The 144,179-nt window shown below is 37.1% G+C and overlaps 5 protein-coding genes and 2 non-coding genes across 12 annotated transcripts in view; 3 read left to right on the forward strand and 4 right to left on the reverse strand.

Annotated features, from left to right (window-relative positions):
• Positions 1 to 536: 536 nt before the first annotated feature.
• LOC132521695 (peptidyl-prolyl cis-trans isomerase FKBP1A-like) lies at positions 537 to 1,658 on the reverse strand. The gene is given in 2 exon segments (XM_060151358.1): positions 537 to 1,308; positions 1,311 to 1,658. Coding segments are annotated over 2 exon segments (318 nt in total). The 5' UTR covers positions 1,528 to 1,658; the 3' UTR covers positions 537 to 1,207.
• A 7,279-nt stretch (positions 1,659 to 8,937) lies between these two features.
• Positions 8,938 to 18,917, reverse strand: NDUFB3 (NADH:ubiquinone oxidoreductase subunit B3). Of its 3 annotated transcripts, XM_060151360.1 has the most exons (4): positions 18,763 to 18,797; positions 17,432 to 17,477; positions 12,870 to 13,011; positions 8,938 to 9,231 (listed from the first exon to the last, which is right to left on the reverse strand). In XM_060151360.1, the coding sequence occupies exons 3-4, from the start codon at positions 13,007 to 13,009 to the stop codon at positions 9,075 to 9,077; spliced, it is 297 nt and encodes a 98-aa protein (XP_060007343.1). In that variant the 5' UTR covers positions 13,010 to 13,011; positions 17,432 to 17,477; positions 18,763 to 18,797; the 3' UTR covers positions 8,938 to 9,074. The 3 variants fall into 3 exon arrangements, with proteins under 3 accessions (XP_060007343.1, XP_060007342.1, XP_060007344.1); XM_060151359.1 differs by lacking the exon at positions 17,432 to 17,477 and having other exon boundaries at positions 18,763 to 18,917; XM_060151361.1 differs by lacking the exons at positions 17,432 to 17,477; positions 18,763 to 18,797 and adding an exon at positions 16,922 to 17,005.
• A 255-nt stretch (positions 18,918 to 19,172) lies between these two features.
• Positions 19,173 to 87,005, forward strand: HYCC2 (hyccin PI4KA lipid kinase complex subunit 2). Its single transcript, XM_060151363.1, has 16 exons — positions 19,173 to 19,208; positions 20,015 to 20,048; positions 30,134 to 30,237; positions 32,941 to 33,040; positions 44,554 to 44,634; positions 45,596 to 45,697; positions 51,477 to 51,656; positions 55,815 to 55,895; positions 57,211 to 57,326; positions 64,470 to 64,565; positions 67,446 to 67,562; positions 76,631 to 76,718; positions 79,200 to 79,359; positions 80,092 to 80,259; positions 84,386 to 84,901; positions 85,933 to 87,005. Exons 5-16 carry the CDS (start codon positions 44,584 to 44,586, stop codon positions 85,944 to 85,946), a joined length of 1,689 nt encoding a protein of 562 aa, XP_060007346.1. The 5' UTR covers positions 19,173 to 19,208; positions 20,015 to 20,048; positions 30,134 to 30,237; positions 32,941 to 33,040; positions 44,554 to 44,583; the 3' UTR covers positions 85,947 to 87,005.
• LOC132522533 (U6 spliceosomal RNA) lies at positions 55,341 to 55,447 on the reverse strand. The gene has a single exon (XR_009541273.1). It is a non-coding gene; the product is annotated as a U6 spliceosomal RNA (small nuclear RNA).
• Positions 68,646 to 69,193, reverse strand: LOC132521697 (RING finger protein 122-like). Its single transcript, XM_060151362.1, has one exon. It carries the CDS (start codon positions 69,180 to 69,182, stop codon positions 68,715 to 68,717), a length of 468 nt encoding a protein of 155 aa, XP_060007345.1. The 5' UTR covers positions 69,183 to 69,193; the 3' UTR covers positions 68,646 to 68,714.
• On the forward strand, positions 78,082 to 78,154 carry TRNAE-CUC (transfer RNA glutamic acid (anticodon CUC)). The gene has a single exon. It is a non-coding gene; the product is annotated as a tRNA-Glu (tRNA).
• Positions 87,006 to 107,127: 20,122 nt separating the features above from the next.
• The window catches only part of ORC2 (origin recognition complex subunit 2), a 50,517-nt gene continuing 13,465 nt past the window's right edge, over positions 107,128 to 144,179 (forward strand). The window contains exons 1-11 of one of the 4 annotated variants that reach the window (XM_060152348.1): positions 107,128 to 107,388; positions 110,450 to 110,504; positions 111,438 to 111,541; positions 112,008 to 112,151; positions 122,703 to 122,792; positions 127,256 to 127,348; positions 128,227 to 128,258; positions 130,217 to 130,277; positions 132,696 to 132,889; positions 133,875 to 133,973; positions 143,192 to 143,301. In XM_060152348.1, coding sequence (XP_060008331.1) covers positions 111,445 to 111,541; positions 112,008 to 112,151; positions 122,703 to 122,792; positions 127,256 to 127,348; positions 128,227 to 128,258; positions 130,217 to 130,277; positions 132,696 to 132,889; positions 133,875 to 133,973; positions 143,192 to 143,301 — 920 coding nt within the window. In that variant the 5' untranslated portion in view covers positions 107,128 to 107,388; positions 110,450 to 110,504; positions 111,438 to 111,444. Of the gene's footprint in view, positions 107,389 to 107,555; positions 107,574 to 110,449; positions 110,505 to 111,437; positions 111,542 to 112,007; positions 112,152 to 122,702; positions 122,793 to 127,255; positions 127,349 to 128,226; positions 128,259 to 130,216; positions 130,278 to 132,695; positions 132,890 to 133,874; positions 133,974 to 143,191; positions 143,302 to 144,179 lie in introns of those variants that run through there. The other 3 variants (XM_060152349.1, XM_060152350.1, XM_060152351.1) reach the window with 3 other exon arrangements.

The following is a 144,179-nucleotide window of genomic DNA, read 5'->3' on the forward strand; positions in this document are numbered from 1 at the left end:
GTATTGAATGAGAAATATTTATTGCAAGCAACAGCCATAGGGTAATTGGTTGGTTGCATTTGGCAGAAAGTAGTCTTTTTTTTTTGAGAAAAGCCAGCATAAAGCACTTTTATTGCAATAATAAAACTTGAAACTCATATGTAGTGCAGGGGGTGGGGTAGGGGTGGGCGAGTAGGCAGCAATTTCTCCCACCAAATCACTACACAGGACAGCAGAGGGTGAGAGGGAGGAAGGAGAAGCCAGGAAACTCTGAGATCAGCAGGGGGAGCTGAGCGTCAAAAAACAGGAGATGCTGAAGCTGTGATGACCAGCATCATTTTCTTAAGACGACACTCAAGGATTTGTCATGATGACTGGGCTTTCATGGGTGTTAAGTGTCTACAAACAGCACCTTCAATTTAACTTTCGATTAAAGTTCTTAAAATTTAGGAAGTGGAGTCTGGATAGCTATGAGATTACAAAAGTCCTAAATATCCATTAGAAAAACCACAGGATGGAAAAAAAAAAAAAGCCAGGTCATGAAGAAGGCTTCAGAGGTCCCTGCTGGCCCGGTGACACACACCTGTAGTGTCCAACATCTCAGTGAAAATGATCTGCTTTCAAAAGGCAGAGGGTTAAGGGGAGGGTGGGGGTGGGACAGTGGAGGCAAAGGCTCTCCCCTTCCCACTTTAGTTTTGGGTAGGGCTTTTAATTCAACCCGAGGACATCTCTCAACTTGGAGAATAATTCGGCCCTCAAAAGCGCCTCAAATCTGCTATGGCTTTGCAGCGCAGCAGCAAAAATGTTTAATATATAATAGATAAAACTTTCATCCAAAAATAAAATAAAATAAAGATTCTTGCACTCCCCCCAACACCAATTCCTATTCTAAAGTTAACCCATTATTTGTGCTGTTAATACTTGACTAGTACTTAACTGGAAACCTAGATCCAAAGGACTGAAACTCAATCTTCACCCCAAAACGAAAACAAACTAAAATGGGTAACTTGAGGTTTATGGCATATAGTTCAGGTCAACACACACACGAGGAGAAAGGGGAAGAGCAAAGCCGGTGACAGAACACATTCAGTCAGGGAAGATGTTTATACGAAGAGTGTAGTGGAACATCAGGAAAAGCTCCCTACGGATTCGCTGTGCGCATCTGGAGGCGCCGGATCCTTCCATGGCACATCCAAGAATGGGGAGATCAGGGAGGACGCCATTCCTGTCATTCCAGTTTTAGAAGCTCCACATCAAAGACGAGAGTGGCATTTGGTGGGATGATGCCTGGGTGCCCAGTGGCGCCATAGGCATAGTCTGGGGAGATAGCTTGGCTCTCTGACCCACGCTCATCTGGGCAACCCCTTCCCAGCCTCGGATCACCTCCTGCTTACCCAGCACAAACTTAAAGGGCTTGTTTCTGTCCCGGGAGGAATCGAATTTCTTTCCATCTTCAAGCATCCCGGTGTAGTGTACCACGCAGGTCTGGCCGCGCTTCGGGAAGGTGCGCCCGTCTCCGGGGGAGATGGTCTCCACCTGCACTCCCATGGCGGTGGCGGCGGCGGCGGCGGCGGATGCGGGGCTGGTGGGCGGGCGGGCGGCGCGACGGCCGGCGCGACAGGCGGCGTGGACAGAGAGCGAATCTGGCGGCGGTTCCGCGGCTGTGCCTCGTCCCTCCGCGGAACGGCTGCCAGAAATTAGTCTTGACCTCTGATGGTTAGTATTTTTATTACCAACTCATCAGCAAGTAGGGGAAGGTTACATAGCATGTGTCAGAAAGTTTAGGCTTAGCTCAGTTCTAACATCCTCGCCAAGGGATTGGGGAAATGCCTCCCAGTCCTGGAAAATGTGCCCAGGTTACCATCACAGGCCTTTTGTAAGTGATCTGTTTTCTTGTAGGCAATTGGAACCAATGAAGCCTCTTAGACATTGGAAAATATGTGACCCTCTCCAATCCTTCATTCCCACTAACCCTTTATTGATTCATAGATAAGGTGTTAATCTGTGACTAATCATCTCTATTACCTCACTTGTATATTTAGATCTCTAATTTTGTTTTCTTAATATAAACTTTTTTAATACATTTATTTATTTTATTCATTTATTTTTGACTGCGTTGGGTCTTCGTTGCTTTCTCTAGTTGCAGCGAGTGGGGCCTACTCTTTGTTGTGATGCGCGGGCTTCTCATTGCAGTGGCTTCTCTTGTTGCAGAGCTCAGGCTCTAGGCACGTGGGCTTCAGTAATTATGGCGCGCAGGCTCAGTAGCTGTAGCCCATGGGCTCTAGAGCACAGGCTCAGTAGCTGTGGCGCACGGGCTTAGTTTCTCCCTGGCACGTGCGATCTTCCTGGACCAGGGCTGGAACCCATGTCCCCTGAATTGGCAGGCGGATTCTTAACCACTGTGCCACCAGGGAAGCCCTAGATCTTTAATTTTGAATTCATTCATTCAACAGACACTGCCTAAACACCTATCACAAAGGTACAGTCCCTATCTTCAAGAAGGCCATGATTTAATGAGGGAGTCAGACACTGAGTGAATAATTAAGACACATTATGATTAGTGCTATAATAGAAATATGTTTAGGGTTTAAGGCTGTAAAAATTTCTTTCATTTACTTATAAATGTAGAAACTGATTTATTAGAACTATAATTGCTGATAAACCCAGGCCAAATATAAGGGAGCATTTATAAGCCATGAATGAAGGAATTAATACCTTGAGTTTAATCTCTGTATTTTTTTAAATATTTATTTATTTATTTGTTATATTTATTTTGGCTGTGCCAGGTCTTACTTGCAGCACGCGGGATCTTCGTTGCGGCATGTTTAGTTGTGGCATGCGAGATCTTTAGTTGCGGCATGCATGTGGGATCTAGTTCCCTGACCAGGGATTGAACCCGGGCCCCCTGCATTGGGAGTGCGGAGTCTTACCCACTGGACCACCAGGGAAGTCTCCCTGTATTGTTAAATACATGAATTGTGACATGTTTCCTTGTTGGAACTTATACAGCATCTACAGATACGGTTTTAATTTTTAATTATGTTTCACTAGAAATCCTGGTCTAAATATAAGATCTAATTTTAAACTTTTCTATCTGCATTAAACCCTCATGTTACTATCACATGGGATTCCCAGGTCCAGGTGATACCACTGCCTGTGAACCTGATTCTTCCTCAGTAAGATGATTCCATCTGTGCTGATACAGGGACTCTTTATTTTTAGGACAGCTATTGCCATGGTTACTGTGAACCACAAAGTTGGCCTTCAGTACTATGTCCCTGAGCAGTATTTCCCAGGAAATTTTGTAGCAATAGAGAATAAATGAAATAAAATATATCATACATATAACACAAGAAGAGCTATAATCACAAAACATTCACTTAATTGTGTCATTCATTCAAATGTGTAATGTAAAGATTTTTTAAAAATCCCTTTGCTCTTCTACAATAAGTAAAAATGTCTGACCAATGTATTTAAAATAAGTACATTTAGAAAGATGTTTGGTTAATTATCAAGTCAGCAGGAAAAGGCAAGTTAAATGCTGTTATTATTTCCAAATTCAGTTTGGGATCTGAGCAATTAAAATTAAAGTAGGTGGAACATTTGCATGGGGTATTAAATGCTTTATTTATAATGAGATTTAATTAATAATGTACAAATACTCTGGTAAAAATCTAAACGTAAAATATTTCTTTCTAGTCATAATTTGCTTTGCAGGGCACTCTTTGGAACATTATTAAGAATTATTCTTTCAGTTTTAAAACACAAAATGAAAATACATGACTTTTCCAAAAGGCACAAAATCTGATTTACATCTTAAATGTACTTAATGTTCTTATTTTGCAATGGATTTCCAGAAACGTAAGTCTTTAGCAATCCTTTTTACGTAGTTTTGTAACTTGGGGCCACATTTCAAGAGTTTTTTTTTTTTAATTTTTTTTATGTGAGATTCAACAGAAAAATATACAGACCTTGAGACAAGGAATTTTGTTGTTGTTTTTAAACAGCTAAAGCCAGTTTTAAATTGTTATATGTGTCAAAGTTAATTCAATCTAATACAATATATGGCATTTAATAATTTAATGAGTTAAACATTTTGAATATTATATTTATAATATATGATAAATGTAATACTATATAAAAATAAAGTATATAATATATATTTTATATATAACATATGTGTTAAAATAACACTCTGCAATAGATCCTTTTTAATATAATTATTGGCAGGCAATGCAATTTCCATTGTGTGGTCTAGTTTCTGAGTTCCTGAAGCTGATTTTCTGACCCCAAACAAAAATAAAAACGAAAGCAAAAAAACCACACCATTTCTCTCTGCTAACTGATATTGAGGCAAATTAGGACACAAGTGGACGATTCTACTCTCAATAGTATAGCTGTTTAATTTGAATAACTTGAAATTCTAGAGATTCTGAGGATCCATGAGGATTATATCAAATTTTGAAACTCATGTTGCCAACTGAGTGAGAGGCCATCATGAAATAACATTTAATTTTTGTTGCTAAACTACCCGGGTTTTATATAATAAACTATACATAAAAAAAATTTAAAAATCTGATGAGTCCTCTGAATGCTATTTTTTAATGACAGCTGAATACTCTGAGGAGAAAGTACATTAAATCCCCGTCTTTGTCTTAACATTTTATATGTAATATGTAACTACTATCATCGACATTAAGAATACACAAGTATAGAAATTAGGGTAACACAAAGATTAAACACAATTTTTTAAGTGTTTAATTCAGTGGTTATTATTATATTCACAGATATGTGTACCATCACTACAGTCAATTTTAGTAATTTTTTTGGCCTTACCGCTCGGTATGTGGGATCTTAGTTCTCAGACCAGGGATGGAACCCAGGCCCCCTGCAGTGGAAGCACAGAGCCTTAACAGCTGGACCACCAGGGAAGTCCCCAATTTTAGTAATTTTTGTCAAACATAATTTTAAATGTTTTCCTAATCATGAAGACTACATGGGGACTTCCCTGGTGGTCCAGAGGTTAAGACTCCGCACTCCCAATGCAGGGGGCCTGAGTTCGATTCCTGGTCAGGGAACTAGATTCCACATGCCACAACTAAGAGCCAGCATGCCAGCAACTAAAGATTCCACATGCCACAAGTAAAGATCCCGCATGCTGCAACAAACATCCCACACGTGATAACGAAGATCCTGCGTGCCTCAGCTAAGACCCGAGTAGCCAAATAAATAAATACATATTTTAAAAAAAGGACTACATGCCATCATTAGTTAATATATCAGATTTATATACTCTTAGGGCAAGGTTTATTGTACTAACAGTGGGTCCAATCCATATTTTGATCTTTTTTTTTTTTGGTTGACTTTTTCTTCACGGTTAGCTCATTGTAATTTACCTGGTAATGTTACTGATGAAGAGTTCATAACTTATTTTCTTCTTGTTTGCTTGTTCATGCATATCACTATTAGCAGCTTCTTTGTAAAAAATCTTTTTAAGGCACTTACTCACTCCATGAAGTTTAGTTTAGTAAAACTAGTAGATAATACATTCCAAGAACCAAGTACATATAAAGTACAATCTGTAGCAATCCACTGAAAAGTCCCTTTGTTCTCCCCTTTGGAGGGCAGAACTCCCACTTTCCCCTCAGGATACCTTAGTTACCACCAATTCTATGTGATCACTTGGTAGCCACCAAATAAGGGGAAACCCCACTGTCTGTACGTTAAACATTAGCAAAATTGAATTCATTTTTATTAAACATGAAAATAAATATGTTTAAGTTTATTCTCTTCTCACATCAATGCATAGTCTCGCACATCCCACGAGTTGTGTGTATCCCATTTGGGGAACCACCGTGTTAGAAAATGTCTGTCTAGTCTCTGATACCCAAATTTTTAAAAAGAAAAATGACAAATATGATCAGTGATAGGGAAGAGAAAGAGAAGAATGAAGGGTAAGACCCAATTTATTTCTACTGGAATAGTTTTATCTAGTCCCTAACCAAGCAAGCCTTGCCAATGACCTCTCTCTCCAAACTTAAACAAATTTATGTTAATATGTAGACTGACTGTGTTAAAACCCAATGTAAAGTACCTTCCTTTTCACAGTATCATTAAGGTCTATATTTGATTGAAGCAGCGAGTGGATGATTGTAAATACATCCTATTGTGCAAGTTCTGCTTTTCTCTGCTGCTTTCATCAGGTCCATAATCCTACAACCCCTTCTTTTCCTTTTTTATTTTCTTCTAATTTGTTTCTTCCATCATAGTCATTGCCCACTTGGATAAATTCTTATTCTTTCCATGGTTTGTCTTTGTACACATTTTCTGTGCCAACTTGTCTCTCCAAAGTCCTGTTACTTTAAAAAAATGTCTAAATCTGTTTCATTAGGTGTATCAAAACAGAGTTCCCTTCAAAGTACAAGTATACAGTAAAATGACTGTATTCATTATTTCCTTTGTCATAAAATATTACATGCCATATTTTAGATTTTTTTAAATCCCTACTGTTTACTTCAAGCGTAATTAGAAAGTAGCGCTGAGAAAAGATCCAAAATGATAATTTTATGGCATCTTATAGTAGTTATCAGATACAACATGATAGGTAACATAATTTAGTGGTAACTATGGGCTGTGGAGTCCAACCTGGATTCAAATCTAACTCTAGAACTTACTAGCTATGCCATCTTAGGTTTTGTTACTTTACTATGAACTTGGCCAACATACAGAAAAGGGCTAATAACCCTTTTAATAATCATCTACAGTGCTTATTCATGAGGCTAGCAGACACATAATTAGCATTACTCTCAAATGTACTTTGGTCATTTTAAGAACGAGTATCACATTTAATTGGTTCTAGTTCAAGTAATGGCAACAGCTAAGATGACAGTCATTTGTATGCTTTGCAACTCCTAAGGTATTCAGGCAATAATTTTCAAATTAAAATATAACGAAAACTTTACTTCTTGCTTCCAGCAAATATAGATGGATAAGAAAAATCAATTCTAAGATTTGAGAACAAAACTACTGTTATTCTCTACTATTAATGTATGAAGCACTGCACTTTCCATCTTTTTGCTACCTAACCCAGCAAATGAATTTACAATTAACCAGAGATTCAATTTCTTTAATATATATATGGCTATTCAGGTTATTTACTTCTTTAGTGAGCTTTGGTAGTTTGTCTCACAAGGATGTAGCCAATTTCATCAAAGTTTATTTGCATAAAGTTGCCAATAAATATTGTTTCATTGTTGTTTTAATGTCTCTAAGGGATCTGTAGTGATGTCTCTTCTTTCATTACTAGTATTCCTAATTTGTGTCTTTTTTCTCATCGGTCTAGCTAGAGATCAATCTTATTGCTGCATGTCACAGATTTTGCTATTTGTGTTTTCATTTTGTTCAGTTAAAGTATTTTCTAATATACCTATACTTTTTTGAGCAGAGGGTATTTACAAGTGTGCTGTCCAATTTCCAAATACTTGTAGATTTTTCAGATGTTATTTTTAGTCTAATTTCTTCATGGTCTAAGAATATACTTTGTGTTGTTTCAATCCTCTTAAATATAGTTTTATGGCCCAGAATATAGTCTGTTGTGGTAAATGTTCCATGTTCATTTGAAAAGAATGCTCTACTGAGCCTGTGCTCTAGAGCCCGCGAGCCACAACTACTGAAGCCCACACGCCTACAGCCCGTGCTCCGCAACAAGAGAAGCCACCGCAATAAGAAGCCCGTGTACTGCAATGAAGAGTAGCCCCGGCTCTCTGCAACTAGAGAAAGCCCACGCACAGCAATGAAGACCCAATGCAGCCAAAAATAAATAAATTTATTAAAAAAAAATCTGGGGACTTCCTTGGTGGTCCAGCCTTCCAATGCAGGGGATGCAGTTTCGATCCCTGGTCAGGGAACTGAAGATCCCACATGCCATGGGGCAACTAAGTCCGTGCACTGCAACTACTGAGCCTGTGCGCTCTAGAGCCCATGCACCACAACTAGAGAGCCCGTGTGCCACAAATACTGAGCCCACACACTCTGGAGTCTGAACGCCACACTAGAGAGAAGCCCACACACCGCAAGGAAAGATTCCGCATGCTGCAATGAAGATCTCACGTGCTGCAACTAAGACCTGACGCAGCCAAATAAATAAATATTGTTAAAAATATTTTAAAAATTAAAAATAAAAATCTGGGGACTTCTTTGGTGGTCCAGTTGTTAAGACTCCATGCTTCCATGGCAGGGGGCATGGGTTCAATCCCTGATCGGGAAACTAAGATCCCACATGCCGCAAGGTGCAGTCAAAAAAAAAAAAAATCTGTTAGAGTACACCTATGTTCATAGCAGTATTATTCACAGCAGCTAAAATGTGGAAGCAACCCAAGTGTCCATCAATGAATGAATGGATAAGCAAAGTGTGGTATGTACATAAAATGGAATATTATTCAGCCTTAAAAAGAAAGGAAATTCTGACCCATGCAACACAGATGAACCTTGAGGACATTATGTGAAATGAAATAAGCCAGTCACAGAAAGACAGATTCTGAATGATTCTACTTATATGAGGTACTTAGAGTAGACAAAAATCACAGAGACAGAAAGTAGAATGATGGTTGCCAGAGGCTGAGGGGAAGGCAGAATGAGGGGTTATTAATTAATGGGCATAGACTTTCAGTTTTAAAAGATGAGAAGAGTTATGGAGACAGATGGTGGTGATGGTAGCATAACATTATTAATATATTTAATGTCACTGTTCACTTAAAAACAAGATGGCAAATTTTATCACAATTTTAAAACTTAAAGAAAAAAAAAACTATTAGAACATACCCATTTGTTCAAATACACGCTGGCTGTCTGCTATTTGCAGAATGGACTGCTGCCAGTGCTCAACCCCCCAAGTATTCCAAACCAAATCTGATATGGCTGGAGACACTTTTTTTTTTAAAGAATGACAAAGCAGACTGGTACATGTTCTCTTACTTTATTAAATCTTACTAGAACCAAGTAAGGAACAAACACACAGATGAGTAGGCTACAGTGAAGAAATCTTCTTTTTATAAGAGAGTTAAGAAGACATTAAAAGATAATTCCAGGTATTATCTTCAGTGATGCTTCTTATCTTTTTTCTGGGACTCCAGGTAATATTCAGCCCCTACAGCTACCACAAATGCAGCAAATCCCCATTTGAATCCTTTTAATAATGCACCAACAAAGGAAACATTATTTGCAAAGCCACCAGTGTATCTCCAAGCTTCATTGCTAGAGGAAAAAAAAGGGGAAAATTATATTCACATATGACACACATTCATTGAGTAAAATATATTTGATTTCATCTTTCTAACAGACTTAAATGCAACCTTATATAAGATAATCTAAGTGGATCACAATAGGAATCTTTCTTTGGCATAAGATAATTAGATCTATATGCCCAAATTTCGTACATGAAATACAAGAAAAAACACTTGATGATTTCATATTTCACAGTCATAGTACTCAGGATTTTACAGAATTCTCAAATGCAAGGCTCACCTTGGACTATCCATCACAGGTCAGTTGTGTAGCTTTGCTCATACTAGTCATTACAGCTTCATGGAAAGAGGAAGTTAAGAGATCTCGGTATTAATCTTTGCTCTGCCATACTAGATACACAACTTAGGCTCGGCAAGTTACTTAACCTGTTGAGGCCTGTTTCTTCTACTCAATAACGATTACTATTTACCTTATAGCGTTATTATAAAGATTAAACAGAGTAATGTATGATGTATTTTGGCACAAAGAGTACGTAACACTCGATAATACTATTACTATTCAAGAGGATCATTGATTTTCCCTGTCATAGAAGCCGGAACTTTAGTAGACTAATTTCATGCTCTGGCAATCATTCTTTTGAGTATCCTGAACAGAGGAGGAAACAAATCAGAGCGCTCTAGTGAAAAAAAGTCTTCTCTCGCAGGTAAGGATAAATGAGTGGAAAAAAATCATGTTTTAAAGAACAAAACCCACTTAACTCTAAAAATCTGACTTACGAAAGCTAATCAAATCTAATTTAAGACACCAAAACCAGACAAAGACATTAGAAGAAAACTACAGATTAATATTCCTCATCAACATAGATGCAAATATTCGTAACAAAATTTTAGAAAATTGAATGCAGCAATATTTAAAAGGATAATATATCACGATGAAGTAGGGTTTTCCTCAAAAGAATGCAAGATTGGTATAACACCTGAAAATGAATAAAATTAACTCACCATATTAACAGAATAAAAACAGAGGTGAGCATCTTAATAGATATAGAAAAAGCATTTAACAAAAATTCAACACCTATTAGTAAGAATAATAATAGTAACTCATAGTAACCCAGGAATAAAAGAGAAATTCCTCAACTTGATGAAAGGCATCTCTGGACATCCTACAACTAACATTACACTTAATGATGAAAGGTTGAATGCTTTCCCCAATTAGGAATAAAGCTAGGATGTTCAAATACACCACTTTTATTCAACATTATACTAGTAATGTTAGCCCATGCAATAATGCAAGAAAAAGAAATTAAAAGGTTATAGATCGAAAAAAAGTAACATCTTTGTAGACGAAATGATCTTTTATGAAGTAAATTCTAAGGAATCTGTAAGAAACGTCTGCTAGAACTAAAAAGTGAATTTAACAAGGTAACAAGATACAAATTCAATATATAAAAAGCAATTATATTTTTATATATTAGCAATGAACAACTGGAAACTGAAGTTTAAAAATACTGTTTACAATAGCATAAAAATACGGAATAAGTCAGGATAAATTGAACAAAATATGTACAAGACTGTAAGAACACCGCTGAGAAAATTAAAGAGGATCTAAACTGTTCATGGACTGGAAGACAATATTGTTAAGACAGCAGTTATCCTCAATTGAGCTAAAGATTCAAGGTGATCCCAATTAAATTCCAAGCAGGCTTTTTATAGAAACTGAAAAGCTCATTCTAAAATTTAAATATAAATACAAGAACTTGGAATAGCTAAAACAATTTTTTTTTAAAGTTGGACATCTTATTTTATACTACCTGATTTGAAGACAGTGTGGTATTGACATAAAATAGATATACTGATCAAGGTAACAGAAAAGAATCCAGAAGTAGACTGTACAGATATTGTCAACTGACTTTTGACAATGGTGTCAAGGTCAATTAATGGGGAAAGACAGTCTTTTAATATATGGTGCTAGAACAACTGGAGGTCCATATGCAAAAACATTAACCTTCATCCTTACCTCATATGACATAAAAATTAACTCAAATGGATCATATGCCTCAATGTAAGAAAGAACACTATAAAAGCTTCCAGAAGATTAGGAGAAAATCTTAGGATGCAAAAAGCACAAACCATAAAAGAAAAAAATGCTAAATTGGGACTTCAGCACAATTTAAAACTCTTTTAAAGACATCATTAAGAAAATGAAAAGAGGGACTTCCCTGGTGGAACAGTGGTTGAGAATCTGCCTGCCAATGCAGGGGACACGGGTTCAATCCCTGGTCCAGGAAGATTCCACATGCTGCAGAGCAACTAAGCCTGTGTGCCACAACTACTGAGCCTGTGCTCTAGAGCCTGCAAGCCACAACTATTGAGGCTGCATGCCACAACTACTGAAGCCTGCGCACCTAGAGCCTGTGCTGTGCAACAAGAGAAGCCACCGAAATGAGAAGCCTGCGCACCACAATGAAGAGTAGCCCCCGCTCACTGCAATTAGAGAAAGCCTGCGTGCAGCAACGAAGACCCAACGCAGCCAAAAATAAATAAACAAACAAACAAATAAATAAATTTATTTTAAAAAAAGAAAATGAAAAGATAAGCCACACTCTGGGAAAAACATCTGCAAAACTTTTATCTGATAAAGGACTTATATTTAAAATATATAGACAACTCTTATAATTCAATAAAAGACAAACACTCTGATAAATAGAATGGGCAAAAGATCTGAATAAACATTAAACCAAAGAAAATATACAAATGACAAATAAGCATATGAAAAGATTCTTGTCATCTTCATTCTTCATGGAAATGCAAATTAAAACCCAAAGAAATATTTCTATCACATTCACTAGAATGGCTAAAATTAAAAGGCTGATAATACTAAGTATTGATGAGGACATTGAGCAACTGAAATTCTCATGCATTGTTGGTGGGAATGCAAAATGGTACAACCACTTTGTAAAACAGTTTGGCAGTTTTTTATTTAAAAAAATACACTTTTCAAAAGATTCAGAAATCCCACTGTTAGGTATTTACCCAAGAGAAATGAAAGCATATGTTCACACAGACTTGTACTTGAATGTTTAAAGCAACTTTACTCATAATAGCCAAAAACTGGAAACAAGCCAGATGGTCATCAACTGGTGAACAGTAAACAAAATGAGGTATATGCATACAATGGAGTAGTACTCAGCAATAAAAAAGGATGGGACTATGGATATAAGTTAACAATGTACATAAGTCTCAAAAGCACTATGATAAGTGAAAGTGGCCAGAACAAAAACTACAGACTGTATGATTGCAATTGAAAAAGCAGATCAAGGGTTGCCAGGAACCAGGGGTAGGATAGCACTGAGTGCAAAGGATCATCAGGGAACTTTTTGGTATTCTAGAAATATTCTGCACCATGATTGTAGTGGTAGTCACATAACTGCACAGGTAACTGCACACATCTGTCAAAACTCATGGAATGATACACTTAAACTGGGGTGAATTTTACTGTATATAAGTGGTATTTTAATAAAGCTGATTTTAAAACTTAAATGTAAAAGGCCATTTTTAATGATTTTTTAAAAAAGAGAATACATTGAAAAGGAACATAGATACTGCTTCTCTAGGATAAGTTCTATTAAATTATTTAATTATTCTTACCGGGCCCATGGATCCCTTAGCCCTCGTGCAGCCAGCTTCTCCTGGACAGTTTCTAACGGTGTCCCTTCTATATTCCATTGTTTATAATCTGGAAGTTCCATTTTACTATGACCATGTTCATGTCCATGTCCATGGGCCATGTCTACAGGAAAAGATTAATTTAAGGGAGAAATACATATATTGTAGATATCAAATACCCAAGTTTACTATTTATGTTTTAAGGTAAAATTTTAATGTTTTAAAAAGAAAAGCAATATAAATACTTGAAAATTCGAAGCTAAGAAATTTTATAAAACAGTGTCTCTTTACATACTAGTATATGTTCACAGTTTGGAAATATACATATGCAAAATATAAAAAAGAAAAATAATCGGTAATCCCATCACTAAGAGATAACCATTTACTATTTGGTTTCTTTCTTCATTATAATAATAGCAAATATTTACCATGCCCTATGTGCCAGGTGCACTATGATAAAGTGCTTTAACTGTCTTGACTCCACATTATTCCTAAAACAACTCTTTGAACTTAAATTACTATTATTATCCCCATTTTATAGATGAAGACAATGAGGCTCCAAGAAAATAAGTAACTTTCTGAAGGCAACAAAAATAGTTAATGGTACAATTGGGTTTTGAACACTGCAGTTTCATTTCAGAGCCCTTGCTCCTAACTTTTAAGCAATACTGTTTCCTTCTTTTCAGTCTTTCGTAATGCATGAATATCTATAACAAAAATGTTGTACATAGTTTTGTTACATGCTTTCTTCAGATGATTCTTTAAAAATGCGGTATTACTGTGGTTAATACATATGGATCACATGAACTTTTTCTGTAAAGAGTCACACAGTAAATATTTTAGGCTTTGTTGGCCAAGAGGTGAAATCAAGGTTATTATGTAGGTACTTTATATAACAGGAGAAAAAACAAATTTCCATAAATATTTATTGATAAAATTCAAAATATAACAACTAAGTATAATTTTTTATAATACAAGTCTTCTGATGAAAAAATGCAATTCCTTTTTGGGGGGATAACATTTTGCTTAACTGGAGCTCAAAGTTTAGTGTTCCTTAGTATCAAATTGATTGCAAATGTTCATCTGTAAAAACCCTTCTTAACTCACTGGCTACATAAAAACAGGCAACGGGCTGAATTTGGCCAGCAGGCTGTAGTTTGCTAACTCTTTTTTTTTTTTTTAATAAATAAATTTATTTATTTATTTTTGGCTGCATTGGGTCTTCATTGTTGTGCACGGGCTTTCTCTAGTTGCGGCGAGCGAGGGCTACTCTTTGTTGCAGTGTGTGGGCTTTTCATTGCAGTGGCTTCTCTTTTTGCAGAGCACAGGCTCCAGGTGCATGGGCTTCAGTAGCTGTGGCTCGCGGGCTCCAGAGCGCAGGCTCAGTAGTTGTGGCTCACAGGCTTAACTGCTCCGTGGCATGTGGGATCTTCCTAGACCAGGGCTCGAACCCATGTTCCCTGCATTAGCAGGTGGATTCTTAACCACTGTGCCACCAGGGAAGTCCCTAGTTTGCTAACTCTTGATGTAGATCAACAGACTCTTTTTTTTTAATTTTTATTGAAATATAGTTGATCTACAATGTTGTATTAGTTTCATGTGTACAGCAAACTGATACAGATATACATATATTAAGTGTAAGTATTCTCTTTTTTTTAACATACTCTTCCATTAACAGAGTCCTTAGGACCCCTTTTTAATCGATAAATTTGCTTTAATAAAATATGCCCCCAATGGGTATATAAAGATTTCAGTATTCTAGTGTTATTTTTATAGATAATACAAAAGTAAACTTGAGCTCAGTCCCGTTATATTGTTACAAATTTCAAATTAACAGGGTATGAATTAATAATGCTATACTGTAATTTGTATAAGGTTAGCAGTAGCAATTCTATAATCACCGCTTTCCAGAAATAAAACCAAACCAAATAATTATTACCACTTTGTCTGCATTTATAACTATAAACAAGTCCAATAATAAGGCAGGATTCTTACACTGAATTTTAGAAGACAGAGGTAATTATTAGATAGTGTATACTAAAGACACATTATGTGAAGTGCTCATTTCATTAAACAATAGTTCCCAGAATATGGGGGACAAAACTGTACATAGTAATTCCGACAAATTAGCCAACATTTAATATTTTTATTTATAGACATGTTAAGATATCAAAAAACATTATGTTGATGATTTTCACATTTAAAAGAGAATAAAAATGAACACCTACCAAACACAAGTTAAAACTACAACATTCACAACTTTGAATGAAACATTTAATCCATTATTTCATTATTATTTGGTGGATTCAATAATATAAAGGAAACAAACTGTGGTTTCAGATTTCAGTCTGACTTTTGAGATTCAATACATTATCACAAAAGAAAGACTTCTAGAAGCATTTAATTATAATGATAAAGTGTTGGCTTCTTCTATGTTTTCCAAAAAATATTTTTAAAATAATGTTTCATTCCAAAAATCTTTAGATTACAAGAAAACCCTTATTTTGGCAAATGTCAATTCTAGAACATTAAACGTACTTGAGTATCAATGTACTTGGAAGAGAATACAAAACAAAGGTCAAACGTTTTTGATTAAATAGCTTGATTTTGAAAATGAAAACTGAAATATTACCATGGTATGAAGGCTATCTCAAAGTTACAATACTACTATGCTCAAAATATTAAGTAATTTGGGAGATATATATTTGAAAAAAAAAAACCATGAAAGTATACCTATACTCATTTCTCCTAAACAAATTTCCTTTAATAAATTCAATGTATTTTCTCTTCTATCTAATTAAAATATTTCAGTAAGAGTCCCTTCATAGGCATTTACTAAATATTTTAATGACTTTTCAAGAAGAACAAAAAGTTGAACAACACTATTTTTAGGGAAGCTTCATTTTCTCCTAAAAATTATTTCTACTTCAGAATAGCCATAAATCAAACAATGATATCCTGATCACTTGAAGGAAGAGTTTGGAATCCTACTGAAGTGCAGACTTTGGTGCTGTACAGATCCGGCATCAAACCCTGAATGCACCATTAATAGCTGTAAAATCCTGTGCAAATCATTTAAATCTTGCTCAACTTCAGTTTCTTCATCTAACATGAGGTTAAAACCTACCTTGCAAGATTGTGAAAATTGGGGAAAACACATTGTGATGATGTGCCTTCCACTTTCACACCCAGGTGGTGAGAATGTGATTTAACAAAACCACTATAAAAAACTGTTTGGTATGACCTAGAAAAGTTAAACATTTGAATATCTTACGGCCTAGCAATTCCAGTCATAGGTACTGCATATATACTCTAGATCTGCACTGTCCAATATGGTAGCCACTAGCTCCCTAAATGTGGCCTATGCAACTGGGGAACTAAAAATTTTTATTTAATTTTAATTAATTTAAATTTCAAAACGGATTTTCAAACCAGTTATTGGAAAATTTTAAAGTGTGTTTGGTACAAACTGGGCATGCAAAGCTTCTTTATCAACTGTAAATTTTATGAAATATAAATGCAGATCAAGTGTTTGCATTTATGGAAACAGCATATTCTGTAAAACACATCACTTTTGAAGACAGCGTGAAGAAAATGTAAAATATTTCGTTAATAACTTTTAATACTGATTACACCTTAAAATTATAATATTTTGAATATATACACTCGGTTAGATAAAATACATTATTAAAATTAATTTTATGTTTCTTTTTACCTTTTTAATATGGCTACTAGACATTTTTAAATAACATGCGGTTTGTATTATATTTGCACTAGACAGCGCTGCTCTAGAGAAACTCTTGCATCTGTATAACAGATATATTTTATAATCAACAGGCAAATATATAGGGACTTCCCTGGTGGCACAGTGGTTAAGAATCTGCCTGCCAGTGCAGGGGACATGGGTTTGAGCCCTGGTCCGGGAAGATCCCACATGCCGCGGAGCAACTAAGCCCGTGCACCACAACTAATGAGCCTGCGCTTTAGAGTCTGCAAGCCACAATTACTGAAGCCTGTGTGCTGCAACTACGCACCTACAGCCCGCGCTCCACAATAAGAGAACCCACCACGATGAGAAGCCCACACACCGCAACAAAGGGTGGCCCCGGCTCGCCACAACTGGAGAAAGCTCGCATGCAGCAATGAGGACACAACGCAGCCAAAAAAAATAAAAAATAAATAAAAAAAAAAGAATGCAAGAGAATCAGGTGGAAAAACTGTTAAAATAAAAATTCCACAAAACTGCCAAACACACGATGAAAAAAAAATCTTTCTAGCCATATTATTTATGCTAGCCCCAAACTGTAAACAACTCAAATGTCCAACTATGGAATGGATTAATTATGGAATATTACACAACGAAAAACAACATGCAAAAGTATGAATGAATTTCACAAATATAAGATTGAGCAAGGGGTGAGTCAGAAAAAATACACACTTTGAATCCCATTGATATAAATGGAAAAACCTAACAATTCATTTTCTAGGAAAAAAAATTTAAGTGAAACAAGTAAATGATTATTACAAGTTAGGATGCTGGTTACCTCTTGCTGGAGGAGATGGAATCACAGAAACTCATTCAGGGAGCTTCTAAGGCAGTGTTTTTCAACGTATTGTAATTACTGTACCCCAAAGGTGCTTTCTTAAGACTTTTTTTTCCCCTAATCATGTTCTCACCCTACCCCTCCACATGAAAATTTAATACCACAGTTTATGTACTATGGCTCTTTGGAGGGCCACAAACTATTGTATTATCTAAGGGTTTTTTTGCCCTCTCACCCCCACCCAACAAGAACGATTTTTTACCTCCTTAAAAGGCAATCACCTCTGCTGAGAATGCATATTTAAGTTTTTGGCAATGCTTTATTTCCTAACCTGAGGGGTGGTGATCAAGTGTTTGCTTAATTATAATTCTTAAAAATGTACTTATGTTTTATACAGCCTTCTGTTATGTATACATCACAATAAAAACTAAAATTAGATAAAGTGACTTAAATCGTGCCAAGGACTCAACAAGAGGTGATTATTTCCCTTTCAGAGCTTTTCAAACAAGAACAGCAAGGAAATAAGTTCAACAAGGAAAAAGCATGTAATCATGAATTTTTTTTCAGCTCCTTCTATCTACCTATGTTTGGAGTGAACCTACAAGTTTGTTGGCTATCAACCTCCACTAACGGGAGCTGGCTCTAGTACAGGAACAGTGTTGGCATACTTTCCCTAAGAAGGAAATAAAAGGGTAATGCCGCTTACACTATATGTAATTTCACAGTTTACCGAAGACTTTGAAGTATATATTCCAATTTCTCCTCATTTAAAAAACTGTACCATAAGAACATTAGAAAATAAAAGACAAATTAACTGTTTTCCCCTTTAGTGTCCCTTCCAGTCCCTGTATCCGTGTATATTCAATTTAATAGTAATCACACTAAAAATTGATGTGATTTTGTACCCTTTTAACATTGTGTCATAAACTTTCATACCAGAAAAATCTTATTTAAAACTGTACTATAAATGCTCGTGACACAGGCATTACAAGTATTTCTATTTTACAAATTTTCGATTTGAGTGCGGTTGTGCCTTCATTCGACTAAAGATAAACCAAAAAACAGGGGGCGGGGGGTGTTGCGGGTGACACAGGAGGAAAAAAAGCATCTGGACTTAACAACCACAGTGATCCTCACAGCATCCTTCTACAACCTCCCCTCACTACCCCAGGACTTCATAGTTCTCTCCTGCTAGTTCTTCGATCTCCTTCCCTCTTGAGCTACTCATTCTCATCACCCTTCTCTATTTAGTCTCTCCTTTCCGACAATCCCCGGAGTAGAGTCTCATTCTCATTCCCATCAAGAGATCTACCACCAGCTCCCCTATTTACCTGACAGCAATCTGACCTCTCAGGACACTCAAGATTCAACCCACCAGCCGGAGGCAACCGGAAACGGAAGTTGTCACCTCGAGTATCTTACGGCAGGAAAGCAGAGGAGAAATTTAACATTCTTGTCCTGGGTCACAGATTCCTGGACCAGGTGGAGGTGACATGAAGGAGGCTGAAAGTGGGCTTTTCCCCCGCACATCTGTGCATCCGGAGTCTGACCGAAACTGTGGAGGACAGAAGGCGGGGAAGAAGCAACGTGGTCCTTCCTCGAGACCGGAATCTTTAGACTCTGCACAGGGGGAGGGCCGCGGGCATACTGCTGCCAATCAGCGGTGCTGTTGTTGGAGCGTGGACTCACCCAATGGGAGGGCCGGTTGTTGCGCTGCAGTTGGCAGGCTGCTGCGGGAGGCGGTGGCGGTAAGAAGCCAGAGGCAGAGGGGTGACAGGTAGGCAGCGGCGCTGTCTCTGGGGGACGTGGAGTGCCAGATAGGAGGGATTTTCTTCTTCTCCGGCTACAGGAACTATAGAGGGGATCTGACGAGGGTGGTCTGGGAAGGCGGTAGCCAGAGTGTTGGGTGTTGGTGGTTTCGGAACCTCTAGGAGACCAGCTAGCAGCTTGGGAGGGTCGTGAGGAGAAGACAGCCGAGGCGGGTGGAGGCTGAGCCCTGCGGGGCGACGTAGGGGCCTCAGGCGTGGAGGGCTGCGGTGGCGCCGGCGGAGACGGGAGAGAGGCCGGAGCAAGACGGCGTCGTGAGGGCTGGAAGAATTCCTTGCACGGAGCTCCGAGAGAAAAGAGGACGCGCGGCATTGCAGGCACCTGAGAGAAATCCTAGGGCTTGCTTCTTCTTAGGGCCGTTTCTCAGGGTGGGAACGGAGGAAGCGGAGAAGCAAGATATTTATTGGCGGCCAGATCGTTGAAAGTCTTCGTAGCTGTATATTATGTAATCCTTGACCGTTATTTACCCAAACAATCAGGTTGCCCCTCCTGGAAGCGGAGGTCTTGCAACCTCTTGATGTGTGAGGATAGTTTTTTCGTTTGTTTGACTGTGTTGTACCCCGGCCGGCTCCGTGGGCGACGAAGCATGAAGGATAGAGTAGTCACGAAGAGCTTATCCCAAATATGGACTTGGGTTGAGAGATGTGTTAGTCTGAGATGAGCGTGGCCAGGTTCACGTTTTGTAGTTCGTGAATTTATTTGTTTTGATGGTCAAGGCTGACTACAAATCTTTTTTTTTTTTCTTTTAATCTTCAGGGAAGTGGAGACCCTCAAAAATCTATAGTAGGAGGTAAGTGCAAGTTGGAAAATGACTAGAAAATTAGTTGGTAGATTTTTTTACCCCCTAAATATTGTGGATGTTAGAGACTGTGAAAATTATGTGGTGGTCTGGTTTTGGTGGGGGGAGAGTCGTCTTTTTAAGAAATTTGCTCTATGAGTCTGAGAAACCAGTTTGAATTATTTATTTCTTAGATTTAAAAAGTATGTTCTTTGAACCTCTCCGGTAGAGGTAAAATGTATTTACAGACATAATTAATTGTAGATTATCATGTTTTTTCTAAGTTTTTATAATTCATTATTTGCGCAATGAAATACAGAATTAAAATAGGAATTCCATTCAGTGTGTATTATGGAATGACAGACTACATTAAAAACTTGATTTTATAGCTCACTGGAAAGCAGTTTTAAAGGAAGTGTTATAAATTTCTAAAATGTGAGCTGATTGAAATGTTGCCTTTAGCTTAGAAGATAAAGACTCATGTAGTATTTATTAACAAGTGTATCATTTTCCTGAGCTTATTTTAATACTGCATGTCAGAAAAACTTTCTAAAATGTGATTTTTTTCTATTATTGATAATTTATATTAGTGTATCCCAGAAACTAAATTGAAAAATAAATTTTTTTCTATATGTCATTTGGTAAAGAGAGCTGGATCATTAGAGTTTGTTCTGAAATGTTTAGCATACTGAGATATTTATCAGTGTTTCAGATAAAAATTTTGATACTTGGTGTTTCATTCTTGGTCGTTTTATCTTTTAGCAAGAATAATACTCTCAGTCCAAAGAACAGTTCTGCTTCTGTTTTAGGTGCAGTTCTGTAGTGTGAGTACCTGTGAACAAATCTCTGCTTTCATGTAGGGTATATGTGTCTCTGTGTGTGTATGTATGTGTTTCTTCTTATTATGTAACCAGCCTACTAGAGTTGTCTTAGAGAACTAATGGCTGATTTTGAACGGCCAGTAGGTGTCCTTGTAGAATGCAATAAAGTTGAACATTGAGTAGGAAATTACCAAGTGATTTAAGGAATGCTAGTCCAAATTAGAATATAATAATAATTGGCTGATTATTTATACATCATTAGAAATTCTCTTTTCTGATACATTTCAGTATTGTTTATAAGGAATTTGAAACATTGACTGTAAAGAAGTATAATTGTTTGCCCTAAAATGGGCTTTGAAAGCTTGTTTTTTAATCCAACTCTTAAGCTATCTTGACATGCGATATGGATTTAGGATTGTTTGATTATTTTTTAATACAGTTTTGTCATCTAATTGTAGTTTATTAGGTTCTAGAATGGTTAAGATTTTCAGCTTGACTGAATTTTGTAATAGAAAAATCAATGCTACATAATGAAAAACTGAAATGATAAAACATGAGCAGAAAGTCTCCAAACAAATTAACAGCTGCACAAAATAATACTTTGTTATTTTTCTTTTAATGCTTTGTTATGTTCTTTTAAAGAATAGAGGAATTTTTGTCTTTCTTTTTCTGTGGCTTAGTTTTTTTGATGTCCCAAATAGCTTCTTTTTACATTTTTATCTGACTGGTAGACAGTGTGCTTTTCTCGGGATGATGAACTGAACATTTGTCATTGTCTAAAATATATAATGGATTCTGGAGGGAGCTGGCACAGAAAGATTACGGCTGCTATTAGTACAGCCCCTTACCTGCAGAGCTTTCTGCTGTGCTCTTATCACTATGTAGCTCTGCTCCTTTTGCCTGCTGTTGATACAATGTTAAAAAATAGAGTTGGACCTAATTCAGGCATTCTCCATAAAAGTGAGTAACTCTGAGAGAGTTCCATGTATATCAGAATAATCTAGGAGTTAAAAAAAAAAGGCACACATGCATATCTATTATATCATCTCCACTTACCTGTGGAATCTTAGTGGTAGGGGGAATATGAAGGGAGGCAGATATATTTTGAAGGAAAAAAAATTCCCTGGATGATACGGTTTATAATGGGCTTCTACTTGAGAATCATTGATCTAATTCAAGGCTCTCACACTGTGGTGTGAACCAGAACAGTAGTTTTAGCTTGAGAAAAAGGGCTTCTAAATCTATCAATATATTATAGCTCAATACATTTTCACCATTTAATGTCATAGCTGAGATGATGGATTTTCTAACCAGGAGCTAAAGTTGCCAGAAATAAAAATTGTGCTGAATGTTTTGGTTGGGATTACTTTTTACTTGGCACTTAGCTGCTTTACATAAACCAAGCTAATTTCTTTCATAATTCAGACCTGTGCTTTGCACAGATATTTACTTGTACCTGTTCTCTCAATGTCTCTGAAAGCTATCTAGTACTAAATTAAACTAGAATTGGAAAATAAGAATTGGAAGTTTTCTTGATAAAAGGGTTTTTTTGCAATATTGCTATGATATGATGAAGGTATACATTTATCTTTTTGTAAACAAATAATATATATTAAAACTTGAAATTGTGAATGTGTTGACTTTGACACAGGTCTTGTTTAGAAATTCATGGTTCATTCTTATGAATCCTAGACTTTCTGTTTGGGTATTTGTCTGCCATGGAGACAATTACGAGAAAAAGTAAATGAGTAGACTTTAATTTTGGAGAAAGGAGTAAAAAACTCAATTATGTAATATATTAAGGGTGTGACTTTGATTACTTATGGGATTATAGTTCTTTCTAAGTTTGAAATACAGCTGCCAAAAATGTGGTCATAAAATATGGTAAGTGGGGGCTTCCCTCGTGGCGCAGTGGTTGGGAGTCCGCCTGCTGCTGCAGGGGACACGGGTCCATGCCCCGGTCCGGGAGGATCCCACGTGCCGCGGAGCGGCTGGGCCCGTGAGCCATGGCCGCTGAGCCTGCGCGTCCAGAGCCTGTGCTCCGCAATGGGAGAGGCCACAACAGTGAGAGGCCCGTGTTCCGCAAAAAAAATAAATATATATGTATATGGTAAGTGGTACTTAAATTGTTAAATGGCAAAGCATGGATTACATAATAGTTATTTTGTTCTATTCCAAAAACTGAACTTCAAAAAAGGTTAGAATCAAACTTATCTATCACTTTTGTCATTAGGAATCCTTGGCTTTTTTTCATTGAGGTATAATTGACATTATCCGTTGACTCTTTTTTTTTCCTTCAATTTTATTTATTTATTTATTTACTTACTTACTTTTTGCGGTACGCGGGCCTCTCACTGTTGTGGCCTCTCCCGTTGCAGAGCACAGGCTCCGGACACGCAGGCTCAGTGGCCATGGCTCACAGGCCCAGCCGCTCCGCGGCATGTGGGATCTTCCCGGACCGGGGCACAAACCCGTGTCCCCTGCATCGGCAGGCAGACTCTCAACCACTGCACCACCAGAGAAGCCCTTATTTATTTATTTGCATGGGTTTTCTCTAGTTGTGGCAAGTGGGGGCTACTCTTCATTGCGGTGCGCGGGCTTCTCATTGCAGTGGCTTCTCGTTGTGGAGCACGGGCTCTAGGCGCACCGGCTTCAGTAGTTGTGGCACACAGGCTCAGTAGTTGTGGCTCGCGGGCTCAGTACTTGTGGCTTGCAGGTTCTAGAGTGCAGGCTCAGTAGTTGTGGTGCACGGGCTTAGTTGCTCCGTGGCATGTGGGGTCTTCCTGGACCGGGGCTTGAACCCGTGTCTCCTTCATTGGCAGGCAGATTCTTAACCACAGTGCCACCCGTGATGTCCCTATCCCTTGACTCTTGATATTGCTTGCTTCTTATTTAGCTACTAAGATTTGTCAGTTTACCTCCTTAAATTCCTTTCCCCATGTATTTTTTTGAAAAATGGGTGGAGGGAGTTGGATGCTGAGCGGGGAGTGAAACTTATGCTTTTTACATATTCTTTTATACTGAGGCTTAATTGTTTTTGTTTGTTTGTTTACTGGACGTTTTAGAGCGGTTTTAGGTTCACAGCAAAATTGAGTAGAAAGGACAGAGATTTCCCATAAACCCTCTCACATATGCATAGACCCCCCCATTATTAATATCTCCCACAGAATAGTACATTTGTCACAATTGATGAGCCTACGTTGACACATTATCACCCAAAGTTCATAGTCTGCATTAGGGTTCAGTTTTGGTGTTGTACATTGTATGGGTTTGGACAAACGTATAATGACATATAATCACTATAGTATCATACAGAGTAGTATTAAGGCTTTTTAATCAGCAGGTATTCCTTTTGTAGTTCTTTCTTTTTAAATGAAAAAGGGAGTGGGGAGGGGAGCATATATTACTCCCTTTATACTTTATACTATGATTGTAAAACTCATATGGTAGACATGATGTGCTATAATATCTAAAGTTAATATGAATTTGCAGTCTGTCACAGTACCTGCTGTTTTATTGTTTGTGGTAAAAAACTAGAGGAAATGAATGTTTCTGTTCTTCATGGTTCTGTTGTCAAATCTCTTTGTCGTTCTGTACCCTGTCCGTCTGATGTTATTTACTCAAATCAATCTCTAATCCAGAGCTTTTTCTTAATCTCTGGTTCCTATTCTATAAATCTAATTGCCTGCTAGTTGAGGATGACCTACAGATACCTCAAATACAGTATATATAAAAGTGAATTCGTATTTTGTCATCTGTCTAATGTGCTGAAGCTGGAACCTTGTGTTATCTTTGACACTTTATTCATATACCCCTCATCTGAGCGATGCTATATTCTGTTGACTCTACCTTTGTATTTACTTCTCTCAATTTCTACAACCACTGGAAATTGTGTGAAGAGTTAGGACCTAGAGGCAGATATCTAGATTAGAATCCCAGCTCTGCCATTTATAGCTTCAGTTTCTTTAAAAACAGAGTTGTACAGTCCAGCAGTTGCACTATTGAGCATTTATTCCAGAGAAATTGAAACTTACATTCACACAAAAACCTGTACCTGAATGTTCATAGCAGTTTCATTCCTAATAGTCAAAAACTGGAAACAACCCAAATGTTCTTCAACAGGTGAATGGTTAAACAAACTGGCACGTTTATACTATGCAGCAATAAAAAGAATGAGCTGTTGATGCATGTAACAACTAAGATGGATCTGAAGTGAAAAAAGCCACTCTCAAAAGGTTACATACTGTATGATTTCCTCTATATAGCGCTCTTGAAATATCAAAATTATAGAGATGAAGAGCAGAGTAGTGTTTGCCAGGAGTTAAGGATCAGGGAGAAGGGAGTGGGTGGCTACAAGGGAGCCTCTCGGTGATAGAACAGTTCTATATCTTAATTGTGATGGTAGTTACACATTATCTACATCTGTTATAAAATTGTATAAAACTACACACACATGCACAGACAAATGAGTGCTTGTAAAACTGGTGATATCTGAGTAACCCTTTGTGGACTATACCAATGTCAGTTTCCTGATATTTTACTGTATTTATGCAAGATGTTAACGATTGGGGGAAACTGGGCAAAGGATACATGGGACCTCCTGGCATGTAGTCTGGGAACTTCTTATGAGTCTGTAATTATTTTGAAATAAAAAGTTTTTAAAAAGGGTTGTATTAAGGATTAAATGAGCAAATACATATGAGGTTCTAGTTATAGTACTTGCTTGGTTCATCATAAATACATAATACCTCTACTATATATAAAATAGATAACCAACAAGAACCTACTGTATAGCATGGGGAACTATACTCAATATCTTGTAATAACATATAATGGAAAAAATCTGAAAAAGAATATATATATATGTATATATACACACACACATATAAACTGAATAACTTTGCTGTATACCTGAAACTAACACAACTTTGTAAATCAATTATACTTCAATAAAAATAAAAAATTTTTAAAAAGTCACCAAGGTGACATTCTATTAAAACAAATAAAATAAATATATAATGCAAATAATAGTAGCAGCAGCAGCAGTAGTAATGATAGTCTAGCCTTCTAACCTCTTACTAAGCCTCTCCCTAGGACTATTCCAGCAGTATTCATATTGGTCACTCTGCCCTCACAGGTCTTTCCTCCCTGTGGTCCACTCTACAGTGTAACCAGAGTTCTCTTTCTAAAGTGCCTATTACATATTACTTCATACAAAATTTTTTAATGGCTCCCCATTGTATTTTCATACATTAATTTCTCTTTTTTCAATCATAGTGGAAAGCAGCATTGGAGTCGGCATAGCTTCCAGGGTGCTATAACATATGAATTAAAGATAAAAACAGAAAAATCTAAAGCGATTGTTCTCACCTTCAAGAAGCTGTTATTTTAAGTGTTATCTTAAAGTTTATTTGATATTGCTGCCTGAAACACTACTGCAAAATTAAATGACTCAGGGCAAAAAGATTTATTGTTATTTTTCATGATTCTGTAGGTTGGCTAAGTTGTTCCTTTATTGGTTTCACTTGGCTGTCTCATGTAGCTGAATCCACCTGGAGGGTTGACTGAGTTAGAAGGTCCAAGATGTCTCCACCCACATGTTTGCACATGGTGCTGGCTGTCCATTAAGGTGCTTCAGTTCTTCTCAGTGTGACTTCTCATCTGGTGGGCTAGTCTGGCATCCTTACATGGCATTCTCAGGGTAGCATTCTATAAAGGTGAAGGTGGAAGCTGTAAGGCTGCAAGGCCTCTTTGAGGATTAGGCTTTGAAATTGTATAACAGCCCTTCCACCATATTCTAATGATCAAAGCAACTCACCAAGCTAGCCCAAATTCAAGGGAGTGGAAAAATGGAAAAGGACCTTTGTCGCAGACAATTTAGGCTGCTATAATAAAGTACCATAGACTGGGTGGTTTAAACAACAAACTTCTATTTCTCACAGTTCTTGAACTTGGGAAGTCCAAGATCAAGGTGCCAGAAAATTTTGTGTCAACTAGGGACCCACTTCCTATTTCCGAGATGGCTACATTCTCATTGTGTTATAACATGTGAGAGAGCTCTCTGGGGATCTCTTTTATAAGGACACTAATCCCATTCATGAGAGCACTACCCTCATGACCTAATCACCTCCCAAAGGCCCCACCTCCTAATACCATCACACTGGGGGTTAGCATTTCAGTATATTTTGGGGAGACACAAAAATTCAGTCTATAACAATAGTCCACAGCGAGATCAGATTATTTTCTGTTTTCTTAATGTAAGGATGAACAACAGTCCAAAAAGTGGCACAGTCACTATAAAAATTTGAAAATGTTTGCTGAGATCTAACAAAAGTAAAAACACAAGTACCAAAGACATTAGATAGCAAGCCAAGAAGGACAGGTTCAAAATCTTCATGAAGTAGAATAATGTGCATAATATGTGGGAGAATCAGCTTTATCTAACTGTTCTAACTGTTGTGCTACAGTAGTGTTTCCTGAAAACTTGAAGGAGGTTCATCTGTATAAAGTTCACTGGGTTTTTATTTGAACAGGTTTTAAACAGCTGATTTAACATCTTCCATTAAACTGTTTATTTTTCCTAACCTCTCATTTTCCTATAATTTGGTTTTGGCCAGTCACAGTAAGCCACATTACTTTTCTAGAACATAACTCCCAACTGTTGGCAAGAAATTATAGTACTGCATTATGAAATCTTGTCAGTGTACTGAACTATTATAAACACCCCGCTGTCTGAACTGTAATGGTGGTGCACCCTCACAGAGTAGATTCTTTGGTCAGTCTTGCTTCCTACACTCCCCACCACCCCAATTACAGTGGAATATCCTAAACACTTTATTCTTAGCATTAAATTGAAGCATAACTGAGATGGCTTGTTGGCATCTTAGACCATAAATTTGTTCCTGCAGTCTCTTTCTTACCTTATCAGGTGGGAATAGTGTTTGGCTGCTAGAAACAGAGATAAGAAATAACCGTTGCTTAAATAAGGTAATAGTTCATTTCTTTGTCTTGTAAAAACAAATTCAGAAATAGTCTAAGACTGGTACAGCAACTCCATAGACTTGTCAAGGACCCATTCTCTTTCTCTCTTTCCTTTGCCATCCTTAGCATGTGGTTTCTATTCTGAAGATCACAGAATGGTTGCTGGATATCCATCCATGATCTAGGCAGAAGGAAGGAGGAAGAAAGGCAGAGGACAAAAGGGGCATACCTTCCATCTTTTAAGAAAACTTTCTAGGGACTTCCCTGGAAGTCCAATGGTTAGGACTCCATGCTTTCACTGCTGTGAGCCCGAGTTCAATCCCTGGTTGGGGAATTAAGATCCTGCAAGCCACATGTGAATGACAAAAAAAAAAAGAAGGAAAGAAGCCTTTCTAGAATTCCCTACACGGTATTTCCTCAGATCTCATTGACCAGAACTTAGTCATTTGGCCATACTTAGCTATAAGTGAGGGTCAGAAATGGCTTTAGCTGATTGTATAGACTAGATCATTGCGAGTGGAGGTGTGGATCTCTATCGGATGGGAACTAGTAATCTTTACCATACTTGCTGCCTGTCTCCTCAGCTCAGTCTGCCGCTGACTGACTGCTTGTTGCTGTTAGGCCCTTCACTCAATAGTCATGAACTAAGTGCTAACTGTGCTAAGCCCTGTCCCAGGAACTGGGAATACAGATACATCTGAGACGTCCTCCCTGTCCTGGAGAAGTTACGGATTTTACAGTTTTCCTGCCCTACCCTCCCACCAAGCAGTCACATCTCTCTCTAGGTATCGGGCGTAGGTATTGTTGATTTCTTCTGGTCTTTGGCTTGCCTTTTCACTCTCAGTTTCTTTTGATGACAGGTTTGATACAGTCCAATTTATTGTTGTTGTTGTTATGGTTATGGTTAGTGCTTTTTGTGTTTGCTTAAAAAATATTTGCCTGCTTCAAGGACATAAAGATGTTTTGCTATGGTTTTTTGTTTGTTTACTTTCACATTTAGACCTGCATTCTATTTGGAATTTACTTTTGTTGAGTTGTGTAAAGTTAGAGATTGTGATACGCTCATTATTTTCTATAGGGATATCCAGTTGACCCAGCGTCTTTTGTTTAAAAGAATGTCTTTTCCCAACTGCACTGCAATTTGCCTTTGTCATAAATAAAGTAGTCTTATTTGTGTGTGACTTTCTAGGCTCTATTTTTTCATTGATAAGTTTTAGTTACTATACTTGTACAGCTAATTACTATGGCTTTATAACAGATCTTAATATTTTACAGTATAGTCCTCCAATTTTTTTTGTTTTTCAAGGTTTCTTTGACTATTCTTGGCTCCTTGTAGTTCCCTAGGGATTTCAGAATCGGCTTGTCAATTTCTCTTTAAAAGGAGAAGAGTGGGATTTTGATTATGGTAGCTTTGAAACTAGAAATCAATTGGGGGAGAATTGACATTTTTACTATGAGTCTTCAACCTGTGAACATGGTATGTCCTTCAATTTATTTAGACCCTTAAATTCTCTCAAAAATGTTTTCTTGTTTTCAGTGTAGTGGTCTTGCACATCTTTTGTTAGATGTCTTTCTTTTTAAAAAAAATGCTGTTGGAAGTTGTGTTTTTATTTTCTTTATTTATTTGATTATTTTATTTTATTTACTTATTGTTTTCGGCTGTGTTGGGTCTTCGCTGCTGTGCGTGGTCTTTTCTCTGGTTGCGGCGAGTGGCGGCCACTCTTCGTTGTGGTGCGTGGGCTTCTCATTGTGGTGGCTTCTCTTGTTGCAGAGTACGGGCTCTAGGCACGTGGGCTTCAGTAGTTGCGGCACGTGGGCTCTAGAGCACAGTCAGTAGTTGTGGTGCATGGGCTCAGTTGCACCACGGCATATGGGATCTTCCCAGACCAGGGCTGGAACCCGTGTCCCCTGCATTGGCAGGCAAATTGTTAACCACTGCACCAGGGAAGCCTGAAGTTGTGTTTTTAAAAAACACTAGTTTACAGAAATATAATTGATTTTTATATATTAGCCTTTTATCCAGAAACCTAGATAAATTCACTTATTAATTCTAATAATTATTCTGTAGAATCTTCTGAATTTTCTTGGTACATATTTATATTGTCTATTAATAATATCATCTCTAAATAATGACCTTTTTTCTTTTCTGGTTATTATTCTTATATCTTTTTCTTGAATTGCTATAGTAGCTAGGCCCTCCAGCACAGTGTTGAATAGAAGTGGTGATAATGGTTATCTCTTTCTTCTTTTTTTTTTTTTTTTTTTGGCGTCACTCTGCGACATGCGGGATATTAGTTCCCCGACCAGGGATCAAACCAGCGCCCCCTGCAGTGGAAGCGTGGAGTCTTAACCACTGGACCTCTACTGAAGTCCCTCTTTCTTGTTTTCAACCTCAGAAAGTAAGTTTTCAATATTTTATCATTGACTGTGACACTTGTACAACCTTGGTGTTGTTTCCTCCTTAACTGTTTGGAAAAATCCACTGGTGAAACCATCTGCACTTGAGATTTTCTTTATGGAAAGATTTTTAATGATAGATTACATTTCTTTAATATCCATGATGCTGTATGGATATTCTGTATCTTTTGGTGTTGGTTATTTGTGTTTTTCAAGAAATGTGTTCATTTCATGCCAAGTGTCACATTTATTGGCATAAAGTTTATCATAACTTCTTGTCTTTTTGATGTCTAAAAATTTCATAGTAATTTGTGTTTTCTCTAATAAGTATTACTAGGGGTTTGTCAATTTTATTAATCTTTTCAAAGAACCAACTTTTTAAAAAATATTTTATAATTTATTTGGCTGCGTCAGGTCTTAGTTGCGGCATGCGGGGTCTTTGTTGCGGCATGCAGGATCTTCTGTTGCGGTGCGCACAGGCTTCTCTCTGGTTGTGGCGCTCAGGCTCTAGAGCGCACAGGCTTAGTTGCCCTGTGGCCTGTGGGATCTTAGTTCCTTGACCAGGGATCGAACCCACATCTACTGCATTGGAAGGCGGATTCTTAACCATTGGACCACCAGGGAAGTTCCAAAGAACCAACTTTTTTTTTTTTTTCAAAAAACCAACTTTTGACTTTGTTGATTTTTTTCCCTCTATTGTGTGCTTGTTTTCTGTTTCACTCATTTGCTATCCTCTCTGACCTCCAGAGATAGATATCTGTCAATAGATAAAACCACTGATTTTTTTTTTCAGCCTCTCTGCTAATATAGGCAATCTTAGCTTTGCAAGGTACCAGGTTAACTGAAACTCCTAAATGCATATAGGAACTATGTCTTTGCTTAATACATGCAAAGTAAGAACTCTCTACATATGAAATAAGGCTACAGCTACATCCCACAAGCTTTAACATATCTTTCTTAGCACTGAGTTCGGCATTTTTACTAATTTTGGTTGTTTTTTTGGTTTTTTTGGCTGTGCTGTGCAGCATGTGGGATCTTAGTTTTCCGACCAGGGATCAAATCTGTGCCCCCTGCATTGGGAGTGTGGAGTCTTAACCACTGGGCTGCCAGGGAAGTCCCTAATTTTGGTTTTAATATCTTCTTTGACCCATAGATTATTTAGAAGTATAATTTAAAATTTCCAGGTAGTTGGGGGTTTTTTAGGTTTTTATTTATTAATTGTTGTTAATGATCTCTAGGTTACTTTGGTTGTGGTTAAAGAACATACTCTGAATGGCTCAGTTTTCCTGTTATTTGCCCTGTTGGGTTTCCTTGTTTTGTTTTGGCTTTTTCCTCAATTGAGAACCTAGTATCTGTATCCTTAGCCTTGAAAGACTGTCAGAGACAGTCTTCCCAGCATAGCTCTCAAGTCTGCCTGCCTGCACTGCTTCAAAATCTGGTGATTGTCTTGGTGGTTCCGAATTCCCAAGGTACAAAAAGACAGTCTCCTTGGCACCAGCTGCCCCTTCCCAGAGTGTTACCAATTTCTTGTGTATCTTTCCAGAGACTAACAGAGAAAACTTGCTAGTCCTTTTCAAGTTTTTTCCCCACTGCAGAACTTCTCATGAAATAAAAATCCCATGCGATAGCCCAGTATATACGAGATGGTTGGAGTAGGAGGTCCTGACACATCTTCAGTTTGGAAAACATTGGAGACTTTACAATGATAATGTTGTTTAACTCCAAGAGAATATTATTGCAGTATTCTTTGTATTAAAAAATGTTTTGTGGGCTTCCCTGGTGGCACAGTGGTTGAGAGTCCGCCTGCCGATGCAGGGGACACGGGTTCGTGCCCCGGTCCGGGAAGATCCCACATGCCGCGGAGCGGCTGGGCCCGTGAGCTGTGGACGCTGAGCCTGTGCGTCCGGAGCCTGTTGCTCCGCAACGGGAGAGGCCACAACAGTGAGAGGCCCGCGTACCGCAAAAAAAAAAAAAAAAGTTTTGTTAATGGACATATTTTAAAATGCTAATTTTCTTTTGGTGTTTTAGCTTTTAAAGTTGTGATAAGTTTTGAATCAAAGAAGTAGAGTATAATGTGGTCAACAAGTACATGATAATAGTTATTACTTTATGAGAAAAGTATACTTTTATCAATTTGAAAATGATTTTTAATATTTTTTGTGCCAAAAGTTCAAGTAACAGCATTTTCTATGTTCTTTCTCAAATGATAAAATTTTCAGTCTGTGAAACTTATCCAAAATTATAATGTAGCCATTGATACTTATTTAAGCTTGATTTTATAGTGCATATTAAAATTTTAATGATCGTTGCGTGTGTGTGTGTATGTGTGTGTGTGATCACTGTAATATGTTTCAAAAGTTGGACTCAGAATTTTTGGCTGGGAAGTACTTATTTTTGTAGATTTTTCAGGTGAGGCTCCAGAAAATTTAACTTACTCGAAGTCTTTACAGATATTTAGTGGTAAATTTGAAACTAAAACTCAGACTTCTTTTTTCCAAATCTAATGTCTTCTAAAATAGGTTTGATAATGGTACATAAGTATAACCTAGTTATTACAGAAAATTTAAAAATAATCCCAATTATTTTTAAAATTAGATAAACTATATTATAAATGCCTTTTCAAAATTGTTCTTTCTCCTTTATATTACATTCTTGAGGATATTCTCTCTCACTATTTCACAGTTTTTTGTTTTCATTTTTTATAGAGTTGGAAAACATTTAAGTCTCAACAAATGAATTCCACACTTGAACTCTGCCGCATTCCTGTGCCACCTCCTCCATTGGAACACTGATCTTAGAACAGAGGTAAAATTATAGAATTTAACTTTGTAAAGGGTAAAGAATGAAGTTCCCATAGTCAGACATGTTAGAATTTTTGGTAATTTTTTGTGGGTAGCTTCTATATATTAAGCAGTTTTACCTAGGAGAATAGTCACATCTTAATTATTGCCTTTGAATTTTACTTTTGAAAGTGTTTCCTTTTTAATAGTTGTGTCTTTTAACTTTTTTGTTACCTAAATATTACAGCTCTTGAATTACTGAGTTTATTCAGCATAATTGTATTATCTAGCTACATCTAGATCAGTGCTGATCATAGAATTTCTTTGATAATGTCTGTGTTCTACATCTGTGCTGTCCAATATGGGAGACACTAGCCACATGTAGCTACTAAGTGCTTGAAATGTGGCTAGTGCAACTAAGGAATTGATTTTTTTTTTTAATACAATGTTAGTTTTTTTTTTTTCAGTTTTTTGGCTGTGCCACGCGGCTTATGGGATCTTAGTTCCTCAACCAGGGATCGAACCCAGGCCTCCTGCAGTGGAAACGCAGTCTTAACCACTGGCCCACCAGGGAATTCCCAGGAATTGATTTTTAAATTTTATTTTTTTTTAATTAATTAAAACTAACTGGACAGTGCAGCTCTAGTTTTTTCCTTAGGGAATTTGGTATTTACAGTACAGTAATAGCACATGTTAAGTGCTTTGTTTTTTATTTATACCTTGAAATATCTAGATAGTTTTTGGTCTAGTTTGAAAATTTTCAGTAGCATAGCCATTTTTTTACTGTCATATGTTGCTTGATCATTGTATAGGTTTGTTTATACAATAATTTTGGTCCATTAGAAACCCTTGAGAGCAGTTATAATTTTGCTCACTGATGTGTTAATTTATTTAATCTTTAAAAAAAAAAAAACTTTGACATAGGTACTTATATTATCCCCATTTTATAAATGAGGGATTTGAGGCCACAGGTTAGGTAAGTAACTTTCCCAAGGAAACACAACTTGTAGGTCAAGGAGGTAGAATTCAAACTCAGGCAGTCTAGAGCAAGAGCCTGTCTTCTTTAACCATTAGGCCGTACTGCCTGTTATATCCTTTTTCTCTCTAAATTGACAATTCCTAAAAAAGAATATATATGCTGACTATCAGCTAAGACACAATTTCTACCAGTGTTGTTAATGGAGAACTTACTGTACTTGTGCAAGTACTGTGAGTTTGCTTCCTGGCAAGTAGTTATTGACCTCTTTCAGATCATGTTCCAGCAATTTATTATTTTTTTCATTATGTTTTATTCAGGGCTTGCTAATAAAGGTTGCCATTACCATGGTCACCAAAAAGATAATCATTTTCTGTGATATCCTCTTTATTTTGCTTCATACTCTGGAAGTGAGGCAATATGGGCCCGAATTGATCTGCATGCTAGAATATCAGTTTGACTTTTGCTTTTAAATATAGGTTTTAAACTAAAAATAGAACTACCATATGACCCAGCAATCCCACTACTGGGCATATACCCTGAGAAAACTGTAATTCAAAAAGAGTCATGTACCACAATGTTCATTGCAGCTCTATTTACAATAGCCAGGACATGGAAGCAACCTAAGTGTCCATCAACAGATGAATGGATAAAGAAGATGTGGCACATATATACAATGGAATATTACTCAGCCATAAAAAGAAACGAAATTGAGTTATTTGTAGTGAGGTGGATGGACCTAGAGACTGTCATACAGAGTGAAGTAAGTCAGAAAGAGAAACAAATACTGTATGCTAACACATATAAATGGAATCTAAAAAAAAAAATGGTTCTGAAGAACCTAGGGGTAGGGCAGGAATAAAGACGCAGACATAGAGAATGGACTTGAGGACATAGAGACAGGGAAGGGTAAGCTGGGGCGAAGTGAGAGAGTGGCATGGACTTATATATACTAACAAATGTAAAATAGCTAGTGGGAAGCAGCTGCATAGCACAGGGAGATCAGCTCGGTGCTTATGACCACCTAGAGGGATGGGATAGGGAGGGTGGGAGGGAGACGCAAGCGGGAGGAGATATGGGGATATATGTATATGTATAGCTGATTCACTTTGTTTTAAAGAAGAAACTAACACACCATTGTAAAACAATTATACTCCAATAAAGATGTTAAAATAAATAAACAAATAAAATAAATAAATATAGCTTTTATACATCAGATGATGGGATGGGTGTAACAGTAGAAGAAATGATTTTCAGAATTCCATATTGTCTGTTTAAATAAAAAGAGGGCTTGCAGTATGTTTATAACTGTGTTTGTAGCTACCTCTAAATACTAAAAGATGCTGATTCTAGTTAGAAAACATATATTTAAAAAATTTCTCTGTAACTAGTACTGTTCTGTTTTCCAAATGAAGGTACTAAAATATATTTATAGGATTTTAGATTTAGAAAGTAATTTATCATTGTAGTGACCTGAAGCCCAAAGGGTTTAAGCGATTTGTCCAAGGTCATATAAGCTATGTGGTTCATTGATTCAATGAATATACATTAAGTATCTGTCATATGTCTAGATACCATAATATACTTGTTAGCGTTGAGTCCATAGTGAGCCCTCAAATGCTAGCAGAACAGAAAAGGACCCTGTTCTCATGGAATTTGTGACCTGATGGGAAAGATAGACAATAAGGTTTAATATACAAGGTATAAAATCCAAAGCCCTAGGAAGGAAATGAACCATATATGTTGGAATGGAAAATACTGGAGAAGGGAGAAAGGGCTCCTATTTAGATAAAGTGGTCAAGAAAGGCCTGCTGAGATTAACAGGATTGGAAGGAGCCAATTATTTAAATAGCGATTGTAGGACAGCATTCCAGGCTGGAACAGTCCACACAGAATCCCTAGGGTGAAGGTGTGCATGAAGCTCTAGAGGAACTGAAATGAGAATATGGCCAGAAAGCTGTGGTGGGGGAGAAGTATGAGCTGTAAGAAAGGGACCACGTTACATTTTTCAACCATAGATTTTATTTTATTTTTTTAAAGTAAGGGTTTTTGGTCTTGTTTAGTTTTTTTATTTACTTATGGCTGCCTTGGGTCTTTGTTGCTGCACACGGGCTTTCTCTAGTTACGGGGAGCGGGGACTACTCTCCGTTGCCATGCTCAGACTTCTCATTGCTCTGGCTTCTCGTTGCGGAGCACGGGCTCTAGGCGCACAGGCTACAGTAGTTGTGGCATGTGGGCTCAGTAGTTGTGGCATGCAGGCTCAGTAGTTGTGGTGCATGGGCTTAGTTGCTCCGTAGCATGTGGGATCTTCCTGGACCAGGGATAGAACCCGTGTCCCCAGCATTGGCAGGCGGATTCTTAACCACTGTGCCACCAGGGAAGCCCAAGGATAATTTTTAAAAGTCTTATGTGATTATATGGATATGCTTATGCTCTTATCCTTTAAACATTTTGTTTCATTTTAATAAAGGATTGTGTCTTACTTCCTACTTAAATTTGTTAATAAATTACTGTCTTAAAATTAGTATCATTAAAATTGGGGAAATACGTTAGTGTTTTGGTTATAATTATTATTAACACCACTATGTTCTTCTATCTAAAGTTAATTAACTTGCAGTCATTTAAAAAATGGTATTGGTAGAAACTAAAGTGATTTGGTGTGCCAAATTTGTGGTTATAGGAGAGATCATACAGGAATTTAAAATAAGAAATTTAACCTGGATGTGATACTTTTTTTTTTTAACTGAAGGGTGGTCATCAGGATTACTTGGAAAACTTTTTCAAAATATATATTCCAGGCCCTATATCAGATAAGGATTCTGATGCAGTATATATTACATTTAAAAATTTTGTGTTTCTTTCAAAAAATAATGTTTGGTTTTCTTTTTTATTTTAAGAGCTGTGCTGATGTTTTTTGTAAAGAGTTTGAAAAACATTTTTGATTAATTGTACTTGCTTTTTCTTATCCCTTTCTATAACGTAGTCAACATTTTAAAAAACCTTCTAATTCATTGTAGTTAGTAAAAAGATAACTTATTAGTTTATAAATTTTTCCTAAAACATAGAAGTCTTAATTTAAGCGATTTTCAGTATTTTAAATATTTATCTAAAAACTTGTTCGTTTTGATTTTTTTTTTTTTTTTTTTTTTTTTGTGGTACGTGGGCCTCTCACTGTTGTGACCTCTCCCGTTGCGGAGCCAGACTCCAGACGCGCAGGCTCAGCGTCCATGACTCACGGGCCTAGCCTCTCTGTGGCATGTGGGATCTTCCCGGACCGGGGCACGAACCCATGTCCCCTGCATCGGCAGGCGGACTCTCAACCACTGCGCCACCAGGGAAGCCCTCGTTTTGATTTTTTAAGAAAGTGTTTATTTTTATGTGTGTAACAACAGCTAATTTGAAATAATGAAAAAGAATGACAGTCGCAGCAGGAAAATATAAACTTTTAACCCTTGAACAACACTGGTTTGAACTGTGCAGATACATTTATACTCAGATTTCTTTTCAATAAATATCAATCATGCAGTGCTACACAATGCATGGTTGGTTGAATCTGCTGATAGGGAGGGCCAGCTCTGGGACTTGAGTATTGTTGGATTTTGGTATCTGCAATGGGTCTGGAACCAGTTGTCCACAGAAGATTATACTTAGGAATCAATTTAATTTGAATGTGTTGATCTATATGAAGAAAACACAAAATTTATACAGACATATAGAAGATTTTTATTAAAAAAATATTTATTTATTTGGCTATGCCGGGTCTTCATTGCAACACGCAGGATCTTTTAGTTGCAGCATGTGGGATCTAGTTCTCTGACCATGAATCAAACCCGGGCCCCCTGCATTGGGAGCATGGAGTCTCAACCACTGGACCACCAGGAATTCCTAAAAGAAGATTTTTAATAAAGAGCAGTGCCATGCTTCTGTATTGGATAACTCAATTAGGTGAAGATGTCACTTGAAATTAATTTGTAAATTTAATTCCAATAAGGATAGAGTATGGGAAAGAAACTTATCATTAGAAGTCTAATATTCAACTGGAAGAATAAGCAGGCAATAATAATAAAATACATTTTTAGGAAAAAGAATTATTATGGGACTTGTACTATTATAAAGTGCATTATAAAGCCACATAATTAAAATATTATAGTCCCGGTACCAAATTAATGGGAAAAGTAGCTCAGAAATAGTTCCAAATATACGTGGGACTTTTAGTGTATGATAAAAATAGTGTTCCAAGTTAGAAAAAAATGGACATGCAAACAAGGTGTTAGAAGAACTGAGAAAACAGTTTTTATTGGGAGAAAACATTGTTAGATCTTAATCTCATATTGCATTCTAAAATAACTTTCAGGTTGTTTAAAGAGTAAACTGTAGATGTGGGTTTTTTTTTTTTTTTTTTTTTTTTTTTTTTTGCGGTACGCGGGCCTTTCACTGCTGTGGCCTCTCCCATTGCGGAGCACAGGCTCCGGACGCGCAGGCTCAGCGGCCATGGCTTACGGGCCCAGCCGTTCCGCGGCGTGTGGGATCTTCGCAGACCGGGGCACGAACCCGTGTCCCCTGCATCGGCAGGCAGACTCTCAACCACTGCGCCACCAGGGAAGCCCTAGATGTGGTTTTTAACTTTAGAAGATTCAAGCCTTTACTAAACAAGCAGACTGATTTTTAAAATACAGTAAAATATATTGTGGTATCTTTTTTGCCATGCCTCTTTCAAATACATTACAGCATTCTGTGTATTAAATTTTTAATGTTTTGGTAACTAGTACTCACTTGAATGTTCTGATACCGATTTTTGTTGTTCTAGTTTTAAAAGTCATATACATCATATAAACAAATGTAGAAAAATTGAGTTATTTAGATTTAGATTTTTTTTAGATTTCAGTGCTAAGGTATTAACTTTATAAACAGAGCAGGAAGAAATTATTTTGTATATGTAACAATCGTATGCTCTTTAAAATTATATGATGGATTATGGTTTTGAGAATTTATTTGTATTTGCATATGCTATTAATAATATTTATATCCTGTGACCTTAAAAATTCAAATTCAAGGGCTTCCCTGGTAGCACAGTGGTTGAGAGTCCGCCTGCCGATGCAGGGGACACGGGTTCGTGCCCCAGTCCGGAGGATCCCACATGCCGCGGAGTGGCTGGGCCCATAAGCCATGGCCGCTGGGCCTGCGTGTCCAGAGCCTGTGCTCCGCGGCAGGAGAGGCCACAACAGTGAGAGGCCCGCGTACCAAAAAAAAAAAAAAAATTCAAATTCAAGTTTTAGAATTTATACTACAGAAGATAACAATAGAAATACATAAGTATGTACAAGGATGTGTATTGCAGCATTTTTTTGTAATATAAGGAAGTTGAAAACAGATTTGTTTATTAGTAAATAAATAAGTTATGGGATTATACTTATAATTAATTACACCCATTAAAAAGAGTGAGCTTGAACTATAGGTCTTTCATATATTTTTGAGAATTGAAAGAGCAATTATAGAATACTATGTACAATGAACACAACTATATTTAAACTGTATACACACACATATACATACATGCATATATGTAAACATGTATGTGAAGAAAAATACATACCAAATGGTTAACTCTGTTTATCTTTGTGGGTGGGGGAGGTAGTTAGGTTAAGTTCCTTTTTTTAATAGACATATACTATTTATAATAACTATTTTAAAATTATTTAATAATTGAATATCAACTATTCATATTTATAGCTAAGGATATTTGTAAAATTAGAGGTAATAGTTGTGGTACAGAGGAAGAATAGCTTTTTAAGTTTCCAGTAAATAAAAAGCAAAAATCAATCATTATTAAAATTCAGCCGTGGAAATAAAGGAGTTTTGTGTGTTTTTTTTAAGTTCCTATTTTCTTTATTTCGGAAAATAAATCCTTTCTGTCACCACTAGAATGAAATTGTGGTTTTCTTCTTTACATGGTAGTATATTTATTGAAAGTATTTACCTCCTTTTCTGGAGTACTTCTCAAAGAGGACGTAAAATTCAGTCTATTTTTCCTCAGTCTTGTGGCCTGCTGAACTCATTAGTGATAATGAGGTGGTAGAAGGAGATGTTGTATGTAATATCAACAAAACAGCCCCTCTTGTTTATACTTTCATAAGAGACTTGGGTTAAAAGGGAAATATTAAAGGGAGATTCAGATGTTAGAATTTATCCCTAAAAAAATTATTTCCAGAGAAAATAATGTAGGCATTGCTTTTACTTTTTATACTTTATTTGAAGCTTAATAAAAATGGAACCTACTTTATTTTTCAGGTACTTTGTGAATAAAAACCATTTTTATTATCAGTAGCTATTTTGGTTTTTTTTTTTTAACTTCCAGAGACTTGACTTGACTTAGTAGGAACTCTCAGAGCAAGTGCTATATATAGCAAGCCTGGAATATTTTTAGTCTTCTTTTTCTCTTTTTCTTTTTTGAATTTCTTATTTGTATTCTTCACCTAATTCTTTTTTTTTCTTTTTTAATTTATTTTTGGTTGCCTTGGGTCTTTGTTGCCGTGCGCGGGCTTTCTCTAGTTGTGGCGAGCGGGGGCTACTCTTGGTTGCGGTGCGTGGACTTCTCATTGCAGTGGCTTCTCTTGTTGCAGAGCACGGGGTCTAGGTGCGTGGGCTTCAGTAGTTGTGGTACGTGGGCTCAGTAGTTGTGGCTCGTGGGCTCTAGAGCGCAGGCTCAGTAGTTGTGGCGCACAGGCTTAGCTGCTCCGCGGCATGTGCAATCCTCCCAGACCAGGGCGTGAACGCGTGTCCCCTGCATTGGCAGGCGGACTCCCAACCACTGCACCACCAGGGAAGCCCCTAGTCTTCTTGCTAATGGGAATTTTGCAGCTAGCTTTGAAAGAGTGTTCTCTGCATCATAGCCAGGTAAGCCTTTCAAACCTTTAATCTTATCCTCAGTCACTTTCCATACTTAATGTAGACTAGAAGGTCTTGTTTATTATAACATCAGCCCATGCCTCTCTCTCTCTGCCCTCAACCATGCCCCTTGCTCTCTGTGCTCCTAACCACTTGGATATTCTTTCAGATTCTACATCTTCCTATGTTATTTTCTTGCCACAGAACCTTTTATTTTTTATTTTATTTTTTTTTTGCGGTACGCGGGCCTCTCACTGTCGTGGCCTCTCCTGTTGTGGAGCACAGGCTCCGGATGCGCAGGCTCAGCAGCCATGGCTCACGGGCCCAGCCACCCCACGGCATGTGGTATCTTCCCGGACCGGGGCACAAACCTGTGTCCCCTGCATCGGCAGGCGGACTCCCAACCACTGCGCCACCAGGGAAGCCCCCACAGAACCTTTTTATATGCTGTTCCCTCTTTCTAGAATGTTCCTTCACTATTCCCCTTGACTCCTACTGATCTTTGATATCTCAGTTTAAGTGCTACCTCAGAGGAACCTTCATCAGCACTAGGTTCCTTTGTTTTACGCTTTCGTGTACCTTTCCTTCTTACTCCTTGTCTCTGCAAAAATGTGTTTAGCCTCCTCCACTAGGGAAGTGCCCCATTAGAGTGAGTCTACATCTGATTCTGTTTACCATTGTACTTCCAGCTCCTAGCATAATGGCAGGTATATAGTTTTTGCTTAAGAAATACTTATGGGGGACTTCCCTGGTGGTCTGGTTAAGAATCTGCCTTCCAATGCAGGGAATGTGGGTTCGATCCTTGGTCAGGGGACTAAGATCCCACATGCTGCGGGACAACTAGAGAGCCCGCGTGCCACAACTAAGATCCGACACAGCCAAAAATAATAATGAATTATTATTAAGAAAGAAAGAAATATTTATGGAATGGATTGATGAATTTCTGACTGAATCATTCCTTTGCTTTTTGGTCAGTTGCCTCCTTGAGTTCTTTCTGAGAAGCTTCCAGGGGCAACTGCCTTAGGATATTTAGCCCATTATTTATAACTGAAAGTTATAATGTATGATGGATCTAGGCTTGTTATTTTATTTTTTATAGTTAAATTTTTTTTAAAGAGGTGTAATTTGCATAGAGCAAGATACACAGTAATGATAATTATGTCATGGAGTCCATTTTTAGGTGAAGTACTAGGTTATACAGAGTACTTAGTACTACTTAACTAATTGGTACTTGAAAGAAAAAAAGAAAATTCTGACTGATTTGAACAATCATTGTAGTAAATATAGGAACCTTACAAAATGACTTCTTTGAAGGACATTATCATTAGGAAGTGTAGTTGTGCTCTATTTCATAAAGTTATTTTTAAGAGTCTCATTTCTTCACGAGTTTATAACTTGGGAGTCCATATCTATTAATGGGCTTTAGTGAATCAGTGAACTTCCTGAAATTATTTGTAAAATCATGTACGTGCAGGCATCATATTTATCTTTTTCTGAAGTAGGGATCAGTACATAGTTTTGCTCAGCTATCAAAGGGGGTCTGTAACTTTGTGCTTTTGCCCCGCCCCAAAAAAGGTTAAGAACTGTTGTTTTATATCATGTATATTATGATTTGTATGTAGAGTTAGTTCATTGATCCTTTATTTTTCCCCCTTGAAGTTCATTATGGAACACTTCAAACCTATAACAAAGTAGAGTAGTGTAATGAAACTTGTATACCAGTTAGCTTCAGTGGTTATCAACTTACGGCCAGTCATATTTTATCTATACCCAATGCACTCTCCTCCTTTGGCTACCCTCATCCCGATTATTTTAAAGCAAATCCCAGGGCTTCCCTGGTGGCGCAGTGGTTAGGAATCCGCCTGCCAATGCAGGTGACACGGGTTCGAGCCCTCATCTGGGAAGATCCCTCATGCCGCAGAGCAACTAAGCCCGTGCGCCACAACTACTGAGCCTGCGCTCTAGAGCCTGTGCTTCGCAACAAAAGAAAGCACCGCAATGAGAAACCCGAGCACCACAACAAAGCGTAGCCCTCACTCTCCGCAACTAGAGAAAGCCTGCGTACAGCAACGAAGACCCAATGCAGCCAAAAATAAATAAATTTAAATATATATATATTTTTTAAAAAAGGAAATCCCAGATATCATTTCACCAGTAAATATTTCAGTGTGAATCTTGCAAGAGAGAAACAGTATTTTAAAAAACCTAACTATAGGGACCTCTATGGCTGTCCAGTTGCTAAGATTCTACGCTTCCACTGCCGGGGCGGGGTGGGGCGGGAGACAAGTTCGATCCCTGGTTGGGGCACTAAGATCCCACGTGCCACACGATGTGGACAAAATAATAAATAAATTGTATTTAAAAAATAAATAAGTAAAAAGCCTAATTATAATACCATTATCAAATATAAAAGTAACCTATAATAATTCCTTGAATTAGTATCATCCAGTATTAAGTAATAAGTCATACAATAAGTCATGTTTAACCTTTTCCAATTGTGTTATGCTCTTTTTTATTGTTTGAATCAATCCAAATAAGATTCATACTTTGGTTCTTGATTTTTCTTAACATATCTTTTAATCTGCTGTCTCTTTTTTCCTCTTGCAATTTATTTGAATAAATCCACCAGTCCATCTTAAGAGCATTTGCTACTTGAGAATAAGGGGCATTTCTTACTCCTTTTTGTACTCCTTGCTTATATAATACTTGGTATAGTGTATTATATATGGATATTTAGGGAAAGGAAGGGGTTTAGAAAATCTGATTTCTTTTTTTTAGATAGAAATTTATTATGGAATATGACACATATCGTCTTTTTGATAAATATGTCTTTTTAATAAAGGAACTTTCATTTCATTTGCTCTGGAGACATTTCCCTCCCTGCCCAAGAAATTCCTTTTTTCTTTTGGTTACCTTTTGAGCCTTAAATTTAAAACCAAAAACCTTCTGTTGTTTGTCTCACTTAAAAAATAATACATACCAATTTTTATTTTTTTTTATAATTCAAAGTTACATAATTAGAATATCCTCAGTAATCCTTCCTTCAGAGGCCAACACTTAATAGTTTAGTATATATATTTTTCCTCCCAGCTTTTTCACATTTATATAATTTTTAGTGGAATTATTATAGCTTATATACTGTTGTACAACTTGCTTTTTCTATCTGGCTATTTTTCCATTTTAGAAAACATATAAATCTACCTACTTCAAAGGCCTTATTTCATATAATATATATATATATGTTTATAGCTGTACATATAACCCTTGATTTCTAATTTTTTTACCTTTGTAAAAATCTGTCACAGTGTTCTATTATGTATAACTTTTTCCAGTTGTATGTGCCAGTTGTATATTTGGTAAAAGCTCTAGGCATAGACTGTGCATTTGTCTTGGGTAATGTGCAGTTTGATTTTACTTAGTAAACTTGTTTTTGCTACTTTGGAGTATAATTGGAAAATAGAAAAGCATTAGGAAAATAGATTTCAAACGTATCATTAAAAATAGAACTTATTTCTTATAAACAGTTCTGTTTTAATTGAACACTAGTCTAAAAGTAAGCCTCCTTATCTAAAATATACACTAGATGAGTTTCTCCTTTAGTGAAAGGCACACATCATTTACCTTTGATAGTTCCTGTAAGTAACACTGTCCTCAAGTTCAGTGCCTTTTTCTTTCAGAGAGAAAAGAGGAATAGAAGGTAGAAGAAGATGCTGGGATCTGAACGTGGCGTTGTGGAAGAATGGTTATCAGAATTCAAGGTAGATTGGATTGAGGATAAGAATGTGTCATATGATTCTATATATCAGTAATTCAGTTATACATGTTCATGGAAAAACTGAAACAAAAGTTATGAAGTAGGAATGGCAAAATATGAAATAACATGTTTCTATAGCTGCACCTCTTTAAAAATTTTAGGCACTAATGTGAATAATGGCTAGAAGGTAATGTAAAAATGAAGCTAGTAAACTTGTTTTTGCTACTTTGGAGTATAATTGATATGGATTGATATCAATGGATTGATAAGGTGATATATAAATTTTAAGATATATTCAATAAAAGAGGGGAAGCCTCCAAGTTTTAATAAGGCACAGAAATGAGATTTGTACCTTATATTTTTATTTCCTGTGATTAAAAATTCACTCATTAATTTGATTGAAAACTATATAATTTATAAACACTATGGAAATAAGTGTTTTGTGAACATAAAATACAAGAATTGAAATATATCCCACACTCAGGGACATCCCTGGCGGTCCAGTGGTTAAGGCTTCGCCTTCCAATGCAGGGGGTGTGGGTTTGATCCCTGGTTGGGGAGCTAAGATCCCACATGCCTCGCGGCCAAGAAAACAAAATGCAAAACTGAAGCAATATTGTACCAAATTCAATAAAAAGACTTAAAAAAATGCACACCTCATTAAAAACAAAAGTATTTATTGCACACTAATTTTTTAGACTAGATTATAAGGTGACTCATTTCAGCAAATCTTGGTGTAATGTGTGATTTCTAATCATTTCTCATTGTTGAGTAGTTAGAAGAATTGTATAACATCCTAACTAATTTGATTTATTAACTCTCATGGTTATTTCTTATATTAATTATTTTTACTTTTCTTAGTTGACTCAATTACAAATCTTTTCAAGAGGAACTTATATAAAATAAAGTTTCTAACTTCTCAAATATTAAGTTCATTTTTGGTTTCCTTTGATGTTTTCTTTTAGGCATTACCTGACACTCAGATCACCAATTATGCAGCAACTTTACACCGGAAAAAAACACTGGTACCAGCCCTGTACAAAGTTATTCAAGATTCGAATAATGAGGTAGGAGAGTTTATAAGAAAAGTAATTTTAATGTAGTACATAATGAAATATATGCACTAAAACACATATATATAAGTTTTGCAGTTTTCCTTCTTTTTTTTAAATCCTTCCAGTGGGACTGGAAAACTTTCTTTCTGCTATTTTTCATTCTGATAGTTGCTTTGGCTTTCCCCATGACCTCCATATTTTTTAATGTTTTGATTAAATTTGTTCCTGTTGAGGACAGTATGTTTTGATTCTTGATTTGAATGACCACCATCTCAGTAGATTATTTATTTAATTTGCAACTTTTCTCTGTTTCCTGTTCTGGAATGTTTCCTTTCCTGGAGTCCAAATTTTAACCATATACTGATTGAGATTTATTAATTTTAAGTATTGTTTGCAGTCCTTTTATTGACGGTAAAGAACTATGTGTAATCACTCTAATTAGTGAATTCAGTCAAACTGGTAACATGAAATGATGCTGCTGTAAGTTTAGTTTGAAAATGATCAGAGAAAGCCTAAATAGTCAGGATCAGTAAACTTAGAATAACAGTTTCCTATTATTTAGCCTGTGCTAGAAGGGAAAAAAGGTGCAGCTATTGGCTCTATGTTTTAACTTACACAAAATACACACATTTTCTTTCCATTAACACAATAGTATGACATACAGTTTTATCACCACTGGATTCATGTATGCTTTAAAATGAAATGAAAGGAACACACAGGAAAGTAGCTTCTTATCTTCCCAGATACAGCCTCCAAGAGTGCCTCTGCTGTGTACTGGAGTGAGTTTGAAGAAGTTCAGGTAATCATCTCCTAACCAGCAGCTTAACTTAAAGTGCATCTTCATTTTTGTACTATCACTAAAAGCTTGCTTATTGACCTCTTTCTTTCCTATCTCCTAAACTTGGATTGGCTCTCAGTTGGGCTTGCATCTGTTGCTATTTGTAGCAGCAACCGCAGGATTCATTTGCTTCTTTTTCTCTTGCTATGTATTTTTGAATGTTTTATAACTTTAGGTATGGTAATGGACATATATGCATAGCCTTCTTGGTCAGGAGTTTTCAAAATTCTGTGTGAATATTGAATGTATGTATCCCTTGTTTTGCACTGTCTTAACATTAAGCTTTGCTTATTAAAATGCATTTGTTTCATGCTTTCTCTTTAAATTGTAAGCTCTTCATGAGCAGTGGTCGTATATGCTATATCTGTTAACATATATATCTGTTAATTCCCTAGAATCCAGTATTTTATCATGTGCATAATGAACACTTAATAAATATTGATTAGAAGAATAGTGAAATATATGGGATTCTCTGGCGGTCCAGTGGTTGGAACTCCACGATTTCATTGCCAAGGGCACGGGTTCAGTCTCTGGTTGGGGAAGTGAGATCCTGCAAGCCACGCGGCCAAAAAAGAATCACCGGGGGGAAAAAAAAGAATAGTAAAATACGAAATGAGATTCTAAAATGCTGTCGTTTTCATTAGGACTCACAAGTATGTGAAATGTATTGGCTTCCATTTTTTCTTTTATGCTTTGGAAGCTGCGATATTATAAGAATTAACTCACTTTATATTGTCATACTTCATAATACTAATGTGTGAGACTTTGTCAAGGCTAGAAATAGAAAAATTACAACTTGAGAGACTCAAGATCAAGACCCAGCAGTCATTATAATCAACCAGTTACTAGAACAGGTCTGTCTTTCCATCCTTTCTCCTGTCAGGTCGTAAGATTCTAACCATGCATTCATACTTCAGAAAAACAGAGTGTTAAGTTCCGTAGAATCTCAAAGCAATTCTGGACTTCAGTTCTAGAAGGAGAACCCTTTTAGTCCTGATTTTGTTATATTCTGAAACATAAATGTATTATTTACTTAATAAGAAACAAATTTGCCTTAAATACCATGAAAGTTCTTAAGAAAGTATATTTCCTAGAAGTTCTTTTTTTGTTGTTTTGTTTTGTTTTGTTTTTTGGCTGTGCCATGTTGCACAAGAGAGATCTTAGTTCCCCAACCCGGGATCGAACCCGGGCCAAGGCAGTGAAAGCGCTGAGTCCTAACCACTGGACCGCAAGGGAATTCCCAAAGAAGTTTAATATTACATATCATGGCCAACCTGTACTACAGCTCAAGTTTTAATCTCTAGACCAACATGTTGCTTTATTTTTCTCCTTTCCCTCCTTCCAGATCCCTTAGTCACTCTAGCAGTTCTTCCACTTCAAGGAGACCATTAACCCTATTGCTTTTTTATGATTTGGTTGTCCTTTTTCCTCCCTTCAATGTCTCACTTCCTTCAAATGTCTCACTTGCCTCTTTTCTTAGCTAAATTTTCTTGATCCATCATTACAGTCATTCCCTTGCAAACATTCTGAGCTCCTTTGCCTGTCATTCCCTTAGTTCATATTCTTTGGGCAAAATCTCAACACTGGATAAAACCCAGCCATCCACTTCATGCCTGTACCTGAGCAGCTGAACGTACCTGGAAAAAACACAATTTTGTTAACTTTTTCCATTTAAATGCAGGACTAAAAATCATAAATGAGCACATAATATTTCATTGGTACAACTGTCCCAGTGTTCATTTTATACCTTCTCTTTCCTCACACTTACTGCCCTTCCTCCTCATTTTTAGTTTGCCTTCTGTGTCATTATAAAAGAAGAAAATAGTTGGAAACTCTATTCTCCCATTCAAATCTACCACTCTACCAGCATCTCTACCCACACTCTCCTGCCATTTCTGCTGTTCGGTAGATGAAGTGTCTCAGGTTGTATCAAAGGCCATCTCTTCCACTTAGGCCTGAATCCCATCTTCTCTAACTACCTCAAAGATCGGTACTGCAGTTATCCCCTCCCTTTCCTATGTCACTGATTCCTTTTTTCTTAAAACAGCAGTGTTTTATTTTTAATTAATTAATTTATTTATTTTTGGCTATGTTGGGACTTCATTGCTGCGTGAGGGCTTTCTCTAGTTGTGGCGAGCACGGGCTACTCTTCATTGTGGTGCACAGCCTTCTCATTACGGTGGCTTCTCTTGTTGCAGAGCATGGGCTCTAGGCGTGCAGGCTTCAGTAGTTGTGGCATGCGGGCTCAGTAGTTGTGGCTCGCAGGCTCTAGAGTGCAGGCTCAGTAGTTGTGGCGCCCAGGCTTAGCTGCTCTGTGGCACGTGGGATCTTCCCGGACCAGGGCTCGAACCCATGTCCCCTGCATTGGCAGGTGGATTCTTAACCACTGTGCCACCAGGGAAGTCCCTGTCACTGATTTTTTTTTCCTTTCTGATGAAAGGAATATGATAAACAACCATATTCTATTTTTTAAAAAACCTTCTTTGATTTGCCTCCTATTTTATTATCTACCCCATTTTTCTGTCCTTCTTCCCAATGAACTTTATAAAGTATTGCTTATTCATAGTCTCTGTCTACTTGTGCCAATTTCCTCACCTCATATTTTTTCTTTGACCCACTCATATTTGGGTTCAGTCTCCATTATTCCACCCAAACTGCTCTCAATGCGTTCATCATATGGCATGCCTCTTAGTAATTATCATGTCAAAACTATTTGCTAAGTTTGGGGAAGGTGTAAATTATTCTTAAGCTTTTATTTAACGAGAAGATAATGATTTTTAACACCTTTTGCTGTGGGTGATAGCACCATTTAGGGGAGGTCATTTCTGACACTGAAAAATTGAGAACATGATGGCATGATAACATATGCTTAGAATTAAAAATTTTAACAGAGCACATTGGCAGGTTTTTAACAGTCTTATTTTGCAGTGGAGTTGATGAAAATTTACTGGATTGCCAGCCACTCCTCCCTCCTTTTAAAAAAAAGCAGAGTAATAATTTTGGTAACTCTGTATATCTTTGCAATGCTTATTAAAGTATAGTCTCTACATGCCAATGTACTTGCTGTTGAGGAAGGAAAATAAGGTCTTTATGACGTAGACAAATTGTAATTGTACCATAGCCAGTGAAATTTAGAGAAGGCAATTTTAGAGTCTTTTACTAAAGAGGAAAGTAGATTTGAAACATGGACATATATTTTTAATACATAAATTTATGAGCGCAACAATGTTTAATTGTCCTAAGGAGCTGAATATTGTTGTCAGTACTTTACAAAGTTGCCAGCAGCTGACCATTTTCAAAAGTTTATTACTTCGTTATTGGCACTACATGGACTACACTATTTGTAATTAAACAACGCTCACCTCCTCCTCCACTTCCATCCGGTATAAGAAATGCGGTATAGTGAGAACATCAACTTGGTGTCAGAAGATCTGAATTCTGGTGTCTTTCTCTGCTACTAATTTCTGTAACCTTGGGCAAATTGTCTGACTGGTCTAGACTTCCGTGTAAGGGTAGAGTTGGAATGTTTTTTAATATTTTAAATCCTATGAGAGTGATTTCATATAAAGAGCTTAGTAGTTACTAGACTAGGTGTGTAAATTTTTTTAGCTTTAAAGTTGTTTATTAAGAGCTAAGCTTAAGTCATCTAAGTATATTAACTGTACAATCAACATAGGATTTGTTGACTTTTAATTTAAAATTTTGAAAGTAATGACTTTATTCTAGAGTGCTAGATTATTACAGACATATATAACTACATTCAAGCAGATATACAAGTGTATATATATATATTATTATAATCATTCAGAATAGAAGTAAGCATATAAATTACTGAATCGTTCTTTTTTTTTAAAAGCTAGTGTGACACTATTATCTATAAAGTAGATAACTAATAAAGACCTACTGAATAGCACAGGGAACTCTACTCAATACTCTGTAATGACCTATATGGAAAAGAATCTAAAAAGAGTGGATATATGTATATGTATAACTGATTCACTGTGTTGTACACCTGAAACTAACACAACATTGTAAATCAACTATACTCCAATAAAAAATTTTTAAAAACAAAACAAAAGCTAGTGTTAAATTTTTTTATAGTTTCCTCTCAGTGTTTTATCTGCATTTTAAAATCATAGCCAGTTTTGTGAAGTCTGCAGTTATTCTAACAAAACCAGTCTAAATTAGCAGTACAAGTTTAGGGGAAAAGGGGAGGTTTGTTTAAACTGCTCATTTTCTTCAGTTTTTAAGATTATGAAGTTCCTTATAAGTCATATGGTATGATATTATATGAAAAATTATCCAGTTAAACATTGGAAAAGCTATTTCTGTATAGTTATACTTCCTCCTTTTCAAAATCTTTCCAATAAATATAATTAGTAGAATTTGTCAGTCTTAAAACATAGAAGTAATCTGTTTTACTTGTATGTATTTAAACTATTAACGAGCATTTTGGATGTCCAAATATTATGTATTGCCAAGTCCCTTTATCTACTGAGTGGTATATAATTTGTTTAAATCATAGTCTTAAGTTGAGATTTAAAGTTTATTTCCAACAAGATTATTTGAAATTATTTTCTTCCAATAGAAACTTTTAAAAATGGAGGATAGTAAGGTTTGGTAATAACAGAAAAGGAAACTCACTAAATATGAAGTAGTGCATTGGTTAAAGAACTAATTATCTAATAAGTTTAATAGTACAGTGTATTGAAAGATATGTTGTTATTATCTGGGCACAAAGTACTTCTTGCAGTTACTGGATTGGTCAGTTTAATGTGTAGTCTCTGAGTTATTAAATAGAGATTGAGGTTCTGGTTGCATTGATTCAGAATAAGCAAAAATTAATGTTGAGAATTTATTTTAAAAATATTATACAAGTATATGTGCCTAAAAAAAAATTACAGTTACAGCCAAAAGAATGGAAATAACTGATGCACTTTATTTTCTTCTTAGCTCCTGGAGCCTGTCTGCCACCAGCTGTTTGAGCTCTACCGTAGCTCTGAAGTTCGACTTAAGAGGTTCACACTGCAGTTCTTGCCAGAATTGATGTGGGTTTATTTACGGCTTACAGTTAGCCGAGACAGACAGAGTAATGGTTGCATTGAAGCACTACTTTTAGGAATTTACAATTTGGTAAGTGGAAAATGATAGTTTGGGAAATTTTAAGTATTTTTTAAAGTCCTCTGAAGTAATACTTGAAGAATATTTAGAGGAAAATAAATTTAAATGTCTCTTGAATAACTTATTTGAATTAACTAAATTGAGTACAGTAATTGAGTACAGTAATTAATAAGTAATTGCTGGTAATGCATTTTATAAAGTAGGTGAAACTTATAATTGATAGCATTATTAATATTTTATGGCTTATTTTTCTAATTATTTTATTTGATTGATATTTATGAATGTCTTGCATTTAATTTTTTTAATTTATTTTTAATCATTTGATAAAACATTATGTATTTGATACATTATTTATGAAACTTTTTCTTCTAAGGAATTCTTAAATACCTTAAATGTTATTATTCTGTTGTTTTTTTTTTTTTCCTCCTGGTGCCCAGTTTAGAACATTGGTATTGAAATTCCTGCCCTTTGAATTCTTATATTCTGTGTATTCCCTGTAAACAGATGCTCCATATATTAAAGTTAAGTTTGTAGTTGAGAGGTACCTCAACCAAAGTACCTCACAAAACATTGAATCTCACAAAAAATAAATATTCTTCTGCACCAGTGCTCATTCCTCTAAGTATTATCCCTTAAAAAAAATCATTAAAAAACATTTCCATCACTAGAATCTGAAGGACGGAGCCTGGCCTGTGGAATCACTTGTATTTTGTTTAAAATCAGGTACTGTCACTTACTGGCTGTTTTAAATTTAAGCAAGTTACTTAATATCTTGACTTCAGTTGCCTCGTCCTGTAAAACAGAAATAAAACATTGTTAGTAGGATTGAAAGCAATTAGAAGAACCCAACATGTTTCTGAGGTGTTTATCTAATGTTTACCACTATTATTATAAATAGTAGTAGTAATAGTTATACCATAATTAAAGATGGGTTTTTTTAATGAAAAGCTGGTGTAGGTATAAAATTCTTTATTTTGCTACCTTGCCTGATTTTTTCTTTTAAAGTAGGAAATTTGTTTCACATATCACTGTGTTTCTAGTGCTTAGCAAGGCACTTAGTAAATGTTGATTTAAAAATTGAGTTTAGTGTTTTAGATTATGTTTGACATTAAGCTATCATTTGTCTTGTTTAATGTAATAAAATTCAGTAGTGGGACAAATGAAGCAAAAAATTTTGTATAGTGGGATGCCTGACAAGTTCTTGACGGTACTTGTTGGTGCTATGGTTTAATTATCTTTTGGTATCTCAAAAATAGTGTACTGTTTTGGGCTTCCCTGGTGGCGCAGTGGTTGAGAGTCCACCTGCCAATGCAGGGGACACGGGTTCGTGCCCTGGTCCAAGAGGATCCCACGTGCCGCAGAGCAGCTGGGCCCGTGAGCCATGGCCGCGGAGCCTGTGCATCTGGAGCCTGTGCTCCGCAACGGGAGAGACCACAGCAGTAAGAGGCCCGTGTACCGCAAAAAAAAAAAAAAAAAAAAAAAATAGTGTACTGTTTTAAAAATGCTCAATTATATATCAGAAATGTAACATCAGGTTTCTGTCTTCTTTTAATTCCCTTGATACCGGTGTTCTCTCTTCTCTGTGGTTCTCGATTTTTCTTACCACACTGGATTTCTTTTATATATTAATTTCTCTTTTGTTCTTTTCTCACTCCAGCATTTCTCCCTTGCTTCAGTAGCCCAAGAGAGAGTTTTATATTGCCCTCAACTTAAAAAAATTTCATAACACCCTTCTCCACAGATGTATACACAGATATAAATAAAAAGTATTTGGCTTAATTTGAAATTTAGGAGTAAAAATTAAAATTTTATTGCCTAACTTAAATCAGGCCCATTCATCTTAGCATAGATGTTCTCTGAGGCACAGTGGCCCAGATGTGGTGGTAACTATTTTGCCTACAGAGTAGTTAAATGATCTTTCTAGGGATTTTTAAACCATTTTCCTGCCAAAGTTAGAGGTATGGCCATTGTTCACATGTAATTGGTACTCTCCTGTGACATATTAAACCCCAAAACTAGCCCTATAGGGAAGTTCTTTTGGGTTTGTGTCTTGGTGATGATAGTTGGGTTTTTTTCCTGTTGTTTCTTCCTCTTATGCTGTGCAACTACTCAGTCTCTCTCTGACTGCCTTCCTTCTAGGGCAGTCTTCTCTGTCTGTATTTTATGCCAGTTATGTATACTAATATGAGTTTTAAAAGAAACAGGCTAAAGACAGTACAGAAAAGGAGTGATGCAGGAGGAGCATTTCACCTCTCTAATTGCTGGCGTCTGTAGGCAGTTTTTTTTTTTAAAACATTATTAGATCTTTTTTTTTTTTTTAATAGGATCTCATATCTATTCTTTTGGTGGGGAGTGCTGCACTGGGTTTTCCTTGCTGCCTGCAGGCTTTCTCTAGTTGCGGCAAGAGGGGGCTACTCTTCGTTGGTGGTACGCGGACTTCTCATTACGGTGGCTTCTCTTGCTGTGGAGCACGGGCTCTAGGCATGTGGGCTTCAGTATTTGTGGTGCATGGGCTCAGTATTTGTGGCTCACGGGCTCTAGAGCGCAGGCTCAGTAGCTATGGCGCACCGGCTTAGTTGCTCCGCGGCGTGTGGGATCTTCCCAGACCTGAGCTTGAACCCGTGTCCCCTGCATTGGCAGGTGGATTCCCAACCACTGCACCACCAGGGAAGTCTGTAGGCAGATTTTTATTGATACCTGTAGAAGATTGGTGGTGCCAGAGACTGTAGAAATAGATGCTGTTGACCTTTTCTGTGAAAGATAAAGTGCTTTTAAAAATCACAGGAATGTTTTTGTAGTCAGTAAAAACCACTTAAGTATGGACTTACGATTAATCACTTGGACTACTATTAATTATGTTAATATGTAGCTTATTTCAGGTCATTAATTTATTGCTGAATAATTGTAAGATTTTCTTTTAGTTAAGATTCATCCTGTGTTACAACAGTGTTTTTCCTTTTTTTTTTTTTTCTATGAATTTATTTATTTTTGCTGCACGCAGGCTTTCTCTAGTTGTGGTGAGCGGGGGCTACTCTTCGTTGAGGTGTGCGGGTTTCACATTTCGGTGGCTTCTCCTGTTGCGGAGCATGGGCTCTAGGTGCACAGGCTTCAGTAGTTGTGGCTCACGGGCTTAATTGCTCCATGGCATGTGGGATCTTCCCTGACCAGGGCTCGAACCTGTGTCCCCTGCATTGGCAGGCAGATTCTTAACCACTGTGCCACCAGGGAAGCCCTGTGTTTCATATTTTAATAAGTGTGGATTTCTTGGCTAAAACCTTTCATTTTAATTTTTTATGTGGTGATTCTACCTTTAGCTTTCTGAGGAACCTCCATACTGTTTTCCGTGGTGGCTATACCAACTTACCTTCCTACCAACAGTGTAGGAGGGTTCCCTTTTCTCCACAACCTCTCCAGCATTTCTTATTTATAGACTTTTTAATGATGGCCATTCCGACCAGTGTGAGGTGGTATCTCATAGTTTTGATTTGAATTTCTCTAATAATTAATGATGTTGAGCATCTTTTCATGTGCCTACTGGCCATCTGTATGTCTTCTTTGGAGAAATGTCTATTAAGGTCTTCTACACGTTTTTCGATTGGGTTGTTTTTGTTGTTGTTGAGTTATATGAGCTGTTTGTATATTTTGGAGATTAAGCCCTTGTCTGTCGCATCACTTGCAAATATTTTCTCCCATTCCAAAAATATGGAACACTTCACGAATTTGCATGTCATCCGTGTGCAGGGGCCATGCTAATCTTCTCTGTATCATTACAATTTTAGTATATGTGCTGCCGAAGCGAGCAGTGATTTTAATCTTTTAAATTCAGTCATGTTTCAACTAAAAGATCTGATCACTTGTAATCTCCCTAGCCTGTATGTAAATTTATCATGAAATTTGTGCACCTACTTCATGTCTTTGTTGTCATGGTGTATTTGATTGATTGTAGTATTATATCTTTCAGTGTCTCTCAAAGGATAACTCAACTACCAAAGTGTACAAAATCTGCTAATAGGTTAGAAAAGAAATACTAGGGTAATAATATTTTTATATATTACTATTTCTAAACATTCTCCTCAATTGCCAGTGATATATTTGTTAAGAAAGTAATTATTATTTCTTTTAATATAGTCCTGTGATTATTTCATTATCTCTATTTTATTTTAACCATAGGAAATTGCTGATAAAGATGGGAACAATAAAGTTCTGTCTTTTACTATCCCTTCCTTATCCAAGCCTTCAATATACCATGAGGTAAGTAAGACTGGAAAGGTAGAATTTTTAAAAATTATGTTGAGTAAAAGTCAATTTCTTACTAGAGATAAATATTCCTAACACATCTTTACTGATTTGTTTCTTAATGGAGATGTTTGTTATTAGTGATATAAAGCTGAGCTGTTGTCAAGGGATAGAGAATGTAATTAATGGAAAATTTTCCTCTAGTTCTGGTTTATTTCTTTTTCATTCTTCTACCAGTATCATTTTTGGCCTTTTTTTTTTCAAAAATATTTTCAAAAATCCTCTTTTAATTTTTTTGTCTTCCATATTAATTAGAAATCATCTATGTTAGATTGCTTTATTTTCATTATTTTTTAGGAAAATAATTACACTTCTGATTTTTGCTTATATTTGTTTGGTTGAAGATTGTGAGAACACTGATAATTATATAGATAGATGACTCCTGTTGAGCTGAACTCCTTCTGCCTGCTCTCTTTAAGGACACAGGCTTTGAAGCAAGCTTCTTGTCTGTAGTGGCCTTCAGTGCATAAACTTGAGGAAAGCGCTTAAAGAAACTTTACCAGTAGTGTAAAAATTGAAATCCATTTTCTTACCAACAAACAGTATCCAGTTGCCTCATAGCTCTGTGCAACTATTTATTTTCTTAATTAATTCTCCTGGGGCTTTGTTTTGTGTTGAAAATAGAATGCCTCCTATTTAACCAGGGCTGATTTTAGCCTAGAACATTTCTGAGTAATAGATTTTAACTGTGTTCCATGTATCAAGTTACAAAATAAAATGGAGTGTAGTGAAAAGTTTACAAATGGATGGTTCTTCTAACTTTAGAAACATGAAATCAATTATGTCACTATTAAAGAGACATTTGATCATAGTATTCTTGTTTGTGTTCCATAATTATAACTCTCTGCACCTTGCTTTCTTCAGTGTGGAATGAGATTAATGAGAGCACCACCCTTCCTGAAGTTAGAAAAACCTCCATGTTTGAATGCATAGTCCCCAAGAGTGCTCTGAGTTCTGGAAACAAACAAATTAAAGTTGATTCATTTGTAGCCTTTATTCTTTTCAGCGACTTTTCTTATTCTGTCCTAAATATAGATTCATTCCATAATATTTCGAAAAACAAAGCACTGTATTTTTAGTTTTATATATTGTATAAATACTTTTTAAAAGGAGCTGTAGAATGTATATAATAGAAAAATGGAAGAGGTTTTGAAACGGAAGAAATGGTCTGAAACTGTCTTTTGTTGAGACAGGATTAAATATCCTCACATGATATAGATTTTTACTTCATTTTAGAGACACAGTCTCATACTTTACCTTGTTTTTGTAGCCCTCAACAATTGGATCCATGGCTTTGACAGAAGGGGCATTGTGTCAGCATGATCTCATCAGGGTTGTTTACAGTGATCTTCATCCACAGAGGGAAACATTCACTGCACAAAACCGGTAATGGTCAAAACTGTAGACAGTAGGGCTTCCCTGGTGGCGCAGTGGTTGAGAGTCCGCCTGCCGATGCAGGGGACACGGATTAGTGCCCCGGTCCGGAAAGATCCCACATGCCGCAGAGCGGCTGGGCCCGTGAGCCATGGCCGCTGAGCCTGCGCATCTGGAGCCTGTGCTCTGCAACAGGAGAGGCCACAACAGTGAGGGGCCCGCGTACCGCAAAAAAAAAAAAAAAAAAAAAAACTGCAGACAGTAAAAATTGTTAATTTATGCTTAATAGTTATCTACAATTACTTTGGTTCAGGTTTGGTGTGATAAAAGACAAAAGTTAAATATGTCATACTAGTGAAATACATCATAGCAGTGAAATACTCATCCATAAACGTAGCAGCTCTTTGTTGATCAATAGAGAGTTGTTCACAGGGGCCCATCTAGGTGATAGATAGAATCTGGCAGATTGTCAGGTGGTGCCAAAGTTGGCCCTAGGGAAAAAGAGGTTTCCTGCCTCCCTGCTTATGAGTACTATAAGTACTTCTTTCCATTCCCTTGGTAGCATGTTTCTGCACAAACCATTTGCACCTTATTATGGAACTCTTCTGGCACTTATTATGGAACTTTTCTGGTGTTTTTCTGACATTACCCAAGATATTATGGGTATTTCACATTTCAGGATTATTTTATGTTTCAGTCATGGGGGCAGTCTCACTTCATACCCATTGGTAAGCAGGTTGTCTCTCAAATGGAAATTTTCTGGTCCCAAATCCCAGAAGTTGTTGCTAGGTGGCACTTACTGGCTTCTACCATAAGTTCAAGTCTGTATTCCACACAGGGCTGTTGTTCAGCAAATTAATGACCTTGTAGGCTTGGACAATCTTATTGATCCCAGTTTAGCATGTTCTATTAATATTAGAGGAAGGATGGATGGATTTACATGGCTTCTGTTTTACAATACTAGATAGGGGAAGTGTTCCTCAGACACAGACACAGTATCTGTTCCCATAATGCATTCAGGTAAATGAGACACAGTCACTTCACATAAAGTTCACCCAAACTTTCACCTTAATCCTATCAATCATCGCAGTCTTATAGCCTTTCAATCTAGCCATTACCAACAAAGAGAGCCTGTGTCACCAGCCTCCACTCTAAACAACTTATCAGGTATGACATAGGTTACTTCCCAGAAGCTGAGGGCAAAGGCTAAAACTTTCTTTGGGCAAGGCCAAATTTTTTACCATACATTGCCCTGCATGGTTATTGTGAGCAGTAAATGAGATGATGCTTAAAACATGCTTAGCACAGTGCCTGGAACATAATATATGTTAGTGATACTATTATTATTATTCTTTTTTACAAAATGTTTGTTTATTTATTTATTTGGCTGTACTGGGTCTTAGTTGCGGCCTGCGGGATCTTTGGGATCTTCGTCGTGGCATGTGGGGATCTTTAGTTGCGGCATGTGAACTCTTAGTTGTGGCATGTGGGATTAGTTTCCTGACTAGGGATCAAACCCAGGCCCCCTGCATTAGGAGTGCAGAGTCTTAGCCACTGTACCACCGAGGAAGTCCCGATACTATTATTTGTTATATAATATTTTATGTTCATAGTAAAATAGTACTCTTATCTTATTGGTTATAATATTAGAGTTATGGAAGGACTATAGGATCAAGCAGATTTCTAAATTATTGACCTTTGATCAAGTGCTTCAGTCTGGAATTCCAGTTCTTCTTAAGGGTCTTTCCAATATTACACATATGATAGAAAACACAGTGGCTTCCCTTGTTTCCTAACATATTGGAATTCAGCTTTAGTGATTGTTCTTTATTAGCCAGCAGGGTGCTGTATAACACCTGGAGAAGGCCTTATCCCAACTTAAAGTAACAACTTAATTTTTTTCTATACAGTTATATTGGGGTACTCAAATCATTTAATAATAGAAAATGTATATTAGAATAGTGGTTCATAAGTACTGTTTGCAGACTAGTTTGCATAAATCATCTGGTTACCTGATTCCTTTTTTGTTTTCTCATTTTAATTTTTTAAAGTATAACAATATATACTTGTGGTACATTTAAAATAGAACAGAGTATAAAGTAAAAATAGGCAAGAGTACAAAGAGAAAAGTATATGTCCTCTTCCCTCTAACCACCCATTTCTACTCTCAGTAGTTAAATTATTAGCAGTTTTTTATGTGTCCTTCCAGAAAATTTTCATGCATGCAAAAGCATATATTCAGCCTTAAACACTTGCAGACCCATACACACTGGATTCATTTCTACATGTTGTACAACTTGCTTTTTTTTTTTTTTTTTTTTGGCCATGCCACGTGGCATGCGAGATTTTAGTTTCCCCCACCAGGGATTGAGCCCGCACCCCCTGCAGTGGAAGCGTGGAGTCTTAACCACTGGGCCACCAGGGAAGTGCCCATACTATCAGTTTTTAACCACTCTCATTCTGACTAAAATTTAGATTTTTTCCAGTTTTTTTAAACACTCTAAAAGGAACACAATATTTTTTGTATAAATATTTGCATGGGAGCACCAAAGTATCTGTAAAATAAATTCCTAACAGTGAAATTGCTGTGCTAAAGAATGTCTGCTTTTTCAGTTTGAGTTAGTATTGCCAAATTACCCTCCCCAAAACCAAGGACTAATTGAATCTCCTACAAGTAGTTTGGGAGTGCCTCTTTCCTCATACTAACCCCCAGTACTGGATATTTTCAAATTTTTTAATCTTTGCCAATCTGAACATTAAAAATTGATGTCACATTATTTTACTTAGCATTCCTTTAATTATGACTAGGCTTGAATGCTTTTAATATGTTAATTCATTAAGTATTTTTTCTTGACCTGTGAACTGCATATTCATGTCCTATGTCCATATTTCTTTTTTTTTCATATTTTTTATTGAACTGTGTATTTTTTTTTCTAGTGATTGGCAAGGATTTTATTTGTTTATTTATTTATTTTGTTTGTTTGTTTGCACTGAGAGGCTTGCGGGATCTTAGTTCCCCAGCCAGGGATTGAACCCCGTGCCCTCTGTAGTGGAAGCACGGAATCTTAACCACTGGACCGCCAGGGAATTCCCCAAGAGTTTTTTAAATATTGAGGAAACTGCACTGTGTTTTATACTTGTACATTTTAAGTTAATTACTGACTTTTAAATTTATTTTAAATTAAGATATAATTCACATACCATAAAATTCACCCCTTTACAGTATACAATTCAGTGATATTTAGTGTATTCACAAGCTTGTGCATCCACTACCACTAGCTAATTCCAGGATGTTTTCATCACACTAAAAAGAACTCCCCTTTCCTTTCTCCCCAGCCCCTGGCCACCATGTATCTCACTTTCTATCTCTATGGTTTTGTATATTTTAGACATTTCATATAAGTGGAATTATACAGTATGTGGCCTTTTGTGGTGTCTGGTTTCTTAACATGTTTTCAAGTTTCGTTTATGTGGTAGTGTGTAGTTCCTTTGTATGACTGAATAATATTCCATTATGACAATATACATTTTGTTTATCCATCCATCCATCAATTGATGGATATTTGGGTTATTTCCAGTTTTGGAATATTTATGAATAATACTGCTGTCAACATTTGTTTGTTTACAAGTTTTTGTGTAAACATTTTCAGTTCTTTTGAGCATATACCTAGTAGAATTGCTGGGTTATATGGTATTTATTTCATTTTATTTTACTTTATTTTATTTTTATTTTATTTTTATTTTTTGGCTCCACCACATGGCATGAGGAACTTCCCTGACCAGGGATCGAACCCGTGCCCGCTTCAGTGGAAGTGCGGTGTCTTAACCACTGGACCACCAGGGAAGTCCCTATATGGTATTTAACTTAATACTTAACTTTCTGAGGAACTGTCATATTGTTTTCCAGAGTGGTATACCATTTTGCATTCTCACCAGCAGTGTATGATAGTTCCAGTTTCTCAGCATCCTCACCAATACTTATTTTCCATCTTTTTGATTATATCCATCCTAGTGGGTATGACAATTGGTATCTCATTATTGTGCTATTGTTTTGTCTTTGCTGTATATTTTACTTTTTTGTATAGCTGACTGTATCAGTAATACGCATACACACACACCCTTTTTTTTTCAGTTAAATATGCATTAATCCTACAGAGCTTATTAAGAAGAACTGCAATCTCCAGCTCCCTCTCCCTTCCACTTCTCCCTTCCCAGATGTAACAACTTTTAACCAGTGGTTTTCAGCCAGGGCACTTCTGCCCCCCAGGGAACATTTGGCAATGTCTGGAGACTTGTTTGGTTGTCACAACTGAGTGGGAGGGAGGACTGCTACAGGCATCTCAAGTGTTAAAGGTCAGGGATGCTGCTCAACATCCTGCCATGCCTGGGCCAGCCCCCCACAGCACACACTTATCTAGCCCCAAATGCCAATAGTGCTGAGGTTGAGAAATCTTGCTTTTAATATTTACCTCCACTTCTTTGAGTAATTTACTGCTTTTTAATGTTTCACTTTGGGGCATTATCTAATAACTTATCTCTAGGAAAGATAAAAATTTAGGTTGTTACCTCTCTCATTGTCCTATCTTATGTTGTAATTATGGGGAACTCATTATTTAGATTTCTCATCATTATGAATGATCATTGTTCATCAGAGCTATTCAGGCTGAGCTTTGTGATTAGTTTATTACTTTTCCTTTCCTGCATATCTTTTTGTTTTCCTTGAAGTTCATCGTTGGCCTTTTGTTTTCTTTGTTTACTATGTGCTTTGTAATTCAACCCTGCAAATTTTCTATCAGTTTTCTACATAGCCTTCCAAGACTTCATTTACACCAGTTATTTTCTCAGTTTTATCTCGGAACCTTTTGACTTACTCCAATCTGGACTGTGTTGCCCTCTTTGCCTGGTGTACACATTATCTTGGGATCTCCCCTCACTCTTATCCTGGGAATTCTCTTTGTCTTTTTCCTCTGTGGATGGATCCACTGTTTCCTGCACCCTATATCCTCATTCTTTGTTCTTAGTATTCTGAAATTCCATGGTGGTATTTCTTGGTGTGGGTTTATTTTCTCCTTTGTGCTGAGCACTATGTGGACCTTTTCTATTTAGAAACTCATGTCCTTCAGACTGGGAATTTTCTTGAATTATTTTTGTTAATTAGTTTAGGCTCCCCATTTTATCTGGTCTTTTACTATTTGTCTTTTATCTATCTCGTCTTTTATTATCGTTCTTCTGGAGCTTTTATTATTTGAATGTGGGAACTCCTATTGTGGTCCTCTTTCCTCTTCCATTCACCATATCTTTTTCCTTTTGCTTCACTTTCTGTGGTATTTCCTCAACTTCATCCACCAATCCTTTTCTTGAGTTTTTAATTTCTGTCATCATATTTTGTATATCTAAAACGTGTTCTTGTTTTCTGAATGGTCTTTTAAAATAGATCCTTTTTGGTGTTTTTGTTTTTTTATTTTTTGAAACAACATCTCATCTTTTAGAATATTAATGATAATTAGCTTTATTTTTTCCTGTTCTGTGTTCTCTGTGTCCTCCAAATTGTGCCCCCGCCACCCCCCATTTCTTTATTTTGATCTCATTTTCATGTTAGTGAAGTTCCTCAGGTGTCTGGTAATCCTTTTTTCCCGCTTATGTTTAAAAGTAGGGGAATAAAAAAAAAGAGAAGCAATGACCATGTTGGTAGGGCTAATTGACAGTGAACTTCACAACTTCTCACTGGGCCATCCAGCTGGGGAACTTCCCAAGTCCATATCGTTAAGTCTTTCCTCTTAGGTTGGTCAAATTCCCCAAAGAAAACTCTTCTAGTCTCTTAACCAGAGGGCTTGCTGCTAGCATTCTGTGACCACATGGGGAAGGAGGACTTGAGGTCTCAATATCCAATAAGACCTATTTCACTTAAGTTTTCTATTTTCAGTGTCTTCCCTTCCTCCCCCACCCCCCGCCCTGACCCCAAATCATAATTGTGCCTGGTGGTTCCCAGGTAGAAATTTCTCTTTTATCCTTTCACAAAATAAATCTTCAATTTCAGAAAATAAATCTTCAATAAACCTAGCAGCATAGAGAAGGAGAAAGGATCTGAAGATGTGCCTGCTTCCACGTCAGACTTTCAGCTTACTTTTTACCTTTTCATTTTGAAGTAATTTCTGGCTTTTTTGTTTCAAAAATAGTACAGTGAGTTTCCATATACTCTTCACCACCTATGGGAAGCTTTTTAGACAAACAACGTTCCTGGGTCCTGCCCTCAGAGATTCTAATTGGGTCAGTCTGGGTTGAGACACAGGAATATATTATTCCAAAATGTCCTTAAATAACTATAATGTGCATCCAGGCTTAGGAGCCACTTCCTTAAAGATTAGGAAAGCATTCATTTATTCATTCAATAAAAATTAATTGAGCAGTAATAATGTATTAAACACTATGCTGGACACTAGAGTTAGAGATGAATAAATCAGGGTCTGTGTCCTAAAGTTGCTTATTACTAAATAGATAAAACAGAGGTAAAGACAGAGTTGATTTAGTGGGATAAATGCTGTATTAGAGCTACACAGATAAAGGGAACAGTGTTTGTTTGTTTTAGTTAGAAGAATTAAGAATGGCTTTATGTCTGAGATTAAAGTTTGGGCCAGGATTTGAAACCTTAGCAGGAGTTTCCCAAGTGAAAAGTGTGTTCTAATAAGAAAGGGTAGCATCCATAAAAGCAAGGAATTATGAAAGGTTATGGCATATTCATGGAATGGTATAAGACTGATGTAGTGTGGTGTATGTGGTAGACAGTAGAGGGAAGTAAGGGTGGAGAGGTAGGTTGAGGGTGGATTTTAAAGGACTTTGTATGCCATGATGAGTTTGGGCTTTATCATGCAGTCAATAGGAATAGTGGATTAATGTAGCATAGAGGAGTCATCTGTTCAAGCATGATGGGGGTTTTCCTGAGGAAGAAAATATAGATAGCAGCAAGAGCTGTGACCTTTAATAAGGCAAATGGAAATAGGGAAATTATTGAGGAGGATATTACAGTAATCTGATTGAGAAATTATGAAGGTCAATATTAAGGCATTGTTGTTATAACCATCAAACGAAGAAATCATTTACTACAGTCTCTAAGTAGAAATAATCGTAATCCTTTTTCCTTGTTTTTGTTTTTTCTAGGTTTGAAGTCCTGAGTTTTCTCATGTTATGTTATAATTCTGCTATTGTGTATATGCCTGCTTCATCTTACCAGTCTCTTTGCCGAATGGGCTCCAGGTAAGAAGAATAATTATCATTAACCTTCACACATACTTATTGAGCACATTCTCTCTGGTAGGCACTGTTCTAACTTCTGGTGATATAGCAGTAAACAAAACTCAGGGAACTTACATTCCTATAGGAATCCTATCATCCCTCATGCATCATGATTTCTTGAAAATACTTCAGTTACTAAAGAAGCATTTTCTAGCTCAACATTGAGCTAAGCCAAGATGTTTTAGGTTTAGGGTAGTTTAGTGATATACCTAGTCACTGCCTGGATGCCAATTTTTATAAATCACTTTGAGTGATTTGAATAAATAGTCCTCTATGTAGAGAAAGTCGTAAGAAACATGAACTTTTTCCTTTATATATCTCACAAATAACTGTCTGCTTTGGATAAGATTAGCAGTGACATTAATTATGTGTATGTCTCATTTGTATTTGTATATTCTAATCTTTACTAAATCAGAATTTCTAATAATTTGGACAAACCCGAGCTGAAATTTTAAATTTCCACTGTTGAAAAAAAAATTAATATAAATGAGTTTGGAGACAGAGGAGCAGAATTTTAATTATAGAAGGAACACTCAGTTTATCCTGCCCAGTTGATTTTCATTTGAGGAAACTAAGCCCCCACAAAAGTTAAATGCTATTTTAGTTTTTCTATTGCCTCATAACAAATTACACCAGAATTTAGTAGCTTAAAATAGTATGCATTTATTATTTCAGTTTCTTGGGGTTAGGAGTCTAGGTATCATTTAGGTGGACCCTCTGCTTAGGGTATTACAAGCTGCAGTTAAGATGTTGGCTGGAGTTGCAGTCTTACCTGCGGTTCATTTGAGGAATTATACACTTCTCTTGGCAAAATTCAGTTCCTATAGTTGTAGGACGGGCTTCATTTTCTTGTTGACTGTCTGCTGAAGGCCAGTGGTCAGTTCTTCTTACATAATATAATCACATAATGTGTACATGTATGCATGAGAATCCTATCACCTTTGCCTTGTTACAAGCAAATCACAGGTTCCACCCACACTCAAGAGGAGAGGATGACACAAGGGTGTGAACACCAGGAAGGAGGGATCATAGGGATCAGGGCCCCTGACCCCACCCTCCAAAGAGTCTGCCCACTGCAAATGCTTTGCACAAGTTCATGCTGTTGTATTATTGGGAAGAGACCAAAACTCAGTTTTGCTAAATGGAGGAAGGCCGATCTAAATTAGCTGTGAGATTGATTTATAGATTATCTTAAAGTTCACTTGCCTGTAATAACATGATTAATGACTAACAAAATTCTTGTCTCGGGCTTCCCTGGTGACGCAGTGGTTGAGAGTCCGCCTGCCGATGCAGGGGACACGGGTTCGTGCCCCGGTCCGGGAAGATCCCACATGCCGCGGAGTGGCTAGGTCCGTGAGCCATGGCCGCTGAGCCTGCGCGTCCGGAGCCTGTGCTCTGCAACGGGAGAGGCCACAACAGTGAAAGGCCCGCGTACCGCAAAAAAAAAAAAAAAAAAAAAAAATTCTTGTCTCTAACCTAGATACTGTTATCAAGAGAGTATACTGTTTAAGCACTTGCTGCCTATCTACAGATAAATTTATTTATAAATGACTATTTTTGGGCTCATTAAAACAAATCTGCCATATCTCTAATTGGTAACATTGCTGTGGCATGAAATAGAGTTTCTTAATAACAAAAGTGGGGGCTTCCCTGGTGGCGCAGTGGTTGAGAGTCCGCCTGCCGATGCAGGGGACACGGGTTCGTGCCCTGGTCCGGGAAGATCCCACATGCCGCGGAGTGGCTGGGCCCATGAGCCATGGCCACTGGGCCTGCGCGTCTGGAGCGTGTGATCCGCAACGGGAGAGGCCACAACAGTGAGAGGCCTGTGTACCGCAAAAAAAAAAAAAAAAACAAAAGTGATGATAGAGTTTAGTAGTCCTCAGAATTTTATTCACATATCCCCTAAGGAATTTCGAAAAACTGTGTAGCCTTTGTACACTTTTAAGTTAACATTTAAATTTTTTATTCTGTTTTAAATAGTTGTAAATTATATGATTTCCAGTAGGTAAATATTGACATAATAAATAATTGTTGATCACTATTTTAAATGTATATAATGTAAATACACAGTGATCTGATTGATAACCACCCTCATCCCATGTGTGGAATAAATGAACAAGCTTTTAATAGTCTAACATTCTTTATCTCCTTAAAATTGAATTTCTGTTCCACTTTATCCACATAATTTTATCCTAATATCGTGCCATATTATACTTACAGATCTTTTATTGATCTCCTAATTATATGTCTCTGCTACCAAAAAAATGCATAAATTAAAAATTTAAAAATATTTCCTGACCATAATGCACGAAACACTAAAAAATTTCTTCTGAACTCACCATTACAATTATTCTAATAAATTAATTTCTTAAAATAATAGAAGTACATAACAGTTTTTGATAATTATTAAGGGTAACTTTTCTGGAAGCATCTCTTAATGAGATGGAAAACAGAATTGTTTATGATACTTTGGTTATTTGTTTGGAGATTTCTGTATCTTCCACTAATTCCATCCTAATTCAATTTGGGATGTATGAAAGTTATGCATTTCTTTTGTGAAGAGGGAGAAGGATGATTATGAAAGAGATACCTATTTGAGAAAAGTTATTACTTTTATTGATTTAGTACACTGGAATGTATGTTTTATGAGGGCACAGATTTTATTTTTATCTTTTTGCCTGTTTACAACTGTATGCATGGGCCCAGGATAGTGACTGACGCATAGCAAGTACTCAAAAAATATTTGAGAAATGAGTCGTTGAATAAGTGAATTTATGGAAACAAAAATGTTTTATTTAATGTATCAGGAAATCACATGTGATAAATAATGTATTTTCCTAGGGTTTGTGTGAGTGGGTTTCCACGGCAACATGAAAAACACTGGAAAGAACTCTGTGGTCGAATAGTATTGGATCCCGAATTTATGGTGCAACTTCTCACAGGAGTTTATTATGCCATGTAAGTAGGTGTACTGTGAAATTGGGTGAATTCTTTCTAGTGTTTGGAAACTTATGTTTCTCTTTTTTCCTTATTAGTTGCACAACACTGAATTTTTTGTTCCATTATGGACCCATTATCTTGTTTTTCTAATATGAATTTCTTTCAGTACTTTTTTTTTTTAGAGAAACTTGTTATTAAATTTAATTTTCTTTAAATACATACCTTTTTCCCACCCTCACCCACTTGGGGGAGGAACAGAAAACCCCTACCCCTTCCATTTGGGGGATTCCATGTATAAAGCCTGAGATGGTGAGGGTGAAGTATAAAAATACTATTTACAAAGGGGAAGAGGGTGTCCACTGTGACCTTAATATTCAGACATCCCCATCCCCAGGCCCCTTTTTGCTCCTTTAGAAAAAACCCTGGGAATCCATTTGAGTGTAGACCAAGCCCTTCCTCTGGGGCGGTGGATACTCAAACCCCAACAAGGAATAGGAAGCTCTGAGATCAACCAAAGAACAGGGAACGGATAGCACCTCAGATCTAGGAGGGGGAGGGGGCTGCCCTCTACCCACCTGTAGTCAGCAGGCCGGCCAGCCAGCCTTTGTTTCCATAGGTCCCATGTAAACATTGACTTTTCTTCTGTTTATTTCTGTTCTTCCCGATTTCCTACAGAGCCTCCCTCGCTTCCACTGGAGGCACTTGGTTCCTCCATCTTTGCTTCCCTTCTAACCTTCCTCTGGAAGGAGTGGGGAGGGGGTGGGGAGGTCACAAGTGGGGCAGAGCCCACCTCATCCCTTCTTCTAGGTCAGGGCAGCTTGTCCTCCTCAGCATAACCGTCAAGGGAGTGAGCTCTAAGTTCTTGGCCAAATAGGAATGGATTTCTTTTCCCAGAGCAGGGACAAGGCAGGCAGATAGTCCAGTACCAGGATACAGTGTTCCTGATGGGCAAGTCCATCAAAACTGAGTAGCAGGGAAGAAGGCTTCAGGAAGCAGAGAGGTGGGCAAGTCTAGTCTCACCCTGATGCTGGAAGACCAGACCTGCACCCCCGCCCCTCCAGGTGAGCACGCCCATCACCACCCACCAGTCTTGTTCACTGCGGCTTTGCGGAAGGACCAGGCACCCATGAGGCTAGAGGTCTTCCCCAGGCCTTGGTATGGAGGCAGCACTCACACCAGCTTATCCAATAGGATCCCGATGCTCTGGGTGGCCTCTGAGGGACCAGCAATGGACTTGTTACACATGGGGCAGACACAGCGTACTTCCAGCCACTTCACCAGACACTTGTGGTGAATGGCATGTTGGCATGAGAGCACACCCTGCTCATCCTTCCCCTTGGAGTCTTCCAGACAGACTGTACAGGTCTGCCCATATAACTGTAACTTCTTGGCGTCACCTTTAAGCATCACAACTTTATATCCATATCGTTTGCTCTGTGCCTGGTTCCAGAGTTTGCTGATAAAATAGCAGCAGAAGATGAGGCTGAGTATGAAGACAAAGATGTCTGTGCCGAAGATGACCATGTAGATGTTGAGGGGAAGGTCTTGGAAACTGATGGGTGGCATCGAGCAGGACTTGTTGGTGCTCACCAGTCCCAGGCCGCAGAAAAACCCATTACACCACTGGAATGGGTGCATCAGTGAACTCTTGGCTGGCTTCCTCAGGCGAACGAACACAGGCGGCGGGTAGGGCAGGCGGGCTGGGCGCACCGCCTTGCGGGCTTGCAGGAGGGGTGGATGCGGTGCGTGGCTGCCGCCTTCGTCTGCAAGTCGAACTCTCTTTTTTAGTACTTTTTAAAAAATGAATTACACATTTTATTTGAAAGCTATATAATAACAGACGATTGTTTTATTGAGATAAAATGTAAGACTGAATTAGTTAAAGGTGTACAACATAATGATTAGATATATGTTATATTGCAAAATTATTACCACAAGTTAACATCCATCACCACACATAGTTACATATTTTTCTTTTGATGAGAACTTTCTGTATCTGCTCTCTCAACAACTTTCAAATATACAATACTGGATTATTAACTATAGTTACCATGCTGTACATCATATCGCAGGATTTTATCTTATAACTGGAAGCTTGTACCTTTTGACCACCTTCACGATTTTTGCCCACCCCCCAACCCCTGCCTCTGGCAACCATCAATCTTTCTGTATCTATGAGTTCAGTTACTGATTTTTTGTTTGTTTGTTTAGATTCCACAAGTATGATATTATACAGCATTTGTCTTGCTCTGTCTGACTTATTTCACTTAGCATAATGCCCGCAAGATCCATACATGTTGTCACAAATGGCAGGATTTCCTTCCTTTCTTTTTTCTGTTTTTTTTTTTTTTGATCGTGCTGCGCGGCATGTGGGAGTTCCCCAACCAGGGATTGAACCCAGGCCCCCTGCATTGGAAGCGTGGAGTCTTAACTACTGGACCACCAGGGAAGTCCCAGGATTTCCTTTTTTTAATGACTGAATGATATCCTATTGTGTGTATGTATGTGTATATATATGCGTGTGTATATATATGTGTATGTATACACTTACGTACATATACTTACACATATGTGTATATAATTGTATGTATACACATTACTATATATACACATACATTACATATATACACACACACACCATATTTTCTTTATCTATATATCTGTCCATTTACAATTAGATTGTCTCCATGTCTTGGCTATTGTACATATGCTGCAGTGAACATGGGGGTGCAAATATTCTTTTGAGATAGTGATTTAGTTTCCTTCAGATATATAACAGAAGGAGAATTGCTGGTTCCCTTTTCGCCACACCCTGTCCAGCATTTGTTGTTTGTAGATTTTTTGATGATGACCATTCTGACCCAAGTGAGGTGATACCTCATTGTAGTTTTGATTTGCATTTCTCTAGTGATTAGTGATGTTGAGCATCCTTTCATGTGTTTGTTGGCCATCTGTCTATCTTCTTTGGAGAAATGTCTGTTTAGGTCTTCTGCCCATTTTTGGATTGGGTCGTTTGTTTTTTTGATATTGAGCTGCATGAGCTGCTTGTATATTTTGGAGATTAATCCTTTGTCAGTTGCTTCATTTGCAAATATTTTCTCCCATTCTGAGGGTTGTCTTTACATTTTGTTTATGGTTTCCTTTGCTATGCAAAAGCTTTGAAGTTTCATTAGGTCCCATTTGTTTATTTTTGTTTTTATTTCCATTTCTCTAGGAAGTGGGTCGAAAAGGATCTTGCTATGATTTATTTCATAGAGTGTTCTGCCTATGTTTATAGTGTCTGGCCTTACATTTAGATCTTTAATCCATCTTGAGTTTATTTTTGTGTGTGGTGTTAGGGAGTGTTCTAATTTCCTTCCTTTACATGTAGCTATCCAGTTTTTCCAGCACCACTTATTGAAGAGGGTGTCTTTTCTCTGTTGTATATTCTTGCCTCCTTTATCAAAGATAAGGTGACCATATGTGCGTGGGTTTATCTGTGGGCTTTCTATCCTGTTGCACTGATCTATATTTCTATTTTTGTGCCAGTACCATACTGTCTTGATTACTGTAGCTTTGTAGTATAGTCTGAAGTCAGGGAGCCTGATTCCTCCAGCTCCGTTTTTCTTTCTCAAGATTGTTTTGGCTATTCGGGGTCTTTTGTGTTTCCATACAAATTGTGAAATTTTTTGTTCTAGTTCTGTGAAAAATGCCAGTGGTAGTTTGATAGGGATTGCATTGAATCAGTAGATTACTTTGGGTAGTAGAGTCATTTTCACAATGTTGATTCTTCCAATCCAAGAACATGGTATACCTCTCCATCTGTTTCTATCATCTTTAATTTCTTTCATCAGTGTCTTATAGTTTTCTGCATACAGGTCTTCTGTCTCCTTAGGTAGGTTTATTCCTAGGTATTTTATTCTCTTTGTTGCAGTGGTAAATGGGATTGTTTCCTTAATTTCTCTTTCAGATTTTTCATCGTTAGTATATAGGAATGCAAGATTTCTGTGCGCTAATTTTGTATCCTGCTACTTTACCAAATTCATTGATTAGCTCTAGTAGTTTTCTGGTTGCATCTTTAGGATTCTCTATGTATAGTATCATGTCATCTGCGAAGAGTGATAGTTTTACTTCTTTTCTGATTTGGATTCCTTTTATTTCTTTTTTTTCCCTCTGATTGCTGTGGCTAAAACTTGCAAAACTATGTTGAATAATAGTGGTGAGAGTGGGCAACCTTGTCTTCTTCCTGATCTAGAGGAAATGGTTTCAGTTTTCCACCATTGAGAACGATGTTGGCTATGGGTTTGTCATATACGGCCTTTATTATGTTGAGGTAGGTTCCCTCTGTGCCTACTTTCTGGAGAGTTTTGATCATAAATGGGTGTTGAATTTTGTCAAAAGCTTTTTCTGCATCCATTGAGATTATCATATGGTTTTTATTCTTCAGTTTGTTAATATGTTGTATCACATTGATTGCTTTGCGTATATTGAAGAGTCCTTGCATTCCTGGGATAAACCCCACTTGATCATGGTGTATGATCCTTTAATGTGCTGCTGGATTCTGTTTGCTAGTATTTTGTTGAGGATTTTTGCATCTATGTTCATCAGTGACATTGGCCTGGAGTTTTCTTTTTTTGTGACATCTTTGTCTGGTTTTGGCATTAAGGTGTTGGTGGCCTCGTAGAATGAGTTTGGGGGTGTTCCTCCCTCTGCTATATTTTGGAAGAGTTTGAGAAGGATAGGTGTTAGCTCTTCTCTAAATGTTTGATGGAATTCGCCTGTGAAGCCATCTGGTCCTGGGCTTTTGTTTGTTGGAAGATTTTTAATCACAGTTTCAATTTCAGTGCTTCTGATTGGTCTGTTTATATTTTCTGTTGCTTCCAGGTTCAGTCTCAGAAGGTTGTGCTTTTCTAAGAATTTGTCCATTTCTTCCAGGTTGTCCATTTTATTGGCATATAGTTGCTTGTAGTAATCTCTCATGATCCTTTGTATTTCTGCAGTGTCAGTTGTTACTTCTCCTTTTTCATTTCTAATTTTACTGATTTGAGTCCTCTCCCTGTTTTTCTTGATGAGTCTGGCTAATGGTTTATCAATTTTGTTTATCTTCTCAAAGAACCAGCTTTTAGTTTTATTGATCTTTGCAATTGTTTCCTTCATTTCTTTTTCATTTATTTCTGTTCTGATCTTTATGATTTCTTTCCTTCTGCTAACTTTGGGGTTTTTTTTTTGTTCTTTCTCTCGTTGTTTTAGGTGTAAGGTTAGGTTGTTTATTTGAGATATTTCTTGTTTCTTGAGGTAGGATTGTATTGCTGTAAACTTCCCTCTTAGAACTGCTTTTGGTGTAGTGTCATCGTGTTTTCATTGTCATTTGTTTCTAGGTATTTTTTTATTTCCTCTTTGATTTCTTCAGTGATCTCTTGGTTATTTCGTGGCATATTGTTTAACCTCCATGTGTTTGTATTTTTTACAGTTTTTTTCCCTGTAATTGATACCTAGTCTTATAGTGTTATGGTCAGAAAAGATACTTGATACGATTTCAATTTTCTTAAATTTACCAAGGCTTGATTTGTGACCCAAGATATGATCTATGGGGCTTCCCTGGTGGCGCAGTGGTTGAGAGTCCGCCTGCTGATGCAGGGGACACAGGTTCATGCCCCAGTCTGGGAGGATCCCACATGCCGCAGAGCGGCTAGGCCCGTGAGCCATGGCCGCTGAGCCTGCGCGTCTGGAGCCTGTGCTCCGCAGCGGGAGAGGCCACAGCAGTGAGAGGCCCACGTACTGCAAAAAATATATATATATATATGATCTATCCTGGAGAATGTTCCATGAGCACTTGAGAAGAAAGTGTATTCTGTTGTTTTTGGCTGGAATGTCCTATAAATATCAATTAAGTCCATCTTGTTTAATATATCATTTAAAGCTTGTGTTTCCTTATTTAGTTTCATTTTGGATGATCTGTCCATTGGTGAAAGTGGGGTGTTAAAGTCCCCTACTATGATTGTGTTACTGTCGATTTCCCCTTTTATGGCTATTAGCATTTGCCTTATGTATTGAGGTGCTCCTATGTTGGTTGCATAAATATTTCCAATTGTTATATCTTCTTCTTGGTTTGATCCCTTGATCATATGTAGTGTCCTTCTTCGTCTCTTCTAATAGTCTTTATTTTAAAGTCTATTTTGTCTGATATGAGAATTGCTACTCCAGCTTTCTTTTGATTTCCATTTGCATGGAATATCTTTTTCCATCCCCTCACTTTCAGTCTGTATGTGTCCCTAGGTCTGAAGTGTGTCTCTTGTAGACAGCATATATATGGGTCTTGTTTTTGTATCCATTCAGCCAGTCTATGACTTTTGGTTGGAGCATTTAATCCATGTACATTTAAGGTAATTATCATTATGTATGTTCCTATTACCATTTTCTTAATTGTTTTGGGTTTGTTTTTGTAGGTCTTTTCCTTCTCTTGTGTTTTCCTGCCTAGAGAAGTTCCTTTAGCATTTGTTGTAAAGCTGGTTTCGTGGCCCAGCACCATTTAGTAAAGACACTATCCATTCCCTATTTTATATTCTCATATTTGTTTAAATTAATTGACTATATATGCATATGTTTATTTCTCAGCTCTCCATTCTGTTCCATTGATCTCTGTGTGTTTTTAGGCCTAAAGCTTTGTGATACGGTTTGAAATTAGTAAGTATCATGCCTCCAGGTTTGTCGTTTCTCAAGATTGCTTTGGCTATTCAGGGTCCTTTGTGGTTCCATATAAATTCTAGAGTTGTTTGCTCTATTTCTATGAAAAATGTCACTAGAATTTTGATAGGCATTGCACTGAATTTGTAGATTGCTTTGGGTAGTATGGACATTTTAACAATATTAGTTCTTTCAGTCCTTGAGCGTGGAATATCCTTCTATTTATTTGTGTGTTCTTCAGTTTCTTTCATTGAGGTATTATATGAAAAATCATAAGTGCACAATTAAGAAAATGCTCAGATCTTTCACCTCCTTAGTTAAATTTATTGTTAGGTATTTTTTAATTTAATTGTTAATGGGATTATTTTCTTAATTTCCCTTTCTGATAGTTTATTATTAGTGTATAGAAAGCAGTTTTTTGTTGTTTTTTTTTTGGCCATACCGCGTGGCTTGTGGGATCTTAGTTCCGCGACCAGAGATTGAACCCACGCCCTCAGTAATGAAAGCATAGAGTCTTAACCAATGGACCACTGGGGGATTCTTTTTTTTTTTTAAAGAAATGCAGTAGATTTTTGTTATTGCTTTTATACCTACAAGTTTACCATATTTGTTTATTCTAACAGTTTTCTGGTGTAGTTTTAAGAGTTTTCTACAGTTGACTCTTGAACAGCAAAGGGGTTAGGGGTGCCAGTTGCACAGTTGAAACTTTAAAGTCAGCCTTCCATATCTACGCTTCAACCAACCACAGATTGTGTATTACTGTAGTTGGTATTTATTGAAAAGAATCCACGTATAAGTGGTCTTGTGCAGTTCAAGCCCAAGTTGTTCAAGGGTCACCTGTATTATATATCATGTCATCTGCAAATAGAGACAGTTTCACTTCTTTTTTTCTGATTTGCTAGAACTTCCAGTACTATGTTGGATAAAAGTTGCGAGAGTGGCCATCCTTGTTCTTGATCTTAGAGGAAAAGCTTTCCATTTTTCACTGTCGAGTTTGTTGTTGACTGTGGGCTTATCATGTATAGCCTTCATTATGTTGAGCTACATCCCCTCTGTACCCACTTTTTTGAGAGTTTTTTAATCATGAATGGATTTCGAATTTTGTCAAATGCTTATTGTACATCTATTGATATGATTGTGTGATTTTTATCCTTCATTTTGTTAATATGGTGTATCACGATTGATTAAATTGTAGATGTTGAACCATTCTGGCATCCCAGGGATAAACCCCACTTTACCATGGTGTATGATCCTTTTAGTGAATTGTTGAATTTAGTTTGCTAATATTTTGTTGAGGATTTTTGCATTTATGCTATGTTCATCAGACATATTGGCTTGTAATTTTCTTATAGTGTCCTTGTCTGATTTTTGTATAAGGGGGATGCTGGCCTTGTGATATGAATATGGAAGTGCTCACTCTTGGAAGAATTTGAAGATTGGTATTATTTCTTTAAATGTTTGGTAGAATTCACCCATGAAGCCATCTGGCCCCAGACTTTTGCTTATTGGGAGGTTTTTGATTACCGATTCAATCTCCTGTGGGTACAGTGATGGGTCTGTTCAGATTTTTATTTCTTCATGATTCAGTCGTGGTAGGTTGTATATTTCTAGGAATTTATCCATTTTCTAGGTTGTCCAGTTTGTTGATGTATAATTGTTCATAGTCCTTTCAGTACTTTTAAAATAGCCAAAATATAAGTAATCATTAAATTGAAGACTAAAAACTGTCAGGTTTTCTGTATGGAACTCTATGTCTTTCTACGTAGTTCATAACCCAGGTTTTCATGAATGCATTAAATAGATCACCCTAAATATCAACACATGATAAAAACCAATTAATATGTAGAGACATCTGTAAAATATTTTATTTTTAGAAAGTTTCATGACTTTCTTTTTTTTAATTAATGAATTTATTTATTTATGGCTGTGTTGAGTCTTCATTGCTGTGCACTGGCTTTTCTCTAGTTGTGGCGAGCGGGGGCTACTCTTCGTTGCAGCGGGCTTCTCATTGCGGTGGCTCCTCTTGTTGCGGAGCACGGGCTCTAGGTGCGCGGGCTTCAGTAGTTGTGGCATGCAGCTTCAGTGGTTGTGGCTTGCGGGCTCTAGAGCGCAGGCTCAGTGGTTGTGGCACATGGGCTTAGTTGCTCTGCGGCATGTGGGATCTTCCCGGACCAGGGCTCAAACCCATGTCCCCTGCATTGGCAGGTGGATTCTTAACCACTGAGCCTCCAGGGAAGTCCTGTAAAATATTTTAAATGTTAGTATTGAAATCTTCATTTTGTTCTTATAACCAAGAAATGAAATGATGCACAAATTAACGTGAAAATCTTGTTACAGAACCAAAATAATAGAAGAATAGAAAAGATGGTTATTGAAAATTAGAGATATTTTCTAAAGATAGTAAATAATCTGCTTCTCCATAGGTATAATGGACAATGGGACCTTGGCCAGGAAGTCCTTGATGACATCATTTATAGAGCTCAGCTAGAACTCTTTTCTCAACCCTTACTGGTAAGTTGTTATATTTAGTTTTTATTAAACATTCCTGTTCCTGAAAAGGGCACTAGTAGGTTTAAAATTCAATATGTAATATATGAGGCATTTTAAATCATTGAGGGAAAGAGATTTATTCCATAGTAACAATTGGAGAGAAAACAAAATTGGTTTAGATCCTGTCCTCTTATAACATATCAAAATAAAGTTCAGATAAATTTAAGAACTAAATGTCTTAAAATCCTTTAAGAAAAGAAAGAAGAAAAGTTATAAATATTTACTCAAATTTCTAGAGAAGGAAGGACTTTCTAAGCTTTAGTGATGGTGACACATTACCAAAAAAGGTTGATTTTTTTTTTTTCCTTACATAAACATCTGAATTCTAAACCATCAGTTTTTGTTTGTTTGTTTGTTTTGTTTTGATTCGTTGGCTGCACTGTGCAGCATCTGGGATTTTAGTTCCCTGACCAGGGATTGAACCCATGTCCCCCTGCAATGGAAGTGTGTAGTCTTAACCACTAGACCACCGGATATTCCCTAAACCATCAGTTTTTTAAAACCAAAATTAATATGTGGTACACAAATTGAGAAAAATATTATCAACAGGCATGACGAAAAAGCCAATTAATATTTTGTTCTATATAAAAATTTCATACTCTTCCACAAAATAAATATGTCTCCAAAGGATAAATGATCAATCAAAAAATAAATGTGAACATCCAGTAGCAGAGTAAGGAAGACATTCTCTATGTTACCAGTAACAGTATGACACAACTCTGATCATCCCTTTGCAGAAGCAGTTTGGTAATGTGTGCGTATTTTCTTTCCCATGTCTAGCAACATTTCCCAAGAAACTACTTAAAATTTTTTTTAAGTATTGTGAACACTAGATCAATATTAGTTTAATTGCAAAGGAATCAGAACTCTAAACATTTTACAGCAGAGAATGATTAAGTTATGTTATTTACTTGATGAAGTTATATGTTTGAAAATTCATTTTAGCTGTGTTAAGTGGTAAAGCAGTATACAACTATTTTTTAAATCTAGACAGGACTAAGGAAACAAAACAAATGCTAATAGTTGTCTAGGTGATTCAACTGTGGATAGTTTTTATTTCTTTGCAATTTTCTGTGTTTTCTAAGCTTTTTGTAGTATTTTGTAATGGTATTTTTAAAATATTATTTATGTATTTTTACTTGCAGCAATTTAAGAGTACAATTTTTAAAGCCATTTTCTTCATATCATTTTTTATATCTTAAGCTAAATATAAATTTATTGAAGTAACATTTACATTAATTCTTTCATATTTGAATTTTTTTTCCTCATGTCAGCATCCCTAATTTAACCCTAAAGGTTACTGTAAAGCAAATGGACAGAGAATTCCCTGGTGGTCCAGTGGTTAGGGTTCTGCACTCTCACTGCCGAGGGCCCAGGTTCGACCCCTGGTTGGGGAACTAAGATCCCACAAGCTGCACGGTGCAGCCAAAAAGAACACCAAAAAACAAATGGACAACAAGATAAAAAATTATATCATGATAATAAGACCATGCATGTGAGACTCTTTAAATTCATACTTTTATCCTTGTAAGTCTTATAAATTAACTAGAGGTGGCATTTCCAAGGCAATATAAGTAGAGAGATTAGTAATCTGTAGTTCTAGAATAATCCTTTATTGTTAGGGGTCTCCAAGGGACCCAGTGAGTAACACTCCTTTTCTCTAAAGTAGAGCCCGGTGATATAGATAAAATAGTTGGTAGATAGAAAAGCAAGCATCATCTTTATTGCTGATAAAGGCTAGATTGAAAGACTTCACTCCCTACACTTTCGTCTGGATGTTGGAACAGCCCACTGGAGAGAAGGTTTGAGTTGGCAGAGCAGGCACAGGTATCCAGGTTGTTGCATTTCACTTGTCCTTTCCAAGTGGAGAGGGAGGGAGCAAACAGTCCTCTAGCTTAAGGTCTTTGCTAGATTAGGACTACCCAATCAGGAAACATGGAGCAGCCAATGGTGATTACGCTCCAGGCACATATCTCACTCTCCTCCATGGAGAACAGAAAGTGGTGGAACAAAATGCCAGACGTGTTTAGGGAAAATTTCTCCTCATGGAAACAAAGCTAATTTTTTTATTATAGATTAAATTTTGCATGTTATTTATCATCTGAATAATCAGAAACTTATTCTAAATTTTCTTATATCAGGGTTCAAATGTTAAAAACACTTTTTCTTTCTTTGGAGTGTTTTTTCTCTTTGAAAGTCAACAACTTCAAGGAATCGATGGGGGTGTGTGACTCACATTATTTTAAATGAATTCTCATTTTAAAGCCTGCCTAAAAGAATATACACCAGTGGAGATACAGACATTTCTGACACATTATGCTTGTATATTTTATAATAGATGTTTTAAGTACATATTTTAAAAAGTAGGGAAACATGAAGTGTAAAATAAGCATAAATTGTATATTGGGTGTAAATATATATAGACTTATGTTATCATTTTAGGTTGCCAATGCCATGAAAAACTCATTACCATTTGATGCTCCTGATTCTTCACAAGAAGGCCAGAAAGTACTTAAAGTCGAAGTCACTCCAACAGTGCCGAGGATTTCTCGGACTGCGATTACAACAGCTTCAATCCGTCGCCATAGATGGAGGAGAGAAGGTGAGTACGAAATCCCTACAGCCCACTCATGGATTAAAGTAAGTTTTTACAGACTATATTAGCACATGATATTATAGTACTTTATGTAATTACAGTAAAATTGTTTAGTTGTTAAAAATAGCACTAGAAAATGGTTTAAATACCTGAATTCATTTTAATATAAATATGTATATATATTTTATAAAGCAGAAAGATGTTATTTAGACTGCTTTATGAATGTTAAAACAGAAAATAAGATCAAGTTAATTTTTGTCTTTTTTTGAACTAGTAATAACAATAGGAAAGAAATTTCTGTAAGCCTGTTACCATACTGGGAAAAAAGGTGCCTGTATGAGAATTGTGGGAGAAAACTATATAACTGGCCAAACTAATGGTATAATACAGCCATCCACAAAAGAATTGATTTTTATCTTTCTTTTTCTTTTCATATAAGTGCTGAGTCCAGCAGTATTTCATAGGCGTATGGTACTTGAATAGTCAAGCTGTCTTGCCTAAGAGATATTAATTGCCGTTTTAATGATCTCTATTTTTCTCTCCTATTCATTTGCAAACCTCACATTATTCATCTGCTACCTTATGTGTGTGCATGCTGTGCACACACATGTAACTATATAAGTAATGTTTGCGTTTATATCATATCCATATATACATTCTCTTATCTGCCTGGGTCAAAATGCTCAGAAAAGAATAGAGCAGCACAAAAGCACTAAAATTTTATATGTTGAATCCCAGATGGCTTTGACTTCTCAAACGAGGCTGACTCGAGTATTCCTGGCTCCCCGATCCAACACGGCTCCACTGACCTAGGGATCAAACGTGTGCAAGAGGGGGAGGTGCTGGTGCGCAGGACTCCTGAGCACGGCTCACCGGAGCCCAACTCAGCAGCAGCCACAACAGAGGGTAGGACAGAGATGAGGAGGCAAAAGTCAGTGAGGCAGTTGCTGGAGAAGGATCCTGGCTCTCTGTCCCCAAGCAGAACATCTTTCCATTCTAGTGTGTGTTTCCACTACCCCAGGGTATATTAGCTCCTCCTTGCAAAGTGCACCCCCCCCCCCAATATGGCTAGCACCAGGTCAGGTACAATCTTTAGTTACCATTTGTGCTGGCCTGGAGTCTGCATCCCTGTGTAACTAAAGAACAGCTTGGCATGGCTACTAACAAGGGAGAGGCCTGTCTCCAAAAGGTCTGCAAATGCTTGGGATTTTTTCATTACTGAGCATGTTTATTCTAACATCAGGAAAGGAAAAATGCACCCAATGGACATGAGCCTTATTAGTCAGTATGCATCAATTTCATTTATATAGTAATGTATTCTTTTGAAAATATGTGAGGAGAGTTGTAAAGCACTAACACATTATCTTTGAGAAACTGGACTAAAGTGGAGCCAGCTGATTTGTCTCTAGTCCCAGGGTGGTCAATTAGCAAGAATTTCTTATCTCTTTGACAGAATAAACAAGTATTGATTGGCTTTTTATAATCGTTGAGTCAGGTTGCCTGGGTCTATCTAGTGAACTACTGACATCTTTCCTCTATAAATGTGCTGTCCTGGTGCACACTACATTTTATCATTTATTGTAAATAATGATTGCCTTATAAAGCTCCCAAACAGAATTGAAATGTATTATTTAGAGGTTATAAATCCTAGCAGATCCTTTTTTCTACAGTGTGGGTATCTCAAATGAGAATTTTTTTTACCCCTCCCCTGCCACCACACCCATGACCACTATCTGGAAAAGAATACTTCTCTCTGATAGGAAAGTATTTGCAGTTTTACATGTGATGCCATAGAAGGTGGTTTTGTGAAAGAGGGAACTGTGGCCTGATAGTTTTTCATTATTTAATATATTGCTGCTGTGGAAGCTATACACTAATTTATGAAATATAGCAAGAAGTTTTAAAATAGGTTACATATTTTTACTTATTTTAAAGACCAAACATACATGAAGCAGTTACCTTCCACCTTAGGGAAATCTCTTGCTTTTTGGTGCATTAGAAATTTGAGCATGCTCAGTAAGAATCTAAATCTACCCTCTGTTCCCTTGCCCATTTGCCCAGATTGGCCTTACTTCATTTAACATTGTTGCATGTGCATGATCTAGGGACACAAAGAAGTTGGTGCTATGAAAAGAATCGTGTGAAAGACGCAGCCTTCCCTTTTCGTTCTTCTGTATCTCTTTATGTTATCCCTGGGAGTCAGTTTTATCTTGTATAATGCATAAAAATAAGTATATGAATAGATGTCGAATTCAGAGTTGGCCTAAATTGAACAACAGTCTATTTCTCCACATTCTTGATGCCTAAATGAGACACTTGACGTGTATCTACTACCATTGTTAGAATATTGGAGTATTTGTGCTAAACGGAAGTACATTAACACTTGATGAAATTCTAAAAAGTATGGGATTAGGTAGAAACATTTCTTCCTGTTAATCATAAGTCATACACTTTGAAAAAGAAATCAAAATAGAATTCCTTTAAAATATCCTATTAAATGTTAAAACATCCTATTTTAATATCTCCTATTACTGGTAAAATTTCACTTTGTGAGGGTGGGGTGTAGCCACAAAGAAAGAGGAATGAGTCCCTTTGGTGTGTTTGAAATTTCTCAAATTATTTTCCCTTTTAATCTAGCTTAATTGTAGCTTTAAATCAATATTAGTAAAAGCTAATTTATAAGGAAAGGCAGACATAAATAGAAAAGTTCATTAAAAATCCTTTTTGGTTGCCTCATCTTTGGATCATGAATAGTATTATCACCCAGGGGGAAAATTAGAAAGGAAAAAAGTTGTTAGACACAATTGCCTTTTTATTCCTTGAGGTTTTTTAAACAGAAATATGGAAATTGCTAAAACCTATGAAAAGTTTTGGTAATTCTGAAGTCTTCTGGAGCTTTTGGATTAGCATCAATAATTGGTCTTCTAAAAGAAAAAGAAGGGAATTCCCTGGTGGTCCAGTGGTTAGGACTCTGTGCTCTCACTGCCGAGGGCCCAATTTCAGTCCCTGGACAGGGAACTAAAATCCCACAAGCTGTGTGGCACAGCCAAAAAAAGAAAGAAAGAAAAAAGGAAAAGAAAACATGTTTTCTAATGGTTTTAAATAGTTTTACAGTTAAAGTTGTATTTATTATATGTTGAAGGGAGAATATGAGCCCATCACCTACCTTTATCCCGATTGTGAAGTAACATTTTATGTTGTGACTTTTAAAAGCTGAATTTAAAGTTATTACTAAACTGAGGACAACGCTTATGATTAAAGTATATTCAGTGTTCCACTATACTGAAATAGCATTTCTTAGTATATAAAATATCAGTAGATTCTCTTGCATGGTGGTTTTTATGTTATCATCATCTCTTTATGGCCATATCGCTTGGGCGTCAGATCTGCATGTGGCAAGATTCAGAAGCTAGCACTAACTCTCTCAGTCTCCTTTCCTAACCATATATATACCCAATGATACATTTCTGTTCACTCCTAGTTTTATATTTACTGATATTAATTCTGAACCAGTAACTGTCTTTTCTTGGGCATTGTGGAGTTCTTTAGAGTAATTGTAAATAATTGCTAAGATGATGTCATATAAATATAAAGTTCTTGTTTTGCTGTATATTATATACGGTTCTTTTGAAGAAGGGGTTGAGAGAAGTGGTGTCAGCTGCATTTTCATATGGCTTTGCATGATGAATAAAGATTGTTAAACTGCTGGAAATAACAAGATGCCTTTTGCTTTAAGGATAGCCTAGTTCATTATTCTTTTGAAGCAAAGAAATAACTAATGCATATGAGAAAATATTTTTATTTTTTTCAGGTACTGTGTTAAATAAAGATTGTGTTTAACTATTTCATGTATATTTTACTTAGGTAACTTGTATCTCAAAGTAATGTTTTTTCAGATTTTTTTCCTAACATTTTACCTTAACTATAATATTGATATCTGTATGTAGATTCAGATTTAACTTTCTTACAGTCTGGTAAACATATTTAAAAGGTAGCAAACTGCTATCAGTTTTTGAAAGAAACAAATGTTCTACTTTCTAAGAGAATGTTGATCATACTTTCAGTATGAGAATTGGGCTTTCTGGAAACCCCAAGCTAAATATATTATATATGCTTCCTTTCTTACAAAATCCCAAGATAAGGATTCTTTCATTAACTGCAGTTTCTGCATGAAACGTAATGAGACACTATAGTATTTTGTGATCCCGACAATAATATATCTCTAAATACTAAAAAATATTATAGAAATACATCATATAAAAATTATTGTATATATTATTTATATATTATAAAATAGTAAAAATTCTTCCTCAGTATCCCTGCTGGTTCCCTACCCTTGCTCTCTGATAATCAAATATTTTCACATTAATCGATCAAGAAAATATGGAAACCAGTGAGTAGAGATATTCATAAGACAGAATGTGAATATGAAGTTACTGGAAGCAATCCAGAGTTTTTAGTTTAGAGTTAGAAAATGTACTAGTTCCATGTTAAAGGTTTTAAAGCCATTTAGAAGCACTTAGCTGTTGAATAAATATAAAATTTCATTGTAGTTAAAAAGGGTTTGGGGATGAGTTTTTGACATTATTCTGGGTGACTGAAATTAGAAGGGGGTCTCATTTGTAAGTTCTATTTTATGATAGGTTAAGGAAGATATGAGGAAAAATTTTTGTTTTTTTAAATAGATATGGTCACCTCAAATTGACAAGGTGTATCATAAAGATTTATGTAACAAAATGTTGTATTTTACCCTAAGTTGTTTTGTGTGTCTAAATATTGATAGTATGCTAGGTTTGTTTGTGGATAGTTTTACAAAAGCTAGCCTAATTAAAGCTACATGAATAGAATGAATAACATTAGAATTCTAGATTAAGGTTTCTTCCCCTAAATTATTTAGGGGAAGTGTTGATAGCAAGGGCCATTGCTGACCTATAGCAAACATTACCTAGGAGATAAGGTCAGTTGAGTTGTTATTCACAGCTACTTCTTATTTAATTTAGCTATTGCTGAGTCTGTCTGATTTGTTTTTTAGGTGCTGAGGGTGTAAATGGAGGAGAGGAGTCGGTAAACCTGAATGATGCAGATGAAGGATTTTCATCAGGGGCTTCCCTCAGCAGCCAGCCAATTGGGACCAAACCATCCTCCTCTTCTCAGAGGGGAAACTTAAGGAAAGTAGCAACTGGGCGTTCAGCCAAGGATAAAGAAACAACTTCTGCTATCAAATCCAGTGAGAGCCCTCGAGATTCAGTAGTTCGCAGGCAGTATGTACAGCAACCAACTGATCTTAGTGTAGATTCAATTGAGCTGACGCCGATGAAGAAACACCTGAGCCTGCCTGCTGGCCAGGTGGTGCCAAAAACTAATAGTATAAGTCTAATCCGGACAGCCAGTGCTTCCTCAAGTAAATCGTTTGACTATGTAAATGGCAGTCAAGCAAGTACCAGCATTGGGGTTGGCACTGAGGGTGTTACTAATTTAGCAGCTAACAATGCTAATCGATATTCAACTGTCAGTCTGCAGGAAGACCGGCTAGGTCAAGCTGGAGAAGGTAAAGAGCTCCTCAGCCCAGGGGCTCCCTTAACCAAGCAGTCTCGATCCCCAAGTTTCAATATGCAGCTAATATCCCAGGTGTAGTCTTGACATCCTCTCTCATCTTTCTGCTTACCTTCTAAACTGAACATTTCATGTGCAAGAAGACACTTCATCCCACTTGTGAAAATATTGGTCATCATAAACAGATCTGATTTAGTTTAGGTATCTTCATACTGTATTTTGTATGGAAACAGCAATAAGGTTTTCTTTTCCCTCCTTCCTATATCTTCTCTTCACCTATTCCTTGTAAATGTGTTTGTGAAGCAGTAGAAAATGTTTGTGTTTTCCACACCTTCCTTTCTCCTTGGGTGAAGTGCAATCCATCGTAGGCTGATCGGTCCCATTTCAACACTGTGAGACTGAGGTTATGTTAGAGGAAATGGTGTATATGATCCCTATGAATGATTCTTCAGCTTTTGTTTAAAAAAAAAAAAAACGGGTTTGTTCTCATAATCTATGAAGATTACTGGGTCATATTTTTTCTCTCTTAACCAGGAGTGCCTCAGAGATTCTGCTATGACTTTGGACTTCTCTGAGTCTGTGCAATTATTTTCTTGAGAAGCATGGGGAAAGGTGGTAGACTGCTGCACTTTTTCATTAAAACGAGGGTGGCTCTTTTTTCCCCCATCTCCTTTATCTCGAGGACACAATGTTCAATTACTGAGGCATTTAAATCAAGTTGTAGCCACCTCTGTTGGAGGACAGGGCTCTAAGTTGATTGTGTAATAGATAATGCACTTTCTCAATGGCTCTATAGTCATTATTAACATGTCTTCCCTCCTCCCCCCAAGGACATAAGGTCATTTCTGTCCTTCAAGTTTGAACAGCTAATAAATCAGAGAATCCAAGGGGCATGTTCTATTTCCCAGGAATGATTGACACTTTGGTGCTGGGGTTTTATGGGGGGAGGGGGTAGTTTTTGTTTAGCTTGTGTGGGATTGTGTGTGAGGGGAAGTTTTGATTGTTTTTTTTCTTTTCCTTTGTGAGCTGTTGATGACTGAAGTAGAACAGGTACGTCTTCAGGTAAAGAGAGGGATTTCTCAACCCACTTTCTGTGATGTCAGACTATTGGAGAAACCCTTTCAGCTGCTTTCTAGATGTACCTAAATTCAGTCAGATATTTTGGATTAAGAAACCTGAAGTCCTGATAGATCATATACTCCAAGGAAATACATCAGGGACAGATAATTGGCTGAAAACACTGACGCTTCAATGTGACACATTTTTATAGAACATTTCTACCAGGGGGTACTGACTTGATTTCTCCTAAAAGGACCACACTGCCTTTGTGTTTAATGTAATGCAATTTGTGTACCTTCTAATCATATATCTGCAAAAGTTTCTCATTTTTATAAAAAATCATGCCAGTAAGCTAGATGTTGAATGTATGTAAGTAGCATTTGGTAACTGTACTAAGAGGCTACAAAAGTGCATTATTGGTTTAAAAAAATTTTTTTTTTAGTTCTGATTTGGTTGGATAAGGTTTCTTTATGACCTTTTCTGGGTCTCAGGCTCTAATGCTTGATTGAAATAGAAGAAAATATATTGGTTTTTGAAAATCAGTGTATTGTGACTTGAACTGCTATACATTCTTCCACACAGTATGTCAGAGTGATTAGTGCTTTGTACATTTAGACATTTTTATTTTATTGTTGTGAAAGAAAAATATACTGAATTTATAGAAAGCAAGTATTCTCCTAATTAACAAAGTTTAAAATATTATCTCTACTGATTAAAATTACAATAGATTTTGATAAATAAAATAACCAGAAAAATGCCTCTTGTTTTTTTCACACCTAAAACTCTACCCATCCCCCCCCCACCTTTTATTGTAAGAGGTTTTTGTAAGGGACTTTCTGTTAGAATCTTTATAAGAACAGTGAGATGCTTGTTTGAATTTGGTGGTGTGTAATATTTTTCAGCTCACATGAAAATGGAAAACTAGAACCTGAACTATTACCTACAACATTGCCAAAGTCCGGGGGAAAGCTAAAAGTTGATAAACAGAGATTTGTTGATTGTGTATATATGTGTGTGTGTGTGTGTGTGTGTGTGTGTGTGTGTGTGTGTGTGTGTGTGTGTGTGTGTGTGTGTATAGTGTGTATATGTATAAATCACAAAGAATATTTTAGATATCCCTTACTTCTTTTAATTTAAGGGATGTCAGGTAAATGAATTAAAAGCAACAAAATAAATGAGGTGTAAAGGTCTGTAACGTACAGAGTTTCAGGTGTGAAAGGAAAAGAGCATTGTACTTACCAGGGGGTGAGGTCTTGGCCATGGCTGGAGATCAGTCACTTTATGGCAGAAATGTCTGGTTGATTTAAGAGACTGAAGGGTTGTTTTTAATTCAACACATTGTGCATTTATTGGCATCTAAATCTAGCATGATTTTAGTTAAAGCACAAAAAAATACCAAATAATACCAGATTACAACAAAGGCTATAATAAATATAATAAGCTCTCCCTCTGGTTTGTTAGAAATCTTATACCTGAAAAGTTGGTTCTGAAAAACTTTCACCTTAGAGAATTTCATTTATTTCTATGTGTATTCGTATATATTTTGTACATATACATAGCTGTTAATATTTCATGATCCTCTAACATTTGTGTTCCATTCTTTTAAGTGATATAATTTGGCCCCAAAGAAGAAACATTTCATTTAGTTCAAATTTTGCATTTGGGGTCTTAGAACAGATTTCCTGTGCAAGATATAGTTAAAATGGAATGAGTCAGTCATAAACCATAGTCACATTTTCTAAGAGATTTTTGATATTCATTTGCATTATTTATTGGCATTTAATGTAAAATAGTTTTCAGATATACAGCTGTTACAAATATATGCCAGCAATATTCACGCTTTATCCTTTAACAACCTTTTGTTTCTATACTTCCTAATTTCCATTTTAAAAAGTTCTTCCATTTATGGACAAGCTAGTTAGGGAGAAAATACTTGTTTTCTATAAAAAACAATTTGATTGATGCCATCTATGCCAGGTTTGATTTAAAAATACAAAGAAATATCTGAAAGCTTTGGGAACTCTTCCCTATGACATTAATTTGAAATCATGTTACTAGAACATTTACGTGTTCTAGAACAAACCAAGTGTAAAGTGAAAGCTACCTTGGAAGTAAGATTTTTAAATATAAAAATACTTTGAGAATCTGGAGGGGGTTGATGGTTCTAATTTGAAATCCTGATCCCTACCACCATTCTTACCCTCCTGATGACTCTCCTGTGCCTGTTTATTATAGAATCAGAATTTTTGTGCTAAAGAGCCTGTAGAGATAATCTAGCCAGTCTCCCAGCACCCACCCCTCCATATCCATCCTCAGGAAACTGAGACTCAGAAAGGTTGTAATGTGATCAGAGTCACATAACTAAGAAGCAGAGCCAGAATTAAACTCCTGTCTCCCGTTGAATGCGTATTAACACCCCACTGCCTCCTTTTACTTGTCCTATGGTAAATGTAACACTCTCCACTTCTGTAGCTTCTTTACAGTTCTGGTCTAGTAGTTGGTGAATACAACATGTGAAGAAAGGTATTAAATCCAGAAAAAAATGTAGAGTAGTAAACATAGATGGGGAAGTGTTGGAAATGTAGGTATCTATACCACAGATATAAGGATAGATACATTTTTCTTATTCTAATTTATGCCTTACTATTTTCTGCCACATAGCAGTTGAATGCTGCCATTTTATAGTTGATTATATTTCTGGGGATTTATTTAAATGCAAAAATAAACCCAATGAAATGACTTTGATCAGTGTTTCTAGCTATCTTAAGTAATTTTTGAATCAGCCAGCTTTCACAGTCACCTACATGGCAAGTTAGTTGTATTGCACAGTGGAGTATTACAAAGTAAAGATTAAATAAATTTGATTCCACAATTTCTAATGTAAAGAGATTGGACCTTATTTGTGCCCAGAGCAGATAACAGCAATATTTCCTTATGTAATTGAAAAAGGTATATAGTGTGAAGCTTACGGTTCCATAACAGAATGGTGACCATGTCATTTAAAGTGTATATACAGGATAAAATATCTTAGTTGCAGTAGTCTCAGCTATATAAGCTCAATATTTCCAACCTACATTCTCAAACTCCACTTAGTAGTTTTAAAGTAATTATAATTATTTATTAGACACTGGAATACTGAGAATAACTTCTTTCAGATTGTTTTGTTTGCACTATTTTTGTGACTATTTTAATGAAGTGGGGTGTTTTTGCTGCCTCACTTGGATAGGTTAGTATGGGTCCATTTTTTGAGTACTTTAGTTGTTGACAATCAGTTGTGTCATTTACTTCTCTGCATATTCATTTGTAAATAGAAACACTAGTATCTGTCTTTAGTGGGTAGTACACTATTTATACAAACACTGGCAAGGAAGATCTCTCCATTTCTGATCTTAGATTGCAAAGTGAGGTTTATGGTTTTGTTTTTTTTTAAATCAGTATTCAGTTACATACTTGTTTTTCAGTTTAAAAATGTTTAAAGGCCATGCCAGTGGTCAGAAAATCTACAAGAATTTCAGAGCAACTTTTCTATACTATGGCTATGTTAAACAGTCTGAACCTGAGACTTTTTCTCTTTCAAGTTGAATGATTATTGTCATGTTTCAAACCACGAAGTCGGTTGAGACACTTATTTGTAATACTTTAATTTTTTTAAAGTGCTTTTTAGAAACAAATTGTTTGCAAACCAATTAGAAATAATTGATAGCTTAAACTCTAAATATTAGAATATTTGCCAGATTATAAGAAGATGAAATGCAGTGTAAAACTGTTAACATGCTAAAAAAAAAAATCATGAGTCACCAGATTGCTACAACTTTCCATTGCCAAGGTGGTCATGTTGATAAATGTAAGACATAAATTTTAGTATTACCTGCGTTGTGTACCTAATGGGTATATCATTGGCACTGAACATACATAGGAAATATTATTCAAAGAGTCAACCAATGTGCACTTAAACTATATTAGATTTTTGGCGGTGCCAGAAATTTGTGTGGTGATCTCAACCCATTAGAATTAGAGGAGTCATATCATCCAACCTTCCCCTGCCCATGTAGGTACATTCCTTCTGAACCTGACCACACAACAACAGAATTTTGGTTAACTTCAATCTCTTCAGTATTTTGTAGTCTTTGCCATTAGTCACATGAGAAATACACACAAGAGCAAACAGTTCAGGATAGACATTAGCACAAAGCTGGGAATGATGTGAAATAACTGGCAGCATAGTACAGATATGTAAGTTCTATGTTTTGTTTCTGGATTTTAAGAAATTGTTTACAAATTAAGTCACATTCGGATGTCTGCTATTATGCTATTGTGTTTAATATAGATTTTACCCCCAAAATTAGAATTAGGTGTAGCTTAAAATATAAATGAGTCTTTTTTTCATAATTGCATACCTGGAGGTAGGTTTAGTAAAAAGAAAGTCTTTTGTTTTCAAAGAAAATGAAGTTAATTGGACAATCCATCCCCAACTACAGAATTGATATCAATCTGGTTTGCTGTATTTGAGTGTCAAAAGTGCCGTGTTAATTATATCAGAGGAAGTTCTTCACATCTTCATAAATTACAAAATTTACCAAAGAAAATGTATTAACCAAATATGAATTTCGGAGTACCTAACTGTTAAGGAATGAGGCCCCATTAACATAAAGGATTGATTTCTAGCCCTGGGGGAAATGTCCTTCCATCTGGAACAGATATACAGTACTTACAAGATTCCATTTGAGGTTTTCTTATCATGTTAGTAAAATGTCAACATTTATACTTCCAGCAAAAGTACCAGTGAAAGGTTAAGTCCAAATATTATTTCTTATGGCACATTTTCATGTCTCCTTAACTCAGACTGAGGATTCTGCTCATCAGTATTAAATAAAAGGAGGAGGGAGGAATTCCTAAAATTGGCATATTGTATGATATTGTGACTTTTAAAAAATAAAATTGGGTAAATTATGGAAATGTATCTTTTTAAATGGGCAATGTCAATTATATCTAGTAAATATGATATTGGCTAAAACAGTATGTTTACATATTTATGTACATGATCACTCTGGGTATTGTTTTTTTTTTCTTTGCAGAAAAACAGGATTGGGTTCAGAAAGCTGAAACGCTCATTTTTAAATGTATAGCTTAATAAGAACTAATGGATTTACTTAAACTATTAAATAATGATTTTTTGGGAAAATATAAAACAGTATATTAACTGATGTTCCAAACAGGCTATATGTATTATTTTTTTTTCATATCAGGTGGTAATTAAAAAGTAATGAATGTGTTGATCAGCTATGGCTTTCTAACAATTACTAATGTAGGTTTTTGTGGGTTTTTTTAAGTTTTATCATCCAAACTGAATTGAGAGATATGTTCAGTATTCTTTGTTGATTTTAAAATATTTGCAGTAAGTTCATTAACTACAGTGGATTCTTATTCTAAAAATTATGCTGGCTTTACATTCAGTTTAACTGGTTAAGTGAAAAGTTTTTATGATGCAGATTATTTCCCCACTTTCTCATAATAATTTGGCTTTCCTGAGCTACAATTTCTGAAAAGTTTTTACTGCTGTAACATTAGGTAGTCTGATCTCTGTCACAATGGACAAGTATACAGGAAATATCCCACTTGCACATGTTTGCTTCATAAAAGGATATAGATTGTATAGGTCAGCTCTTGCATTTTTGTTTGTCTTTTCACGAGCATCAACCTATTGCTTGGTATAAACTTCTCAAGTATTCAGAGAATAGTGCTGGTTAAAATTTAAATAGGCTAGGCATGAAGAAAATATGATCTCTGTTGACTGACGTCCTTTCAAACTAGGACTAGTGAAAACATTCATTTTTTTCCAGAACTGAAGAGAAAAAACCGTACATTTAAGATCATATTTATTGGTGCATGTAAGCCATTATCTTAACTGTCTTACTGAACTGGTTAATGCTGTTGATTGTTGAAATGTGAAATGTAGTCACTGTTGACCTTGTAAATATCTGCCAGAGATGAAAAAATATTTTAAGTTATTGTAAATAAAGATGTATAAAATTCATTAACAGTCTGCAATGCAGAAACATATCTAAGATGTTAAATATTGTGTTTCTTGAGAGATGTGTACTTTTTCCCTAGATGTATCTAGATATATTAAGAATGTACATTTTCTTTTGTACAGTATAAAATACAGCTTTATTTGGCTTTTGACTGGATTTCCCGGAGTTAATTTTATATCTACCTAAGTTTCATAGCTTAAAATTGTCCTTCGTTGCATTTTTCAAAGCATGCAATCTTATCTATGCATGTCTGAACTTCTTACTTTTTAATTTTATTTTTCTAATACAGCAGGTTCTTATTAGTTATCTATTTTATACATATTAGTGTAAATGTGTCTCCCAATACCAGTCTCCCAATTCATCCCACCCCACCCCCCGCTTTCCCCCCTTGGTGTCCATACGTTTGTTCTCTACATCTCTGTCTCTGTTTCTGCCTTGCAAACCGGTTCATCTGTACCATTTTTCTAGATTCCACATATATGCGTTAATATACGATATTTGTTTTTCTGACTTACTTCACTCAGTATGACAGTCTCTAGGTCCATCCACATCTCTGCAAATGACCCAATTACGTTCCTTTTTATGGCTGAGTAATGTTCCATTGTATATATGTACCACATCTTCTTTATCCATTCGTCTGTCGATGGGCATTTAGGTTGCTTCCATGACCAGGCTATTGTAAATAGCGCAGCAGTGAACATTGGGGTACATGTGTCTTTTTGAATTATGGTTTTCTCAGGGTATATGCCCAGTAGTGGGATTGCTGGGTTATATGTCATATGTAGTTCTATTCTTAGTTTTTTTCTTTTTCCTTTTTTTTTTTTTTTGCGGTACGTGGGCCTCTCACTGTTGTGGCCTCTCCTGTTGCAGAGCACAGGCTCCGGACGCACAGGCTCAGCGGCCATGGCTCACGGGCCTAGCTGCTCCATGCATCGGCAGGAGGATTCTCAACCACTGCGCCACCAGGGAAGCCCCTATTCTTAGTTTTTTAAGGAACCTCCATACTGTTCTCCATAGTGGCTGTATCAATTTACATTCCCACCAGCAGTGCAAGAGGGTTCCCTTTTCTCCACACCCTCTCCAGCACACCCATTCTAACCTGTGTGAGGTGATGCCTCATTGTAGTTTTGATTTGCATTTCTCTAATAATCAGTGATGCTGAGCAGCTTTTCATGTGCTTCTTGCCCACCTGTAAGTCTTCTTTGGAGAAATGTCTATTTAGGTCTTCTGCCCATTTTTGGATTGGGTTGTTTGTTTTTTAATATTGAGCTGCATGAGCTGTTTATATATTTTGGAGATTAATCCTTTGTCTGTTGATTCATTTGCAAATATTTTCTCCCATACTTGGGTTGTCTTTTTGTCTTGTTTATAGTTTGCTGTGCAAAAGCTTTTAAGTTTCATTAGGTCCCATTTGTTTATTTTTGTTTTTATTTCCATTGCTCTAGAAGGTGGGTCAAAAGAGATCTTGCTGTGACTTATGTCAAAGAGTGTTCTTCCTATGTTTTCCCCTAAGGGTTTTATATGTCTGGTCTTTAATCCATTTTGAGTTTATTTTTGTGTATGGTGTTAGGGACTGTTCTAATTTCTTTCTTTTACCTGTAGCTGTCCAGTTTTCTCAGCACCAGTTATTGAAGAAACACTCTTTTCTCCATTGTATATCCTTGCCTCCTTTATCATTGATCATAGGTGCGTGGGTTTATCTCTGAGCTTCCTATCCTGTTCCATTGATCTATAGTTTTGTTTTTGTGCCAGTACTATATTGTCTTGATTACTGTAGCTTTGTAGTATAGTCTGAAGTCAGCGAGTCTGATTCCTCCAGCTCCATTTTTTTCCCTCAAGATTGCTTTGGCTATTCGGGGTCTTTTGTGTCTCCATACAAATTTTAAGATTTTTTGTTCTAGTTCTGTAAAAAAATGCCATTGGTAATTTGATAGGGATTGCATTGAATCTGTAGATTGCTTTGGGAGGTAGAGTCACTTTCACAATTTTGATTCTTCCAATCCAAGGACGTGGTATATCTCTCCATCTGTTTGTGTCATCTTTGATTCCTTTCATCAGCGTCTTCGTTTTCTGAGTACAAGTCTTTTACCTCCTTAGGTAGGTTTATTCCTAGGTATTTTATTCTTTTTGTTGCAATGGTAATAAATGGGAGTGTTTCCTTAATTTCTCTTTCTGATCTTTTGTTGTTAATGTATAGAAATGCAAGAGATTTCTGTGCATTAATTTTGTATGCTGCAACTTTACCAGATTCATTGATTAGCTCTAGTAGTTTTCTGGTGGCATCTTTAGGATTCTCTATGTATAGTATCATGTCATCTGCAGTGACAGGTTTACTTCTTTTCCAATTTGTATTCCTTTTCTTTTTCTTCTCTGATTGCTGTGGTTAGGATTTCCAAAACTATGTTGAATAATAGTGGTGAGAGTGGACATCCTTGTCTTGTTCCTGATCTTAGAGGTAGTGCTTTCAGTTTTTCACCATTGAGAATGATGTTTGCTATGCATTTGTCATATATGGACTTTATTATGTTGAAGTAGGTTCCCTCTCTGCCCACTTTCTGGAGAGTTTTTATCATAAATGGGTGTTGAATTTTGTCAAAAACTTTTTCTGCATCTATTGAGATGGTCATATGGTTTTTATTCTTCAGTTTGTTAATATGGTGTATCAAATTGATTGATTTGCATATATTGAAGGATCCTTGCATCCCTGGAATAAATCCCACTTGATTGTGGTTTATGATCCTTTTAATGTGCTGTTGGATTCTGTTTGCTAGTATTTTGTTGAGGATTTTTGCATCTATATTCATCAGTGATATTGGTCTGTAATTTTCTTTTTTTGCAGTATCTTTGTCTGATTTTGCTATCAGGGTGACAGTGGCCTCATAGAATGAGTTTGGGAGTTTTCCTTCCTCTGCAAATTTTCGGAAGAGTTTGAGAAGGATGGGTGTTAGCTCTTCTCTACGTGTTTGATAGAATTCACCTGTAAAGCCATCTGGTCCTGAACTTTTGTTTGTTGGAAATTTTGTAATCACAGTTTCAATATCGTTACATGCGATTGGTCTGTTCATATTTTCTATTTCTTCCTGGTTCAGTGTTGGAAGGTTATGCCTTTCTAAGAATTTGTCCATTTCTTCCAGGTTGTCCATTTTATTGGCATAGAGTTGCTTGTTGTAGTCTCTTAGGATGCTTTGTATTTCTGTGGTGTCCGTTGTAACTTCTCCTGTTTCATTTCTAATTTTATTGATTTGAGTCCTCTCCCTCTTTTTCTTGATGAGTCTGGCTAATGGTTTATCAATTTTGTTTATCTTCTCAAAGAACCAGCTTTTAGTTTTATTGATGTTTGCTATTGCTTTCTTTGTTTCTGTTTCATTTATTTCTTCTCTGATCCATATGATTTCTTTCCTTCTGCTAACTTTGTGTTTTGTTTGTTCTTCTTTCTCTAGTTCCTTTAGGTGTAAGGTTAGATTGTTTATTTGAGATTTTTCTTGTTTCTTGAGGTAGGATTGTATTGCTAAAAATTTCCCTCTTAGAACTGCTTTTGCTGCATTGCATAGGTTTTGAATTGTCGTGTTTTCGTTGTCATTTTTCTCCGGTATTTTTTGATTTCTTCAGTGATCTCTTGGTTATTTAGTAACAGATTGTTTTTTGTTTTTAAAGCAGAAGCTGCAAGATCTCTTTTAAATTAATTTATTTATTTTTGGCTGCATTGAGTCTTTGTTGCTGCACACGGGCTTTCTCTAGTTGTGGCAAGTGGGGAATCTCTTCGCTGCAGTGAGTGAGCCTCTCATTGTAGTGGCTTCTCTTGTTGCAGACCATGTGCTCTAGGTGCATGGGTTTCAGTAGTTGTGACACACAGCCTCGCTAATTGTGGCTCACGGTCTCTAGAGCGCAGGCTCTGTTGTTGTGGCGCATGGGCTTAGTTCCTCCATGGCATGTGGGATCTTCCTGAACCAGGGCTCGAACCCATGTCTCCTGCATTGGCAGTGGATTCTTAACCACTGCGCTAACATGCAAGTACAGTAACTATTGTTTAACCTCCATGTGTTTGTGTTTTTTACGGTTTTTTTCCCTGTAATTTATTTGTAATCTCATAGCGCTGTGGTTGGAAAAGATGCTTGATATGAGTTCAATTTTCTTAAATTTACCGATGCTTGGTTTGTGACCCAATGTGTGATCTATCCTGAAGAATGTTCCGTGTGCACTTGAGAAGAAAGTGTAATCTGCTGTTTTGGGATGGAATGTCCTATATATATCACCTAATCTCTCTGGTCTATTGTGTCATTAAAAGCTTGTGTTTCTTTATTTTCTGTCTGGTTGATCTGTCCATTGGTGTAAGTTAGGTGTAAAAGTCCCCCGCTATCATTGTGTTACTGTCAGTTTCCTCTTTTATAGCTGTTAGCATTTGCCATATGTATTGAGGTGCTTCTATGTTGGGTGCATATATATTTACAGTTGTTATATCTTCTTGGATTGATCCCTTGATCATTATATAGCATCCTTCGTTGTCTCTTGTAACATTCTTTATTTTAAAGTCTATTTTATCTGATATGAATATTGCTACTCCAGCTTTCTTTTGATTTCCATTTGCATGGAATATATTTTTCCATCCCCTCACTTTCAGTCTGTGTGCGTGCCTTGGTCTGAAGTAGGTCTCTTGTAGACAGCATATATACAGGTCTTGTTTTTGTGTCCATTCAGCCAGTCTGTGTCTTTTGGTTGGAGTATTTAATCCATTCATGTTTAAGGTAATTTTCGATATGTATGTTCCTATTACCATTTTCTTAATTGTTTTGGGTTTGTTTTTGTAGGTCCTTTTCTTCTCTTGTTTCCCACTTAGAGACGATCCTTTAGCATTTGTTGTAGAGCTGGTTTGGTGGTGCTGTATTCTTTTAGCTTTTGCTTGTCTGAAAAGCTTTTGATTTCTCCATTGAATCTGAATGAGATCCTTGCTGGGTAGAGTAATCTTGGTTGTAGGTTCTTCCTTTTCATCACTGTAAATATATCCTGCCACTCCCTTCTGTCTTGTAGGGTTTCTGCTGAGAAGTCAGCTGTTAACCTTATGGGATTTTCCTTGTATGTATTTGTCATTTTTCCCTTGTTGCTTTTAATGATTTTTCTTTGTCTTTAATTTTTTTCACTTTGATTGCTATGTGTCTCGGAGTGTTTCTCCTTGGCTTTATCCTGCCTGGGACTCTCTGTGCTTCCTGGACTTGGATGGCTATTTCCTTTCCCATGTTAGGGAAGTTTTCAACTGTAATCTCTTCAAATATTTTCTCAGGTCCTTTCTCTCTTCTCTCTCTTCTTCTGGGACCCCTATAATGCGAGTGTTGGTGCATTTAATGTTGTCCCAGAGGCTTCTTAGGCTGTCTTAATTTCTTTTCATTCTTTTTTCTTTATTTTGTTCTGCGGTAGTGATTTCCACCATTCTGTCTTCCAGGTCACTTATCCGTTCTTCTGCCTCAGTTATTCTGCTCTTAATTCCTTCTAGTGTAGTTTTCATTTCAGTTATTGTATTGTTCATCTCTGGTTTTTTGTCCTTTAATTCTTCTAGGTCTTTGTTAAACATTTCTTGCATCTTCTCGATCTTTGCCTCCATTGTTTTTCCGAGATCCTGGATCATCTTCACTATCATTATTCTGAATTCTTTTTCTGGAAGGCTGCCTATCTCCACTTCATTTAGTTGTTTGTCTGGGGTTTTATCTTGTTTCTTCATCTGGTACATAGTGATCTGCCTTTCATTTTGTATATATTTCTGTGAGTGTGGTTTTCATTCCACAGGCTGCAGGATTGTTAGTGGGAGGGACTGGTGGTGGGTAGAGCTGGATGTTGCTCTGGTGGGCAGAGCTCAGTAAAACTTAAATCCCCTTGTCTGCTGATGTGTGGGGCTGAGTTCCCTTCCTGTTGGTTGTTTGGCCTGAGGTGACCCAGCACTGGAGCCTACATACAGGTTCTTTGGTGGGGCTAATGGTGGACTGCGGGATGGCTCATGCCAAGGAGTACTTCCCAGAACTTCTGCTGCCAGTGTCCTTGTCCCCACAGTGAGCCACAGCCGTCCCCCACCTCTGCAGAGACCCTCCAGTACTAGCAGGTAAGTCTGGTTCAGTCTCCTATGGGGTCACTGCTCCTTCCCCCTGGGTCCTGATGTACACATTACTTTGTGTGTGCCCTCCAAGAGTGGAGTCTCTGTTTTCCTCAGTCCTGTCAAAGTCCTGCAATCAAATTCCACTAGGCTTCAAAGTCTGATTTTCTGGGAATTCCTCCTCCCATTGCCAGACCCCAGGTTGGGAAGCCTGACGTGTGGCTCAGAACTTTCATTCCAGTGGATGGACTTCTGTGGTATAATTGTTCTCCAGTTTGTGAGTCACCCACCCAGCGGTTATGGGATTTGATGTTATTGTGATTGTGCCCCTCCTACCATCTTACTGCAGCTTCTCCTTTATCTTTGGATATGGGGTATCTTTTTTGGTGAGTTCCAGTGTCTTCCTGTCGATGATTGTTCAGCAGTTAGTTATGATTTCAGTGCTCTCGCAAGAGGGAGTGAGTGCATGTCCTTCTACTCTGCCATCTTGAACCTATCTCCCTGAACTTTTTAATTTATATGATACCCTATTAAGGAAATTTATAAAATTAAGGCAATATATAAAATTACATATAGCACCCAAAATAAGAAATAACATGTAGGCATGTGTGAAATTAATACATAAAATGTGTTCATACTTTTATGTTATTGTTGAGATACAAATTTCTCTCTGAACTTTATAGCAGCCAAATACAAAGAGGCATAGATTAGTCATGTGATTTTCAGATATCCTTAAGATAGAACAAATCAACTTCTCAGGTGAAGCACGACTGTTTCTAATACTGAGACGTTAGGACTAATTTTCTTTCCTGGGTCCTTATACGAGGAGCCATCATTATTACAGTACAATTTACACTCTTCAGCAATGTATGAAAGTGCCTGTTTTCCTGACAGTCTTACCAGCAGTTAGTTCTCTAATCAGTAAACTTTTCACTCTTTCCCACATTGTGTTTTCTAAAGGTAATACTTTATTTAGCCTTCTCTTGGAATGTGGGTTTAATGAAGGGCTGAGCCCCAGGCCTCCTTTTCCCTTCCCTTTACATGCACTCCCTAGAAAAATCTCTTCTATACCTGTTCCTTATGGCTATTATTCCTTATTGATGGACCAAAACTTTGTTTTCTCTTTTATATCTTATGCCTTAATCCAAAATTGCTGGTGTAGATTAGCAGTTCCAGAAGAGTGGCTTAAGGCAACTCACCAAGCCTGGTTTTTTCCTCCTCGACTCTAGTTCTGCATTAGTTAGGAAGAATGAGTTTTACCAGTTGACAGTTTCAATTTTCCTTTTATTAAAAATGTATTACTTGGGGCTTCCCTGGCATTCCCATGGTTAATTCTCCACACTTCCACTGCTGGAGGCGTGGGTTTGATCCCTGTCGGGGAAGTAAGATCCCACATGCCATGCAGTGCAGCCAAAAAAAGAAAGTATTACTTGCTCATTTTGAAAACCTTAGAAAATACAGAGAAAGTACAAAGGGGAAAGTCACTTTAAGGTACTGTAATAAAATAGTGAATATTAATAAGATAATGGAGGTACTATCCCTCCACACACATACAAGTCTGGTCCAGGTCACAATACTTTATGGTCCAAAGATGTATTAAACAAAAACAACATTTATTCAGTGCTAGGATGTGCCAGGCACCGTTCTAAACACTTTGATGAAAGTGCCACAATTCAATATTCAGTTAATACAAGTGTCTGATAAGTAGTTATTCTTCCTTTATAAGAAAAGGAAAGTTCATCTGTCCAAGGTCACAGAGGTAGTAAATGGTAGAGCTGAGATTGAACCCAGACACTCAGGCTCACAGACTTATGCACTTAACTATCAAGATACTGCTTCATAAAATGTTGATTGTTCTCAGCTATTGGTACACTTGCCCTATCCCCACAAGGCCAAGGCCCCTGTGGGAGTTGGGAAGGAAGGGGAGATTTGACCTCAGTAGAGCTAGATAACTAACAGGCAAATTAAATCCATGAAAGAATTGAGTCCTAATACCCTAGGTATCCATAGTTATAAATAAACTTTTCTCCTACATATATACAATGGTTCTAATTGTGTACTATCCTTAATTATGTACCATTCTCTGGAGAAATGAGAAAATAGTCTTTCTGTGGTTCATATGAGGAACCTCAATTGAGAAAAGCTGGTTTAGACCATAATTAAGAAGAGGCTCCCAAGGCTTCCCTGGTGGCGCAGTGGTTGAGAGTCTGCCTGCCGATGTAGGGGACGCGGGTTCGTGCCCCGGTCTGGGAAGATCCCACGTGCCAAGGAGCGGCTAGGCCCGTGGGCCATGGCTGCTGAGCCTGCGTGTCCAGAGCCTGTGCTCTGCAATGGGAGAGGCCACAACAGTGAGAGGCCCGTGTACCACAAAAAAAAATAAAAGAAGAGGTTCCCAAAATACAGAACCTGAAAATATTTTACTTCCTTCCTCCCAACCACCGTGGAAAAAAGTGGCCAGGTAACTTAGGAAGAAATCAGTATTTTGTTAGACTTACTTGAAATTATTTTATGATTTAATGTTATTTTAAACTACATGGGAGAGGGTAGAAATAAAAGTCTTTTGTGTTTAGGGCCTCTAAATGTCTAACTGTGGCCCTAGGTCATAATCCAAATAGGATGGATATAATCTGTGGTAACAGCCCTAGTTTTGTTCAAGATGTTATATCAGAAAGGGGTGGTACTGACTTTTAAAACTTGAAGGGCCAATCACTTTTGGCACTTTGTCTTAGGGAACAATGTTTAGTACACATTGAATGATGAAAACTTTTTTTTATGACAGGTTATGTTAACCAGTACAATCTTATGTTCTGAATCACTGTATAGTTTTAACTAAAAAGCATTATTACATTCAAAAAGATTAATCACAGGATTTTAAGAAATCTATAGACATTAATTTATTATCAACTGCTATAAATAATGGTGTTATGCACACTGTAAAATTATTTCTGAATTGAAGATTATAGTCTATATCTAGTTTCCCAGAACTTGAATTACTGTGTGCACATTTTTTAGGGCTTACTCTGCCAAATCTTTCACTGCTAATTTGTGTGTGATTTATGAAGGCCTCATTATCCCTGGTTCAAGAAAATCCTGCAGATAAAATAGCTTCTGGTTACCATATTCTTTTATTCCTAGACGCTAAGAGGTAATCACTTTTGTTTCCTGAGCATGATTAAAATCAATTGATATCTTTAAATATATCTCAGTAGAAATTACTTGCCGAGGCATCTGCCACTGACATTCTAGACCTACTGTAACCCTATCAAGTGTGTGTTTAATGCATAGCATCTAGGTCACTTCATATCTGATAACAATTTATTGCCAGTTTTCATTCTCCCTAGCTCAGTGGTTTTCACCCCTAGCTGAACATTAAAATCATCTGGGAATTTTTTTTTTTTTTGGCTGCACCGGGTCTTCGTTGCAGCACACGGGTCTTTGCTGTGGCCTGCAGGGTTGTGGCATGGGGACTCTTAGTTGCGGCACGCATGCAGGATCTAGTTCCCCGACCAGGAGTCAAACCCAGGAGCCCTGCATTGGGAGCTCAGAGTCTTACCCACTGGACCACCAGGGAAGTCCCTGGGAATTTCTTTTTAAAATTCTGATGAACAGGCCACATTGAGACCCTCTGGAATTGGGATATGGCATCAGTAGTTTGTTTTCTTTAAAGTAAATTTATTTTATTTATTTTATTTTTGACTGCGTTGGGTCTTCATTGCTGCATGCAGGCTTTCTCTAGTTGTGGTGAGCGGGCGCTACTCTTTGTTACAGTGCGTGGGCTTCTCATTGAGATGGCTTCTCTTGTTGTGGAGCATGGGCTGTAGGAGTGTGGGCTTCAGTCACTGTGGTTCGTGAGCTTAGTAGTTGTGGCTCATGGGCTCTAGAGTGCAGGCTCAGTAACTGTGGTGCACTGGCTTAGTTGCTCCACGATATGTGGGATCTTCCTGGACCAGGGCTCGAACCTGTGTCCCCTGCATTGGCAGGCGGATTCTTAACCACTGCACCACCAGGGAAGCCCAGCATCAGTAGTTTTAAAAGCTCCCCAGGTAATTCTCATGTGCAGTCATCATTGAAGACTCTCTTTAATCCTATGACAATCTTCTGGCATTCATACCTAAACTTTCCTTCCTCCATCCAGAACCACTGACTCAGTAAGAATGTTTTCCTAAAGAAATATATAAAACAGTAACGACAATATAAGAAAGGCAGTAATCCATTCCATTAAAAAAATATTCTTTTATATCAATGTTGCAATTTGCCTTCTCTAATACCTTAATCAGGCCATTGAACACTATGGGCATCAATACAATTTCACTGGCCCCAAACTTAAGCCCCCAACACTGAGGTCCTTGTACTTCTTGGCCTGCCCTAGTTCTGTTCCTTTCAGTTTCTGTCCCAAAGCTTTATCACTTTAAGTATCACTTTCTCAGCAGCCTCAACTCTTGCTTCCTCCATAAAATGGAGGTCATCAAGCTAGAACACTCTTAATTTCCTCCTCTCACCTACCACTTCAAAAAACAACTATATCTGCAACTATCCTAATCTCCTTGCTGCCTGCCTCAGAAGATGAAGTATCTCACTTAATTTCTTACTGTACTCAACATCTCTGGGTAATTCTTAATTTTCCCCCTTTGGATTTAATCTATACACTAATGACCCCTAGATCTCTCTCTCTCTCTCTCTCTCTCTCTCTCTCTCTCTCTGCCTTGACCTCTTGAATGAATTTCAAACTCATATCCAACTGTTTGCAGGATGTTTGAATATCCCTCAGGCACTTCAAAGTCAAGATGCCTCAAGCTAAACTCAATTCTTCTACTCCTTCCCTCTATTTGTAATCTCTCTTTCATAGCACAATTGGGAACTTATACCCAAGCAACCAAACCAGAAACCTGGGAATTATATCTTTCCTCTCCCTTACCTCTATAACCAGTTTCCAAATCTTGCTGACTTTGCCTTTTTTTTGCAAATCCATCATTTCCTCTCAACTTTTACTACTACAGCTCAAATTCATGTCTTACTTCATATCCACACTGCTTTGATAGCCTCCTAACTAGACCCCATGCTCCTCTCAAATTTATCTTCCTTTAGTGATTAATATAAAACTCCTATCAATTATTCAATGGTTCCATCACAGAAGATAAATTCTATGTTCTTTAGCCTGGCCTTTACTTCTCCCAACCCATCTCCTATCATTCTTTTTTTTTTAAGATTTATTTATTATTTATTTAATTTATTTTTGGCTGTGTCAGGTCTTAGTTGCAGCATGCAGGATCTTTCATTACAGTGCGCAGGCTCTTCGACATGGTGCTCAGGCTTCTCTCTAGTTGTGGCGTGCAGGCTTCGGGGCACGTGTGCTCTGTAGTTTGCGGCATATGAGGTTAGTAATTGTGGCATGCGGGCTTAGCCGCCCATGGCAAGTGGGATCTTAGTTTCTTGACCAGGGATTGAACCTGCATCCCCTGCATTGTAAGGCGAATTCTTTACCACTGGACTACCAGGGAAGTCCCTCTCCTATCATTCTTACTTAAACTTAAGATTTAAGTAACACCAAACTTTGTATTACCACACCCAGTTTGTATTACCATACTTTCTTCCTGAAATTCCTTCTCCACCCCCGTTCTCTACCGTTTAAAGTTGGAATGGCCTTTACTCTGCTACCCCACCCTCTTACTCACTTACCCACCAGCCTGAGCTAAATGGTATTTGTCCTAGCAGTTCTCAGTAAATTCTATCTTTGCACTTGACACCTTAGTATTGAAATTATCTGATTCCTTCTACCCAACTAGAATCTTAAGGGTAAGGGACATACCTGGGCGCTATGTTCCTGGTACAGGTAGGCGCTCAGAGTTCATTGACTAAACTGAACAGTTCAAAAAAGAAGACCCAAAGACAAAATGGATTTTTTCAAACAGCAAAAGTATCAATATAAAGCTTTTCATAAGACTGGCAATAAAAACAAAAGTTAATTGAGTTTCCCAAATTTAGGAACAAATGCAAATATCTCTTAACTTGTCCGCAAGAACTACCTGGTCCTGGTTGATTAACCTAGATCTTTCACTGACATCTATGCAGCTATTTAAGTTATATTTCAATTTGCAACATAGGAACTGGTATTCTTGAATTTGATCTTCTAAAATATGGTTTGGGTAAAAACCTCTTGTTTGAATATAAAAATAATTAAACTTGAAAAAATGATTTCACATTTTTTAACTCAGTCATCTTCCTGAGGAAGAAATACATAAAAACATTCTGATTTGTTGTGCTGACAAATGAGATCATTGGTGAAAAAAACTGTGCAGCTGATATCTTGATGCTGCAGTCTGCTGTTTAAAAATTAAAATTTTAAGTTATTTCTTTAGAAATCTAAACTTGATGACCCACATTCTTTTTTATATTCCTTCTTTCATAAAGTCTTTATCTCTGAGGTATTTGTAATTACAGTTCAGAATAAATTTTCTTCTGGTTCCTACATAATCTTTTTGCTCCTGGTCTATTTGTTCTGTCTCTTTCAGAGTTGAGGCTTTATTCAAGTTTGGTGAAGCAAAAATTGACTGGAAAGTCTGCCTGCAGGGGCAGGGATTATCAGCTAGCAGGTTTCAATGTGGATCAACAGATCAACCGGCTTTTCCCACTGGGGCCTCCTCATCTTCTGATCAGTCTTCTGAAGAAGAAGTGTTTAAATAAATGATTAGTTGCCAGTGCTCTGGGAGCCAAACAAGAGAAAATTCCTAGTCTCCCACATAATCTTCCAGTTCCACCCCCACCCCCAAACTCAGTATGACTTCTCATTTCTACTCTGTTGAGTCTCAATCCTCTGGTTCACCTTGTAAACGCCTGCTATTATGCTAAGTATGACAAGAGATGTAGGATCTAATTGTTCCTTGTTTCAGACTTTGACCATTTCTCCAGTTCTCAGTCCCATTCTCCTCTTCTGACTTCAGAGGTTCCTGTACACTAATTCCTGAGACTAATTGGAGTTCTGGGACAGGAACAGACTTATTGTCGTCATCCTTTGCTGGCCTGGGTTTCAGCTTACTCTGCTTTGCCTGATCACTATACATCTTCCAAAATTTTATTAACTTATCTCACTTCCTTTCCTGTTCTTTTGTGTGTATGTTTATACTTCAAAAAAATATTTTTGACTCTGTTATTTTAGTGGGATTTCAAGACAGTGTTCAATTCACTATGTTTAATCAGATTCTATTAGAGACTTTTAAAGCCTAGCCCTAAATTTCAAACTATAACCCAATTAACTGCTGGCATCTCTACCCCCTTAAGATATACACAAAATTGACTTGGTCCTCTCTTTCTCTTGGAAAAATCTAATGTTCTAATGTTCTACACAAAATGTGTGTGAATACATGCAGGAGTTGCCATTTTATGATCACCTCTATCTTCAACTTCCACTTCTGAATTCTGGATCTCCATTCTGAATGGTATGGCTCTTTGTTTTTATCTAGCCTAGTATCAATCTAGAAGGGAAACTCAGCTCCTTCCCTCTATTTTCCACACATATACCATTAAAAACAAAATCAAAACCCACTGCTCACACCAAGTCCTCTGACTTTGCAGAAGAGTTTAGTGAAGATTGGAGGGGGAGATGGAAGAGAGTTTACATCATAGAAACATAAAGAACATATTAGTTGAATATTAAATATTCCCAGATCTTCACATTTTTAAGAACTTTTCAAGCACTTCACTGTTAACTGTTGGCTACATTTTCTTTCATCTTCTCTCTACTCAGTCCCCCAAATTCTTTATCTCCAATGTACAGAAAATTACCTTTCTCTTTTGTTTTCTTAAATCCTGCTAAACAAAATGGAATACTGAGCTATCCAGGCTACAACCATTTCCATTTCCCAATCTGATGTCCTAAACAGCTTCCAAAATGGTGTGACTCCATCTGTCTCTTCCTTCCCTCTGCTCCCACATTTTACCTCCTTTATCTAGAATGATCTTTCAATACAAATCTGACTAGTGCCCTAAGGGCCAAACTAGCCCTTCATAACAACAGATCCAACGTTGGCACTTGTGGCACTTGCCTCTTTATACACCCACTATATTGATTTGGGCCTTCTACCTGGAAAACTTTACCCCTCCTCTTTTTCTGGCTTAAAGCTACTCAGTCCTCAGGTTTCAGTTTAAATATCTCTTCTTCCAAGAAAATTGTTCCTGAATCTTGCTGTACTTCAATTAGATACTACTGCCAGTGGTTCGATAAACACTGGACTTCCCAAATCGTAGCATTTTTCTCTATATTGTCTATTCAGTATCTTCCCCTATAGGATCTACTGTGAGGGCAGAGACCGTGCTCAGCTCGCTCAAAAGTGTAACGTTATTATCTTGTACGCAGGTTTTGTTTTGAATGAATGAATGAATCCAAATAAAATCGTATTATTAGTGGGTGACACTGTTACTCCAGCAGGTTCATTCTTTTTCTTCCTCATTATCTTTTTCCTCAGCTTTCTCTGCATCTATTCCTTCTATTTTCCCTGTCTCTTCATCCTATTAGCAGTCTGATTCCCATCTCCACATTCAGTGCCCCAGCCAAAATTCTCTTCTTACTATAGAGCATTGCTCCCCGCCTCCCCACCCCAAACCCCTGAGATGCACTTGATCCTACCTTTCACGCCAAATGAGGTAACGTTATAAATAAATAAACTCAAATTCATTCCCATTATCTTTTTCCTCAAAAGAAGGTATAAAGAGAAACCAATGAACACTTTCAAGATTGCGTCAAAGGTGTAAAGAGAAACCAATGAACACTTTCAAGATTGCGTCAAGCCACAGAGCCCACTCAGCCCACTCCAACTCCTCCAGTTTCCTCAGATCTAACCAACACTTCCTTCTCCCTTCACCGGAAACGGAAAGAGGAAAAGCAAAGCCCAGAACCCAGTGCTTAGGGATTCGTTTTCTTCGGGTTTCTTGTGGGCGAGGCCATCAGACCGGCGCCGACTGGCGGGCAGAGCCATCGCTCTCAGCCAACGCCACTTCCTATTGGCTCCCTGGGGCTCCGCCTCCTGAGCAGGGCGGGAGATTCGGTGTGAAGGAGGGAGGCTGCCCATCCCCCGCCCCACTCGCCGGCCTCCGGAGCGGACCTGCTCGACCCCGCGACCCCGCGACCCTGCTTCTGCACTGCCTAAAAGAATTGGCCTTTCCCGCTGGGGCCGAAGCCGCTTTTCCAGCGGCGACGATTCAGCGGGGTAGCGTCCGGCAGGCACGAGGCGACCGCAGCCGCGCCACCCGGAGACCTGGCGGTGCGTGGTTGGGCGGCGGGGCAGCTTGCCTCCCTCTCCTGCTTAGCTCGGGGCTTGTGAGGTGAGTCCAGGTGCACCCAGTCCCCGACCTTCACCTCGGCACTCCGGGCAGCGTCGCTGCGCCTCCCTCTCTGCCCTCCCCAGGCTGCCTCCGTCCCCACTGCCCTGAGGACCCTCGGCTGGCCGAGAACGGCCAGCTGGTCAGTTGCGCGAGGCCCAGACCGAAGTCAGTAAATACTTGTTGGGGTGAGAGGCTCCCTCTTTAAAGACCGTTCCTCTGTCCAGTAGTGATGGGCCTTCTGTGCAAGGGGTGTCTGTTACCAACGTATCTGTTTTCCGGCGTGATGAGCCTTCCGCGTGCAGAGGGAGAACTGTAAAAATCCATACCGAAAGTAGTAAGGTGTCCTGGGAGAGGAACAGGTACAATGAGGGCTGAGGAGGAAGAGATCTTGTCCCAGAACTACCACTGGAGCGAGAACCCTTTGATGTCATCCCAGCCTGGAAGCACCAAATGAATCCTAACTGAATACAGTCACCCTGGGACAGTGCTTGGTTGTAAAATGTTGATAAACCAGGCTCCTTTGGTAGAGCTTTTTAAGTTAAAACAAGCTGATGCAGTACTTTTCGCTTTACAGCTGAAATCCTAATAGAACCACTACACCTTCCCCTAGTTCAATTGCAATCTGAAGAAAAATAGCATGGCCCTACACCTTTGTGTGATGGCACTGCACATTAAATGGGCATCATTCATTCAACATTTATTGAGCACTTTTTTCTGTTAGATGTGCTGACGAAAATTGATCAGTAGTCGATCTAAGAAAGAAGTGGAAAATTTTATTTGAGCCAAACAGGGTTATAACTCTGAGAACAGCCTCTCAGAAAGCTCTAAGAACTGTTCCGTTTGTTAGAAGTCAAAGCACTGTTAGATGTTTTTGAGACTGTGGGCTGTACATTAAATGGCATATTATTGACAGTTTACACAATCCAAATCTACACATACAAAGCAAAGAGTGGGTCATGGGTCATGCTGGCCCCTTACAAGATAAGAAGGAAGTTATCTCCTAAAGAGGTCTGGTTAATGCAGATGCGCAATACACACTAAAGTGGAGGGAGGAGGCCCAAGTAGGCAAAGAAAAATTTTATGTTTATATTTAAATATGTTTAAACCGTCTTGCCATAAAATATGAATTTTATTTCGTCAGACATTAGTTGGGATATGGAGTTGTATAAGAGATCTGCATGGTTAAGTTGAAATTTAAAGTAAAAATACCCGTAGTAAGGAACCTAGTTAGCATTTTCATAGGCCAAGCACATGGTCTCATTTAATCGTCACAACTTTGTCCAGAGTCACACAGTTGTAAGTGTGGAGTTAAGATCGGAACCCAGGTTTATCTGGTATTAAAATTGGTGCATAGCCAGTAAACTATACCACCTTTTTTTAAAGGATTATGTTTTTTTTTAAATTGTAGCAAATCTTTTATTTGCTCTCAAAGGAGAGTGTATTGTGGTAACTGCTCATTTGGTGCTGCTGTATTACCTTGTTAACTCCTTGAAAAGAGTCTACTTAAAAGTAAGCACCAAGACAGTGCCTTGAAGAGTAAGTGGTCACTAAATATTTTCATTTTATTATGCGATTGTACTGGGGTTTTTTTGTTTTTGTTTTCAGAAAATGTTGGAGAAGAAGGAAGGAAAGGTTTCTTTCAAGGTTTTTGTAGAAATTTCAGTTTTTTGATTCTGTACTGTATAATAAGATGCCCTTAATATCTAGAAAAGAAAATTACGTATAAATGCATTTGGCTACAAACAAGACTAAGTTAGTCTGCCTCTGTCCAGACAATTCTTACATAAAATACCGTACGGAAATTGCCTAGGACAATATTAAGTTGTCTAGAATATTTGTTTTTAAATTTTCCTTGAAAATCTTTTTTTTCCCCCTGAAGGGACTACTAAACTTTTGCTAATAAGAGGTAATGTAACTGACCTTTACTCCTTTTGATTGCCAGGAAGCTAAGAGCCCAAATTCTTTGTGTGATTTTATGTTCTGCCTTTATATTTTCCCTGACCCAGATTCCCTATTAGTGTGTATAGTTTATCATTTGTTGTATTGCACTGCTTATTGTTATTGCTTCAAATCCTTTGTAGAACACAGCAGTATGTAGTTTTAAATAATGTAGCCTATGCTGCTCTTAAAAGTATGCTTGATAGAACTAGTGATGTTTAACCTAATGAACTAGAAACCTAGAGGAACTGTAGAAGTTCTTGGATATTTGAACCGCTGTGTGGGAGAATGACTAAACATATTATGAATAGTTTCCAGAGGTCAAGACAAGCATTTAGGATAACAGGTTTGTATTTAATGGCAGGAGAAGTTGTGTCATTTAATAAAATGATCAGGGTCTTTGGAATGAGTTAAACTTGGGTTTCAGCCCTAACACACTTTCTAATTGTGTGAATTTGAAGGAGTAATTTAATCTTTAACCTCAGTTTACTCATCTGTAAATTAGGGGAATTAAATATATTTTAACCATCTCAGAGAATCTGAGGATTTATTGATCTGGTATACATAAAAGTGCCTAACACAGTGCCTGACAAACAGCCCCTTAAAAAACTTTATTTTATACAGATACAAAGAAGTTGTGTTTCTTAATTTTGTATAAATGTCACATAGATGCATTAAACTTCTTCTCTAATACACCCAGTTCCCCATAATAAGAAGCAGTATCATGACTAGGAGGTTGGTCCAAATGGATATGTTCTACTGGCAGTGGCCATATAAATTATAGATGAAGTATAATCTTTGTACACAAAGTATAAACCTAATGGAATTGTTGTGAGGATTAAATGAGAATACATATAGAATATTGAGAAGAGTGTCTAGCACATAGTAAGTGCTCACATTTTGGCCTCCCTCCACCTACTTGCCCCCACAAGTTAGATCTTGTCAGTCTCTGAGGCTCCCTGGCCAAAATGGTAATGGTCATTTTGCCCTTTACTGTGCCATCATAACAACTTTGGCTTTCTAAGATCTGCCTTTATCTACTCATCTTGGTTGTTAAAACTCATGAACTTCTTTGGTTGCTGTCGTTTTCCTGTTAGCTGGCCTGACTGAGTTCTTTTTCCAGTTACAGGTGACTCTACTTGAATTTCCCAGCTGCAGAATATGTAGTACCTTTAAAGGTAAATGAAAACTGAGATAAATCATTTAAGTGTGCTAGTTACAAAAGAAAACTTGGCAACATTTAGTGAGTTATCTGCATGCAGATAACTGACTCATGGGGGACTCAATCAGTAGATCCTCTTGTCAGGGGAAAAGGCATAAATAGGATTTATGAGAGAGAGAAGAGAGAAAAAAATTCATTTTTTGAGTAAACTGATTAGCTGACAACTAGTTGGAATCGTTTATTTGTTTCAGGCATTAGCATTGTAAGTTCTGAAACTAAATTTTGTCAGCGTAGCCAGAGTTGATCAAACTTTTGCTTGCCAAATCCGAAATTTGTTCAGTGAAGAACTGATTCTAAAGTACTGGAAAGATTCATGCTTACTCTTTAGTTACCAAGATACCTAGAAAGCCATATTCATGATTGTCAAGTTGTTTGGTGAGCATGCAATTTAATAGTAAAGGGAGATGCTTGAAAATTATTTGATCCAGTCTTGGTACACCAGTGAAGCACACAGACTTCCCCCAGTGGACTATATCTTTCTAGCGAACAGATATGAAAATCCACCAAACCATTATTCTTTGTTTGGCTGCCCCTTTTCTAAACTCTCATGTATTAACCTCCCCCTTTCTAATAATGTTGTTATTCTGTATATTGGTTAGAGCTTTCTTTACAGGCAGAATTGTTTTCTTGTCATTATATTTTAGTTGCCTTGATTGGATTTGGCTTTTTCCTAATCTCAGGCACTTCTTCCTCTCTTCCATTTTTCAGATAAAGAATTGAGTTACTTATTATCAAAAACACAATATTGATACAATAATGACAATGTATTTTTCATACTTAAAGACTTTTAAAACTTTTATGCAAATACATGTATTCATTATGTGAATGTTTATTTGGCTGTTGATATGAATTTTTCATCACTTTTGAGTGCTTCATTGCTTTTGTTTAGGTTGGCAATGATGAGCAAGCTGGAATCAAAGGAAGACAAGATGCTGGAGGTTCAGTTTGTGGGAGATGATGATGTTCTTAATCACATTCTTGATAGAGAAGGAGGTACTGAATGATTATACAGTTGAAGGGATGCTTATATAATGGTTATGTATTATTTCACTTTTAAAAATAATTTAATCTTCTATTTTGAAAATACAGCACAGAATATTTGATCTAGTAAGACTGCAAATCTTAATTTTTAGTTTATTCCATTCAAAATGTACTGAAAATTAAAAATAATAAAGCCTCATCTAATGTGAAATGCTCAGTAGTGGCGGTAAGTGATAACCACCCATTGTAATTAAAATGTATAGTTATTTTGACCCCCCAAAATATATAATTTAAAGGTTTTGTTTTTTTAACTTATAAACTGTGGAAGAGAGATCTGTACTTGAATCAAAGAGAAAACACTGAATTTTTTTCCAGCTTTTAAGTAATGACAATATAATAGTATAGTTTATTTATTTAAATGTAGTGTTTAGAAAGAATTTATACCTGTCATGTTCTGATTCTTTGGATGTTCTTATAGGAGCTAAAATAAAAAAGGAGAGAGCCCAGCTTTTGGTCAACACAAAAAAAATAATAAAGAAGCCAGAATATGATTTGGAGGAAGATGACCAGGAAGTTTTAAAAGATCAGAACTATGTGGAAGTTTTAGGACGCCATGTTCAAGGTATTTGTGGGGTGAGGGGGGTGGTGGTTGTTGGAGTTGGGAGTGTACGCTCATATTTCTGTGAGTGGCCGAAATTGCTTTGCAGGATACATAAAAGTAGTCTGGTAGGTTAGGCAACATTGTGCTACAATTTTTTTTTTTCTTTTTAATTTATTTTGGCTGCGCGAGGTCTTAGTTGTGGCATGCAGAATCTTCGTTGTGGCATGTGGGCTCTTAGTTGCAGCATGCAGACTTCTTAGTTGTAGCATGTGGACTCTTAGTTTTGGCCTGTGGGATCTAGTTCCCTGACTAGGGATCGAACCCAGGCCCCCTGCACTGGGAGCACACAGTCTTACCCAGTGGACCACCAGGGAAGTCCCTTTCCCAATTTTTTAAATTGTAAGATACCCATAACATAAAATTGACCATCTTTACCATTTTTAAGTGTACAGTCCAGTTATATTAAATACATTCATAATGTTGTGCTACCATCACCATCATCCACCTCCAAAACTTTTTATGTGGTGTGCTATATTATTTTATTTCTCATCAGAAGAGCATTACTTCAGGGCTTCCCTGGTGGCGCAGTAGTTAAGAATCCGCCTGCCAGTGCAGGGGACACAGGTTCGAGCCCTGGTCCGGGAAGATCCCACATGCCGTGGAGCAACTAAGTCCATGCGCCACAACTACTGAGCCTGCTCTCTAGAGCCCATGAGCCACAACTGCTGAGCCCGTGCACCACAACTACTGAAGCCCGTGCACCTAGAGCCCGGGCTCCACAACAAGAGAAGCCACCGCAATGAGAAGCCCGCGCACCACAACCAAGACTAGCCCCCACTCACTGCAACTAGAGAAAGCCCGTGCCCAGCAGTGAAGATCCAACACAGCCAAAAATAAATAAATAAAATAAATAAATTTTAGAAAAAGAAAAAAGAAGAGCATCGCTTCAGACTTTTTCTCTACAGTTGGAAAGGTTGGAAGCACTGAGTTTCTACTGTACGTTTTTTAATCTATACATAGTCCTTTTTTTTTTCTTTCATTTTTTTTAAAAACCAGTCTGGTGCTTAAATATTTTTAGAAAGATAGTCTACAGACCAAGCACTCTAAAGTTGTTTTTTTAAGATATCTCTACTTTTAACTAATTGAAATAATTTCATAAAGCAAGTCACTTTATTATTAACTTGATCTTCTTTACAGAAATAGAAGGAAGATTCCAAGAAGTAATGTGTTCCAACCTAGGCATGCTGGTGTTATGTTTTTTTACACCTAAGCCAGATTCCTGCCACACTGTGCTTAAAAAATCTTACTCTTGGATTATAATTTACTTAACTTAGGGCTCAAAGAGCACAGGTTTGTATTAGGGTGCAAGGAGCATAGACCTACTTAAGTTGACTTAAAAAAATAAAGATCAAGGAAAAAATTCAGTATTGTTGGGCACTAGGGGCATTGGAGCTGGGAGTGTGTTAAGAAATGAGGGACTTTGCTTTCACATATCTCCTGGTCTCCCTCATGTCATCTCTGTGCATCAATTCTCTTCTATGCCACCTGTCTCCCTCATGTACATGTCTTTTACTCTCTCATATTTGACTTATAAATGGCCACTATGACTACTCCCAACCTTTTTGTCACCTCTTGAGTGATACTGTTTCTGGATTTGTTCCCAGTGTTAAATGATATGATATAAAAAACAACCATTGGGCTTCCCTGGTGGCGCAGTGGTTGAGAATCTGCCTGCTAATGCAGGGGATATGGGTTCGAGCCCTGGTCTGGGAAGATCCCACTTGCTGCGGAGCAACTAGGCCCGTGAGCCACAACTGCTGAGCCTGCGCTCTGCAACAATAGAGACTGTGATAGTGGGAGGGCCGCGCACTGCAATGACGAGTGGCCCCCGCTTGCCACAACTAGAGAAAGCCCTTGCACAGAAACGAAGACCCAACACAGCAAAAATAAATAAATTAATTAATAAACTCCTACCCCCAACATCTTAAAAAAATAAATTAAAAACAAACAAAAAACAACCATTGTCCCTCAGTAGGCTTACTGGACAGGGCATATTCTTTTTATTTATTTATTTATTTATTTATTATTTTTGGTTGTGTTGGGTCTTTGTTGCTGCACACAGGCTTTCTCTAGTTGTGGCGAGCGGGGGCTACTCTTTGTTGCCGTGCGCGGGCTTCTCATTGTGGTGGCTTCTCTTGTTGCGGAGCATGGGCTGTAGGCGTGTGGGCTTCAATAGTTGTGGCACGTGGGCTCAGTAGTTGTGGCTTGCAGGCTCTAGAGCGCAGGCTCAGTAGTTGTGGCGCACGGGCTTAGTTGCTCTGCGGCCTGTGGGATCTTCCTGGACCAAGGCTCGAACCCATGTTCCTTGCATTGGCAGGCGGATTCTTAACCACGTGTGCTACCAGGGAAGCCCTTAGGGCATATTCTGAATAGAACTTTGGATTCTTGACTATTGTGTTAGACCTAAGAACGGATTGCAAACAATATGTTTTCTAAGTGTTTTCTTTAAAATAGTTTCTTATTGTAATGGTAATATGTATCTGTAGTAGAAATTCAGTGCTTTCTTGTAACGGCACCCACAGCAAATGATATTTGGAGGCACACTGAAATAAAGAGGAAAATTTGGGATTTCCCTGGTGGTCCAGTTGTTAGGACTTGGTGCTTTTACTGCTGTGGTCCAGGTTCAATCCCTGGTGCAGCCAAAGAAAAAAAAGAAGAAAGAAAAGAGGAAAATGCTCCAGACCAGGGATAAATGCCTTGGGCTTCTGACCCCTGTTCCCACCCCCTCTGCAGGCCCTGACTGCATCCTCAGAGGCCTGAGAGGATCAATACTCAGCACACCTGTAACCCATGTCTTTAATTTCTGCACACTGGTTGGGGAACTTTGCTTTAAAGCTGTATTTCTCAACCTTTTAAAAATTATTAACCCCTAAGGAACCTTTCTAGACTTTTTCTCCTTATCACCCCCCACCCATGAAATTTTAATACTACATGTATGCTGTATATCTCTTTATGTACTAAGATTCTTTGGAGGGCAACAGACCATTGCAATATCTAAGATGTTTTCCACACTCCCCCTCCTCCCACCAAGAGCCATTTCCGTTGCATCAGGAGCAGTATTATTCCTGTTGAGAATGCATGCTTTAAGAACATGGACCTGGGACTTACCTGGCGGCGCAGTGGTTAAGAATCCACCTGCCATTTAGCTATCAGGAACAATGTTGCTATGAATATACATCTATCCTGGTATACACATGTACTAGTTTTTCTAGAATATATCCCAAGTAGTGGAATTTCAGGGTCATAAGATATGGGTGTCTTCAACTTTACTGGATAAGGCCAAGCTGTTTTTGTGGTTGTTTAACCTGTGGTCCCTTAAAAGTTCATAGTGTCTGTCATACAGAGTGAAGTAAGTCAGAAAGACAAAAACAAATATCGTATATTAATGCATATATGTGGAATCTAGAAAAATGGTACAGATGAACCTATTTGCAGGGCAGGAATAGAGACGCAGATGTAGAGAACGGACATGTAGACACAGAGGGGAAGGGGAGGGTGGGATGAATTGGGAGATTAGGATTGACATATATACACTACCACGCATAAAATAGATAGCTAGTGGGAGCCTGCTGTATAGCACAGGGACTCAGCTCAGTGCTCTGTGATGACCTAGATGGGTGGGATTGGGGGTGGGGTGGGGGTGGGAGGGAGGTCCAAGAGGGAGGGGATATATGTATACATAGAGCTGATCCACTTCGTTGTACAGCAGAAACTAACACAACATTGTAAAGCAATTATACTCCCATCAAAAAAAAAAGTAAACTGAAAAAAAGAGACTCTGCCTGCTAATGCAGGGGACACGGGTTTGAGCCCAATCCAGGAAGATCCCACATGCTGTGGAGCAACTAAGGCCGTGCGCCACAACTACTGAGCCTGCACTCTAGAGCCGGCGAGCCACAACTACTGAGCCCGTGCACCACAACTACTGAAGCCTGCGTGCCTAGAGCCCGTGCTCTGCAACAAGAGAAGCCACAACAGTGAGAAGCCCACTCACTGCAAGGAGGAGTAGCCTCCGCTCGCCGCAACTAGAGAAAGCCCATGCGCAGCAAAAAAGACCCAACACAGCCAAAGATAAATTAATTAATTTTTTAAAAAAGAACATGGACCTGTTGACAGTTTGGTGTGTATCTGTCTGTCTGCACATACATGCACACACATAAGTTTGTCTCGAGCGCAGGAAGTGGGGCTATTCATTTGCCAATTGGCATGTACGACAGAGGAGCCCGTAACTTACAGTTAAGTCTTGCAAACATGACTTCTCCTATTTTGTTTTGTTTTTTCTTATTTGCCACAATGTGTATAGGGGTGGAGAGTGGTGTTTCAGATAAGGTGTAGGAAGGAGAGTTTTCTTAGTTTTCTTTTAATGTTTTCTTTAGGGAAGAAAAGGTGACATCTATTACCATCTTGCTTAACTTTATTTGAGATACTGAACAATAAGCTTCTGCCTAATCCTTAATTACAAACAGAAGACAGTAAGGATTTTTTTTTTTTTTTTTGGCCACACATCTTACTTAGTTCTCCAACCAGGGATTGAACCTGTGTCCCCTGCAGTGGAAGCACTGAGTCTTAACCACTGGGACACCAGGGAAGTCTTGTTAAGCATTACTTTTAAAACACAGACATTTCACAAAGAATCTTAAGGAATATTTAAAAGGAAAAAACTTTTCAACAAGGACCTTTAAATACTTTATTAATCAATCCCTTTACTTACTATTGAAGTATAAGCTGCTTCTTATAAGCAACACATATCTTGACATACCTGGCATAAGTCTTATATGCTATTAATCCATCCACTCTGGTGAAAAATCATTGCATGGAGGTGCTAGGTGATCTCAGGCATTAAACAGAATGTTTTCTGAAAGATCTCCCCCAAACAATCAGACAGGTGTCCTCAAGAGCAATTTGTCTTATTGATGCTTCTCTTAAACAATTGATTTTTCAATTTTATGAACAGAATAATTCTTTAATTGATTATAAGTTGGCTGTTAGAAAATTCTGAGACAAATATGTGGTCCATCTGTAGTATTTTTTAAATTTTATTTATTTATTTATTTTTGGCTGCCTTGGGTCTTCGTTGCTGTGTGTGGGCTTTCTCTAGTTGCGGTGAGCAGGGGCTACTCTTCCTTGTGGTGTGCGGACTTGTCATTGCGGTGGCTTCTCTTTACGGAGCATGGGCTCTAGGCATGTGGGCTTCAGTAGTTGTGGCTCGTGGGCTCTAGAGTGCAGGCTCAGTAGTTATGGCCCACAGGCTTAGTTGCTCTGCGGTATGTGGGATCGTCCCAGACTAGTGCTTGAACCTGTGTCCCCTGCATTGGCAGGAGGATTCTTAACCACTGTGCCACCAGGAAAGTCCCAATCCATAGTATTTTTAACTTAGCCTTATTCAGAGTTCCATTTTTGAACTTAAGGATGATGTCAGATTTTTAATTGTGGTTAAATTAAAAATCTGTTTTTTGAAATTGTGGTAAAAAATATTGTGGTAAGATATACATTAATATAAAATTTACCATCTTAACCATTTTTAAGTATATAGTTCAGTATTAAGTATATTCACATTATTTTACAACCGATCTCTAGAACTCTTTTCATCTTACAAAATTGAAATTCTGTACTCAATTAAACAACTGCCCAGTCCCCCCTTCCCCCAGCCCCTGGAAGCCACCATTCTACTTCCTTTGACTCTATGAATTTGACTACTCTAGGTACCTCATATAAGTGGAATTGTACGCTATTTGTCTTTTTGTGTTTGCCTTATTTCACTTAGGATAATGTCCTCAAGGTTCATACATGTTTAGCAAGTGGCAGTTTACTTCCTTTTTTTTTTTTTTTTTTTGAGTTTCCTTCCTTTTCAAGGCTGAGTAATATTGCATTGTATGTATATACCACATTTTGTTTATCTATTTATCGGTTGATGGACATTTGGGTTGCTTCAGCCTTTTGGCTATTGTGAATAATGCTACTAGGATGATCTTATTTGCAAAGCAGAAATAGAGACACAAATGTAGAGAACAAACATGGATACCAAGGGGGAAAGTGGGGGGGATGGGATGAATTGGGAGATTGGGATTGACATATATACACTATTGATACTATGTATAAAATAGATAACTAATGAGAGCATACTGTATAGCAGAGGGAACTCTACTCAGTGCTCTGTGGTGACCTAAATGGGAAGGAAATCCAAAAAAGAGGGGCTATGTGTATATGTATAGCTGATTCACTTGCTGTACAGTGTAATAATGCTACTAGGAACATGGGTGTACAAATATCTCTGTGAGATCTTGATTTGAATTCTTTTGGGAATATTCCCAGAAGTGGAATTGCTGGATCATATGGTAATTCTATTTTTAATTTTTTGAGGAACCGCCATACTGTTTTCCATAGCAACTACATCATTTTGCATTTCCACCAACAATGCACAAGGGTTCCAGTTTCTCCACATTCTCACCAACACATGTTTTTTTTTTTTTAATAATAGCCATCCCAATGCGTGTGAAGTAGTAGTGTTATTTCTTTCTAAATTTAACATATTGTTAAATTCTTAGAGATTATTCTCTGGACAAAGAAAACTCTAGTAACTGAATAATAATATATTCTAACCTATAAATAATACATAGTTTCCTCTTAGACTTCTGAATTATTTCTTAGTTTTTATTATTATAACTAATGCATAGTGATTACCCTTGAACATAAATCTTTGTTCAGATGTCTTATTTTTTTCATCAGAGATTCCTCAAATAGAATTACTGGTGAAAGTATATGAACTTAATTTAAAAAAAAAGTATATGAACTTTATAAGGCTTACATATTGCTAAATTACTTTCTAGGAAGATTGTATCAACTAGTATTAAGATCCCTCATCAGCATTAAACATTTTTTCTTTTATTTATTAGCCATTTTAACTTCTGTGAATTGTATGTTCATAGTTATTTTGGTATTGTCTATTTTGAGTAATTTTAAAACTATTAAAAAGTTTTATTTATATATTATACTAAATCCCTGTTGGCCAGTGTGATTAGAGCCATTGTTAATTGGTCAATTTATCAAAATATCAGAACAAGGAAATCATAAAAATAATTATATACTCTAAACATTTTGTTCTACATATAAACATATATGTAGATATTTATGTATCATTGTCTTTTCTTTAAATATACATTTGCCAGTCAGCTGGTTGAAGAACAGCAGCACCTTTTGGTTTTGGTTTTGGGTATTTTTAGATAGCATATCCATAATGTATTATCTAGGATTTCAAGTTTTATTTCCTTCCATTAGATTGATCATTTAAAGACACTTCTGATGCAGTCTGAATGTAGTGTGCTTTTATGTTTTTCAGTTTTTTTCTTAAATGTTTTATGGTTTCTCATCCATACCTAATTTGAAATCAGTTCTTTTAGTTAATAACTTTTATCAAGTCTTTCTAAAGCATTTAATTTAGTTTACATAGAAACTACTTGATATTTTTAATTCATATTTTGTTTATGTGCCAAACATTTAATTTACATAATTATAGTAACAAGTTCTCCATAAATAGACTTATCCATATGTGCATATTATAGATATATGATAGAGGTAGCATTGGAGATCACTAGGCTAAGGATGAACTGGTCAATAAATGGTGTTGGAACAATTGACTATCCTTATGAAAAAAAGAAATTGGGGGCTTCCCTGGTGGTGCAGTGGTTGAGAGTCCGCCTGCAGGGGGACCCGATGCAGGGGACACGGGTTCGTGCCCTGGTCCGGGAAGATCCCACATGCCGCGGAGTGGGTAGGCCCATGAGCCGTGGCCGCTGAGCCTGCGCGTCCGGAGCCTGTGCTCCACAATGGGAGAGGCCCCAACAGTGAGAGGCCCGTGTACTGCAAAAAGAGAAAAAAAAAAAAAAAGAAAGAAATTGGATTCCTAACTGCCATCATAAACAACTTAATTACCTTAATTAAAGATTTACACATGAAAAGCAAATTATAAATGCTTTTACAAGAAAATATAGGAGAATATGGCTTTGGTCTTATAGAAGAATTTCTTTAAAAATGTGTAATCAAAAGAAAAGATTGACAAACTAATTAAAATTCAGAACTTCTCAAGAAGACAAACCACAGCTAGGAGAAAATATAGCAAAAGACATATCTATTAAAGAACTGTTACCCAAAATATACGAAGAGCTCTTAAAACTCAGCAATAAGAAAACGAACAACCTGATTAAAAAATGAGCAAAGGACCTGGACATCTCACCAAAGAAGATACCCAGATGGCAGATAAGCATATGAAAAGATGTTCAACGTTATATGTCATTAAGAAATTGCAAATTCAGACAACAGTGGGATACCACTACATATCTATTAGAATGGCCAAAATCCAGGACTTCCCTGGTGGTCTAGTGGCTAAGACTTCACCTTCCAATGTGGGGGGTACAGGTTTGATCCCTGGTCGGGGAGCTAAGATCCCACATGGCTCACAGCCAGAAAACCAAAACAGAAAGCAGAAGCAATATTGTAACAAATTCAATAAAGACTAAAAAAATTGTCCACATCAAAAAAACAAAATATTAAAAAAAAAAAAAAAGAATGGCCAAAATCCAAAATATTGACAACACCAAATGCTGACAGAGATGTGGAGTAACAAGAACCCATTTACTACTAGTGGGAATGCAAAATGGTACAGCTCCTTGGAAGACAGTTTGGCAGTTTATTACAAACTAAACTTATTCTTACCATGTGACCTAGCAGTTGTGTTCCTTAATATTTACTCAAATGAGTTGAAATCTTTTGTCCACCCAAAAACCTGCACACACAGATGTTTGTAGCAGCTTTGTTTATAATTGCCAAGGCTTAGAAGCAACCAAGAAGTCAACCAAGGATAAATAAACTGATACATCCATGCAGTGGGATATTATTCAATGCTAAAAAAAAAAATAAGTTACCAGTCTGTGAAAAGATACGGAGGAGCCTTAAATGCATATTGCTAAATGAAAGAAGTCAATCTGAAAAGGCTACATACTGTATGATTCCAACTCTATGACATTCTGGAAAAGGGAAAACTATACAGACAGTAAAAGAAGACATTGGTTGCCAAGGGTCGGGAGTAAGGAAGGGATGAATAGATGGAGTACAGAGGATTTTTAAGGCAGTGAGTCCATTCTGTATGATACTAGAATGATGGATACATGTTATCGTACTTCTGTCAAAACCTATAGAATGTACAACAGCAAGAGTAAACCATAATGTAAACTATGGACTCTGGGTGATAATGAAGTGTCAACAGAGGTTCATTGATTCCAACAAATGTACCACTCTGTTTTTTTTGTTTTTGTTTTTTAATTTTAATTTATTCATTTTGTTTGTTTTTTTTTACAAATGTACCATCTGGTGTGAGATATTGTTAATGGGGGGGAGGCTGTGGATATGTAGGGCAGGAGATACATGGGAAATCTCTGTACCTTCCACTTGAGTTGGTTGTGAACCTAAAACTGCTCTAAAAAATAGTCTGTTTTTTAAAAATCCAGTACTTCTCTTCATCGAATGACATTATCAAGAAGTGAAAAGACAAGACACAGGATAGAGAAGATATTTCTTCTGGAAATAAGAAACCCGTAAAAAGGTGTTAAGCTTCATTAGTGACTAGGGAAAGGAAATTAAAATGCCTTTCCCCGTGAGATTCATTTTGTACCCACTAGATTGGCAAAGATTAAGGAGTTTAGGTAATACCAAGTGTTCGTGCATATACACACCAATGGGAACTCTTAAGCAATAAAGGGAGCAAACACTGACTTCGGAAAGTTTGGCACTTTAATAAACTCATTAAAGGTTTGGGGACTTCCCTGGCATCACAGTGGTTAAGAATCTGCCTGCCAGTGCAGGGGATGTGGGTTCGATCCCTCGTCTGGGAAGATCCCACATGCTACGGGTTAACTAAGCCCGTGCATCATAACTACTGAGCCTGTGCTCTAGAGCCCACAAGCCACAACTACTGAGCCCACACTCCTAGAGCACATGCTGTGCAACAAGAAAAGCCACCGCAATGAGAAGCCCGCGCAGCACAACGAAGAGTAGCCCCCGCTCGCCACAACTAGAGAAAGCCCGCATGCAGCAACGAAGACCCAACGCAGCCAAAAATAAAATAAATGAAATAAATAAATTTATTAAAAAAAAAAAGAAAGAAGCATAACTAATAAAGTCCCTTTTGTCCTCCCTCCTCAGGAGCAACTTCTATCATGAATTGAATGCATATCCCTCTAGTCTGGAGTGTTCTTTAGTGGGCTTTTTATTGTTGTTGTGTTTGTTTATATATCTTTGTGTATCTGTGAATAACATGTTTTCTGTGTTTTAAAATTTATGTAAACAGTATCATAGTCTACTGTGTGTTTTTAATATCTTATTTATAAATATGTATTGTTAAACATTTGTGCAAGACAGTGAGGGGTACAAATCCTAAGTTTTTGTTAAAATTCTGTCTTTTTTTTCCTGTTAATTAACCTCACCCATTTTTCCTAAATGTATGTTGCATTTTTCTTTCAGAATCCTTGAAAAATGGCTCTGCTACAGATGGTGGGAATAAAGTTTATTCTTTTCAGAATAGAAAACACCCTGAAAAGATGGCTAAATTAGGTATGTTGCTTTTCTGACTTCTGTAATCACTATTCACCTTTTCTAAGGTGTTTTTAACCACATTTCCCACTGTTATCACCCCATCGCATTCACTAAAAGAATGAATGAGGGATGTTATTTTATTTTCAAGCATACTTAAAGTCATTAGTTTTTTTCATGCTCAGATGTCTTCTGTTCTTAGCTAGGTTTTAAGGTTATAGTAGAGACCCTGTCTTAGATTCCTTCCCACAACATCTAGCACAGGCTCTTAACAAATTTTTGTTATGTAAACAAGTGACTTAAGTCACACAGAGATATTCTGAATTTATTGAATAAGAGTTTTACACTGTATGTAGAAGAAAAGAGTTTGTATTATAGAAAATTATTTATGTAAAATTGTTAGAAATGGGCTGTTCTAACATTTTTCTTACCCCGGTTACCACTTATACTAATTACACGTGAATTACTGATTTTCAGAGAACTAGACTTAAATAAATTATATATAACATTAAAATTAAACTAGCAATTTAATTCTTTTTAAAAATTCGGGTGGCGCTATTCTTGGATCCTGCGGCATGAGGGGTCATCAGTTTTGAAAGCTTTGAGGAAAGGAAATAACACGTGAAAGCACTTTAAAATTAAGGAGGTCCATAAGTTTATGGAAGTTTGGGAATACCAAAAAGTTAAGAGCAAGGGAATAATAATTAACTACCTGGCAAAATGTAGTCGTTGTATAAGAGGACTTATAATCTATAATTATAGAACATCTATATATGTGTCTTAAGTGTATTTTTATGCAGTCATTGTAGTCAGTGATCATTTAAACATTCAAAGTCAAATGAATGTCACACTTGTTGAGTGTTGACACTGATGAGGGACATATAAGAAGTAATTATAAGACCTGTGTTTCTGAACATAATACAATTTAAGCATTTGCAAAATTCAGTTTTTCTGAAAGGTATAATATTATATGCATCATTAATTTTGAACCTAACATGGTACATACAATAATTTACACTAATTGATGTGTTTCTTAGAGTTTATTATCTACATAAAGAAATCTAAAATGTTTTTGATACAAATGAACTTATTTACAAAACAGAAATACCCTTCAGACCTAGAAAACACACTTATGGTTACCAAAGGGGAAAGTGGGGGGAGGTTTAAATTAGGAGTCTGGGATTAACAGATACACACTACTATATAGAAAATAGATAAACAGCAAGGACCTACTTACTGTATAGCACAGGGAACTATACTTGATATTTTGTAATAACCTATATGGGAAAAGAATCTGAAAAAAACGGAATCACTTTGCTATACACCTGGAATTAACACAACGCTTTAAATCAAGTATACTTCAATAAAAAATAATGTAAGAAAAGAAATTAAAAAATTTTTGATCTGTAAAAATGACTGAATTCTGTGTAGGATCTCTGGGACACCAGAGGAAAATGCTAATATAATTACTAGAGGAAAGCTCAGATAGACACCAAGGCCAAAGTGAAACCCTAACGACAATGAAGCATTGGAGAAAGAATTAATAGTGAAAAGAAAAATGGAACCTCACTGGAGTAATCAAGTAGAAGTTCCCTGAGTGGATAGTCAACATGCACATAACTGCAATGATACATGTCTCATATCTATATGTGCTGTGAGGAACTTAAGTATTGTTATGATGGGCATTTCTGTCATCACATCTGAAAGAAATATAGTCATGAAAAGATAGTTTCCTGGATAGTTTAAGACTGATCATACTTTCCAAAATCTGTGTTTAGTTAGGACCTGTGTTTAGTTATGTCGCTCTTTGACTTATTAAGTATTTTTGCTAATTGTGTTTACATCTAAATATATCAATAAAATAGAATGCCTTATTAAAATAAGTTATAATCTGTCAGAAAATCATATATTACTCTGAGTATAAAAGATGATTAAATATAATTGGACTAACCAAGATATAGTTCTAGAAATAGAGCAAGAGTTAGATTGGAAGGCTTTGTAAAACACAGAGAACACGTCCAGGATGAGTAAGTAAATGCAAAGAAAAAGCAAAGGTAGAATTACCACATAGAAAGGACAAGGACAGTAAGGAGTTTGACCAGCTTGGAGAAAGATGAATTTAAGGAAATTGAAACTAGATTGGATAGATAGGATCAGATAATAACCTGATGAGAAGTTATTATTAGGCAAAGAGGAGTTTTATTTTAAAATTTCTAATATGTTGCAGACCAGTTGTTGTGTGAAATATAATACAAATGAATAAAATATTTGCCCCAATTTTTTATTATTGAAATTAATATCCATACATGGATGACTGTCTCTTGTTTCCTTTCCTCTTCAGTTCTTCCTTTTTCTTCCTTTCTCCTTTTGTAGTTTAAAGTTATTTAAAAGCAGAGGATTTTTATGTTTCAATATAAAACCAAAATGATCTCAGCTAAGTTACTTTGTACTTTTGTGGCTTTTTGTTGATGTGAAGGTTTTTTTCCTATCCTGTGGATCAACAGCCTTTAATCCAAACATGGCATATTTTTCTGGTGTAAAGAGAAGGCCAATGCCTGAGCTTTAGGTACCTGCAGGTTAGAATGCTTAGGAGGATGAGGGCAGTGAAGTTGAGATGGAATAACTACCAGCAGTAGCCAGGGACCAGGCTAATACCATGGAACCCAGATGGAGGAATAATTTCAAAGAAAGATATAAAAAACTTTAATGAATGATGCAGAGGATCGAGGAGGTTAAGAAAAAAGAAGCCAGTGCACTTGTAGGGACTGTCATGAATATCTTGGGTCAGTTCCAGGATTGGATAAAGCTGTGTGAAATAGGTTAGAAAGAGTTTGAGTCAGTGAAGTGGCTTAATTTACACAAATTCAACTATACCTTCTCTTTAAAAAAAAAAAGATGGAAGAGAATTTAAATAGTGTTCTCAGTGAACAATGTTCTTAGTGTATGAAATGTAAATCTATTCCTTCAGTTAGACTCAATTCCCATATGCCTATCACAGTGTGAGAATGTGAGCATCTTTAAAGATAAACATTGTAGGGCTTCCCTGGTGGCGCAGTGGTTGAGAATCTGCCTGCTAATGCAGGGGACACGGGTTCGAGCCCTGGTCTGGGGGGATCCCACATGCCACGGAGCAACTAGGCCCGTGAGCCACAACTACTGAGCCTGCGCGTCTGGAGCCTGTGCTCTGCAACAAGAGAGGCCGCGATAGTGAGAGGCCTGCACACTGCGAGGAAGAGTGGCCCCCACTTGCCATACTAGAGAAAGCCCTCGTACAGAAATGAAGACCCAACAGAGCCAAAATAAATAAATTAATAAACTCCTACCCCAACATCTTAAAAAAAAAAAGATAAACATTGTATTTTTCATTTTAAATGGCCCCCTTTTTTAAAAATAAATTTATTTATTTTTGTCTGTGTTGGGTCTTTGTTGCTGCGCACAGGCTTTCTCTAGTTGTGGCGAGCGGGGGCTACTCTTTGTTGCAGTTCGTGGGCTTCTCATTGCAGTGCTTCTCTTGAGGAGCATGGGCTCTAGGTGTGCGGGCTTCAGTAGTTATGGCATGCAGGCTCAGTAGCTGTGGCTCACGGGCTCTAGGGCGCAGGCTCAGCAGTTGTGGCGCATGGGCTTAGTTGCTCCGTGGTATGTGGGATCTTCCCATACCAGGGCTCAAACCCATGTTCCTTGCATTGGCAGGCAGATTCTTAACCTCTGCGCCACCAGGGAAGTCCTGGCCCGTTCTGTTCAGAAGCCAACTATTTCATCTGATGCTCAGTTGAAGAAATGCCATCTGGGACTTCCCTGTCCAGTGGCTAAGACTCCACACTCCCAATGCAGGGGACCTGGGTTCGATTCCCGGTCAGGGAACTAGATCCCATGTACATGCTGCAACTAAGAGTTCGCATGCTGCAGCTAAAGATCCCCCATGCCACAACTAAGACCTGGCACAGCCAAATAAATGAATAAATAAATAAATATTAATAAAAGAAGAAATGTCATCTGTTCAGTGCTGTATCATATTCTATACATTATTAATATGTGTTAGAGTTTTAGACACAAGTAATAAACCACATTTTATGGGAGACTTAAGAGCTTTAAAAGTATAATTTTAAATATACACAGTTTTCAGTTGATTTTAGATCCCACTTTCTGGCCATTCTTTCTTAACTGTTAGCAGAGATGTGCCTCAAATATATATGGTAAAGAAATGGAAAGAGTATAAACCTGTCAATGGAGAAGAGAGAGGAAGAGTGTGTGATAATTGGAGAAACCAGCAAGGTCAAAGTTAGCTCATTATTTGTATTTTTTTGCGAGACCTGTGGATAACTGAAGGAAGACTTGGAAGACGGTGAGTAAAGGTGAAAGCAGTAGTACTCTTAATATGGCTAGGTTTATTTATCTTTCTGATATTAGTAACAGCAGGTTTCCCCTCTTAATCTACTGTTGTCCATTAAAAGTTTTTTTAATATATTTCTTTTGTCTGTTTACAGCTTCAGAACTAGCAAAAACACCAAGAAAAAGTGTTTCATCCAATTTGAAGAGTGATTCTGAAATTACCATAGACATTCCTCAGTGTAGCAAGGGTAAGATTTTACTTCACTTCTTTAAAGAGTTTTCATAGTTGCTTCAAAGTTATGGTATGTTACTTTACTTTCTTGTCTAAGTGCATTTTTATATATTTTCTTCTTTTCTGTTCCAAAAATTCATTTAGTAAATGCAGTTAATACCCCAACCTGTGTGCTTTAGTATACCTGTATTTAGCTATCAGTAAAAGGGGAAAAGATCTGTGTGGGTTGAAGTTGTACAGATTGACAGGGCCAGCTAGAAACAGTCTTAAATCCTGTTGTCATTTGCTTGAGTTAGCCAAATGTTCGTGGAAAATTTGCTTTGGCAAATACTCTTTGAAATAAGGTTTTGGGGATTTGGAAGTCTTTTTTTTTTTTTTTTTTGCGGTACGCGGGCCTCTCACTGTTGTGGCCTCTCCCGTTGGGGAGCACAGGCTCTGGACGCGCAGGCTCAGCAGCCATGGTTCACGGGCCCAGCCGCTCCGCGGCATGTGGGATCTTCCCGGACCGGGGCACGAACCCGTGTCCCCTGCATCGGCAGGCGGACTCTCAACCACTGCACCACCAGGGAAGCCCTGGAAGTTTGGAGAACTGTGGAACAGTTGTTTTTGAACGACCCATTCTAACTAGATTAAATAGTGTACTTTTAAAATAATGAACAATGAAAAGGACTCCATTTTTTCTTGTTACATGAGTGCTACAGAAATGTCATTAATGGGAGAAATCATAAAATTAATAGTGACAGTTCAGCCTCTAGTGGAGATGCAATTAATTGAGAATTCAATAATATGTAGTGGCTTCTGGGTAGAACCTGCACCTTTGCTTTTAATGAAACTAGGCTGTTATGGAAAGTGAAGTATTTGTAGTAAGTAATGGCTTTTTGTTTCATTCTTTAGGGCATTCTGCTTCAGACAAAGTTCAGTTGAAGGTAAGCAATTGAGTAAAAACAAGGAAAACCCTTAGTGTTACAAAGTTAAGACATGATGAAAAATATCCATTTCATCTTTTAATTTAGATAATACTTTTATCATTTATAGGTATTTGCCAATTAAATACCTAACTTACAGATAAAGAATCTGAGGCTCAGAGAGGTGAAGTGACTTGTCTGAGTTCACCAAACTAGGAAGGAGAAAAGCTGGAAAATGAAGCTAGGTCTTCTGGACCCACCTGTTGTGCCTTTTCTGTGTCAGAACTATCCCTGGGTGTTTTGTTTGTTTTTAACTTAATTTTATTTATTTATTTTTGTCTGTGTTGGGTCTTCTGGCATTCTTTTTCAAGTTGTGGATCACATCACATTAGTAGATCTTGTTGATTCCCTAAGAGACCATCAGAAAACCTGTTAATCAGTGGTATTATATTTACATACCACAATAAAGGAGAACATCAGTCTGCAAGTCTTAGTGCACTGTCTTAGAAGGGGGAGTTCAGGAGAGAATATGTATAGGGCTTGGGGATCTGGACTCGAGGGGTTTAAGGCACATCTATCAAGATGGGGAACTGATCTGTATTAGACAGAATTCATGGCATGGTATTTTAGGAGTAGTGGACACAGTGAGGAGAGGGTCTTGAATTGAGTTTTGATAAGTAAACCAAAGTTTGATAAGCTAGCTGTTTGCCCTGGTAAGTAGTCTGTTGTCCTGATGGGAAAATAGGTTGCCCAAATGAGCAAACTGTCAAGATAAATTAGTTTGCAGAAATTTCTATAGCAAACAGTGAAGTTATTTAATAGTTTATAGCCTTATCTTTTTGAGCAAGAATTTTCTGAAACGGTTATTTTGACATAGATATTCTCAGACCTGATAATTAAGCTATATGGATATAGGTTGTCTCAACTCTCAGTCTTGAAATCAGTTTAGTAGGGCATGATCTACAGTTTAAAAAAATGAAATAGAATAAATTAGAAAATTTCTGTTTTGTAAGTATTATTTAATTATAATTTGGTTAAGTTATATATGCATATGTGTACTGGATCAAGGTGGCAAAACGTAAAAAAAAATTGTAAGGATCTGGACCAAAGAAGTTTGAAATATACTGTGATATACTTTATAAACCCAATAGGTGATCAGATCACCTATTATAATAGTATTCTTAATATCTCAAATAAAAATTTTTATAATATTTGTAACTAGCACCAACAACTTATCACAAGATAACAGACTTAAATTTTTTGTCATATTTTCACATTGCCAAAAAAACACAGGGTACTTTATCTTTTTATCAGTACTGTTAAGTTATCACGTATACACCAGTAGGCATTTTATTGTGCTAGAAATTGAATGGTGTTAAAGAATTCTGTAAGGAAAAGAAAAACGTGCATTATACTTCTGTAAAATGTTTAAAAAATTAAAAATACAGAAGTAAAAAGTAGAAATCTTTTTTCTCTCCTTCTCACAGACTACTTTAACACCAGTAAATTGCTCGTACATGCAAAGGCCCACTGCAGTAACTATAGGAGTCCCATTTCCTTGCTTACTCATCATCCCTGGACAGTATTACCTTTATTTAGAAAAAATATTCTGCTAATCTGATGGGTGAAGCATGATTCAAAGGCTGATAAGCTTTTTTTTTTTTTCAGTGATAAGCTTTTTCTTTACATAATAATAGAAGTGCATCCTTCGCAGGTGTCTGGAATACAACTTCTAGAACCACTCTAGGAATCCTTCGGAATTCGTTGTATCGTTTTTGTTGTCATACTCTCCCCCCGCAACAAATTGATATATTGTTGTCTTCCAGGTCTAGGAAGGAGCTCATCTGGTTCTAATGTCTATTGAAAACAAAATATTTTTCTTCCTTCTAGCCTTTCTTTCACTCAGAGACATCATTAATTTTCATGTCATCATTATTATTTGACTATATAAACTATATTGCTTTTTTATTTTTAAACAGAACAATGATAAAAGTGAATTTCTGTCAACAGCACCTCGTGGGCTAAGGAAAAGACTAATAGGTGTGTATTTCTTTTTACACTGAGCTTTTATAAAAAGAAGCATCTAAACAGGCAATAATGGTTAAATATACAGGTTCTAGTCTTAGAATGCTTACGTTTTATCTTTGGGCTGCCACTTACAGCGTCCTCTCTGTGCCTCAATTTTTTTCATTTGCGAAATAGGGATAATAATGGTACCAGCCTCAGAGTTATTTTGAGATTAATTGAAATAAAGGATGTCAAAGTGCTTAGCGTAGTGCTTGACCTTGGTATGTGCTTAACAGGTGTTGGCTATTATTACTTTTTATTATTATAACTACTTATTGCTATTTCTTTTCACAAAAGAAAGGATATGTTCATGTCTTCAATTAAGCTGTAGATTCCTTAAGGGCAAGGACTATATCTTATATTTTAACTCATAACACTTAGCACTATGTCTTTACATTATAGTCAATGGATATTGAGGTTAGTTAAAATTCTTCAATAAAATAACATGCCTTTTAGTTTATTTGCCTGAGACAGTTTTAGAAATAGTTCTATTGATTTATTTAGAAGTTTTATCAATATATTGAAACAATTTTAAATATTTACAGTGGTACTGAATACTATACAAAGCCAAGTAAACAGACATGGTTCCCGCCTTTGGGGAAATTAAAAATGGTTTGGTTTTTTTTTTATGTTTGGGGGGGTCATTTTGGCCACACCATGTGGCCTGTGGGATCTTAGTTCCCCAGCCCGGGGTTGAACCCGGGCCACGGCAGCGAAAGCGCTGAGTCCAAACACTGGACTGCCAGGGAGCTCTCTGGTTTGGGGTTTAAATATTTAATTTTGGGGCAAATGACTTTTTGACCTTTATATTTCTGAAAGATGTCAACTCCTTTCTTGGGATTGACCCCTTGACAATAATATTAGCTAACATTGTTAAATCTATGCCCTGTAGCCCTTCTTCTTTCAAGGTATAGAGTTGATAATACATTTTTAATCAACATAAAAATTATAACACTAAATTATTGGATATCTGAAGCAATAAAAGATGATATATGCAATTGATTATCATTATTTTATGTCAAATACATCCCACATCTTAAGTTTCCTCCTTACCCCACAGAAGAATTCTTTTTAGAGAAAAGGTGAACTTCCTTCTCCTTCTCAATCACCACCAAACAAATATATTAACATGTGTGATGTATTCATGTAAATAGGGTAAAGACATTGTCTGGTACCTCCTACCACTTCTAACCCTTGCATCTACCATGGGCAGCAATCAGTGCAAATCTGAATCTGCTAAGCTATGTATGCCCACAAAATCAAGCCTTTTTTTTTTTTTTTTCTTTTTCAGTATCTATATTTGTTATTTGCTGACTCTGGATATTCTGAAATATGCTCTTCAAAATAAAGAGTGATTTGCTTAAAATTATTTCATTCATATTTTGGAAGTTAACCTTTTATGGTAGTTTTATACTTATTTTGTTGAGTGTAAGTTTTATCCTTTATGATTATAAAACTAGCTTTATTATTTCTGGAGAGTGGTGGGGGTGGCCATGGTTTGTTTAAAAATATAATTCTTATATCTACTATGGGATGGATTGTGAGTATGTATTAGTAGTACTTAAAGTAGTAGCTGTCATTTATTGAGTGCTCTATCAGTTAGGATGGCATTTTCAGTAGGCAGCAATGGAAAATTCTATAACAATGGCTTAAGCCATGGACACTGAAGTATCTCACATCATTAGAAGTCTAGGGATACACAGTTCACGGTTGATGTAGTGACTCAACAGTGTCATGAAGGATACAGGTTCTTCTTATCTTTTCGCTTTGCCGCTGGCATTTTTCATCTTTAGTTTTGATATTTTATATTGCAAAATGGCTTCCATAGCTTTAAGCTATGGGTATAAGTAAGGGGCTTTCCTTCCATAAGTGAGGAAAATCTTCCCCAGAAGCTTCCAGCAAATTTCCCCTCAAGTTTCATTGGTTAAAGGTTTACATGGCCAACTCTAGTTGCAAAGGAGGCTGAGAGAGCATGTATCTGGCAAAGGAAAAGACAGTTAAATTACTGATTATTTATCCCTTAGGGTGGAGCACATTGCCGCATTTTACAATGAATTCTATTAGCAAGGAAGAAGGAAAGAGAATGGTATTAGGTATGACTGACAATTTCTGCCACATTTCGTTTGTGTTAGGCATTGTTAGTTGCTTTACATGCATTTCAATGTAATCTTCACAATGCTTTATTAAATTAGGCACTGGTAGCCTCATTTGATAAGTGAGGAAACTGGTGCTCAGAAAACTGACATAACTAGTTCTGGTGAAATCATCAGCAAGTAATGACAAAACCAGAAGGCACAATCTCTTACTTCAAAGCCCACACTCTTCCTAATACCCCAGAATGCCTCTTTTGTCAAACTGTCCAATTTTCCCAATTGCTTCCTCCCCACACAGTTCCAAGGTTTCATTCTGACAGTGAAAGTGAATATTCTGCTTCCAACTCGGAGGACGATGAAGGGGTTGCACAGGAATGTGAAGAGAACACTAATGAAGTCATATTGAGCGAACAGATTCAAGCTCAGAATAGAGTAGTTTCGGCTCCTGTTTGCAAAGAAACGCCTTCTAAGAAAATGAAAAGAGATAAAACAGTAAGTGAAGAGAGACTTTAAAGAAAAATCAGTAATATCTCAAAGATAAGCTACCTAAGAGATCCAAATGGGAGGATGAACATAATTTTTTTTCTTCACTTTTCTACATTTTCTCAGCCTTTCACATAAATTCCCACATATATTTGTGTCTATTTCTGGACTTCGTATCCTGGCCTCTCTGTATCCATATTCATGTATCAGTACCATAGTATATGCTAAACGTGACAATTCAGTTGAATAAAAGAGCTTTTAAATAAATTTTAATTGGATAATTGGAGGCAAGACTTCTCAGTATATACCTTTTTATATAGTTTCATTTTTGTAACGTTGCTGATGTAACAGCGTAAGTATTAAATGATGTGACTATGGACCCATGTTGGGTCGTTTGGAGAACACTGCACATATTATGGCCTGAGAAAAGGCTAATTATCCCAGCGTGCTCTGTAAAGACTCAGAGCAGTCTAGGAAGCCTCCTGCTTGAATGACTTTCCATTCCTTCCTTACCACCACGGAGCTCAGTCCTGCCCCAAATCAGTAGAACACGTGGTGAGTCATTTTACTGGAATAGTAGGCAAGTCTTTTTTTACCTTGCTGTTGATGTCTTTCTCATTTCCACAGTCCTTCAACTGTACTAATTAAAGGATTTGCTAGGAGTGTGTGAGGCAAAACAAAGGTCCTGATTGTAAAAACCCTTTTTTTTTTCCCAGTCTAAACGGGAATTATATGTTGGAATTTAGGAATCGTTTTTGGGCCGACTACTTCAATCTAGTCATTTTCTTCAACTTTTATGACCCTAAGAGTTACTCAGTTTTATTACTGGAATTAAATTTGCTTGGTCCTTAGTCTGTGTTGTTGCTTCAAAAAGAAAATACTGACTGCCAAGTAAAGAATTTCACATATCCTGTTTATGCTAATATTACTGTCTAGTCCTCATATAAAACAAATATCTGAAACTAAGAACTCACTTTGCTTTGTCCACTTTCAGAGTGACTTAGTAGAAGAATATTTTGAAGCGCACAGCAGTTCAAAAGTTTTAACCTCTGATAGAACACTGCAGAAACTAAAGAGGGCTAAACTGGATCAGGTATGTTGCAAGGAGTGTTACTTGTAAATTGTTCTTATTGTGAGCTGAAAAACGTAGTACATAAGCAGCAAATCTGAAGAATAAGTGCATACAGCAGAATACTGTCCTGATCAAATGAAACACAAATTAGTGTGACATCACTATTGCATATTTTATTTTGTAAATGGTAACTGGTTCACTGGATTAGAATTGTTTGACGTACTCTAATTATACATGTATAATTATGTATTTTTCTCTTATTTATCGTTTCTTCAGGATCTATAATAATCATCAGGGTCATAGTTTCTTTTTTTAATTTATTGAAGTATAGTTGATTTACAGTGTTGTATTTCTACTGTACAGCAAAGTGATTCAGTTATACCTGTATATATATATTTTTCATATTCTTTTCCATTATGGTTTATCACAGGATTTTCTTTTTTTAACATCTTTATTAGAGTATAATTGCTTTACAATGGTGTGTCAGTTCTGCTTTATAACAAAGTGAATCAGTTATACATATACATATGTTCCCATATCTCTTCCCTCTTGCATCTCCCTCCCTCCCACCCTCCCTATCCCACCCCTCCAGGCGGTCACAAAGCAGTGAGCTGATCTCCCTGTGCTATGCGGCTGCTTCCCACTAGCTATCTATTTTATGTTTGGTAGTGTATATATGTCCATGCCACTCTCATTTTGTCCCAGCTTACCCTTCCCCTCCCCGTATCCTCAAGTCCATTCTCTAGTAGGTCTGCATCTTTATTGCCGTCTTGCCCCTAGGTTCTTCTGACCATTTTCTTGTTTTTTTCTTTTCTTTTTTTTTAGATTCCATATATATGTGTTAGCATACGGTATTTGTTTTTCTCTTTCTGACTTACTTCACTCTGTATGACAGTCTCTAGGTCCATCCACCTCACGACAAATAACTCAGTTTCGTTCCTTTTTATGGCTTAATAATATTCCATTGTATATATGTATCACAGGATTTTGAATATAGTTCCCTGTGCAAGGTCTTAGTTTCTTTGATATGTATGTACCATTAATTTCTGTTACCAATTTAACCCACATATTCATTGAACCTCACACTGGTCATAAAACAAAGACTGACCTGACTCTCAGTTGAAAACCTTGCAAAAAGCAGAGGATATTCTGCTTCTTGCTATTATGGAAAGCCTGCCCATTGCAGTAAGGTAACAAGGTTGCTGTATACTCTGGTTCCAGTGTTTCGTTTTATAAAAAAGTAGCATACAGTTAGACTCAGGGCTTTGACAGATACCTCACTAAGAGAGGACAAAGAACCATCTGAATAAGAAAATCTTTCATTAGCAAGTGGGCTTGAGGGACTTCCCTGGCGATCCTTGGTTAGGACTCTGCACTTCCACTGCAGGGGCATGGGTTCAGTCCCTGGTCAGGGAACTAATATCCCACAAGCCATGCCGCCAAAAAAAAAAAAAAGAAAGTGGGCTTGATAATTTAAGTCAAGAAGAGATTGTTATTGACTCAGAGAGAATCAAGATTTTATTATTTTCTGAAATAGGAATTCAGTGCAATTTCCTAAGGTATACAGGGCTTTTGACAGAGTTTTCAAGCTATAGAAAAGAGGGAAGAGAGGTTTACCATAGGGTAAACCTCTATGGCTTGGATGACGTGGTGCTGTGTGGTTGGGGGTTTTTGGTTTTTTCTGTTTTGTTTGTTTCTTTCCACCTGTCTCATAGGTATTGCAACTCAGATCAGAGACTAGCTGAAAACATGTGTCAAGAAACCAAGCTGTTCAAGGAAGAGATGGCACTAACATCTGCTTAGTGCATGTATTTTTTTTTTTTCTATACAGCAGGTTCTTTTTAGTCATCAGTTTTATACACATCAGTGTATACATGTCAATCCCAATCTCCCAGTTCATCCCACCACTTTCGCCCCTTGGTGTCCATATGTTTGTTCTCTACATCTGTGTCTCTACTTCTGCACTGCAAACCGATTCATCTGCACCATTTTTCTAGGTTCCACATATATGTGTTAATATATGATATTTACTTTTCTCTTTCTGACTTACTTCATTCTGTATGACAGTCTGTAGATTCATCCACATCTCTACAAATGACCCAATTTGGTTCCTTTTTATGGCTGAGTAATATTCCATTGTATATATGTACCACATCTTCTTTATCCATTTGTCTGTTGATGGGCATTTAGGTTGCTTCCATGACCTGGCTATTGTAAATAGTGCTGCAGTGAATATTGGGGTGCATGTGTCTTTTTGAATTATGGTTTTCTCTGGGTATATGCCCATTAGTCAAGATTGCTGGGTCATATGGTAATTCTACTTTTAGTTTTTTAAGGAACCTGAATACTGTTCTCCATAGTGGATGTATCAATTTACATTCCCACCAGCAGTGCAAGAGGGTTCCCTTTTCTCCACACCCTCTCCAGCATTTGTTGTGTGTAGATATTCTGATGATGACCATTCTAACTGGTGTGAGGTGATACCTCATTGTAGTTTTGATTTACGTTTCTCTTATAATTAGTGATGTTGAGCATATTTTCATGTGCTTCTTGGCCATCTGTATGTTCTCTTTGGAGAAATGTCTGTTTAGGTCTTCTGCCCATTTTTGGATTGGGTTGTTTGCTTTTTAATATTGAGCTGCATGAGCTGTTTATATATTTTGGAGATTAATCCTTCGTCTGTTGATTCGATTGCAAATATTTTCTTCCATTCTGAGGGTTGTCTTTTCATCTTGTTTGTACTTTCCTTTGCTTTGAAAAAACTTTTAAGTTTCATTAGGTCCCATTTGTTTATTTTTGTTTTTATTTCCATTATTCTAGGAGATGGATCAAAAAAGATCTTGCTGTGATTTATGTCAAAGAGTGTTCTTCCTATGTTTTCCTCTAAGAGGTTTTTTTTTTTTTTTTTTGCGGTACGCAGGCCTCTCACTGTTGTGGCCTCTCCTGTTGAGGAGCACAGGCTCCGGATGCGCAGGCTCAGCAACCATGGCTCACAGGCCTAGCCACTCCACAGCATGTGGAATCTTCCCGATTGGGGCACAAACCTGTGTCCCCTGCATTGGCAGGCAGACTCTCAACCACTGCACCGCCAGGGACGCCTTCCTCTAAGAGTTTTAGAGTGTCCGGTCTTACATTTAGGTCTTTAATCCATTTTGAGTTTACTTTTGTGTATGGTGTTAGGGAGTGTTCTAATTTCATTCTTTTACACATAGCTGTCCAGTTTTCCCAGCACCAGTTATTGAAGAGACTGTCTTTTCTCCACTGTATATCCTTGCCTCCTTTGTCATAGATGAGTTAACCATAGGTGTGTGGGTTTAACTCTGGGCTTTCTGTCCTGTTCCATTGATCTATATTTCTGTTTTTGTGCCAGTACCATATTGTCTTGATTACTGTAGCTTTGTAATATAGTCTGAAGTGAGGGAGTCTGATTCCTCCAGCTCCGTTTTATTCCCTCAAGACTGCTTTGGCTATTCAGGGTCTTTTGTGTCTCCATACAAATTTTAAGATTTTTTGCTCTAGTTCTGTGAAAAATGCCATTGGTAATTTGATAGGGATTGCATTGAATCTAGATTGCTTTGGGTAGTATAGTCATTTTCACAGTATTGATTCTTCCAATCCAAGAACATGGTATATCTCTCCATCTGTTGGTATCATCTTTAATTTCTTTCAACAGTGTCTTATAGTTTTCTGCATACAGGTCTCTTGTCTCCCTAGGTAGGTTTATTCCTAGGTATTTATTCTTTTTGTTGCAATGGTAAATGGGAGTGTTTCCTTATTTTCTCTTTCAGATTTTTCATCATTAGTGTATAGGAGTGCAAGAGATTTCTATGCATTAATTTAGTTTCCTGCAACTTTACCAGATTCATTGATCAGCTCTAGTAGTTTTCTGGTGGCATCTTTAGGTTTCTCTGTGTATAGTATCATGTCATCTGCAAACAGTGACAGTTTTACTTCTTCTTTTCCAATTTGTATTCCTTTTCTTTTTTCTTCTCTGATTGCCATGGCTTAGACTTCCAAAACTCTGTTGAATAATAGTGGCGAGAGTGGACATCCTTGTCTTGTTCCTGATCTTAGAGGAAATGCTTTAAGTTTTCCACCATTGAGAATGATGTTTGCTGTGGGTTTGTCATATATGACATTTATTATGTTGAGGTAGGTTCCCTGTCTGCCCACTTTCTGGAGAGTTTTTATCATAAATGGGTGTTGAATTTTGTTACATTTTGTCAAAAGCTTTTGCTGCATCAACCTAAATGCCCATATATTGAGATGATCGTATGGTTTTTGTTCTTCAGTTTGTTAATATGGTGTGTCACATTGATTGATTTGCGTATACTGAAGAATCCTTGCATCCCTGGGATAAATCCCACTTGATCATGGTGTATGATCCTTTTAATGTGTTGTTGGATTCTATTTGCTAGTATTTTGTTCAGGATTTTTGCATCTATATTCATCAGTGATATTGGTCTGTAATTTTCTTTTTTTGTAGTATCTTTCTCTGGTTTGGGTATCAGGGTGATGGTGGCCTGGTAGAATGAGTTTGGGAGTGTTCCTTCCTCTGCAGTTTTTTGGAGGAGTTTGAGAAGGATAGGTGTTAGCTCTTCTCTAAATGTTTGATAGAATTCACCTGTGAAGCCATCTGGTCCTGGACTTTTGTTTGTTGGAAGATTTTTAATCACAGTTTTAATTTCATTACTTGTGATTGGTCTGTTCATATTTTCTATTTCTTCCTGGTTCAGTTTTGGAAGGTTATACCTTTCTAAGAATTTGTCCATTTCTTCCAGATTGTCCATTTTATTGGCATAGAGTTGCTTGTAGTAGTCTCTTAGGATGCTTTGTATTTCTGCGGTGTCTGTTGTAACTTTCCTTTTTCATTTCTAATTTTACTGATTTGAGTCCTCTCCCTCTTTTTCTTGATAAGTCTGGCTAATGGTTTATCAATTTTGTTTATCTTCTCAAAGAACCAGCTTTTAGTTTTATTGATGTTTGCTATTGCTTTCTTTGTTTCTGTTTCATTTATTTCTGCTCTGATCTTTATAATTTCTTTCCTTCTGCTAACTTTGGGTTTTGTTTGTTCTTCTTTCTCTAGTTCCTTTAGGTGTAAGGTTAGATTGTTTATTTGAGATTTTTCTTGTTTCTTGAGGTAGGCTTGTATAGCTATAAATTTCCCTCTTAGAACTGCTCTTGCTGCATCCCATAGGTTTTGGATCTTCGTGTTTTCATTGTCATTTGTCTCTAGGTACTTCTTTTTTTTTTTTTTTTTAAATAAATTTATTTATTTGTTTTTGGCTGCATTGGATCTTCGTTGCTGTGCGTGGGCTTTCTCTAGTTGTGGCGAGCGGGGACTACTCTTTGTTGTAGTGTGTGGGCTTCTCATTGTGGTGGCTTCTCTTGTTGCAGAGTACGGACTCCAGGCATGCAGGCTTCAGTAGTTGTGGCTCACGGGCTTAGTTGCTCCGCGGCATGTGGGGATCTTCCCCGACCAGGGCTCGAACCCATGTCCCCTGTGTAGGCAGGCAGATTCTTAACCACTGTGCCACCAGGGAAGCCCTGTCTCTAGGTACTTTTTGATTTCCTCTTTGATTTCTTCAGTGATCTCTTGGTTATTTAGTAATGTATTATTTAGCCTCCATGTATTTGTGTTTTTTATGTTTTTTTCCCCGTAATTGATTTCTAATCTCATAATGTTGTTGTCAGAAAAGATGCTTGCTATGATTTCAATTTTCTTAAATTTACTGAGGCTTGATTTGTGACCCAAGATATGATCTGTCCTAGAGAATGTTCCGTGTGCACTTGAGAAGAAAGTGTATTCTGCTACTTTTAAGTGGAATGTTCTATAAATATCAATTAAATTTACCTGGTCTATTGTGTCATTTAAAGCTTGTGTTTCCTTATTTATTTTCTGTTTGGATGATCTGTCCATTGGTGTAAGTGGGGTGTTAAAGTCCCCTACTATTATTGTGTTACTGTCAATTTCTCCTTTCATGGTTGTTAGCATTTGCCTTATGTATTGAGGTTCTCCTGTGTTGGGTGCATAAACATTTATAATTGTTATATCTTCTTTTTGGATTGATTCTTTGATCATTAGGTAGTGTCCTTCCTTATCTCTTGTAACAGTTTTTATTTTAAAGTCTATTTTGTCTGATATGAGAATTGCTACTCCAGCTTTCTTTTGATTTCCATTTGCATGGAATATCTTTTTCCATCCACTCACTTTCAGTCTGAATGTGTCCGTAGGTCTGAAGTGGGTTTCTTGTAGACAGTGTATATATGGGTCTTGTTTTTGTATCCATTCAGCAAGCCTGTGTCTTTTGGTTGGAGCATTTAATCCATTCACGTTTAAGATAATTATCGATGTGTATGTTCCTATTACCATTTTGGGTTTGTTTTTGTAGGTCCTTTTCTTCTCTTGTGTTTCCCACTTAGAGAAGTTCCTTTAGCATTTGTTGTAGAGCTGGTTTGGTGGTGCTGAATTCTCTTAGCTTTTGCTTGTCTGTAAAGCTTTTGATTTCTCTGTTGAATCTGAATGAGATCTTTGCTGGGTAGAGTAATGTTGGTTGTAGGTTCTTCCCTTTCATCACATTAAGTATATCATGCCACTCCCTTCTGGCTTGTAGAGTTTCTGCTGAGAGATCAGCTGTTAACCTTATGGGATTTTCCTTGTATATTATTTGTCATTTTTCCCTTGCTGCTTTCAATAATTTTTCTTTGTCTTTAATTTTTGCCAGTTTGATTACCGTGTGTCTCAGCGTGTTTCTCCTTGGGTTTATCCTCTATGGGACTCTGTGCTTCCTGGACTTGGGTGGCTCTTTCCTTTCCCATGTTAGGGAAGTTTTCGAGTATAATCTCTTCAGATATTTTCTCGGATCCTTTCTCTCTTCTCTCTCTTCTCCTTCTGGGACCCCTATAATGCGAATGTTGTTGTGTTTTATGTTGTCCCAGAGGTCTCTTAGGCTGTCTTCATTTCTTTTCATTCTTTTTCTTTATTCTGTTCCGCAGCAGTGAATTCCACCATTCTGTCTTCCAGGTCACTTATCCGTTCTTCTGCCTCAGTTATTCTGCTATTGATTCCTTCTAGTGTATTTTTCATTTCAGTCATTGTATTGTTCATCTCTGTTTGTTCGTTCTTTAATTCTTCTAGATCTTTGTTAAACATTTCTTGCATCTTCTCGATCTTTGCCTCCTTTCTTTTTCCAAGGTCCTGGATTATCTTCACTATCATTATTCTGAATTCTTTTTCTGGACAATTGCCTATCTCCTCTTCATTTAGTTGTTTTTCTGGGGGTTTATCTTGTTCCTTCATCTGGTGCATAGCCCTCTGCCTTTTCATCTTGTCTGTCTTTCTGTGAATGTGGTTTTTGTTCCACAGGCTGCAGGATTGTAGTTCCTCTTGCTTCTTCCTTAGTGCATGTATTTCTTTTTTCTTTCTTTTTTTTTTGCGGTACACGGGCCTCTCACTGCTGTGGCCTCTCCCGTTGCAGAGCACAGGCTCCAGACGCGCAGGCTCCGTGGCCATGGCTCACGGGCCCAGCTGCTCCACGGTATGTGGGGTCCTCCCAGACTGGGGCACGAACCCGTGTCCCCTGCATTGGCAGGCGGACTGTCAACCACTGTGCCACCAGGGAAGCCCCGCATGTATTTTTATATAAGCAACATGGGGGAAGGAGAAGTGGATCTAGGGTCAAAGTAGGACTTCATAGGACCTAGAGACAGACAGACCTGTTGGAGGATGAAAGAAACACCTGTTACTGATAGTGAAGAAAGGAAGGTCTTTCATTAATTGTGGACATAGCTGACAGATATGGTCATAGTAACACGTGTCACTGAGCATTTATTTCTCATGTCTGCGGGTCACCTGGGAGTTGGCTGATCTAGGATTTGCTCCACGTGTCTGTCTTCCTTGTTGGACCTCCCTGGAAAGCTAGCAGAGGCATGTTCTTCTTATAAAAATGTCAGAGACAGAAGAAGTAGAAAAACAAAAGACCTCTTAAAGCCTGGGCTCAAACGGTCTCAGTGTCACTTCTGCCTCATTCTAGTGGCCACAGTAAATCACGTGGCTGAAAACAAAGTCACAGAACAGGGGATGGGGACTAGATTCCACCCGTTTAGTGGGAGGGATTGCAAAGTCACATGGCAAAGGGTACAGATAGGAGGAGGGGCAAGTATTGGGGCTAGTAATGTAATTCTGCACAAATACTAAAGTTTGAAATGAAGGTGAATAGGTGACATAACATTTCAGAGTTCACACTAAGTGTGAGTATGCTCTGATAATACAGTATAAATAACTACTGAAAATGACACTAGTGCTTTATCTGCTTTTCAGGGCTCTAGACGTTAGGGAAAAAAACATCAGATGGAGAGAGAAATTTTTGAAATCTACTACTTTACAGTTTTACTTAGAATTTGTCCTATTTCTCTTTAAATATATGGATGAATAAAAACTGTATAGGCTAGAGTGCCTGGAATCTTGGTTGCTGCTCTAGTCTTCAGTATTAAAAAATATTTTACTTAAAGGCTAAAATCATGAAAACACAGTAGTGCCAGGGTAGAAATGCATATACAGCTTTTTACTAGAGTTTTCATTTCAAGAAGTGAGCTGTGTTTGAGTCACTAGCATGAATTTTCAAGTTTTGGGTACAGAGCAATGTATCTTCCTCAGTTTATTTTTACATTATTGTTTTAAGAACTTTGCCGTACTTACCAAAGACAAAGGATTTGTTAGAAACAGCTTTTAAAGAGGAGCAGTGAATTTTACTAATGATAATGGTAAATTATAAAGAAACTTGACTGTTTTCTGAGAATTAATATTGAACTGTTACCTTAAGCTTTTACATTTTTTCAAATCCATAGGTTTTTAAAAGAGTGTCTGGATTTGTTGTCAAAGCTGGGAGGCAGGTTTAATTGTCTCCTTATGGTAACAATATTTTTAGAAATTAAAGACTTACATTGATATTTGGAATTTATAGTCATGTAAATGGTTCTAGAGAAAATGTAGCAAATTCTTTACTGTTTTACATATTTGTACTTAAAGAATGTATAAAACATTTTAAGAAAGAAATATTGAAATATTATGTGTATTCTCAGTAGATGCACTCATTACCAAACCTGATTAAAGTAATATTTCCACTGATGGCCTCTTCTAACCTCTACCTCTAAGGAAATATTTTTAGTATGGATTGATGTGATGTAATGTGGATTGAGAGTGATTTTCTTCCCTCCCTCTTCCTTTTTTTTTTTTAAAGCAAACTTTGCATAACTTACTGAGCAAGGTTTCTCCTTCCTTTTCTGCTGAACTTAAACAACTAAATCAACAATATGAACAGTTATTTCATAAATGGATGTTGCAGTTACAGTAAGTACTATTATCATTGTAAACCTTTGTAAAATAAAGAATAATATATATTTACATGTCTATGTTAAAATCAAAGCAGTTTGACATTTAATTTTCTTTTTGCAATGAACTTGATATGTATTTTTATTTATATGTAAAAATTTGAAAAAACAGGTGTTTTCCCAATTTTATGACCCAAATGTAGAAATGTCATATTATTATATGACTCTTCTCAGAAATTCCAATTTTCAAGAAATTTGTCTTTTCTAAGTGTTTTTTTTTTTTTTTTGCAGTACGCGGGCCTCTCACCGTTGTGGCCTCTCCCATTGCGGAGCACAGGCTCCGGACGCGCAGGCTCAGCGGCCATGGCTCACGGGCCCAGCCGCTCCGTGGCATGTGGGATCTTTGCAGACCGGGGCACGAACCCGTGTCCCCTGCATCGGCAGGCGGACTCTCAACCACTGCGCCACCAGGGAAGCCCTGTCTTTTCTAAGTTTAATCAGACTTGAAAGCTATTGTGTAAAATAGCCTTTCTTAGAGTTATTACTTATAAAAATATTTGAAAATATAATTTGTCAAGATTGATAAATATATCAGTTAGATTTTAATTCAGAGTTTCTAAAATGAAAGAATATATATTTTTCTTTCAATCTCATTCTGTTTACATGTACTGTAGACCTTCAGAATTTCATGAGATCTGTTCTCTAAACATTATTTTACCATTTTAAAATTGTTTCTTAGAATATTTTTCTAACTTTATCATTTTTCAAATACCTCAGGTTAAATTTAAATTTCCATTAAAACACCTAGAAGAATGATAAAGATTAAAACGTAGTAATGTTTTTCTATAATTACTTTTATATTTGTATTTAAAAGGACCTTAATATAAAGAAGTGCTT

Source organism: Lagenorhynchus albirostris, chromosome 6 (genome assembly GCF_949774975.1).
Source record: "Lagenorhynchus albirostris chromosome 6, mLagAlb1.1, whole genome shotgun sequence".
NCBI classification, from domain to species: domain Eukaryota; kingdom Metazoa; phylum Chordata; class Mammalia; order Artiodactyla; family Delphinidae; genus Lagenorhynchus; species Lagenorhynchus albirostris.

Excerpts from the sequence above, each read along its gene's own strand:
- HYCC2 (XM_060151363.1), top strand. The coding sequence starts at position 44,584 with ATGCTGGGATCTGAACGTGGCGTTGTGGAAGAATGGTTATCAGAATTC. Across the intron at positions 79,360-80,091 it reads CCATAGATGGAGGAGAGAAG|ATGGCTTTGACTTCTCAAAC; the intron begins GTGAGTACGAAA and ends GTTGAATCCCAG. Across the intron at positions 80,260-84,385 it reads AGCAGCAGCCACAACAGAGG|GTGCTGAGGGTGTAAATGGA; the intron begins GTAGGACAGAGA and ends TTTGTTTTTTAG.
- LOC132521697 (XM_060151362.1), bottom strand. The coding sequence starts at position 69,182 with ATGCACCCATTCCAGTGGTGTAATGGGTTTTTCTGCGGCCTGGGACTG.
- NDUFB3 (XM_060151359.1), bottom strand. The coding sequence starts at position 13,009 with ATGGCCCATGGACATGGACATGAACATGGTCATAGTAAAATGGAACTT. Across the intron at positions 9,232-12,869 it reads CTAAGGGATCCATGGGCCCG|CAATGAAGCTTGGAGATACA; the intron begins GTAAGAATAATT and ends TTTTTCCTCTAG.